Source organism: Dipodomys merriami, unplaced genomic scaffold (assembly GCF_024711535.1).
Source record: "Dipodomys merriami isolate MVZ:Mamm:240054 unplaced genomic scaffold, mDipMer1.0.p SCAF_26, whole genome shotgun sequence".
Lineage (NCBI taxonomy): Eukaryota > Metazoa > Chordata > Mammalia > Rodentia > Heteromyidae > Dipodomys > Dipodomys merriami.
In genome coordinates this window covers 22,650,499-22,794,677 of record NW_027204048.1, presented here as the reverse complement: position 1 = coordinate 22,794,677, position 144,179 = coordinate 22,650,499, and the positions used below count along the sequence as shown (strand labels likewise).

General features: G+C 44.4%; 2 protein-coding genes across 4 annotated transcripts; one reads left to right on the top strand and one right to left on the bottom strand.

The window, feature by feature from the left end:
- Positions 1–6,309: 6,309 nt before the first annotated feature.
- LOC138837029 (spermatogenesis-associated protein 31D1-like) lies at positions 6,310–12,806 on the bottom strand. Of its 2 annotated transcripts, none has more exons than XM_070035824.1 (4): positions 12,620–12,806; positions 10,986–11,028; positions 10,523–10,583; positions 6,310–10,265 (listed from the first exon to the last, which is right to left on the bottom strand). In XM_070035824.1, the coding sequence occupies exons 1-4, from the start codon at positions 12,761–12,763 to the stop codon at positions 6,344–6,346; spliced, it is 4,170 nt and encodes a 1,389-aa protein (XP_069891925.1). In that variant the 5' UTR covers positions 12,764–12,806; the 3' UTR covers positions 6,310–6,343. The 2 variants fall into 2 exon arrangements, with proteins under 2 accessions (XP_069891925.1, XP_069891924.1); XM_070035823.1 differs by lacking the exon at positions 12,620–12,806 and adding an exon at positions 11,609–11,843.
- A 22,149-nt stretch (positions 12,807–34,955) lies between these two features.
- On the top strand, positions 34,956–113,785 carry Rasef (RAS and EF-hand domain containing). 2 transcript variants are annotated; one of them, XM_070035821.1, is made up of 17 exons: positions 34,956–35,419; positions 63,339–63,485; positions 67,891–67,981; positions 73,755–73,850; positions 77,074–77,151; positions 78,327–78,442; positions 80,818–80,886; positions 82,149–82,233; positions 83,584–83,672; positions 87,762–87,996; positions 88,256–88,393; positions 88,492–88,639; positions 91,354–91,435; positions 92,598–92,712; positions 96,186–96,305; positions 101,911–101,987; positions 110,348–113,785. In XM_070035821.1, exons 1-17 carry the CDS (start codon positions 34,956–34,958, stop codon positions 110,451–110,453), a joined length of 2,256 nt encoding a protein of 751 aa, XP_069891922.1. In that variant the 3' UTR covers positions 110,454–113,785. The 2 variants fall into 2 exon arrangements, with proteins under 2 accessions (XP_069891922.1, XP_069891923.1); XM_070035822.1 differs by lacking the exon at positions 101,911–101,987.
- Positions 113,786–144,179: the final 30,394 nt, after the last annotated feature.

Here is a 144,179-nt window from a genome sequence, read left to right as displayed (position 1 = left end):
GCAAACCGTTTTCTAAGCGCAGCTCTGGTCATTCATAGGTGATGGCTTAGAGGTGTGGAAATTCCTTTGAATGCTTTAGAAACCAAGGCTGATGAATTCTAGTGGGGAGAGTCTTAATTTTGGAGATTGGGGTGCTTTAGTTTTATTAGTCTAATTGTTCCTGCAGGTGAATGTTTCTCTTACTTGCCTAGTTTCCTTTTCCATTTTGGGAATTGCATCTCTGTTTTTGTTTTGTTCCTTTCTCAATTGAGTACATTCTCATTCCAAAGGTGGACCCATGATTCAGGGCTAGCCAATCAAAGCAACATTCACACACACCTTTAAACTGAGTAGATGTTAAGCAAAGCACTCATGTCTGTGCTAACATAGACATGGTAGTTCCTTTCTTGTCCTTAGGAGCACAATCAATAAAACAAGACATGTGTCCACTTACTCATTACATGTATAAATAATTCATGATGTTGTTCACTTCATTCCATAAAAGTTTATGAAGTACTAGCACATGTGATAGCATGAATGAACCTTGAAAATATAATAAGTTCACAAAAGGCCATATCTTACATGATTCCACTTACCTGAAATGTCTAGAACAGGAAAATTCATAAAGAAAGCAGTTGCCTTGCTTTGAGGGGAATGTGAGGGATATGAGTACTGCCAAAGGACAAAGAGTATACATTGGGGCATGATAAAAATGTTTGTCAGGTGCCAGTGACTCAGGCCTATAATCCTAACTACTCAGGGGCTGAGATCCGAGGATCATGATTCCTGCCTGGGAAGAAAAGTCTGTGAGACTCTTGTCTCCAATTAACAAGCTCAAAGTAGGATGTAGACATGTGGCCCAAGTGGTAGCGAAACTAGCCTTGAGCAAAAAGCTGAGAGACAGCCTCCAGACCTTGAGTTCAAGCCACATACACACAAAATGTTTTAAAACTCGTCATGTTGGTGATTCATAACTAAAATGTTAAACTCTTCCAAACTGTTCAGGGATGAGTTATATGCTATATAAAGTATATCCCAATAAGGCTGTTATAAAGGAAAAATTCATTAGGGCTTATATCCAATATTTGAAGGCTTATTTTAAACTGTTGGTGCCTATAACATCCCATTAACTTTCAGAGAAATCCTGGAAAGAAGTTGCTAGACCAAGTTGGAGAAAATAAGATCCAAAGACTTTTAAGTGATTTTTTTTCCTGTAGTTTAAAATTTTAGAGCTAGGATATGTTGAAAGAACCTCAGAGTGTAGAGACTCTATGAAGTCGTTTATTATTTTCACAATACTAGCTTTATTGTTGTGAAACTTTTTTTTGTCGGTTGTGGGGCTTGAACTCTGGCTTGGGTGCTCTCCCTCAGCTGTTCAGCTCAAGGCTAGCTAGTGGTGAGCCACAGCACCACTTCTGGATTTCTGAGTCTCATGGACTTTCCTGCCTTTGAACCATGATTCTCAGGTCTTAGCCTACTGAGTAGATAAGATTATAGGTGTGAACCACTGGCACCTGGCTGAAACTAGAGTTTTAAATACCAGGCCCAAGCTCCAGGAGATTCAAATGGTCACCTACTTCTGTAAGTCAAACAAAGAGATGGTAATGAAGAACAAAGAAAAATTTATTTTATAGCATGGACAGCTACAGAAGAGTACTTTACTTCATCAGAGTATAGATGTGAACTACAGGTATAAAGAACTAAATGTAGGGGAAAGAGGTCTGCATAAACAGTCCCAGTTACAGACATTACCCAGTGGTCAGAAGTGATGTGACAGTTTATTGTCTCGGGATTGGTCAGGTGCGACTTACTGTAATGTCATTGATGCCTGAGATAGCTGCAGAGAGAGCTGCTGGAGAGAAAGATTCAAGGCAAAAAACAGATGCAAAAGGAAGGCTAGGGTACCTAGCTTTTCTCTTACTTTTAGTCAATTCATGGACCCAAGTAAATAGTTTAAAAAAGTCACAGTTGATGTTTGTTTGAGTTTATATGCTGTTAATTTAATTGCTTTACTCAGTGAAAGAGAAATAACTGATAGCACTGTTTGAGGCCCTTCCAGTATATTAATATAGTAAACTTCTAGAACATTCCTCTGAAGGAAGTGCTATTTTGACAGCAGGGAAATTAACTTTCTTGATCATATAGCTATGTATCCAGGGCAAATCTAGGATTTGAACCCAGTTCTTACTGCTCCAAAACTTGTACATTTACAAAGAACTTTTCTTTCTTTAATGCTGTACCCTGTAGAAAGAGACAAAGAGAGCTGTTTGTTCAGTTGGGTAGACATCTGTTTCTAGATTTCCATCTAAGTGTTTCAGTGGCCTTCAGTGCTGAGGCACTAGAGCCAAAGGTGAGTGGTATCAGTCAATAAGTGGCTATCCTGTAGTGGTGTTTGCTTTGTGGTAACTAAACAAATACTGTGTCAGGTGACTAGGCTGGGGTGGGGTAGACTAAGCAGGAGAGATTGCTGCAATTTGTCTATACTGCTACTGAGAGAGGGGTCTCATCTGTCTGTCTCTGTCTCTGTCTCTGTCTCTCTGTCTCTCTGTCTCTGTCTCTCTCTCTCTCTCACACACACACACACACACACACACGACACACACACCAGTGTGCTAGCGGCACAATCCTTACCATTGTCTTACAATCTGGCCACAGAATAGCAGGTTATCTTTGACCCTGGCTCCATGTGTTCTGTAACTGATGAAGCCCAGCCCCCAGGAAATCCCTAGACTTGTCTTTCAGGTTAGTTGTTTAGAGAGGACTTAGGGAGTAAGAGCGCTTCTCTTCTGACTTACAGAATCTGTTTGTGACTGTGTATCAAACAGAATCAAAGAGCTCTGCCAAGGTAGGTTTTCCCCCCGGCAGTGTCTGTAGCTGGTTTTCTCAGGAGACCAAGCCACTCTTGTATTTACTTTAGTTTCAGTCACTTAAATCAGCAGCTCCAGGGTTAGAGTAGAGGAATCTACAGCTTCCTGGTGCTGACCTGAGAGAGGAAGCCCAGCTGTCCAGGTTACTATTCTTGTGGAAATGAAATCAATTCTCCATGTGGAGTCATGAACGGGGACTAATAGAAACCAGGCTTTCCTGGGAACAAGTGTTAAACAAGTGCAGTTTATCCTCCCTGAATATACCTGGGCAAGTATACATCTTTATAAGTTATTTGTTCTTTTAAATACAACTGATGTCTGAATTCTGATTTTATTTTAGAAAAAATGGATTATAAATGCTTTTTTACTGATGGTGGAAAAGTAGCTTAGAAAGTAGCTTAGAATCTACTGACTTGTGTCTGAATTTTAGTGTGTATTGTTGGCAATGGTGATTGCAGCCTTTCTCCACATATATATGGAGAAAATTACCTTTCTCAGATGGGAATTCCATGCCTGGAATTTGTGTTTCACATCAGTGAGCAGCACAGAGCCCTGGTCAGCCTCAAGGAAGATCTGGTTGATTACACTCAAAAAGGGAAAAGTAGGTCATGGATAGGGTCTTAAGGGGTTTTGTGAATAACAAAGTCCTTCGTTATCCTTTTCATTTTCTTTTTACCGCATGCCCTCTAAGACATCTCTTCCTTAATCTCTGTTTTATCCCCAGAGTAAGGTGACTAAAGATACATTCCCTACCACTGCTGGACTGGTATTTTTGCAAAGCAAAAGCAGCTTGTAATACTAGCTACTTAGGAGGAAGAGATCTGAGGATCTTGGTTCGAAGCCAGCCCTAGCAGGAAAATCCAAGAGTCTTATCTCTATTTTTTATCCCTCTCCCTAAAAAAAAGCCAGAACTGGAACTGTGGCTCAAGTGGTATAACATTAGCCTTAATGAAAAAAACCTCAGGAATAACCATGTGCTGGTGGCCGATGCTAAAATCTGAGAATCAAGGTACAAAGCTAGTCTAGGCGGGAACATCTGTGAGATTCATCTTCAGTTTGCATCAAAATGTTGGAAAGGAGCTGTGGCTCAACTGAGAAAGCTCTAGCTTGAGCAAAATAGCTCAAGGACAGCACGCAGGCCCTGAGTTCAAGCCCAAAGACTGGTAAGAAACAAATACAGCAGCAATAACAAAAAAAAACTCTGCATAGTGTGTTAGAGTATTTTAGACTTTGCCAGAAAACTACACAGACATCCAGGTACAAAGAACAAAAGGACCGGAAAGGGACTGGCAAGACCGGCTGTTGTTTGGGGTGACCTATTTAACCTGCTGAGGCTAGGGGTGGCTAGAAGGGGCTAGGAGGTGGAGACCCTGTGAGGGCCAGGGGCTTCACGATGTTGGACTAGGATGTATGGCTGCTGCCCAAGTAGTAGGGATGAGGTCCTGCAACTGCCCAGACCTGCAAGTCACTCTAAGGGGCTCTTGCTGCCTTATATGGTGGTAGCCGCCCCAGAGGAGTGCCATCTCAAGGGGTTGGAGACCTTTACTAAATGGGCTAGTGTTGCCTAGGAAGGGAGTATGCTAAGCTGTGGACATGGGAAGGAGTGTGCTAAGCTATGGGAAGGGAGCTCATTGGACGAACATAGTACCTAAGCCCCAAGTTCAAGCCCATGACCAGGAGCTATGGTTCAACCTGCAGAGCCCTGGCTTTGAACAACATAGCTCAGAAGCAGGACAACAAAAACAAAAATAAAAACTACCATAAATCCAACCTGGACACAGACAGCTCATGCCTGGAACCAGCTACTCAGAGGTTGGGATCTGAGGATCAAGGTTCAAACCCAGCCTGGGCAGAAAAGCCTGAGACTCATCTCCAGTTTACACCAAAAAGCCAGAAGTGTGTAAGGTCTTCCCTGGGCCACACAGGCCCTAGCCTCTCCACCACTTGGCTAACTCTCAGCCTGGTACCCGTGTTACCTAGATGACTGCCTTCAGGTGTGCAGGTGACCTCCTCTGAGGGAGGGTTCCAGGCCCTGAGGTCACATCTGCATCCAGTATGGCCACATTTTCCCTCACCTGGCTGCACCTACTCTCAGCCCGTCCCCTTTCAGCCATGCCTCTCCACCATGTACCATGCACATTCGGGCAGCAGTTTGCTGATACAACAACCTTCTCTTCCTGCCTGAATACCACATGTGTTCTCTTTACCTATTTAATTTACAGCACAGCTCCACTAGTAAATTAGCTGAGGAAAAAAAAAAAAACCCAAAACTCAGGGACAGTGCTCATGCTCTGAGTTCAAGTCCCAGGATTGGCAGAAATATTTTTTTAAAAAAAAGTATCAATGTTTCCAGGCCTGTAATCCTAGTTACTCAAGAAGCTGAGATGTACAGGTCAAGGTTCAACCCCATCCTGGAGAATCTGCGAGACTCGTCTCCAAAAAGCTGCGAATGGAGCTGTGGCTCAGCAATGTGCTGTGGTAGAATACTAGCCTTGAGCAAAATAGCTCATGGACAGTGCTTAGACTTCAAGCCCCAGAACTGGCAAAAAGAAAGCTCAGTGTCCCAGACAGTGGCCAGGCTTGCTTGAGGCTTGCTTCAAAGCCCCAGGACTAGCAAAAACAACAAAACCACAAAACCACATGGCTCATACTTAGAATCTTAGGAGGCTAGATCTAAGGATCAGGGTTCAAACCTAGCCTGGAGAAGGAAAGTCTGTGAAACTCTGACTTCCCGGTTTTTGGTGTACTATGTTGGGGATGTGGCTTTGGGGGTAGCACACGGCTTGTAGTTTAGGGAGAGCAGTGGGTTCAGTTCTGATTGTCACTTCGTACTTCGTACTGTGGCTCAACTAGTCAGTGTATTAAAAAAGGCTCTGAGATCAAGCAGGTTCAAATCCAACCTGCGCTGGAGGAGAACACAAACAAACTGGTGTGGAGCTGTGGCTCAAGTCATAGGGCAATAGCCTTGAGCAAAAGCTCAGGGGGCTAACGGCATAACTCAAGTGACAGTGTCTGCTTAGCAAGTGTGAGACCCTGAGTTCAATGCCCAGCACCATCAAATACTAAGTCCATATAGCCTGAGAACCACAAGATCAAGTGTGCCTCTTGATGTGTTAACTCCGTTCCTTGACTCTACCCAGGCAGCAAACCCCAAACACCAGGTTCAACCTTTCCCTGCTCCACCCCACTGCCTCCAGATATGAAAAAGCTGTCATCCTGAGTGAAGAAGAGAGTTAGCTGCAATCCAGTGTCTAAGGGATCAGAAGCAGATCATCAGGGAGTGAAACATTTTGAAGGTGTGTGAAATCTGTGCTTCAGGGAATGGGTCTTCCCTTTGAAGTATGAAGTGACAATCAGAACTGAACCCACTGCTCTCCCTAAACTACAAGCCCTGTGCAACCACCAAAGCCACACCCCCAACATAGTACACACAAAAGCACTTTATCAGAACAGCATTTATTGAGGGAAATCGATATTCCCAACAAGGAAGGAGTCAGTTATTTAGGAGGAAGGACGCGCCCTCGCTGAAAATTCTGGAAAAGCCTTTTCTGTTTGAATAAGAGGGACAAATCTCCCAACACGGTACCTTCTGCAAAGACAGGGGCAGCTGGAGGTAGCTGGCCAAGTTGGCGTTTGTGGGTGGTCGGTGTTGGTTTGGGTCCTGGCTGCTTGTGGGGCACGGGTTCCGGGTGCTTTTGGCGGAAGGCCTTGTCTTGCGAGGGCATGTTTTTCTGGGGCTGTCTGCCCCTGTCTTTGATGCATCTGTTTCTTGTGGGATTGCTCTGAGCCGCAGGGGCAGCTTCTTGACTGGAGGGGTTATTGGTTACTGTAGAGTAGGTAGCCTTGTCATTTGAGGAGCGTCTCTCGGGCTTCTCTGTTGGGATCTTTAGTTCTACCTCTTGTTGGGTCTTCCCAGCCTTCACAGAGGAAGGGGTCCCTCTGGAGCAGGTGACACCCGCTGCATGCCTGCTGCACCCCTGTTTCTCAACAGCTTTTGTGCTTCTAGAAAAGGCAGCTTTACCTAGACCTCTCGCCTGCAGAGAAGATGAAGAGCTACCCTTCCCTAGAGAACCTTCTTGGCCTTTGAGTTTTGTACCAGGGCTAAGCCATTGGAAAAATTGTTTAATCTGGTTTCTGAAACTATTTTCAGAAGAAGGCTGTCTCTTCTGTGACAGGGCTGGGGAAGACTTGCTCCCAAGTCTCTTCTCTGCCCTGTCAGGAGGGAGGCGGCTCTTCCTTCTCAGCTGGGATTTCTCCAAGCTGGCATCCCCACCCCCAAGCTCACCTGGTTTGGATGCTCTACAGTTTACTCTCTCTGCACTTGAGGGAGAATTCTTGGCCTGGCATTTGGGGATAATGTGGCTAGGGACCCATGGCTCTGGCTGCTGCTGCTGCATGCTGCTCCCTCTGCTGCATGACTGAACATGAAATACCTGGGAGGCTGCTGTGTCCCCACTGGGAACACCCTGGTGACAAGTCAGCAATGTCTGGATTGTCCCCTTATCTGAAGTTGGGGGTGGGTCAGCGGGAGCTTCCTGAACCTGCCTCTGCTTCCTGTCCTCCAATATTAACTTCAACTCATCAATCAGTTTGCTTTTAAGTTCTTCTATTGATATAGAATCAGGAACTGAGATTCTCGTTAGGGACTTTTTAGTAGTCAGGGTAGTTTCTACTTTTTGAGAATTCACTTTAGTCACTGGGGTCATCAGGTTATTAGGTTGTGATTGGAAATTAGGATGTTTTCCTGCTTTGATTAGCTCCTTGGACTTGTCAGTCATAGGAAAATGCTCTACATTCTTCATTTTTCTCTGAAACTTTTTGGTATTATTGCTGGAACCCTCGCTCTTATCTAGTATCTCAGGTTCAGTCCCAGCTTGTCTTGTGGACAGCATTGAACTGTGTACAGGTTTATCACTGCTGTTATTTGTGTGGGACAAAGCTGTGGGTTTGCCATCTTCAACTGCAAACTGAAGACTGGTATAGAAGGGTGATTTCTTTACAATCTCCTGTCCTCTTTTGCCCACAGGTACAGTGGCAGAGAGGCAATTATCCACAACAGGGACATCTGCTGTTCTCATTGTGTCCTCATGAAACATGTTAGAGGGTCCTATTAGAGGCTCAGGAGCCTCAATTTTAGAATCCTCCCCAGAAATAAGAACGTCTGAGGACGGAATTTGTAAGTAAGAGTTTGTTTGGGGCTCTTTTACATTGAAGATTTCTATGGATGCTTGAACCTTCTGTGGAAGGCCATTCACCATTCTCCAGTGAAAAATCTTAATATGATCCTCCAAAATCTTTTGCCTTTTTCCATAAGGGAAAGAACTAAAGATGCTGTCTTTTCTTTCCAATGGCACCAAATCTTTCACTTGGCTGAGGAGATGCTCACAAACATTCACTTTGACAGAATGCCTTGAACTCTGCACAATTTCTGGGGTCTGACCCTTATTGATTTCATCAAATTTCTTGCTCAGATGTGCTTCCAGGGCCTCCTTCCGGTGTTGACTTGCCTCTAAGGTGCTTGAGTGATGTCCTGAATGACTATCTACAGGTCTTTCTTGGTCTGTGCGAGTGTCGGGTGCTAGAAGATCATCTGGAACCACCTTTGCATGGCTCAGTGGTTGAGCATTTTTTCCAGTCTGTGAACCGTGTCCTTGTTCTTTCACATCCTGTTCTAGAGGAGGTATCTCTGAGCTCCTCTCACAGAGCTGCCTTTCTAACTGTTTCGGTTCAACCTTGCTTAAATTTTTGCTGCTGGGATGAGTAAAAACAGGAATGCATGCGAGCCCATGGCTACTCTTTTTCTCAGTGTCCTGGGAAATCTCTGTCAGAGGAATCATCGATGACAGAGATGAAACAATCCTGTCGGGCAGGCCCCAGCGGTGCTGGATGAGCCTCTTTCGAAGGTGATGCTCTAGTTTTTTCCGGAGCTCATCGTCAAGAGGAAAGTCTCCAGGAAGTATGGAGACGGAAGAATCATGGGCCTTACAGGCCTGTTTAATAAATGAAAAGTGGGGAGCTGGAGGACAAAAGTCTTCCTGGGACTTTTGGATGACAGGGGGTAAGCCCCAGATGTTTTTCTGAACTTTCTGTAGTACATTATATTCTAGAGCATCGATTTGAGACGGTGTAAGAAGCTGTGTCTCGCTCTGAGGCTGAGGCGTGTGAAAACAAACTCCGCAGTTGCAGAGCTGAGATCCAGAAGGTGGCACGACTGGAAGTGGGGATTCGAGCTGGGCCTGGAACTGGTCAGAGGGGAGATGCTGGGGTGGAGATTGAAGGGCTTCAGACAATGCTTGAAGTTGAATCTGGGGCAAGGACAGAGCTGTCTGGCCAGAAATGACAGTGGGCTTATGGGCACTGTAGGCATGAATAGTTTGGTTGAAGCAGGTGGAGGGACAGTCCCCTGAGGCAGGGACAGTAGAGCTCAGGGACTCGCAGTGGAGGGACGACCTTTTCTGTGAATGGTCCTCAAAGACCTTTGGACGTGGGGGCTGCTCGTGGTGCATGTGAAAATTCTCAAGATTGCCTGTGGTGCTTGCAAATGGGGGAGACTGTGTTGAGTCTTGGTGATCAGCAACAGACTGCAACAATTCCCCTGAAACATTCGGCTGGCGCTCTGGCTTTGACTGATTGGGGAAAGATTGTGTTTTATCTTCCTTGTCCTCTGACATCAAGAAATCGCCTCTCTTTTGGATTTGTCTCTCCAGCAGTGTCAGGACATCAGAGCAGATAAATGAGGGAGTTTCAGAATTTATAATATAGGTGGTGGTGTCTCCCTCCATAGAACTCACAAGACTATCGAGGTCAGTAAGCGCTTGGTCCCTATCCTGTTGTGCCAAGCTGGGCGGAGGCAGGTCTGCAGCATGGGGCTGCAGCATGGGGAGTTTGGACACAGAGAGGCTTGAGCCGCCAATGGCTCTGTTTGAGTCGTAAGTGACTGCTGGGCAATAAGTGGGCAACCCATCAAGGCTGTCCACCAGACACAAGGAGGTGTCTTGTCCTGTTTCCTGAGTATTACACGGGCAGGGGGAAATTCCAGGTAGGAATGGGTCCTCCCGGAATTGGGAATCCATGGGAGAAGTAGACGATGATGACAGAGAGTCTCCCGGTGGGGGAGGGGGAGGCAAGTTCTTTAAGGTGGCGGCTTTGTTGAGAGAGACATTGGAGGAGGATGAGAGGCAAGGTTCCGGTGAAGTGGCTGGCGTTGAATGTTCTGGAGGGCTTGTCAAACATGTGAATGATGACTTTTTTATCAAAGCCGTGGAAGCCACACGGGACACGGGGAGAGCATCATTTTCCAGGGATGCCCTAGACAGTAGACGACTGACCTTAGCCGTGGTTCTGTTACATATGGGACAGAGGGGGTCTGGACACAGCAATTTTCGAAAGGGGGGGATGTCATCCGATTGGTTCGGTGGGCTGCAGGAGACAAAAAGTGCAAGGCTGTTGCCAGGACTGACATGGGGAATGGAGGGCCTGCCAGTGACGGGAGGGGGACACCTGCAGCCATACAGCCCTTTGTGCTCTTACACATCTATCTACGACCTCATAGTACTTACTGTCTCCTTTCACACACCCATTGCCATGGCTACCCCTCTGAAAACTAGCCACCCATCTCTCCATGGGTGCTTATAATGTGAAATGGGGACCAGGAAAGAAGAAGAATGGCTAATTACCTTTTAAAAATAGAAAGAAGTTTCCTCTCCTCTTCAATGTCTCTCTGGCAAGTTCTCCGACCTGGAAAACCAGAACAGTGTAATGAAAGTGGAAACATAAGGATCGTGTAGGAGTCTCTTTAGGAAACACTAAGGGTGGTTACCTTGGACATGGGTGTGAGCTCCTGGGAGTTCAGCTCCTTCCTTACACAACTGAAGTTGTGGTTTGACTCTCACCTGGCCCCCTGGCGAGCAGAAACCCATGCCCAGGTCTATCACTGCCTCATGCCCAGAGCTGGCAGAACAGACTCTGAGAAGAATCTTGGGGCTGACTGTCTACCTGTGAGCCTTTCCTCTGAGGACTCATTTTCTCAGAGAGACGATGTGTAGCAACTGACTTCCTCAGAGACCATGGGCTTTGACACCTCATGAAAGGAAAAGGATCACCATTGATGAATTCCCATCACCCACGATAAAACATTACCTCTAAATGCTCCTCTCCTCTTCCGTGTAATTCTGCCTTGATTCTGAGAACAAAAAAGAATGAGGCTCAGTTTCATTCCTTTCTTTCTCTAGCAAGTTGAGACATTATCTGAGAAATAATTGATTCATTACATTGAACAGAAATTTGCTGTTGTTTTATTGTGAAACATGGTCCGCTATTTTCAGTCATTTGCCCGTCACCGCACACACGGGTCTTCACTCAGAGGGCCTCTGCTAGAGAAGGGCGTCGCACCTGCAGCCACCAGCTACAGCCGTGCTGCTCCCCTGAGGAGGACAGAGCTCACGCTTGAGGCTCTGCTCAGAGGACCTCAGAGGGCAGCGCTGCTCTTGTGTGCATCTGGGCAGGAAGGAAAGCTTGTGCCGGACGCCTGGCTTGGGGACGGGACTCAAGATCACACGTCAGAAACCACACCTTTTCATGGTGCTCACACCGTGTAACTTAACCCACAGTTGGGAAGCAAGTCGCTGTCCCTGTCTGGTTCAGATGGACACCTGAGCCCTCCCATGCTGGGCCTCAGGCCTACAGCAGCAGTACTTCATCTCTTCAAACTTCCCACGTCAACCATAACAACATCTCTTGAGGGGTCACCCACGCTTCCTTACCTTTTGAATGTATGCATGGATCCAAAGGGTTGAATAAACGTGTAGGAACAGCCGGTAACCCAAATACAAAATCAGGACCCCCACGGCACCCGGAAAGGTGTACGAGGGGTCGAAATCCAAAAAAGCTAAGCTAAATTCATCCATGGTTCAGTTCTGCTATTCAGAAAAGAGAGGATCTTCTCCATAGTCTGAATCGCAAGGCTGCCTGAAGCAACTGGGTTCTGAGGGGGGCCGGGGCCTGGCTCTGTACCCCAGGCCTGCATCACAGAGCTGGGGAGTCATAGAGGGGTTCTGGGGTGGGGGAGGGGCGGTCTGGAGAGGGCATGCCACAGCCCACCCCACCGGCCAGCCCCGCCCTGAGCCCTGCCCAGCTGCTGTCCATGTCCCACTCTTCCCTTCCCTGGTGCTGTGTATGTACCCCAGAGAACTTTGTGACCAAGCTATTACCAGAGACCTTTTACTGTTTGGGGTCCAGGTACTCGACTGCCTTAGGAGTCTGACCTATGTTACCTGGAATTTTGACATTTCCACTCAGGCTCGTCGAGTAGGTCCTCAAACCAACTATCTACAGAATGTTTTTCATTTCTTGAACTCAGATATAAAATGAAGTTCTTATTCCCTTATTTACTTTTGTGACTTAGATTTTACCTGTTCAGCCTGTACTATCTTCAGTCCACACAACTGACTCATCATTGTTCAACAAATGAATTCAAAAACGTTAAAATAAATGTAAAATTAAAATTTCACTTGATTCAGGGGATGCTCACAGCACATATTTTTTAGGGAGTTGATGAACCTGAAGCATGCTTTGTTCAAATACACATACACACACATTCTGACAAATCCCCCCAGCATTTCCAACCTCAAGAACCAGTTATGCCCCTCTGACTTCAACTACCCTGCCAGTGCTCATGTCTACACAGCGAAGCCTCATCTCCCCCTCAGATGCCCACGTCTGATGTCCATGTCATTAATAACAAAATCTCTTGGGTGTTACCCACGCTTCCTTACCTTTTGAATGCATGCGTTTTTCCAAAGGGTTGAATAAACGTGTAGGAACAGCCAGTAACACAAATACAAAATCAGGACCCCCACGGCACCCGGAAGGGTGTACGAGGGGTCAAAATCCAAAAAAGCTAAGCTAAATTCATCCATGGTTCAGTTCTGCTGAAAAGAGAGGATCTTCTCCATAGTCTGAATCGCAAGGCTGCCTGAAGCAACTGGGTTCTGAGGGGGGCCGGGGCCTGGCTCTGTACCCCAGGCCTGCATCACAGAGCTGGGGAGTCATAGAGGGGTTCTGGGGTGGGGGAGGGGCGGTCTGGAGAGGGCATGCCACAGCCCACCCCACCGGCCAGCCCCGCCCTGAGCCCTGCCCAGTTGCTGTCCATGTCCCACTCTTCCCTTCCCTGGTGCTGTGTATGTACCCCAGAGAACTTTCCTGCTCATCCAGCTGTGACTGTTGTAAGGTGAATTACCCAAGCAGCCATATTTTGGTAGATGGAATTTTGGAGTCTTTATTATACAGTTATCAGGCTGCATGCAATCAGTTGTTACAAAGGACTGTAGCCCCCAAATACACATAATATGGTTAGGAAAGGGCCAGAGAGGAAAGAAAGAACAAAACAGTACCAAAAAACCAAGTCAGCTCTGATGGAGTGCTGAATAGGAATGCATGGAGAACAGCCAGGACACGGGAGACAGGACACAAACATGGAGGCACATGGCATGGCAGAATGGTGTCTGTGCTGTTCCATGCCTTTTAGCATGTACCTTTTGGAGTAGGGTCATAGGACACTCCCAGTCCCAGGAACTGGACTGACAGGTTCAGTAACCTATCAGCCAAGTGCCCACCCCTGTCTCCAGGGATCCAGGCATGCCATCACCTGAGAAGGCACCTGTGTGGCACCAGGAAGACAAGATGCCAGAATTTACATGGACATACTCAGGTACCAGCAGACCTTTCCATCTAGGGGAGATAGGCCTCGACCCTCCATATAGGCTGTGCTTAGAAGCTACTCAGAGGCTGGTGATTCAAGCCACTTAGGAAGGTAATCAGTGTAGAATCAGAGCAAAGATTTCCTAATGCTATGACATCTGCATTTCTTAGCTTGACATACACATATATATCCCATTTCAACCACAGTGTCTATCAACACTGAGACAGATTCCTGAATAGATAACTGTGATCCACACATAAAAGAGAGCTTGTGAGTTGCTTGGGAAAATCTAAAATAACCATTTGCTTGTTTGTTTTCTTGTATCACAATTTCTGAATGGGATATGTTAGTGGAGCATAATTTGTGTGACACTTAGGGCTGAGAAACAACAAACAGTAATAGCCGAGTAATAGCAGTATTACTGATTTTGTTTTGGTTGAAAGTTTTGTCATTTTGTTTACCATCGATTTGTTTGAATGTATGTTTTTTAAAAATCTTGCTTAAGGAAATTTTTGTATCCCCTTTATCATTTTTATTTATTTATTTCGGTGCCTGTCCTGGCTTGAACTCAGGGCCAGTGTGTTGTCCCTGAGCTTTTTTTTTTTTTTTTTTTTTTTTGCTGAAGGCTAGTGCTCCACCACTTAAGCTCCACTTCTAGCTTTATGGTGGTTAATTAGAGATAAAAGTCTCAGACTTTCCTGCCTGGGTTGGCTTCACACTACAATCCTCAGATCTCAGCCTCCTGAGCAAGTAGGATTACAGGCGTGAGGTACTGGCACCCTGCTCCACACCCTTAACTTTTGCAAAGGAGAATGGCTCCTAGGCTTTACCCTAGTTCCATCTCTGATTTCCACAGTACATAGTGTTCCTATGGTTAAAGGGGTAGACAACTGAAAGGTGTTACTGTTTGAGGAGAAGCTGAATCATGGGTCATATACCTAGTAACTAATTGGGAGTCAGGATGAAAACTCCTCCTATGTTTTTCTAACCATGTCAGTTAGTGATACTCCCTTGCCATATATTTACTTACTTGATTCCTTTTGTTAATTCTCTTTTCAGATATTTTCTCTTAACTTTTTCAATATTACCTAATTCTTTTTTTCTGTTTGTTTAATTTTTTAAATTGTTATTGTAAAGGTGATATACAGAGGGGTTACAGTTACATGTCAGGTAATGAGTACATTACTTTTTGGACAATGTCACCTCTTCCCTCACTTTCTCCAGTTTCTCCCTCTAGAGAGGAAGTTTCAGGGAAGTGTCTAGCTATAAGAGAGTCTCTTGAAAACTCTAGCTCATGGCCAGGCTCTGGTGACTCACACCTGTAATCCCACTGAGGACCACAGTTTGCAGTCAGCCCAGGCAGGAAAGTCCCTGAGACTAGCTCATGGCACTAGCCTTGAGCAAAAATCTCAGAGACAGCATACAGGTCCTGAGTTCAAGACCCAGGATTGGTACAATCTACACTGTCTCTCGCTTGAGAAAATGGGTCTTAAAGGTATCAGGGTCCAGGGGAGCCAGCAAGACATCTTGACCATGAGCAGAGAGGTGCATGATTCAGACCTAGACCAAAAGCCTATCCCAGCTTCGGGCAGGCTTTGGAATTGGACCACAGCAAAATGTTGTCAGAATTAATTAATGATCCACGATAAGGCCTCAATGCTTCCAGATCTTTCTCTTAGAGAGCTGTTCTGCCAATGAGGTAAAACTTTGCAGAGAAAACCAGAAATGACTACTGAATTTTTGAGTCTAAGAAACCACTAATTGCAAATGGGACTTAGCATTACACTATCTGTTTTTTGACAGGCAAGAGAAAAAATACTATTAAAATACCTCATATCAGTTGTTAAAGATACTCTAATTTGCAAATGTTAATGTTCTCAGTTGTTACAATTTAGGGGAGAGCTATTAATTTTTTAATACGTTTCTTTATTGTAAAAATACTGTACAGAGAGGTTACTGTTACATGAGCAAGGTAATGAGTACATTTCCTATCAATGTTGTTACCTCCTCCTTTGTTTTTCCCCTACCCTCCCTTCCCTCCCCACTTCCACAACTACTGTCTTTTTGTTGTTGTTGTTGTGATGGGGAGGGGGCTTGAACTCTGGTCCTGGGTGCTATCCCTCAGCTCCTCAGCTCAAGACTAGGGCTGTACCACTTGAGTCATAGCAATACTTCCAGTTTTCTGAGTGATTTTATTGGACTTTTCCTGCCCAGGCTGGCTTTAAACCATGATTCTCAGATCTCAAGTCTTCTGAATAGCTAGGATTACAGTCATGAGACACCAGCACCTACAACACTGCCTAATTCTGAAACAATGAAAAAAAGTGAGCAAACTTCTTAATCACTAGTTCACTAACAGTTTCATCTTTAGTCCTAACTTTCCAGACTTGCCTCCACAAGAGATACTCTTTTTAAAAAATCTGATGATCCACTCCGTGATGTTTTCTGCCTGATCCCCTCATTCCTCTCAAAGAAAGAGACAAAGGCCCCTCTCCTTCTGTCTCTCTTCCTCCTTCTCTTTCCTTTCTCTCTCCTCCTCCCTTTCTCTTTCTTTATCCCTTTCTGTCTGTCTCTCCCTCTATGTCCATGTTGGTCTCTCTATCTGTCTGTATCTGTATCTCCTTCTCCTGCCTTTTTTTCCCCACTTCACCTTCCTTCTCTTTATCTTTCTCTGTCTTTTTCTTCTCTTTTCTGTCTCCTCTCTATGTCATTCTCTATGTCTCTTTTCTTTCTGCCTTTCTTTCTTCCTCTGCTGTCTCTCTGTTTCTGTCTTTCTCACTCCCCCACCTCTTCTCTTCCCTCCCATTAAAGAGGTTTTCAGGCTGAAGGTGAAACAGAGGAGCCAGAGGGTTATGAAGATTCAGTTCACTGGAATGTTTGTCAAACACATCCTGAAACTATTATTGGCAAAAGGAATAGTAGATGACATTTCGGCTTCATGTGTTTGCTCTCTGATACTGCTGTAATGACTTTATGTCACACTCATGAGTTACCCAGTGTCTCTTCCTGAAGAGCCTGGTAATTGTTTGCTCTTTGATTTATGATCATGGTGAAGTCAAGCTATTGACTGTAGCAGGGATCGCTGCAGAAAAGAAAAATTTACACCTGAGCAAAAGTCCAGCGTTTCCCACAGTTGTCCCTTGCAATTGGAGTTGTTTTAAGAAGAGCAGGTGGCAGGAGCAGCTGTGGAGCTTCCATGGTCTCCACACCTGGTGAAGCCGGGTTTCCAACCCGGCATAGCTGTCTCCAGACAGCAAGACTCAAGTTCTGGCAGCGTTACATGGTACAATGGTAGCATAGTAGTGCTGCCAGAACCTGAGTCTTGCGGTCTGGAGACAGCTGCCACCTGTAACTGCAGTCATGCCCTCACCCCATTATGTTACAAGTGAGTCACAAGCCCATTCAAGAGCAGAATTCAGTTCCATATCAGCAAAAGTTCTACAAGAAGATACGTGGTAGGAAAGTACATTGCTGCCATTTTGGGGAAACACCTAACACACCTCTTCCAATATTCAATGTTAAATAGAGTCAGTATTTAGAATGCTTCTAAATGGAAGGATGGATTAAAAAAGAATCTTCACATATTCTGGGGATGGCCAGATACACATCACGAAAAATTTGGTACACAGTGGTAGCAGTTCTTAAAATTCTGTAATCTGGGGCTGGGAAGGTAGCTCTGGTAGAGCGCTTGCCTTGCATGCATGAGCCCCTGGGTTGGATTCCTCAGGCTCAGAGATCAAGCCCCCCTCCCCCAAATTCTGTAATCTAGTTTGCACCCCATTTTGTTTTAAAACTAAACCACATTTTGTGGCTTAAAGAAAATTAATATTTAATTATCCAAAATCAGTATTGCCAACTGAGCTAGATTTGTGAAGTAACTTGACTTTATTGGTCTGTGTGCTTTTATTAGCTATATTAAAGTTTGAATGCAGAGCTTCGTGCTTGCTAGGCAGGTGCTTTATCACTTGAGCTGCACTCCATCCCTTTTTGCTTTATGTGATTGTTTTTCTGAGAGGGTCTTTTCTCTCTAGGCTAACCTAAACTGAGATCTTCTATTTAACACTTCCCACATAGCCAAGATAATAGGTGTATATCATGTCCAGCTTTTTGTTGTTGATGAGTTGGTATCATGTTTACTTTATTTCCCAGAATGGCCCCAAATCATTACTGTTTGGAGTATCTGGACTTGTAGATGTGAGCCACTGTCTTCAGCCTGGGTGGGTGCAGGTTGGTATTTATATATCTAGATTAGAGAAGATTCAAAAGTGATTCACTGTAATCCGAAATGATCCTGGAAAATCTTCCTCAGTAAGATGATCTCTTAGCAAACTGAGTAACTTCCTGTCGGTGTGGGCATGTTTTGAGAGGCATATTAATACACTTTTCCATTTTCTGAGGTTCCGGTTCCAACCTAATGAGCTTTCATCTAAGCTCTTAGAAGAGGTTTTTCTTTGTTGTTGTTTTAATGTACTATATGATTTTTTTGTTTCTTTTGTATGTTCTTCCCCCTGTGGGATATTCCCTATTGTCACAGTATTTGATTTTGGTACCCTGGTATTGCATATACATTTATTGGAATTAGGGAAAGGGAACAACAAAATGGTGAGATAGAGGACAAGGGGGAAACCAATGCAACAGCCATATACACAAAATAATGTGTTGGAAATGATCTGTTCAAAGTGCAGGGGGGGAATTGCAGGGGGGGGAGTAGGAGAAAAATGAGAGAAGGAGTAACAAGTTTGACAAGAAATGTACTTATTGGGGCTGGGAAGGTGGCTCAGTGGTAGAGCACTTGCCTTGCATGCATGAGGCCCTGGGTTCTCTATTCCTCAGCACCACATACGCAGAAAAAGCCAGAAGTGGCGCTGTGGCTCAGGTGGTAGAGCGCTCGCCTTGAGCTGAAGAGCTGAGGGACAGCGCCCAGGCCCAGAGTTCAGAAAGAAATGTGCTTATTATGTTACTTACGTAGCTGTAACCCCTCTGTATAGCACCTTGACAATAACAAAAAAAGAAAAAAAGAACACATAGCATGTGCTGTGTGCCAGAGGCTGGTGTCTGCAATCCTAGCTACTCAGGATACTGAGATCTGAGGACTGCAGTTCAAAGCCAGCTCTGGTTGGAAAGTTCAAGAAACTCATCTCCAATTAATTACTGCCCCCATCCCCCCCAAGGCTGGAAGTGGAGTTGGAGGTTTAAGTGGTAGAATGCTAGCTTTGAGCAAAAATGCTCAGGGACAGCTCCCAGGCCTTGACTTCAAGGTCCAGGACTGGACACACACACACACACACACACACACACACACACACACACACACACACACACACACACAAGGACTGGACACACACACACACACACACAAGGACTGGACACACACACACACACACACACACACATGCACGCACGCACGCACACGCACACACACACACACACACACACACACACACACACACACACACACTATAGCATATTTCTCCTGCTCTGTACCAGGTCTTCCCTGTTAGTCCTTTTGAGTAAGCTGTTATCAATCCAATAAGACCCTCTTGTGTCTAACAACTTACCACACAACCCTTTTTCTTCTGTCTATACAAAATCTACTTATTTTATCCATATCAATGACATTTATGAATGCTATATGAAGTATTTTATATATATAATATATATACTTTTTATTCAATTGTTTTGCATTTAATGAAATTTTAGATTCACCATCAAATTGAGAAGTATCATTGTTCTGATTACTATAGTTTTGTAATATGTTTTGAAATCTAACTTTGTTCTTGTTTTTCATATTGTGCTGGATATTTTGACTCAATATAAACTTTACAATCAGTTTGTAGCTATCCACAAAATAACATGCTAGGATTTTGATTGAGATTGAGTCAAGTGAAAAAAAAAAAGTTAGGAAAAAATGGTAATGAACATGGAATACCTTTCTGAATTCTTTAATCAGTTTAGTTTTATTGTTTTCTTTTTTTTTTTGGGGGGGGTCTGGTCGTGGGGCCTGAACTCTGGGCCTGGGCAATGTCCCTCAGCTCTTCAGCTCAAGGCTAGCACTCTACCACTTGAGCCACAGCACCACTTTGGCTTTTTTTTTCTGCTTATGTGGTGCTGAGAAATTGAACCCAGGGCCTCATGCATGCAAGGCAAGCGCTCTATCACTGAGCCACCTTCCCAGCCCCAGTTTTATTGTTTTCTATATAGAGACTATGCATATATCTTATTAAGTATACCTAAGTGTTTCATTCTTTTAGATGTGATGATAATGGTGTTATGTTATTAATCTCAAATCTTATTCATCATTGAAACATAAACAACAAATTGACTTTTTACATATTAACTGTATACTGTAACTTTTTTGTAATTATTAATTCAGGAAGATTATTTTCTTTTTATTGTTCATTCTTTTGTATTTTCTGCATAGGTGATTAAATTATCTTAAATAGCTACTCTTTCCTTCCCAATAGATACACTATTAATTTACTTTTCTGGCCATATACATTAGGATTTTTTTTGGGGGGGTCTGGTCGTGGGGCCTGAACTCTGGGCCTGGGTGCTGTCCCTCAGCTTTTCAGCTCAAGGATAGCACTCTACCACTTGAGCCACAGCGCCACTTTCCGGCTTTTTTCTTTTTGCTTATGTGGTGCTGAGGAATCGAACCCAGGGCCTCATGCGTGCAAGGCAAGTGCTCTACCACTGAGCCACCTTCCCAGCCCCTACATTAGGATTTTAAATGCAATGCTGAAAAGCTATAATGAGATAGACCACCTTTGTCTTGTCCCTGATCTTGGTGGGAAAGCTTCAAGTTCCTCATCATTAAGATGTTATTAGCCATAGACTTTTGTATATATTACTTCCTAAGTTGAGGAAGTTTTCACTGTTTATACTTTACTGGGTTGTATTATCATGAATGAGTGTTGGATTTTGTCAAACTTTTTCTGCCTCTGATGATATGTTCTCCCATCCTGTATGCTGGGTCTTTGGTCTAGTGACATTTTGTTCAGTGCAGAAGTCTGATGCAATCATATTTGTCAATCCTTGCCCTTATTTGCTGAACTACTGGACCTGTATTGTGAAGTTATTGCCTGTGTGTATATGTTCCACTATTTTCCCCATTTTCTCACCCTCTTTCCTCCCTCCCTTCTGTTATTTCTTTCCTTTCCTTCCTTCTCCTCCTTCCTTCTCCCTCTCCCTTCCCCTCTCCTCCCCTCCCTTCTCCCATCTCTGAAATCTCCAAGCTGGCCTTTCTTCTAGATAATAGGATGATTTTAGCCCCCACCTAATTACTCTCTTACATACTGAAGCAATCTCCCCAAAAGGCCATTGGGTAAGACATACTCAGGATGGTGTACAATTTGTTTAAATGGCTAAATTCTCAAAAATTTAACCTACAGAATTGGCATAGATGTTTCTTTGCCCCTGTGTAATAATGCCTCTCATTACAGTTCCTTTTTCTTTGTGAGTTAAAATTTATATTTGGCGAAATAGACATAAATGTGGTATTGGTTGACACATCTGTACAGCTGTGTGGTTCCACTGCCTCTAGAAAGAGAGCATTTCAGCCAGTACAACCAGTACAACCAGTACAACCACAGCAGCCAGTACAAGCTGCCTTGGACGTCATGCTCAGTCCCCAGCTAGAAACTCCTGCTCTGAGTTTTCACACTATGAGTTATTTTTGCCTTCCTGGCAAATAACATTTTTAAGGTTACAAAATATTTGGAGATTATAAAGTATAGAAACCATTTCTACAGATATCATTTTTATTTAAATATTACTTTCTCAGTTAATTAAAAGTGCTTTATAAATACAATTTTAATGGCCATGTTGGCTATTTGGACAAACACCTATGGGGCTTGAATGACTTCTTTCCCCTGATGGAATCTATGACCTCAGAAGGAGAGCTGGCACCAGTAAACCATCCTATAAGAAGAATGGCAGGGCTGGGAAGGTGGCTCAGTGGTAGAGCGCTTGCCTTGCATTCATGAGGCCCTGGGTTCGATTCCTCAGCACCACATAAGCAAAAAGAAAAAAGCCGGAAGTGGCGCTGTGGCTCAAGTGGTAGACCCCTTGCCTTGAGCTGAAGAGCTGAGGGACAGCGCCCAGGCCCAGAGCTCAGGCCCCACAACTGGACCCCTCCCCGCCCCCCCGCAAAAAAAAAAAAAAAAAAAAAAGAATGGCAGCCTGTGTCTACACAGAACATGCTGGTTTTAATTGTCTGGTCATTTTCTTCCTTCTCCTTTGGCCCATCTGTTTACACTGTGGGAGCTGGTTTCTATGGTGATGGTGTCAGAGTATTTGCTTCACCTGCTGTCTTATTAGTAACTAAATCTCCTTCTGATCACTCCCTGTTCTGAAGCATTTCTAATGAATGCTCCCTGTTTTCATCTCCCAGGAGCTGAATGTGTATCCTGGATTTGCAGGAGACAAGGTCCTGGTCCAGGCAGGGGCCAGCCCTATGCAGACTAGTTGATAGTAGTAGACAGGTTGCTTAAGGGGCCACAGATGTGGGCTTCATGGCTCTTATTCAAGGTACCTCATCAAAGTTTATCTGTCATTTCCCCATTGTAATTGTATATAGTAATTTAAGTTTCTTAAGTTTTTTCACACAGAAACATTGAATGTTTCTTGCAATTTCTTTCCGTAGCTTTATAGGCACCATGAAGACTCTCAGAGAATGGTTTCTTTTACTGATTTCCTCTATTGCTTGGTTTATATGTATCATTTGGAGATTTTTAAAAAATAGATTCTCGTTCAGGCAAGAATAATTTTCTTTTTTTAAAAATTTATTTTTATATGCCGGGCGCTGGTGGCTCACGCCTGTAATCCTAGCTACTCAGGAGGCTGAGATCTGAGGATCGCGGTTCAAAGCCAGCCCGGGCAGGAGAGACCGTGAGACTCCTATCTCCAATAAACCACCAGAAAACCGGAAGTGGCGCTGTAGCTCAAGTGGTAGAGCGCTCGCCTTGAGCTGAAGAGCTGAGGGACAGCGCCCAGGCCCAGAGTTCAAGCCCCACGACCGACAAAAAAAAAAAAAAAAAAAAATTTATTTTTATTTTTTATTGTGAACATACTGTACAGAGGGGTTACAATTACATGGGCAAGATAATGAGTACATTTCTTATCAAGCATTGCAGCCTCCAAGAATAATTTTCTTAAGCAAACAAAACTATTGGTTAATTTATGGAAACTCTAAGGAAATACTATTTAAAATCAATAACTAATAGCTGTCTAAAGAAAAATGTCTAAAGATCAATAGTCTCTCCTTTCTTCCCTTCCCTCTTTCCCTTCCTTCTGATCATTCTGACCAAATATTCCCACCAAGATTTCACAGTACTATATTTGGAGGATGTTTCCTTGACACAGATAGAAATGTCATCCTGATCTTGTTTCTGAAAGGTGTTTTAACCTCATTAATTAAGCAACCTCTACTGCTGTTCAGTAAAGCTCTCTTGAGAGTGAAGGGTCTTTGTTGAGTGAAATTTCCCTAATTGGATCAGACTCTCATCAGAAAGCATCACAACATGCATTGCCACACCCTCAGGATTCCATTGCTTAGCCTAAAGCTACTTCAACAAGAATTTGATCAACCTGTGTCAATATTAGCCTGCAGATATTTGGAACTAGAGAAAAAATCAAGTCACTTCAGCAATCCTGGAATCTAAGGAAAAGGGATGGAGTTTTAATTCATAATAGTATAAATACATATCATATACGAATTTGGGTTTCCTACACCGATTGCCAGTTTTAATACTTCTTTTTCCTGTACATCTCACCATGCTTTTAAAGGGTTTATTATATGAATACTGTATTCATGCGCAGACAAAAAGAACTGTAAAGGTTTTTTGTTTCTTTTTTTTGGCTGGTCCTGGGGCTTGAATTCTGGGTCTGGCCACTGTCCATAAACATTTTTGCTCAAGGCAAATGCTCTACCATTTGAGCCTTAGCACAGCTTTTGGTGTCTTCCTCTTTTCCTCCTCTTCTTTTGGAATAATTTATTGAAGATAAGAGTCTTACAGGCTTTCCTGCCTGGGCTAGTTTGGAACTCTGATCCTCAGCTCTCAGCCTCCTGGGTGTGAGCCACCCGTGCCCAGCTATAGTTTTAATGGATTAATCTTCAAGCCTCAGTTATTATAAGTATTTCTATCTTGTGTCATCAATGCCTTAAGCTTTTCTGTTTGTTTTCTGTTTAAAGCAAATCGCACATATATTGTTTTACCCATAAACACTGCATTTAACCTTATGATATGAAAAGAACTAAAGTAAGTACTAACACGTTGAAGTACTAACGTATCATATTTTATTAGGTTATCATAAAAGTTTGGTAATTATCTGCTCACAATTGAGCAGAATTTTTTTAGAGAAAAACTTGTGTCTCGCTAAATGACATTTTCAATGACTACTCCATAGTGGCAAGTGATTTCTACAAATATCCAGCCCAACTTCATTATGCTATATGTATGAACATATCAAGTGAAGTTATGTCCTTGGGTACTACACTTTAGTTACCAGAAGAAGCTCTCTTCTTTAGTTTTTGCCCTCTCTGTGGACCAATTAAAAGAGGTTGAAGGTGGCCAGAAGGAAGTGGTCACTATAGATGTATATTAAAGATGATTTTTTTATGGGGCTTGAACTCTGGGCCTGAATGCTGTCCCTCAGCTCTTCAGCTCAAGGTTAGTGCTCTACCACTTGAGCCACAGTGCCACTTCTAGTTTTCTGGTGGTTTATTGGAAATAAGAGTCTCACAGACTTTCCTGCCCGGGCTGGCCTTGAACTGTGATCCTCAGATCCTAGCTTCCTGAGAAGCTAGGATGACAGACATGAGCCACCAGTGCCTGGCTCAAAGACAACTTTTTATTCGGACGTTTTGGTACTTGGGACCTCGTTGATCTGGAGAGAATGCCCTTTCTAGGGAAAAGTCTTACCTCAACTAGTCAGGGCCTCTGCTGTAGAGGCTGTGGAAATTATTCAAATTAACCCATTCTAAATTGCTTTTTTACCTCAATGGTTCTTTCCATAAAATTCACTCTGTTGGCTCTTGCCTGTGTTTTCCCTTGGCTCTATCTGCCTCCTGACCAAACTTGGTGCTCCTGTATGTGTTCCCAGTGTGGTAAGCATTAGTAACTAGCCCTTCAACTAATGAATAAACAAAATGGAGCAGATCCATACAATAAGATATTTGGCCACAAAAGGAATGAAGTTCAGGTCTATGCTATACGGTGGATGAACCTTGAAAATACTATGCTAAGTTAACATTATGCTAAGAAAAGATCACATAATTGTAGGACTCCATTCATAGGACATGCATAGAAGACAGAGAAAGGAAGGAATTCATTTTGTTCAGGAGCTGAGGAGGAAGATGGAATGGAAAGTAATTTGCTATAGTGTGCAGGGCAGGATTTTCAAAATATTCTGGACTTAGTGGTGACGGTGCACAACTTTGTGATTATCAGTGTATTATAAACTTTATTTTTAGCTCTTGATGTTTTATTCTTCTCATATTAGCATATATTAATGTACACAATAATGGGTTACATAATGACATTTTATGCGTGTACATAATGTACTTTGACCATATTCACCCCCATCATCATTTCTTGGCTTCCTGCCACAGATCTCCTTTCTCCTCCCAAATAATGTCCTTTCTACTTCAATATTTTCATCTTAGAATCTAGGTGTTTTTCTATGAGAGAAAATATGCTTTTTTCCAAGTCTGACTTATTTTTATCACCATAATTATATTCAGGTCCACCCATTTTCCTGTAAATAACATTTTTTTGTTCTTTATTATTGTGAATAATTCTCCCTGTGTTTCACACACACACAACACACACACACAACACATACATACAAATATTTCCTTTACATCCCCACCAATATTGAGTTCTTTTTTGCTTTTTCTTTTTTTTTTACATCTAGAATCTGCTATTTGTGTTTTTTTCCTTCTGATAATAGTTATTTTGGCTGAGATGAGATAGAATCTCAATGTAGATTTGATGACTAAAGATCCTGGACTTTAAAACGTATTTGTTGGCTACTTGTATTTTTTTTTTTTTTGTCAGTCCTAGGACTTGAATTCAGGGCCTGGGAGCTGTCCCTGAGCTTCTTTTGCGCAATACTAGAGCTCTACCACTTGAGCCACAGTGCCACTTTCAGCTTTTTCTGTGTTTGTGGTACTGAGGAATCAAACCCAGGGCTTCATGCATGCTAGGCAAACACTGTACCACTGAGCCACATTCCCAGCCCCCGAGTTGTACTTTTAAGAACTGTCTGTTTCATTCATTTGACCATTTATTGATGTTTTTTATTTGCTGTTTCATTTTTGATTTTGTTTTATATTATGGATATGAGTCCCCTGCAGCTAAATTAAACTACCTGAGCATTTTTCACACATTTACTACAGATGCATTTACTAAAGATATCTGCCTTTATTCTTATAGATCACTGGGCCTGCAAATTTCTATTTAATTCGTAAACCAGACATTCTTCCATTTCCATTTTCTATACTACAATGTCACCCTTCCTTTTCTTTTTTCTTTTTTCCAAGTGTCAGGATTTGAACTCAGAGCCTAGCATTCAGCTGGCAGTGTACCATTTCTGTCAGCCCTCCAGACTGATTTTTTTGCTAAACATTTTGGGAATGGAGTCCCATATCCTTTTCTGCCAGAGCTGACTTCAGACTCTGATTCCCTGAATCTCAGCCTCCTGAAAAGTTAGAATTATAGATATAAGCCACTGGCTCCCAACTCATCCTTTCTTCTAATTATGCTGCTATCCATTATTCCTTTCATAATTTATGCAGCAGTTGATAATGGGTAAATTTTCAGTTGATAGAAGGTACATTTGTCAGAGTCCAATAGATTTTTTTGGGGGGGGGTCTGGTCGTGGGGCCTGAACTCTGGGCCTGGGCGCTGTCCCTCAGCTCTTCAGCTCAAGGCTAGCACTCTACCACTTGAGCCACAGCGCCACTTCCGGCTTTTTTCTTTGCTTATGTGGTGCTGAGGAATGGAACCCAGGGCCTCAGGCATGCAAGGCAAGCGCTCTACCACTGAGCCACCTTCCCAGCCCTCCAATAGATTTTTTAAACAATTGTTATGCAGAAAGGGCCTACCATTTCATAAGTGAGTACATTTCCTCTTTGGGGGGAATATCATCTTTCCTTTTCCGTTCCCTCAATCCAACATATTTTTATATAAGAAAGATAGTCAAAACAAATAGCAAGGAAGACGCAGTAAGTTTACTTCATTGCTACCTGAGTCTAATTTCAATTTGGGTCTAACTCCTTGTGTCTAGATCCTATTACAGATGGCAATTGCCTTTCTGTTTTTGTCTGTCTTAGTGATTGCCTGTTTTGCTTGTTGCTATTGGTTTTACTGTTCTCTTTTTAAAAAATTTTAGACAGGGTCTTTCTTTGTGACTCAGCCTGGCCTCAAGCTTGAGACCATCTTGTCTCAGACTCCTGAGTGCCAGAGTTGCAGGGTACACCCCTAAGCCCAGCAGTTTCTGCTGTTAATCTGTAAATAATCTGTATAAAGATGAGCATTATGATCCCTTTGATCTGCTTACTATACATATTTGCGCTTTAAGCCTAGCTGAACTGTAATAGAGAGTGAATACAGGGTGTGCTGTGGCAGGCGATAAGCCACTGTGAAATGCGAACTTCAGTTTGTGCCCTTTGAGACAAGAGCAGCTAGCTCTCCATCCTGACCTGGGACTATAGAAGCTTGTTACTCATTTGGAACCAGAGTTTTCTCTGGGTAGCCATGGCAGGGGGCTTCCGTGAATGATTGATAAGTTTATTCCATTTTCCAATTAGGAAATTACCTTCATTTTCAAGATGGCCTGTGCCATGTAACTGGCAAAGCTTTCTAAGAAGTGAACACTGCCAACTGGCAGAATGAAGATACTTTTCTCCATTCAGGCTTCCTTCCTAAAGCCAAGATCACACTAATTAAAGTACAGAATGCCTCCAGTGTTACGAGTTTATTGGGCCACATTTTCAATATCTTCCTGACAATGAGAGTCCCAGCTCTGTTTCCTGGTAACCATGGCAACATCCCCATTTCATTGGTCCTCCTGGCACTCTCTCAGGATCATCTAGCGGATGCCTACTCAGAGTCTTCCATTTATATTTTACTTCCCTGCCTTGAAACATTCAGTTGACTCAAATGTAAATTAATTCAGTGACAGCACAGTTTTTAAGGCACCCAAGCCAGTACTTCAGTAGTTCAGTTTATGGAGAGGTGATTTAAGAGATAAATATATGATAGGCATTCATGTATCTCATTGCTTTACGACAACTCTTGGAATCACAGGTGCCCCTGAGTAGAGCTGGCCTAGTTTAGCAAGACCTACTCTATTATGAGAGGAAAGAAGGGTTCATTCTAACAGTGATGGGAAGTTCCACTGCTGGCTAACTTAATCTGAGAGAAATGCATTTCATAAACATGAAACCTGCCCTCTTGATCTTCCCCACATGAGTGGATGTGTTTGCTTAAAGTAATCCTTGTGCTCCTGAAACCACCCAATAGAAGTGAGTGTCTGCATTTTGTGGTGCAACCACAAACATTTTTGTCAAGATTGAGAGCGAGCCAGAACTGAATAGGTACAGTGAGACAACATTGGAGTCCTGTTTACTCATTTGCTAACAGACTGCTACAAATGAGAATCACATGACATACTCTGTGTGAAGCAATCAGACTTGTAACTAATAAAGCAATCAGGGGGGGAAAAACCATTTTATGTTTACATACATAATGGGAATCACTTTCATTTAATTTGAGAGGAAGAATTGATGTGGACTTTGGAGTACAATTCTCAGGTCCAAACCACAGCTCTTTTATTAGCTGTGTGACCTTGGTTAAGTTATCTAAATTCCTCTGGAAAACACCAACACCAGGGCCAGAAAGGAGATGAAATGGGGTAATGTAGGAAAGGATTTAGGAGCTGAGCAGATAGAAACACACTGCTCAGGCTTAATTGCTCATATTTATATTAAATTTTTCTTTATTCCAAGAAATATGGATTAGTTTTTACCAATAAACTCTTGTTACTGATTTAAGAAAAAATGCAAAAATATCAGGATTACTGAGTTTAAATCTGTTTTGGAGATTTCAGAATTTCCATAATTATTAGGAAATTGTTAGGAAAGAAGACATTTTCAAAATTGATTCAGTTGAATAATCACTGGAACCCAATATTTTTTCTTTTTTTTCATATTTTTTATTGTGAAAATACTGTACAGAGGGGTTACAATTACATGGGCAAGGTAATGAGTACATTTCTTATCAAGCATCGTTGCCTCCTCCTTTGTTTCCCCTTCCCGTCCCTTCCGACCTCCCCCCTCACGCCTCCCCACCGCATAGTTGTAAAGTTCATTTTTCGACATAATGTCTTGTACATCTATCTCATTGTTGCAAATGGGTCCACCTGTATCCCTATTTAAACGATTTGTTTTTTCCCTTCCACAAATTATACCAACATCAAATACCGTGAAAGCAGGGGTTATACCGTGGGGGAGGGACATACAAAGCAACAAAAAAATCATCTTATAAATATGTTGGAAACAATAGCAAGCAAGAAAAACCATTTGAGTCCTTATCTTGTGGTGGAACCCAATGTTATACCAAGCTGGGTGCCAGTGGCTCACGCCTATAATCCTGGCTACTCAGAAGGCTGAGATCTGAGGATCGCAGTTTGAAGTGAACCCAGTGGCATACCAGATTTCAGTATTTATGGAATCATATGGGGAGTACTGTGATATGTGTAGCTCCTCTATAAATTATATGAGATTGGAGGAAAGCACACAATGAGTTTTCTGTTTGTTGAATGTTTCTGGACATTGAGAGGATAGGCCTCAAGGTGCCGGTACTCTCAACAGAGATCTGAGGATCCCAGTATAAAACCAGGACAGGCAAACACATTCAAAAGACTTTGACCTCCAGCAAACCTGCAAGAGAAGAGGAGCTATGGCTTAGGTGGTAGGGTGCCAGCTTTGAGTGGAAAAGCAAACCAAGAATACATGGCCCTGAGTTCAAGCTGTAGTGCTTCACTAGTTTACAGAAGTTTTCAATCTTTTTGCTTGTAGATTAATTTTTTTTTTGAGACTGGGACTTGAACTCAGTACAGGACACTTTCACTCACGGGCTAGCCTTCTACCCACTGACCCAAGCCTCCACCTCAACAGGGCTGGCCATTTCTATTACTTTTTGTCCAATGTAGATTAGCTTTAACTATTTGCTGTGTAATCTTTTAAAGGTTTTTAAGGTTCATCTTTGAAGATGATTTTCTGCCATCAGGTTTCTCTTCGTTTTTGTTTCTATACTGGTACTAAGGTTTGAACTTAGGGTCTGGGGCTATCCTTCAGCTTTTTCACTGCCATTTGAGCCACAGGTCAGTTACTACCGCTTTTTGGTGGTTAATTGAAGATAGAAGAGTCTCATAGATTTTCAGGCTCAGACTAGCTTTGAACCACAATTCTCAGATCTCAGCCTCCTGAGTAGCTAGGATTACAAGCATAAACTAGGATTACTGGCTTAGCAGTAGATTTTTAAATCATTATGTCACAGGTGAATTTAGTATGTGACTAACGCTATGTTACAATGTGCACTGGAGCACAAATTTTCAAGAAATGGTTTGAACAAACCAATTTATGACTAAGGCAGCTTCAAAGCTGATGATGTAGTTCAACGGATCTGTGGAGGAAATACAGGGAAGGTTTCTCTTAATCAGTTCTCTATATGCTCTGTCAGACCTGTGTGTCCAGTCTGTTTTTTTTTTTCTTTAAATTTTATTTTTTTTATTTTTATATTTTGGATCCGGTCATGGGGCCTGAACTCTGGGCCTGGGTGCTGTCCCTCAGCTCTTCAGCTCAAGGCTAGCGCTCTACCACTTGAACCACAGCGCCACTTCCGGCTTTTTTTCTTTTTGCTTATGTGGGGCTGGGGAATTAAACCCAGGGCCTCATGCATGCAAGGCAAGCGCTCTACCACTGAGCCACCTTCCCAGCCCTTTAAACTGTATTTTTAACACTTTGTCATTAGTGCATATTACTTATATCATCTACTACCTCCTCCTCCTCCTCTTCTTCCTTTTGTGTTACTGAAAATTGAACCCAGGGCCTCACACATGCTAAGCAAGTGCTCTACTGGGCCCTCCTTATACTGAAGGATTTCAGATGACTCTTCATTAGGTATTCTCACAGTTATAAAAGTTTCCTTATTTTTCTTCTCTAAGATTTGTTTTAAAGGTTTATTTTTAATCAGTTTTTGTGCAATATTAATAGGCAGTTGATTATACCTGGGCAATATGAAATGGCTATGTTTGCAAGACCTCAAAACCAAAAGTCCTTAAAAGCTACTTTAACTTAAAATTATATGATAAATAGTTTCAGAGGTACTACATGTCATAGTTTGCTAACAGCTTTAGTCAGCACTTTGAAACTTTATCCTGTCTCCTTTCCTTTTCCTCTTTTTCAAGAAAACAAATTTGCATTTAGATATCAGTAGAGTCTCACTGCAACAGATCACCACAAGATTCACAGCTCAAAATAAGTCACATTTATTGTCTCACAGTCCACTAAGTCAAGGAACAGGACAACTGGGTGCTTGGATCAGGGTCTCAGAAGACTAGAATCAAGGCCTTATTTCTAGCTGATTTCTAGCTGGGGCTGTGTTCTCATCTGATACCCAGAGTCCTCTTCCAAGCTCATTCTGGTTGTTGGCCATATCTAATCCTCCTAGGTTGTAGGACAAAGGCATCCTTCCTTGCTGGCTGTGAGTATGGTCATGCTCAGCTCCTAGAGGCCATCCCCAGATCTCTTCTAGGCTTCTTAAACGGTTGCTCAGGACCTAGCTGCCCAGCCTTCTCATGTCATGGTAGCTCCTCTCTTCACAGGCAGCAGGGGAAGAGAGTTTTATATCATCTAAAGTTATCACTGCCCTGGTTTCTCATCATGTTCTTGGGTCCTGTTCCCTGTAGTGTTCAGAGCTTGAACACTAAGGGGAGGGAATTTGGGAGCTCTTGTAGAATCATACTTTAAGCAGTTTGCTGTTTTGGATAACCAAAATTAAACTGAGAACCATTTGTGTTTTTGCTACACATAATATAAATGATAAAGTTTTGTTTCAACTGAGAGGAGCAAGATGTGCAAGACCCATATTGTGTGCATGTGGGAAAATGACACAGATGCCTTGTTCCGTCATCACAGAAGGGATCAAGAGTTTTGAACTTAGCATTCCTCCCTCAGCTCCAGGGACGAATGCCAGCAACAGTCTGGTTTGACTTGTAAAATAGTGTTTGATACACTTTGGAGCACAATAAAGAAGTCCGGTGTCTTATAATTAAAAGGTGCATCCAAGCCTAATATCTACTAATACAGCACATAATGTTGTAGATGAGTTCCAGAAACATACAATGAAAAGTTCAACTCAATCTCTAATGCTGTATTTGAAAAATAAAACATCAGAATTATATATATATATATATTATTTTCTTTCTTTTTGATGCATTACATAAAGGGTAAGTAGATCACTATCCGTATGTTGACTTATCTCTGTTAGGAAACTCTTGAATATTTTTCTTTTCACTTTCTTGCAAATAGTAAGCCATGTGTATGTAGTTAGTTGCTCATGAGAAAAGACTCCAGCTCTCCAGCTCTTTCAGTGGTGCATAAGTTCCAGAGAATTTCGCTCCCTTCAGTGGTATTCCATTACTTGATTATCTAGGTCTATCTTAATTGGAGTAGCAGATCTTTCTCAGGCAGAGTAACTGCAGGGGCGAAACCGTTGAGGGATGCTCTTAGGCAAGAAGGAAATTGCACATGGCTCACAGCAGCAGGCTTCCATGGAAAGCTTATCCCAGCAGGTGAGAGGCAGGTCGCAGAGCCGGTTCTCACACTCACGGTGCAGACAGGAATCATTTCTCACAACAGCCCACCCCAGTCCTTGTCTACCGTGGGGTTTCCCAAGGTATGTTCTCAACGGCCGTTACTCTGGAAAATTCATAGAAATTCCTTAAACCAAACCCTCAAACGAAAACTTTCATAGTAAAATTCAACTAGGAAATACATATCTTTATTTCATCCCAGAAGGAAATAATAGGATTCTTTTTCAATTCTTTTATGGAAGTATTTGGTCAGGAACCTTTCTTTGCAAGGACATCTTTTCACTATTTTAGAAGCATGCTCTAACGAGACTGTCTCTAATTTTAAACTCCTTGAGCAGCCAGAGAGCAAGCTGACCTTTCCAACGGTCAGCTCCCATTCCTGGCTGGGAGCGCTCCTGGAGAGCTGCAAAACCTTTCCTAAGAACACCCTGAGCGTCGCGGGTGTCCATGTCAGAGTCCCGCCGCGGCGGGAGGAGAGGCCCTTTCCTGTTTTGGCTTCCCACGGCTCCTGGTGGGGTGCTCTGCGGTGGCGGACGCCGCGGGAGGGATGCTGCGAGCGCGGCCGCGCCCGGAGGCCAGGCCCGCGGGGGGCAGCTCCGAGCCGGAGGCCGAGCCAGCGGGGCGGCGCGCGGAGCGGGCCTCGGCGAGCACGGGCCGGGCGGCGGGTCCTGAGGACCGGGCACCCTGCGCAGGGCCGGGCCGTGCGGTGGCGCAGACGGCTCGGGCGGCGCTGGGCCGAGACCGCGCGCGGCGGGCGGCTGCGAAGGCCAGCCCGGGCCGCCCGGCCGCCGAGGGCCCAACCTCGGCCCGGGCCGCCCCCCCCCCCCCCAGGGCCCAACCTCGGCCCGGGCCGCCCCCCCCCCGAGGGCCCAACCTCGGCCCGGGCCGCCCCCCCCCCAGGGCCCAACCTCGGCTCGGCCCCCCCCCCCCCGAGGGCCCAACCTCGGCCCGGGCCGACCCCCCCCCCGAGGGCCCAACCTCGGCTCGGCCCCCCCCCCCCCGAGGGCCCAACCTCGGCCCGGGCCGCCCCCCCCCCCAGGGCCCAACCTCGGCCCGGGCCGCCCTCCTCCCCCCCCCCCCGAGGGCCCAACCTCGGCCCGGGCCGCCCCCCCCCCCAGGGCCCAACCTCGGCCCGGGCCGCCCTCCTCCCCCCCCCCCCGAGGGCCCAACCTCGGCCCGGGCCGCCCCCCCCCCCCAGGGCCCAACCTCGGCCCGGGCCGCCCCCCCCCCCCAGGGCCCAACCTCGGCCCGGGCCGCCCTCCTCCCCCCCCCCCGAGGGCCCAACCTCGGCCCGGGCCGCCCCCCCCCCCCAGGGCCCAACCTCGGCCCGGGCCGCCCCCCCCCCAGGGCCCAACCTCGGCCCGGGCCGCCCTCCTCCCCCCCCCCCGAGGGCCCAACCTCGGCCCGGGCCGCCCCCCCCCCCAGGGCCCAACCTCGGCCCGGGCCGCCCTCCTCCCCCCCCCCCCCCGAGGGCCCAACCTCGGCCCGGGCCGACCCCCCCCCCGAGGGCCCAACCTCGGCCCGGGCCGCCGCCCCCCGAGGGCCCTCCCTCCCGCTCGGGCCGCCGCCCCCCGAGGGCCCTCCCTCCCGCTCGGGCCGCCGCGGCGCCGCCCATTCCGGGGCGGAAAGGCGCCGAGCTCCCGGCTTGGCCCCGCCGGGGCCGGTCCTCCGTCCGCCCGGCGAAGCTCGCCCGGCCCGGCCCGTCCAGGAAAGCAGAAGCTGCGGCCGGAGGTGGAGGCGCGAGTCCGAGCGCCGACCCCGCCTCGGAGGCGGAGCCTCGTCCTGCGGGGAGAGCGGCGGTGCTGCGCCGGGTGCTGCGGGGACGGCGGCGGTGCTGCGGAGACGGCGGCGGTGCTGCGCCGGGTGCTGCGGAGACGGCGGCGGTGCTGCGCGCTCGGCGCTTCGCACGGGGCCCCGGGGACCAGGCGGAACCCCCCGCGCGCCGGCCCGGTGACCCGCCCGGACGCCACGCCCCTCCCGGACACTCCCGCCAGCGGCTAAACCGGCCGGACGGGACGGGCCGCTCCCGGCGCGGCCCCGGGCAAGGCTCCCGGCGCGGCCCCCGACCCGGCGCGGCCCCGGGCAAGGCTCCCGGCGCGGCCCCCGACCAGCGCGGCCCCGGGCAAGGCTCCCGGCGCGGCCCCCGACCAGCGCGGCCCCCGACCCGGCGCGGCCCCGGGCAAGGCTCCCGGCGCGGCCCCGGGCAAGGCTCCCGGCGCGGCCCCCGACCAGCGCGGCCCCCGACCCGGCGCGGCCCCCGACCCGGCGCGGCCCCCGACCAGCGCGGCCCCGGGCAAGGCTCCCGGCGCGGCCCCCGACCAGCGCGGCCCCCGGGCAAGGCTCCCGACGCGGCTCCGGACCCGGCGCGGCCCCCGACCCGGCGCGGCCCCCGACCCGGCGCGGCCCCTGGGCAAGGCTCCCGGCGCGGCCCCCGACCCGGCGCGGCCCCTGGGCAAGGCTCCCGGCGCGGCCCCCGACCAGCGCGGCCCCCGGGCAAGGCTCCCGGCGCGGCCCCCGGCGCGGGCGGCATGGAGGCGCGCGGGGCCCCGGAGGAGCGGGCCCTGGCCCGGCTGCGCTCGGTCTTCGCCGCCTGCGACGCGAACCGCTCGGGCCGCCTGGAGCGGGAGGAGTTCGGGGCGCTGTGCCGGGAGCTGCGCGTGCGGCCCGCGGACGCCGAGGCCGTGTTCCGGCGCCTGGACGCGGACCGCGACGGCGCCATCACCTTCCAGGAGTTCGCGCGCGGCTTCCGCGGGGCGGGCGCGGGGCTCGAGGACCAGCACCGCGAGGACCGCGACCCGGACCTCGACCCCGACCCCCTCGGCCTCGAGGACCTCGACCCCGACCCCCACGGCCTCGACCGCCACGGCCGCCACGACCACGAGGACGAGGATGGGGACGGGGCCGGCGGCCCAGACGCCCCGGCCAGGCCCGGCGGCCGCGCGTGGCGGGACTTCCAGGGACGACTGGGGGCCGAAGCCAGGTTCATTCCCAGGTGCGCGGGGTGGGGCGCGGAGGCGTGGCTTTTGGGGTGCTCAGCCTCTGGCCCTCTCTGGGCCCCTTTCTCTTGCTCGCTTGGCTTTTCCCAGGAGAGGCCCCGGGGCTCGCAGAGGAGCCGGGGTCGGGACGCAGGGATCCTCAGCCCTGGAACCAGCCCTGGAACCCTCCCCGCCCATCCCGTCCGGTCGTTGTTCTGTCCCTTCCCTTCCCTTCCCTTCCCTTCCCTTCCCTTCCCTTCCCTTCCCTTCCCTTCCCTTCCCTTCCCTTCCCTTCCGGTCCCATCCCATCCCATCCCATTCCATCCCGTCCCATCCCATCCCGTCCTGTCCCATCCCATCCCCTCCCTGTCCCATCCCGTCCCGTCCCGTCCTGTCCCATCCCCTCCCATCCCATCCCATCCCATCCCCTCCCATCCCATCCCATCCCGTCCCATCCCATCCCCTCCCATCCCATCCCATCCCCTCCCTGTCCCGTCCCGTCCCATCCCGTCCCATCCCGTCCCATCCCATCCCATCCCATCCCATCCCCTCCCTGTCCCGTCCCATCCCGTCCCATCCCGTCCCATCCGATCCCATCCCGTCCCATCCCATCCCTCCCATCCCATCCCCTCCCATCCCCTCCCTGTCCTGTCCCATACCGTCCCGTCCAGTCCTTTCCCTTCCCTGAGCCTCCCTGGCTTCACCTCCCCCGAAGGCCCCTTCAGGCCTCAGGCGCCCCCCCAGGCAGCAAGCCCACTTTGGCATCCTCCAGGTAGGAGGATCCTGACCTGGTAGGAAAGGAAACTTGGTTGTGTTTAGGCCCAGATGTTCACGAGTGCCCACTGCGCGCGCTCGCGCGCGTTCACACACACACACACACACACACACACACACACACACCGTACACAAGTGTTCACGAGCGCCCACCACACACACACACACACACACACACACACACACACACACACACCAGGCATAGTACACAGGTGTTCATGAGCGCCCACCGCACACACACACACCAGGCATAGTACACAGGTGTTCAGGAGCGCCCACTGCACACACACACACACACACACACACACACCAGGCATAGTACACAGGTGTTCAGGAGCGCCCACTGCACACACACACACCAGGCATAGTACACAGGTGTTCAGGAGCGCCCACTGCACACACACACACACACCAGGCATAGTACACAGGTGTTCAGGAGCGCCCACCGCACACACACACACACACACACACACACACACACACCAGGCATAGTACACAGGTGTTCACGAGTGCCCACTGCGCGCACACACACACACACACACACACACACACACACACACACACACACACCGGGCATAGTACACAGGTGTTCACGAGTGCCCACCGCACTCTGTTCTTAGGAACAGAACTGGCTTATTACACAAAATAACCAATCTGTCTTTGAGAGAAATAATTGAATACCACATTTCTAATTTAGTTCCCAGGAGGGAAGAGATGCCAGCAGGCCAGACTATAGGACATCCAGGGAGGAAGGAGGAAGAAAAGTTTCAGCTTCATCTGCATCAGTCCCTGCCCTGGAGTCTGGTCTACAGTTGTTCTACTATTTATTTCCTCCCATGCTGAGCAGGTTCTTCTGCTTTCTGTTTGGATTTTTAGTTAAAATTGTATTGAGCTCTTTTTGTTATTGCTAAGATTGGAAAGATAGTACATTGGCTGATGGTTTGCCTGAGTCTCAGAAAAGAACATCTTGTTCCTGTGTGTGTCAGGTGCTTACTACGTACTGGCTTTTCACCCCACACACTTGTGAGGCAGGGAGTTCTCACTCCCAGACTGGAGGCTGGAGGGGGGGGAGGAGGAGCCTCCAGTCTGGGGACTACAGGGCTGTGGAACTGGGTCTAGAGAAGGAGCAAGTCACTCATCCTGCCATCCGAGGCTGGTGTAGAGAAAGTGGGTGTGGCAGTTGATCTTTTCTGTTTACAAGTGAGGTGAAACCAGTGTCTCCAGGGTGGGAGGAAAATGTAAACATGGCTGCACATTCTGCTCTTTCTTTGAATCATCTTTCAGCATAACTTAGTCCAGCTGAGAATAATAATACTTTTTGGAATGAAAGCCCATCTTTGGGGGTTCATTCCTGTAATCCTAGCTACACATGAGTCTGAAATCTGAGAATCGTAGTTCAAGCTAGGCTGGGAACAAAAGTCCAAGAAATTCTCCTCTTCAATTAAATCAGCAAAAAGCTGGAAGAAGAATTGTAGGCTTGCACAAAACAAACAAGGGGATAGTACTGGCACCCAAAACAACAACAAAAAATCTTAATGCAGTTTTTGGAATGAAGTATTCATACTGTCCATATTTGTGTACGTAGAATCTTTCCATGGTTATCCAGTATAGGAGTAGATGGTTAACCTTTAAATGATTATTGACCCTTTTTATTTTTAAAGATCAGTCCAACAATCAGGACTTCATATCGTTGGTAGAATAATCTATAACTATGCCTTTCCAAACGTTCATAGGTTATTACATTTAATGAGCACCAGTCTCACCTGGTGGACTTGTCTCCTAAGCCCCACCTTTCAATGTGAGATTAACAAGTACAATATTTGCTTTCCTGAACTTGCCAAAGTAGAAAAGAAGTCCACTTGAGTTGACTCACCTGAACTTACCATGGCAACCATTGGCTGTTTTGGTAAATTGGATTGCTTTTATCCCATTTCCTGATGTAGCTGTTGGTCTACCTATCCTTTCACCCAAACATGATTAAAAAAGTCTTTTGTTATTGATAATGTCATTATGTCATTAGTTCTGCAAACTTTACTGAGTGACCTCTTTATACCAGATACTATCTTAGCTACTGTTGTAGGTTCTTGGGGACAAAGACAAACATAAGATAAAGTACAGAGTATGGTTGAACATTTCTCAAAAGTTTTACTAAACAATATTTAAAGGCAAGAGGGATATTTGCAGGCAGCTGAGAAATTGTGGACCGCTTTAAGTACGAGATTTTTTCTGTATACAATACTGGGGCTTGATTTTAGTATCCTGTGCTAACTAGGCAGGTGCTCTACCATGCCTTCATCCCCTTCTGCTTCTGTGTTTTTCTTTTCTTTTTTCTTCAGATAAGATCTTGGCATTTATGCCCTGGTGGTTCTGGTCTATAATATTCTTTAAGCTACCCACTTTAGCTGGGGTGACAGGCACATGCCACTAAACCTAGCTTTTTATTGGTTGAGAAGAGGTCTCAGGAATTTGTTGTTGTTGTTGTTGTTGTTCAGATGGGATCTTGGGAGCTTTTTGATCTGACTGATGGAAATCTTTATTGTCCCCATCTCTACCTACATATAGCTGGGATTCCAGGTGTGAGCCACTTCACTGGTCCTTGAATTTTTACCTTTAACTACTTGATCATTTTATTAAATGTTAGGGGGAGTGTGTGTATGTGTGTGTGTGTGTGTGTGTTTGTGTTTGTGTGTGTGTTTGTGTTTGTGTGCACGCATGTGTGCATGCACATGCACACATCAGGATTGGGGCTTAATCTTCTGGACTTAATCCTGCCCCAAGTGGCTTCAAATAAAATCCTCCAGAACTCATCCTCCTGAGTGCAAAGGATGATAAGCATAATCTTAGTGACTGGCAGAGCGTATTTTAATATAAAACGTGTTTTCTTCTGAGGGGAAACTCATCTGTCTAGGAGAGTATGCCCATCTGTCTTGTGGCTTTGTCCCCACCCGACACTGTCATATCAGATAGTTCTCTGCCCCGTGCCTGTTCAGTTTGAGAAGAGTGGTTGGTAGATTTAAGATCGGTTCCTTGTAAGAGGTAAAGAATGGTCATTTTGACGGGATTTCTACTTCAAAGATCATTAAACAAAATATTGAATGATTTTGGATTAAATTCTCCAATCTCCAATAACTGAGATTATAGAAGAAATAAAATCATGTGGTAAGAGGTTGAAAGTGGCATTTGTGATGCGTGCCAATACATTCTTCAGTTTGGATCTCTTAGGAAGTCAGGGACTGCTTTCCTCAGGCTGGTGAGGGAAGTGGCCCAGAAAACATGGGACCTGTCACCTTCAGTTTGGCAGGTGTAGATGGTCTACATGCTGTTTGGGCTTACCACTTCCTGTTGAGATAGAATCGGATTTTCCTTATTTTGTCTGCCAGATGAGACAGAGAATGCAGGATGGAAGGGGATACGAGGCCAAGAGAAGTTCTGGAAATAGGAGTTGTGTTCTGGAGGGTGATGTGGGGCGACAAGAGAGCAAACTTACAATGCAGCCTAGCTCAAGTCTGGCTCCTGGGCCTTTCCTTTGGTGAAAGGGAGTTTTGTACATAGTAAGTATTCAGCAGATGTTTGCTGAGTGAATCAAATAGTCTATACTCTAGGATTCTTTGCTTCTGTTACTGGATGATGGATGAAGTGTTCTTTTGGCTTCCCAGTTTATATGAAAAAACAAATATCCTTGAGATTCATACGTAAAAAGCATTTTTATGAAGTCTCACAAACAGAAGAATCTCACAAAATAGGAGATTTTTTTATCAAGAATTTATTTTTCTATGACAGAATGAAGTAAGGAGAAGTAGACCAAAGGAGGTCTTGAAGATAGTGGCCCTTGACTATGATCTTTATACTTTTCTGAGCTGGAAGAATATCTCTAGCAACTCCTAGTCTTTAGAAAATGCTTCTAGGTGGGTAAAATGAGTCAGGTCTACTCAAAATGCAGGTAACTTTCAGGACACCTTTTTCTGGACATGCTTTTAATTCTTTCTGTCTCTCTATCTGTTGTAAAAACTTCAGAGCACAGCCTTTTGTTCATCTCAAAGAAGGCAGATTTAGATAACCTCTTTATGTCTCCTAACTTGCCTAATTTCCACCAGACCTGAACTACATCCTCAGCACTGGAGAAAATAAACCTGATCAACTAATCAGCCAGCCAGCCAGCCAGCCAACAGGTCAGCCAACCAGTCGACCAACAAAACAAACAACTTAATTGAGAAGAACAAATGCTATGCATGTGCAGACTGTACATATTGTCAATGGATGTATCTCAGTCTACCTCTACCAATAGGATTACAGATGTGAACCTCCAGTGCCTGGCTTGAAAGGTTGGAGATGTATTTCCTCTTTCTATTATTAGAGGATAGATAAAATCGTCATCACTACATCACGCATAACTGTGTACAATATAGGTGGCACTTGAATACAGGATGCAGTTGGAATGAAGAAATGGTATGAGATAACTTACCCTGGGTTCAGACTGCTTCCTTCAACTGTACTAACTTTGCATCAGGTTACAAAATGGAAAGTAAACACTAACTCCCAGAGGGAAATCGTAATGGTGAAATCTGTATGATGTTTAGCATTTCCTTGGAATCATTTTCTTGAACAAGTTCATTGCTTCATCTTGTAAGCATTCAGGATCTTCTAAGTGAAATTTTCTTATAAAAAAATCTCTTGATTATAAAAGGAGATAAGCTAATTTTAACTCTTGTCCATTTGCCCTGTAAAAATGAGATAGCTGATTCCATACTACCAAAGAGTTCTCTATTTCTTTTTTTGGTTCACTATTATTATTATTATTATTATTATTATTATTATTATTATTATTATTTTTGTTGGTCGTGGGGCTTGAACTCTAGGCCTGGGCACTGTCCCTCAGCTCTTCAGCTCAAGGTGAGCTCTCTACCACTTGAGCCATAGCGCCACTTCCAGTCTTCTGGTGGTTTAATGGAGATAACAGTCTCATGGATTTTTCCTGCCAGGGCTAGCTTTGAGCAGCGATCCTCAGATCTCAGCCTCCTGAGTAGCTAGGATTACAGGCATGAGCCATCAGCTCCCGACCCGATTCACTACTGACATTTTCTTTGACATAGAACTCAACATAGACCTGACCTTGACCTCAACCTTTTTAAATACCCAGGAGTCCCTGGTACCTGAGAGACTTAGGATGCAGAGTAACAAGTAGAACAGTGATGCTCTCCTGGCATACCAGAGCTTGGATACTCTTGGACACATCTCTGTCTATTTTCAAACGAGACGTCAAAGACTCTTCAGGGTGCTTACCTGTGTGTTGTAGGGTTTTTGTTTTGATAATAATCTAAGACAAATTAGTATAACACATCCTGATTTCTCTTTATGACTCCTGCATTTCAGTTTTGCCTGCACAGTTTCCAACCTTGTCTTTGTGTTTGCATGGCATTGTGTGTGTTGTCACAGGCTAAGAAAGATGACAGGCAGGAACAGTTGGTGCAGGCCTGATGTATTCTCATGAACTGAGAAGAGCACAAAGGGTTGAATTTTCTGTGGTAGCCATAGGAAAGTGATGAGAGGAATGGGTTTTGTCTGTGGCAGTGTGCTTGAGAAAGTCACCTGCAAACTGCCAGTGCCATCCTGACATTGCCGTTGTAACTTTTGTCAAGTTAGCTGGACACTGCTAATTCCAACTGCACTGATTTTTATAAATGTGTATTGGCTATAAGGCATAAAGATTTTGTATCTGGTTATTTGTTCATTGAGAAGAAATGTGAGAGAAAAATAAGCCAAGTCTGGGACTTTAGGAGATATTTCCTTTCAGAAGTTCTACATGTTAATCAGGGAAAAGAGATATTCTTCTAAAGGGATGTGAAGTCTTCAAGAACTGTATAGATTTGACATTAATCTATCTTTTGTCCATCTGGATCATCTCCATAAATTAAATTGTGGAAGAAGTTTGTTTTCAGCTACCAAATCATAAACAAAGAAAGTATCTCTTCTCTTTCCCTCAGAAAGAAACTCTTGTTTCATTTGCGGGTTTTCATTCATTCATTCATTCATTCATTTCCTTACTTAAATCTGTGTGTGTGTGTGTGTGTGTGTGTGTGTGTGTGTGTGTGTGAGTATGTGTGTGTGTATCTACTATAAACCTGGTATTGTACCAGACACTGAGTCCTTAAAAACAATATCCTGTGAAAGGTCAAAATTTGAGTGGGGTGCTGGTGGGTTACCCCTGTAATCTTAGTTACTCAGGAGGTTGAGATCTGAGGATTGTGGTTTGAAGCCAGCCTGGGCAGAAAAGTACATAAGACTCTTATCTCCAGTTAATTGCAGAAAAAGCCAGAGTGGTGCTGTAGCCCAAGTGGTAGAATACAGAAAGCTTAAGGACGGTGCCCAGGAAGGCAAAAAAAGAAAAGAAAAAAGGAAAAATAAAAAAGAAAGAAAAAAGAGGGGCTGGGAAGGTGGCTCAGTGGTAGAGCAAAAAAAGAAAAGAAAAAAGGAAAAATAAAAAAGAAAGAAAAAAGAGGGGCTGGGAAGGTGGCTCAGTGGTAGAGCGCTTGCCTTGCATGCTCGAGGCCCTGGGTTCGATTCCTCAGCACCACATAAGCAAAAAAGAAGCCGGAAGTGGCGCTGTGGCTCAAGTGGTAGAGTGCTAGCCTTGAGCTGAAAAGCTGAGGGACAGTGCCCAGGCCCAGAGTTCAGGCCCCACGACCGGACCCAAAAAAAAGAAAAAAAAAAAGAAAAAAGAAAAGAAAAACTGCCTGGAAATGTTCTCTCTATCCAGAAGGTCACAATACCATCAAGGATGTCAAGAGGGATGAATCACAGGAGGGCATGGCTTGGCCCAGCACTTACTGGTGATGACGAATCAGGACAGATCAGCTGATTTTAGAGTGTCTTTCTTCCTATGGAAGAGAAGTGACATCTTCTCTCTTCTCTGACCCAGCTACCATTCCCTATCTTCTTGTGGTGGCTGAAGAGTTCCCTTAAGAGGATTTCACCACCCGTGGGCTGCACTTGGTAAAGTGGAGCTGGATGGGGCTTAGGGACCTGGAGACTAGGGACAGTTGCTCTTTGTCTGTGCCAGGAAGAATCTTCCACTCAACACAGTTCTGCTGCTTCTCAGCTCGGGACAGCCTGCTGCCTTGCAGGAGATAAAAGCACTGCTGTCATTGATGTCTGATTTTGAGGGGAGTCTTTCTAAGTTATGTATGCTGTGAAGGTCCAGTGACTTGGCTAGGAAAGGGCATTTCTAGTTGCCACCTCCAATTCCTACCTGTGAGTAGGTTCTGTGGACTCACATGTCAGGGATGGTCCCATCTTGAAGATCTCTATTGATCTGAGCTTCTAGTTCCAGCCTGATTTAGAACTTGAGTGGAGTTGCTTTCCTCTTACAGGCGTGGGGTTAAGATTTTTACCCAAGGACTGTCTGTGTTGTGTCTTCGCTATTGTTTTTTTTTTTTTTTTTTTTTTTGAGTATTGGCTGACTTTGAAGAATTACTTTGACTAAGCTTAACAAATGTCGAATATTTTCTGCTATAGGTTTTGCTGCCTTACTTAATAGGTCCAGGGGCTGGGAAGGTGGCTCAGTGGTAGAGCGCATGCCTTGCATGCCGGAGGCCCTGGGTTCGATTCCTCAGCACCACATAAACAAAAAAAGAAAAAAAAAGCCGGAAGTGGCACTGTGGCTCAAGTGGTAGAGTGCTAGCCTTGAGCTGAAGAGCTGAGGGACAGCGCCCAGGCCCAGAGTTCAGGCCCCATGACCGGACCCCCCCCCCCCAAAAAAAAAATAGGTCCATCTTTGGGAAGCTAGCCGAGGGAAAGTGCCAGACTCTTTCTGGAGAATAAACTAAAATAAAAAGGGAAAGGATCAGGGGTTAGCAAGTGATAGAGCACTAGCTCTAAGCAGGGAGTTCTCCATCCTGGGATCTGAATGCAGTGGCAAAATTATAGTTATGTGGTTGGTTGCCTGGAGCTCCAGGCAAAAGCTCTGGTCCCAGGGCAGAAGGCTCTGGGAGGCTGGGGCAGCATCCATTAGTGCTGACCTGAGCAGCCATGACAGACTGAGCCTTTTCATACATGATACAGTTACTCTGTAATTCGTAACTTCTGTACCCAAGAGTTGCAATCTCCTCTGGATTGAGGTGGAATAATTCCAGAACCACCAGCTCATGTTTGTTTAGGAAGGGAATGTCTTAGGATCTTCCTGTGTCGTGTTCTCTGTCAGAGACACCATTTGCTAGCACGAGTGCTTAGGATGCAGAATACTTTTCTTATATTCCTGAGATCTTTTGGCCTAGTACCAGCTTCCCACTGTGGCTTCGTTAGCTGGGGATTCAAATGAATGAAGAAAGGAAGGAAGGAACCACAGTGCTAGAAGCTCTCTTCTAATATAATAGATGCATTCAGGGAAAACCAGTGTTCTGCAAGCACACAGCAGAGGAAGAAAGCATGTATGTATAATTCTCTAACCGTAAGGCTCAAACAGAGATAATCCAGATGAAACACCAGCACCTTAAGGAAGTCATGTGAGATTCTTCACATAGAAAACAAAACGGTCTGGAATATCTGTAGATAATTGAGTAAATGAAAATAAATAGGGTTTTTTTTTTTCCTGAGGTGAAGGGAGCTTGAGAGAAAATGGTGTGTGGGTTGCTTAGTTATGGTGACAAGGGCACCTTATACAAAGATAGGGGAGAACACAGAAGACAAGTGGCGTCTGTGCCTGGAGGGAAAGCGTGGCTCTAGCTCTGCTTCCACTTACAGAGCAATCGGCCGTATTCCTATCCCTGCATCGTGGGGCTGTGACATGGAGAGGCACAATAACATGCCTGCCAAAACACAGGAGGGAGTCATTTCTACAGTACTGTCTATCACCTGCTGTCCTGGGGAGGGAGCTGACTGGTGCCCCAGGAGCCTGCAATAGGGCAGAGAGGCCCTGACATTGTAGGGAGTTACAGCAAGGCACAGGCAGACTGCGCTTGGTTCTGCGTACATGGATTTGTGTATGCATGAATGTGTATACGGATGTTTGTATGTACGTGTGTGTGTGTGTGTGTGTGAGTGAGTGAGTGTGTGTGTGTTGGCCTAAAGGGTAATGTATCAGCTATCAGCTGTTTCCTAAGAAAATATGGGGAATACATTCTCTTTTGACTAATAAGAGTCTGTCAGTCCATGAAAGTTCACTGATCTGTTAGGCAGGTTTTTTAATTTCAAATGTATCTGGAAACATTTTCATGTGTGTACCCGACTAGCCACTGCCTGGAGTTAAAATATGACAGGTTAGCTGAGCACCTGAGGCTTTAGAAAGTGGCCTGGTCTACTGAATAATACTTGAATGTTTTAAATTCAGCAACAGTTAGAGTTCTCTTGTATCTTTAGAGTGTTGGCAATGCTACTATCAGGTTGGTACATTAGTTTACATATGATTAACGAGTGAAATGACTTAAGCCACTTGCATTAGAGTTCATCAGAGAAACATGACCAATAATTGATGTGTGCATGCATATGCATGTGTATGTGCACACATGCAATGCATATACACACATATATTACATAGGGTAGGGTTGTGGGGGAGAGGGTGATGGATGTGAAGGGACTGACACATGATGGTGGAAGCTGGTGTGTTCAAAAGCTACAGGGGAGGGTGACGGGCTGGGGACCCAGAGAGCGCTGATAGGGAGAAAAAAGGCTGCTCATTTCTATAATCTCAGAATTGGGAGACAGTGACTAGAGGATTGTGGTTCGTAGTCAGCCCAGACAAAATGTTTACAAAGCCCAAACTCAACCAGTAAACATCTGGGCATGGTGGTGCATGGCTGCTATTCCACCTTCGTGGGAAATATAAATAGGAGGGCTAAAATCTAGACTGGCCTGGGGGATCTATTCTTAAAAAGATCTATTCTTAAAAAATGCCAAAAGCTGGGGCATGTCTCAAGAAAGAAAGAGCTGCCTAGTCAGCACAAATCCTTAAGTTCAAATCTCATTACTGCTGAAAAAAACCTACAATAAAAATCCCAAACAAACAACCATAAAAGCCACCATAAGAAAACATCTGCAGGCTTTCTCAGGGAGGTCAGAGGTCAGTCTGTTCTGTTTGGGCCTTCACTGTTAGATGAGCCCTGCCCGTGTGTAGGAAGGTTGTCTGCTATACTCAGAGTCTCTGGATTTAAAGGCTAATGCTTCTCATTAACATCCCTAAGAGTTGAAACAAATAACTTAGCCCCGTTGACTATATATAAAAGTAACAAGTTACTAAGAAACTTCATCAGATAGCCTGGAGTTTGAGAACACTTTGTTGCAGGAGTCAGTTTCACAAAATTAAGAGAGAATTTTAGCAGGAAAATTTCAAATTATTTATATGCAAAAAAAATCCTTATACATTGTCTCTTTACCCATCCTCCCCCAGCACCACGTTCCTTCAAATGACTAAACACTCCAAAACACTGTACCGAATGTCTGTAGCCACTTTAAAATTTGGAACATTTTTCTCCCTGTCAAGAAAAGGCTGCCTTACCTCTGTGTATGGCTCTGAAGGCCCACCTAGGAGAGAGCTTATTATTTATTCCTGGTTCCTACTTAGGCATCATTACCCAGTAAGCTCAGTCTTCATCAAAATATCCATGACTCCAAACTAAGCATCCCTCGGAGAAGGTCCTTTGGATGTGGGCAGCTCTGACCATTTGGCAAGTCCTTCCAGCCCTGTATGTTCTCAGGCAAACTAACTACTTACTGGCTTGCTTCCTTTCTTCATCTCCTTCCCTCTCCTTCTTTTCTTTCGTCCTTCCTTCTTTCTGTGAAACAAACACACTTTGCCAATAGGTCAAAGGCTGTTTTGAAGAGGAGCATAAGAAACTCTACAGAACAAAAACGAATTCTTATTCTACTGTCCCCACCTACTATTTTTTGTCGCTTAAGTTGATGTGTAATTTGAGTGCATAGAAAGACCCAAAAGTGTTCTTTCTACCAGATATAGGTCCTAAAACACAGCCACAAGAGAGGGAGATTGCATATTCAGTTCCCAGGAGCTCAGCAGGCACTGGTTTTATTTTTTTAATTTTTTTGGGGGGTTCGGTCGTGGGGCCTGAATTCTGGGCCTGGGCGCTGTCCCTCAGCTCTTCAGTCAAGGCTAGCGCTCTACCACTTGAGCCACAGTGCCACTTCCGGCTTTTTTTTCCTGCTTATGTGGTGCTGAGGAATCGAACCCAGAGCCTCATGCATGCAAGGCAAGCACTCTACCACTGAGCCACCTTCCCAGCCCCAGGCACTGGCTTTAAATCACATCTTTTCTCAGGCTTTGCTAATCAAGGACCTGAGACCTGCAGCCTTGGTTCTCCCAGGAGCTTCCCCGAATTGCAGACCCCTGTCTTGCGAAAACTTGCTGAAGAGTTGGCATCTGAACAAGGTCCCTGTTTGTCTCCTGTGTGTTGAGCTCTCCTAAGGAGAGCTTGAAATACAGATATAGCACCTGGAATTGCTGAAAAAGGTAGAAAAGACCCAGAAGAGAAGAGAGTTGAATAAAGGAAGAAAAGATGAACTTTATGGAAGTGGAGCTGTGATTCAATTGGTAGGGCACCAGCCTTGAACGAAAAAAACCAAGTTAGTGTGTGGAGCCCTGATTTAAGCTCCAGTATACACACACGCACATGCACACACACACGCATATGCACACGCATGACAAACTTCATTGACTTTCAACTTTGTCCTATTTGGATGTTGAAGTGTCCAAGAATATAATGAGACTTGGTTCAAAGTGGCCATATTGTGCTTTATTTGCCCACAGTGTTATTTATAACCTTTAGAGTTATGTCTTATGATTATTTAATTGGATATTATAGACATTAGCAATTGATAATTCTGTATAAATGATCATGTTTTAAACTAAACACTCTAGTGCTAAAATGTATAAGCATAAAACAATTCTGAAAAATGAGGGATTCTCTCCATTCTTGTGTTTGGTTTCCCAATGTGTAAATGTTGGCATATATAATGTTTCTGTTTGTTTTGTTTGCATGTGCCAGTCCTGAGGCCTGAACTCAGGGCTTGGGTGCTGCCCTGAGATTTTTTGCTCAAGGCCAGCATTCTACCATATGAGCCACAGCCTCACATCCATTTTTTTTTGTTTTTTTTGTTTTATAATTAATTGCAGATAAGAGTCTTAGGCTTTCCTGCCCAGGCTAGCTTTGAACCATGATCCTCAAATCTCAGCCTCTTCAGTAGCTAGGATTACAAACATGAACCACTGGCACCTGGCTAATGTTTTAACCCACAGTGACACTGGTTCTGTGTTTTTACTTCTTTCAAAGTCATTTTTTTTTTGTCATATACTTTGACACATTTCTCAACCTCATATAGATGAGACTTGGCAAATAAAATGTGTCTGTGACAATTCTTAGGGAAGTTCCCTACATTTAGATGCTTCAAAATTATAGAACATTTCATTCTGTTATAAAATACCACTTTCATTAGCTCAAGATAGGGATCCATCAAGAAAGGCTTGTTAGTTGAGATGTTCCAGTCACAACGGCGGTTCCATGGTTAACATTGTACACTGAGTTCCCATCATTAGATCTTGCAGTTCTTCTGTGTCTTTCTGTTTCCCAGTGTTGTTTACAGTTCCAATCTACTTCAGCTTCAAGAGCTGAAGGTAGCCTTGATAACTCTCTTTGTTGAGTGATGTAAGCTTTTCCAAGTGACTCTGAACAAAATGTAATAAAAACTTAGAGGACTAATTTACAAATAAATAAGACATTTTGGATCTTTTGTTAAATAGTTTTTCAAAGATGCAAACAAAAACTTCCAGAATCCCAGTAAGGAAAGAACACGTCTAATGTACATACTGCTCCTGTTTATGGAACAGTATTTAACATGACAGTTACAGCTTTTAATCAGTTGGCAGAATATCAAGTATTTGAATTAAATTATATATATCGTCAATTCTGTGTGCCTTTCTATGCTTCTATTTGTATTATTTTTTTAATTGGAAAAATTTATGGGGTGTGGAAGGACACTTCAGCAGTATATATAGTGTGTGTAATGATCAAATCAAGATAGTTCACATTTCTATATCTGTAATTTTTTTGGAAATGAATGTGTAATTTGTTGGGTAAAAAAAAAAACCCTCAAAAGCAAGACATGGTTATTCCCCTTCAAATCTTATTTCCCTTGAAAAATTCTTTAATTTTATTGTCAAGGTGATGTACAGAGGAGTTACAGTTACATAAGTAAGGCAGTGAGCACATTTCTTTTTTCTTTTTTTAAATTTAATTTTATTTTTGTGAACATACTGTACAGAGGGGTTACAATTACATGGGCAGGATAATGCGTACATTTCTTATCAAGCATTGTAGCCTCCTCCTTTGTTTACTCTTCACATCCCTTCCCAGCCTCCCCCCGCCCCAATCCTCCCAGTGAGTACATTTCTTGTTGAACATTATTATCCCTCCCTCCTTTTTCTCCCACTTCCCCACCTCTCACTACTCCCCACAACTTGTGAAGTTCGTTTCCAACACATTGTCTTGTGAGCATCTCTGTTGCATTGGTTTGCTCTTTGTCCTTTGTCTCACCATTTTGTTGTTCCCCTTCCCTAATTCAGATAGATATATATATATACAGTACACAGTGTGCCCAAATCAAATACAGTGACAACAAGGGATAAACCATAGGGAAAAGAAAAAAGAAAAAACACAACACGTTAAAAACAACACGAACAAAGAAAAAACTCTTGTTTTCCACATCTTGGAGTTCATTTCACTTGGCATCATCTTGTATGGTCCATATGTACATAGCTATTGAGCTGTTATGATCCTCTTCTAGGACTATACTAGATATACACTAATTATTACAAATGAGGGAAACCATGGAGTCTGTTTCTTTGAGTCTGGCTTACTTCATTTTATATGATTTTTTCCAAGTCTTTCCATTTTCTTACAAATGGGGAGATGTTATTCTTTCTGATGGGAACATAGAATTCCATTGTGTATATATTCCATATTGTCTTGATCCATTCCTCTACTGAGGGGCATCTGGATGGTTCCATATCTTAGCTATATATCATTAATTTTTAGGTTTGATTAGCACATATGGTACATATTTATAGCATATGGTGTTATATTTCAATGCTAATACAAAGTAATAAGAACCTTCAAATTCCTCTTTTCTGGTTATTCGTTAATGTTGACCAGCTGGTTGTTATTATTTTTTTAAACTATATTTTCTTGAAAGAATAGCTTTAGATAAAAGCAAAGTTGGAAAAATCACCCAGAGTTCCTATAGGAACACAGGCCAGCTCAGGCTGGCTTTGAACCGCGATCCTCAGATCTCAGCCTCCTGAGTAGCTAGGATTACAGGCGTGAGCCTCCGTGCCTGGCTAACTGTTCCTTTTTTTTGGTAACAAATTAGTTTTTTTTTTTTAATTTTGGGGTGTGTGTGTGTGTGTATGTGTATGTGAGAGAGAGTGTGAGAGCGGGAGAGAAAGAGAGAGCATTGCTGCCAAAAAAGATTATTGAAGAATATGAAAACGTTAATGTCTGATACGACAGCAATATATTTAAAGCACATGGAAGTGGTGGCATCCCAGTTTCTCGTTTCTGAACACACAGTGCCTGTGCCTCCCCAGCCTTGTCCTGATTCAGCTTGTTGTGCAGGAGGCGGCATCGCTGGCCAGTGTTCCTGATGGCAGCCACGGCCACGGCCTCCTGGCTTTCTCCATTACCTTCTGAGCCTTGAAGGAATTGTGTGTCTCCAGCTCCTCTTGTTTGAGCTTACTGTATTTGGTCAGTGTGCATTCTATTTCCTGCTCCTGAAAGGAAGTCTCAGTTACATAACCCCTGGACAGGGTCAGGAGCAGTGGGCTTCTCACCGATTGCCTTCCACTATAGCCAGCTTATTCCTGAGAGACCTTCACCCCACACTGCGTGTGGAAGTCCTCACGCTCATTCTGCCTCATTTGAATGCGTCTGTGATAACTTTAAATTCAGGGAGTAGGCAGTGTAAAAACTCAATGTGATGTTTTGATGACAAAAATAGGAAAATTCTTAATAAATACGAAAGTTACCAGGATATAAGAGAAATATAAGCAGAACATGTCCCACACAAACCTAGAAATGTGGTAGATGGCAAGTAAAAGAAAACTTATAGTTTAAATATTTTAATTTCTGTTTTCTCGCAAGCTTCTATTTTCCTTGCCAAAACGGAAAGTTTTGATTAAAAATAGCTTTTTAGACCTACTTGTATTAATCAATGTCATTGGTAGAAAAGGGAATCCTGGAGAAGAGCAAATGTGCTGTTATGAATAAAGAAGTTAAAAGACGCATGTTCTTCCCTGTACATGTAGCTACCAGTAGGTATCACAGAATGGAGAAAGAGTGTGTGGGGCCTAGAGGCAGACTGAACAAGGCTCACTTTCTTGTCTGCAGGCTAGTGAGTTCAGAATGCCTTCCCAGTCTTGCGCTGGTGAATTGTGTTAATAGACTGGCACAGTAGTTGGCAAGGCAAGGCCCATTTGGCCCTCTGCCTGTTTGTGTGGGTAAAGTTTCACTGGAGCACAGCCAAACCCATTTATTTGTGTGTTTTCTAGGTTACCTCCCCATCACGTTGGAAGGGGAAGCCTAAGATACCTTCTATTTACTGATTCACAGAAAAAGACTTCCTTCTGGACTTGGAACATGACCCAGTTCTCATCTTTTAGTGCCCTGAGCACTGGTATCTAGAAGGCATTTTGGTTCTTCCCACCTCTCAGAACGTTTTTCCCCCATTCTAAACATAATAGGCAACCATGCACTTCTTCCTAATTCATTTGGGCAGTGGAATCAAGAGGATAACAGTTTCTAACAGTGGCTAGCTAGCATTTACTGATTATCTGCAGCATATTATGTGACTATCCTGTATGCTGTGGTGTTTTTCACCCTTTCAGCAACCTAACTTGTTAACCCCCCTATATGGCTGAGGGAACTGAAGCATGAGAGGGTACAAGTTTTGCCCTTGTGTATGAAGCTAGGATGTGGTGAAGGAAGTGTTGGAATCTGGCCAGATGCATATCCTGTGTATTATTCATTCTTAACTTCAGAAGCCCTCATCTGTTCAGAGATTGTGCCTTCTCTAAGCCTGCAGCACAATGCCTCTTGTTCTGTTTCCTTCTGGCAAATTCCCCATACCTAAATGTCAGTGGTTTTGAATAGGCAGCGATTGGCAATCTGAATCTCTCTCAGTCTCTGAATGAATCTATTTAACTCTGTCATCTTCCAGGAAGTTTACATGTTAAAACTTCAGAGGGAATGTTACGTAGATAAAATATTTTCCAGGAAGACAGGAATCTGGAAGAGCTTTTTGTACAGAAGATGAACGTGGACAGGGGATGTGGGTAAGCCTTGGTGGTTGAACACCTGGGCCAGCTTTTCCTCTAATGGTGAAGTCAGCTGACTGGCAGGACTATGGTGAGAAGACATCTTTGTGGTCTCTGTGGTGGAGAGCCTGATAAGTATTCTGTAACTGGGTTAATGAAGAGAGAGATCAGAGACCTGCTGTGAAAACACAAATGGGGACCACTTCCAACACAGGCAGCTGGGCTAGAAGGCCATTCATGGCAGAAGCATTTTCTCCTGTCTGGAAAGCATGACTGGACCTTCCAAGAGAAAACTAATGTTGCTCTGTTCTGACAGTGGTCTGGATTTGACAGTTGACAATTCTTTTCTAGGTATATATTCTGAAAGTATGGATACTATTTAATAAAAATACATTTTAAACAATAGTGTTATTAAAGTTATTATTATTATTATTATTATTATTATTACTTTTTTGGGGGGGTCCGGTCGTGGGGCCTGAACTCTGGGCCTGGGCGCTGACCCTTAGCTCTTCAGCTCAAGGCTAGCACTCTACCACTTGAGCCACAGCACCACTTCTAGCTTTTTTCTTTTTGCTTATGTGGTGCTGGGGAATTGAACCCAGGGCCTCATGCATGCAAGGCAAGCGGTCTACCACTGAGCCACCTTCCCAGCCCCTAAAGTTATTTTTTAATTGAACTTTTGTTGTGGTTAAAGGATTACCTTTTTTTTTTGGTCAGTCATGGGGCTTGAACTCTGGGCCTGGGCGCTGTCCCTCAGCTCTTCAGCTCAAGGTGAGGGGTCTACCACTTGAGCTACAGCACCACTTCCGGTTTTTTGGTGGTTTATTGGAGATAAGAGTCTCATGGACTTTCCTGCCTTTGAACCATGATCCTCAGATCTCAGCCTCCTGAATAGCTAGGATTTCAGGCCAGAGCCACCGGGCCTAGCTAGGGATAGAATGATAGTGTGATTTGTTTAGTGCTTTTGAATAGGTCATTATTGTTACTGGAAAAGGAAAGTAATTATAGGACGAGGTTTTAATTGTGTATAATTTTATTAGTTTTTATTATAAAGGAGAAGCTGGTAGCAAACCCTGAAATCCCCCATTTCTGGATTAAATCATAATAGCCTTGGAGTTATCTTTGTCTCTGCAAATTTATTTCCAAGTCCTTTCCTTCATTCTCTGCTTCATGCAAACTTATTTCCAAGCCCTGTCCTTCATTCTCTGCTTCAGCTGAAACGTGAAATTGGGACTAGGGACTTTTATTTGTTTTAGTGTTAGGTGGTTTGTCTGTGTTTGCGTGTGCGTGTGTGTGTGCGTGTGTGTGTGTGGGTGCACTAGTGCTAGTCTCAGATTCTCACTTAGCTTTTTCACTCAAGACTACTACCCTGCTACTTAAGCCACAGCTCCATTTCCAAGATGGGAGTAGTTTTAAGGTGTGAAATCAGTCATGTCTGCTCTTCCTCTGAATCATTCAGAGGCTCTCCTCCTCTCAGAATATGCCCAACCCTCTCTGAAGCCATGCAGTTAAAAAGCAAGGACACAGGCTGACCCATTGTAATCATGAGACCTACAGGACACTATGTTGAAAATGAACTTTACAACGTGGGGCAGGGGAGGTGGGGAGGTTGGGAGGGAAGGGGTAGTAGGGGAAAAAAACAAAGGAGGGGGTAACTGCTCGATAGGAAATGTACTCATTACCTTACTCATGTAACTGTAACCCCTCTCTACAGCATCTTTACAATTATATATACATATATATGTCTGTATATATAAACGTGTGTATATATATACATATACATATACACATATACATATGCATACACACACACACACACACACACACACACACACACACACACACACACGCACGCACGCATTTTAGGCCTTGTATACTCACTGGGTTTCTGATACCTTCACAGCCCTACCTATTCAGAACTGCTGGCCCCTTCCTCACCCCAGATACACCCTGCATGCCAGGGTTTTCATTGTCCTGCTTACCACTGCCTAGCATAGGCTTCACCCCTCCCTGTGCCCCTTCTTGCTTTCTTCCTGGCTATTATATGCCCATACTGCAGGTATTCCCTAGGGCCTTGTATTATCACCTGTTCTTTTTTTTTTTTTTTTTTGGTCTGTCATGGGGCTTGAACTCTGGGCCTGGGCGCTGTCCCTCAGCTCTTCAGCTCAAGGCGAGTGCTCTACCGCTTGAGCCACAGTGCCACTTCTGGTTTTCTAGTGGTTTATTGGAGATAAGAGTCACGGACTTTCCTGTCCAGGCTGGCTTTGAACTGCGAGCCTCAGATCTCAGCCTCCTGAGTAGCTGGGATGACAGGTGTGAGCCACCGGTGCCCGGCTTATCACCTGTTCTTGTACTTCATCTTCACAGAACTTTTCAATCATGTGTGAACTTAATGTACATAGTATGATAATAGCATTTTATTTTTAGGATCTGCAGGCTGTCCTGTGAATGGTATGAATATTTTAATTTTCTGTGAATTTCTGTTAGAATGAGCATCATCTCTCAGTGTACAGTGATGAAGGCTCGAGAAGTGCATGCTGCTTGCTTTTGTCTTTTGTTTATGTTTAGGGTCTATGTAGTGTGCAGATAGAATGGTGTGGCTTTCTAACTCAGTTCCTAAAGCAGCAGGAATGTGAGGGCATATTTTCCTAGACACCTTTTGGCCTCTGTGTTCCTTTGTGCAGAGTGATGTTTGTATTTGTTTCTCAGGGATATACTAGACCCCAGGGGAGCCAGGCTTTCTAAAGACAGTCCTACTACATGGCAGATACATAGATATAACTATGTACTGTAAGTAAAATATTTATCTTAGGCAAAATACAGTGGCCTTTGAAACTTTTCACACATCTTAAGTTTACCTCTTTTTTTCTTCACAGAGTCTAATTTTCCTTTCAGTTTTAGTTTTGAATTTTTGCAAATCAAAGTGCTTATTTCCCAGGGATCATTTAAAGAATTGTAACTGGAGAACTTTTAATCAGCTCATCAACTTTTCATACAGATCATCCTGTTATGTCCTGAACAGGCCTAGACTCTAAGCATCTCAAATGGGCGGGCAATTCAGTGTGTATCTTCTTCTGGTTCTCTATCTTTAAGAATCCTTTAGATTACTTTCTGTATTAGTGGTTCTCTCAGAATGAGAAGTAGGATCTGTTTTATTCTTGACTGACCTCCATCTTTGCCATTGTGTGCCAAGTTTACCTTATAAACAGGTCTCTCTGGTTGTGAGGGCAAGTGTAATTGCCTTAGATGAGGCTCAGCGTCTCCGTGAAGGGGAAGTTCTTCCGAAGGCTTGTCATCACTTCTCAGCACTATTTGCCATCAGGAACAAGGATTCCAGGAGAGGCCAGTGATTACTGCATGCTCTTGATACCAAGTAATGGCACCAGTCCTGATGTGTTGAAGAATCCACAGATGTTCAGCTGCCTGCTGCATGCTAGTCTTACATAGAGGGCCGAGTATTGTTTCTGGAAGTAATGAAGTGTTTGGGGTGAGAATCACCAAATGCCTTATATTTCCTTCTCTTGGCATCATCCAATTCTCAAAAAAAAGAGAAAACAAAGCAGGAAGGAAGAGGAGGCAAGGATGAGCAGGGGTGAGAAGGTGAATGGGCCTCAGTGGGTGCCGTAGTGTGGTCTCCAGGCAGCTTTAATAGACTGAATTTTGTATTAAGCTATCTTAGTCTTGTTTTCTTCTTTCAAGGAATCATTTTGTAACATGGACAGTGCTTACAGCAATAATCCATAGCTCCTTCAAATTTTAAAATAACTTAATCTATCAAATTTTCTTATTAGAGGTATGTACTTGGGGCCCTTGAAGACCAGTTTAGTATTTGCTTTTAGTTTGAAGAGCTTGTTTCTCTCTATAGAGCCAAATGGACTGAGTTGGAATCCTGGATCTGCTAGCTGGAATTCTAGGTCATCGACCAAGACTATACTAAGAGATTCTCCCCCCCACAACCCCCACTCGCTCGCACGCTCTCCGCCCCTCCCCCATCTCTCTCAGTAGGATTAGGATATGGTGATAATTTCATGAATTCATCATGAGAATTAAATGAGTACTATATGTATATGTTTAAATTATTGCCTCAACCACTTATATAAGGTGCTCTGAATATGTCGTTGCAGTTAAATGTTCCAGAGTAGACTTTTGTCCCCTCTTAAACAGAGTAGGTGCTGATGGTATAGACTTAGGTGTATCATAAAAGTTTTACTGCTTAATATAAAGCTATCAAGAAGGATATGAGGAAGTATGTTCACATGCAAGAGGATGATGATATAATACTCATAGAAAATTAAGTTAAGCTGACTATAACAAAGAACTTCCATGTCTTGCTTTCACACAGTATAAACTACTTTCTTCCTTATGTGTCAGACAGATTGATGTGGTCTAGGAGGACGTTATGGTTTCTGTCTATGGGGTGATTCAGGGATCAAGTTATACTATTAGATGGCTTTGCTGTATACCGAGGATGAGGACAAGAAAGGGAGGAGGAAGAGAGAAAGGAGGAAGGAAAGAGAGCATTTGGGCTGAGAATCTTGCAAAGGATTCAGGGATCCAGACATGGAAGTGGTAATCACACAGTATTTCTTTCCCCAGGACTTTCCCACTACTTGTCACATGACTGCCACCTGCCCATCTGGTGGTTCGGGAAATCAAAGCTCCTTATGTTCTTTTCAAATGAGAAGCAGAAGAGGTGACTGAGTATCCAGGCAGTCCCTGCACAATAGTTAACCGTGTAGCTTATTTTCTACTAGCAGCAGACATTTTCAGTAATTATTTATACACTTCACTGTGAACTATCCTGAAATTTTATGTAATGCTAGAAGCAGCAAATGACTCAAGAGAATTTATGTTACTGTGTTTTGTTCTCATTTCAGAGATTCATAGGAAGTCAGGCTCCTTCTGAGACATCCACTTCTGAGTGTTTCACTGTTCTGCAGTTAGCTATTCAACCAGGCCTCTAGGGGACTGTTTCTAAATGGTTCTCCCGGTCAGGCTTTTAAGCTTTACATCATGCTGGTCATCAGTCAGTAAATAACAAAGGCAGAGAAGTTAATGATCCTGTTGTGCATTGAAATTACACGGAATAATTTCGGAGCAGAGAAATTTTTCTACTGCTCTCTGATAAATATGGGTCACTCATGCAACCAGTATTTATCTTTAACCCTGATATGAGGGATGATGGTAGCTTTGTGTGTCTTAAATCACTAAAGTGAATTATCCCTGTGGGTTTATTAATAATATTAAATTCTTTGGAATTACCCTCTGTACAGACTGGGCAGTTATTTTAGAAGAAAACCCAGGAAGTTTATAGCCACATGGATACATTTAGGGTCATACTTAACTAAAGCTTTGCATTAAATATGTACCTCAAGCTTCTTAGTTCTTTGGAATTCTGCTGATTAAAAATATTTTTTTGTGCTTGTACTAGGATCTGAATTCAGGGCCTTACATTCTCACTTGGCTTTTTCATGCAAGGCTGGCACTCTACCACTTGAGCCACCCTCAACTTTTGGCTTTTTACTGGTTAATTGGAGATGAGTCTTTTGGATTTGTTTGCTTGGGATAGCTTCACAGTGAGATCCTCACATCTCAGCTTCCTGTGTAGCTCCGATTACAGACATGACCACCAGCCCCCAGCCCTGTTGGATGATTTTTGCATACCATTTGTACTGACAAAGTGCGGTTGTTTAACACGGTGGGGGAGCATGGCAGAGTGATGGTGGACTCTGTGATCTCTGGTGTGGGCCAGGGTTTGAGTGACAGTTCTTTCACACAACCACTTTGTGACCTTGGGCACTACAGGCCACCTTGACATTTGTGGTAACCATTACCACAGACACATCACCAACAGAGGCATCTTCTCATAGTTGTAGAAGCTAGGTGACTCATAGAGGGTACTGGCTGGGTTAATGTCTTCTGAGGAGTCATTCTTTGGCTTGCAGATGGCCGTCTTCCCCTATGTCTTTATATCATCTTTCTTTATAGATATTTGTTTCTAAATATCTTCTTATAATGTCATTAGTAAGATTGGATGAGAACTCAAACTAATAACCTCATTTTAACTTCATTCCTTCTTCAAAGATCCTATCTCCAAACACTAGAACTTAATTAAATCTATTATATTTTTAAATGTTTATTGTACAGGTGATGTGCAGAGGGTTACAGGTACGTAAGGCACGTGATGAGTACATTTCTTTCTTAATACTGCCATCCCCTCCTTCATTTTCCCCAGTCTTTCCCTTCCCTACTCCTCTCCCTTCCAAGTTGTATAGTTCCTTTCCAGCATGGTGTCTAGTGAGTACCACTGCTGAATTGGTTCACCTTTCGTACCATTTCCGTGCTTCCCCTACTCCTCCACAAATCAGATACATTTATATACAAGACAGAGGATACCAAAATAAAAAACAGTGACAAAAGGGGCTAAACCAAAGAAGGAAAAAGAACCTCAAACAGTACAATAAGAACACCTTATTTCCATTTCTTGGAGTTCATTTCGATAAGCATCATTTTATATGATTTTATGCACATAGCTATGGAGCCCTTGCGATCCTCTCCTAAGAACATCCTCCTTTGTTCTCACTATGTGAATGGTTAGAGTGCTGTTTAATTAATCATGTCCAAGTATAATTATTTGTCTTCTATTATCTATTGGGTTTATTTGTAGATTTATAGGCACATTTCAATTATTACAAACGAGGAAAATCTGGATGCTATAACTTAAAGATATGAGTTTGTAGGGAGGATGAGACTAAAGACATGATTCAGCTTATAAAAGACCCTTAGCCCTCTATAATCTGAAAAATGAGTTATTAATAGTTATTCCTAGGGTGGTTGTGAGCACTTGGAGAGATGATGTTCACATACTACATAGCTCAATATATATGATGTGCACTCACCAAACAGAACCCAACACACATCAATCTTACTATATCTAATTATGGCATCTGTGTCAGCTAGAAGATGGCTTCTTGTGTAGCCTTTCAGTTACCCAGGCTGTCATCATCATAGTGTTTCTTATGCCTTTATAGTATCTCTGCCTTGAAAGGAATAAAAGGGCAAAAGCCTAGGCAATGTGCTTAGCAGTTCTGAGTGGTCTTCTGTGGCTGTCATTTGGGGGCCATTAGATGGCATAGATGGATGTGGAAAACTCTCAGGTGTGCTGGTTTCTATAATGGCCTGCCCACTAGCTTTCAGAGCAAGACACACACACACACACACACACACACACACACACACACACACACACACACACACACACACCCCTTCCCCCCCTTCCCCCCCCCCCCCCCCCAGGAGCAGAAACCTCTCATGTCAGGGGCAGGAGACAGATGGCATTTTCATTGTCTAGGGCATAGCTATAAAATTATAGTGAGAGATCATGGATCTCAAGAACTATGTAAACATTGGAGATGAGTTTTAAGTAAGGCAATGTGCGAAAGCATCTAGCTTTTCTTTGATAATTAGTTACCACTGACATTAGACCTGATGAACACTGACTCAGCTCTTTCCTCCTGGTATGGTTAAGTTATCATTTCAGGCCAAAGGAATTCCTATTTTTCAATTCCCTGGCATATCTTCTTTCCTCTGGTGTAAAGATTCTTTGCTTTCAGAAACAAAGTGCTGTTGTTGTCACAGCACAGCTACTGTTTGGGTTAAAGATAGCAAATCTGGCTCTTTCCTAGCGTCAGGAACAGGAAAGGGATAGCCCAGTCTCTGATGTACAAGGTGAATGTGCATATTGTCAGCTGGGAGAAGTTTTGGATGTGATGATGAATAGATTGGCTAACTCCACAAAAAGATGTAAAGTTCAAGTGCCACCAGCCTCTCCAGCTCTTTTATCTGATGTCTTAGGATCATGTTGTGGCAATGGGATGGAATTGGGATGACTGGGCCCCAGATAGCTTTAATAAGTGGGCTCATTGCCAAAAAGATGCATGGCCCGATTAAGGAACTGGCATCTTCAGCAGCCCATTCTCTGCCTCTGAGTTGGACAGAGGGCCTGCAGGTTGACTTAATCTCTATTTTTCAATAAGTTAGCCTATCATTACTGATGCCACACAGCCTCCATTGTAACCTCTAAATAGTGTGTTTGTAGGGCTTATGAGCTGGTGAGTGCACGTAGGTGCTGCAGGTGCCAAGGGGTATGGACAGAGAGGTGCAGAAACTCCGTGTGTTCCTTCCTTAGTACCTTCTCTCTTCATTTCTTCCATTTGTCTGGTCTTGAGTACTGTCCCTCATGATGTCCTTAAATGTAAGTCAAACGTTTTCCTAGGTTCTGTGAGCTGTTCTAGTGAATTATCAAGCTAGGGAGGAGGTCATGGGAACGCCTGATTTATAGCTCATTGGTTTGAAATGCAGATAACAACCCAGGGTTGGTGACTGGCATCTGAAGTGTGGGCCATCGTGGGGTATGAGTCCTGAACTGTGGGGTGTGGGCCATCGAGGGGTATGAGTCCTGAACTGTGGGGTGTGGGCCATCGTGGGGTATGAGTCCTGAACTGTGGGGTGTGGGCCATCGAGGGGTATGAGTCCTGAACTGTGAGGTGTGGGCCATCGAGGGGTATGAGTCCTGAACTGTGGGGTGTGGGCCATCGTGGGGTATGAGTCCTGAACTGTGGGATCTGTATCACGTCTCGATGGTTAGTGTCAGATGTGAATCAAATTGTTAGACACCTGTTGGTGTCTGGAAAAATCAGAGGATTGGTATGAAGAAATGCATACTTAATGTGCCAGAAGCATTGGGAGTACATGCGATGCAGATATATACAAAATATGGCTGTATATGAAGTGATATTCAACTGACCACAAAATAATGGATATATGTACTCTTAGGATTTCAAACATGGGAAAAATGGAATTAGGTAATTGCTTTAACATTACCTAACTTTTCTGTAAGTTTATTTACTTAGACAGTTTCAAAAGACCAAAAACCAAACCAAACCAAGGCAATGATCCTTACCCCTCAAAAAAAAAAGTGTCCTTTGATACAAATTCCTTCCTCTCAGCTAGGTATTAGGGGCTCACATTTGTAACCTTAGCTACTCAAAAGGCTGAGATCCTAGGATCTTGGTTTAAAGCCAGCCTAGGCCAGTATACTCTTATCTCCAGGTAGCCACCTGAAAGAGCTGGTAGTGGGTAGTGGAATTGTGTCTCAAGAGGTCAAGCACCAGCCTTGAATGACAAAGCTAAGGGACAGCACCCACCAGTTCAATCCCTAGTACTGGCTCATGTGCGTGCACGCACACACACACACACACGCACGCACACACACATGCGTGCACACACACACACACACAAACACACGTGCACACACACAATGAGTTCCTTCACACACACACACACAATGAGTTCCTTCACACACACACACACGCACACACACACACACACACAATGAGTTCGTTCACACACACTGACACACACGGACACTCATACACACTCACACACTCACACACACGTGCACACACTCACACATACTGACACACTCAACACGCGCGCGCACACACTCACACAAACACATGTGCACACACACGTGCACACACACACTCACACACAGTGAGTTCCTTCACACACACACACACACAGAGTTCCTTCACACACACACTCACACACAATGAGTTCCTTCACACACACTGACACTCATACATACTCACACTCACACACGCACACACACTCACATACTGACACAAACACATGTGCACACACACGTGCACACACACACTCACACACAGTGAGTTCCTTCACACACACACACAGAGTTCCTTCACACACACACTCACACACAATGAGTTCCTTCACACACACTGACACTCATACACACTCACACTCATACACGCTCACACACTCACATACTGACACAAACACACACACAGAGTTCCTTCACACACACACTCACACACAATGAGTTCCTTCACACACACTGACACACACACACTGACACTCACACACGCACACACACTCACATACTGACACACACACACGTGCACACACACACTCACACACAGTGAGTTCCTTCACACACACACACACAATGAGTTCCTTCACACACACTGACACTCATACACACTCACACTCACACACGCACACACTCACATACTGACACTCACACACGTGCACACACACACACACACAGTGAGTTCCTTCACACACACACAGAGTTCCTTCACACACACACTCACACACAATGAGTTCCTTCACACACACTGACACTCATACACACTCACACTCACACACGCACACAAACTCACATACTGACACACACACGTGCACACACACCCAGAGTTCCTTCACACACATACACACACACAGTGAGTTCCTTTACACACACACTGACACACTCACTGACACTCATATACACACACACTCACACACACTCACACATACACTCACATACCCACACTCACACCCCCCACACACATAGTGGAATTGTGTCTCAAGAGGACACACACACTCACATACTGACACACACATACACACACTGACACCCTCACTCACACACACATACACTCACACACACTGACACCCTCACAACACACTGACACACTCACACACACACTCACACACATACACTCACACACTCACACTCTCTCACACACTCTCTCTCTCACACACACACACACACACACAATGAGTTCCTTCTTTCCCAACTGCCCTTTCAGGTTTGTTATCTTCTAATGTGGAGAACAAAGCGCCGGCTCAGGCTATCTGCTATCTTTATTCCAGATCATGCTATTGCTGTTTGTATGCTTCCTGTTTTTTCAGTTATGTTTCTCTTCCTCAGAAGTGTTCTGCAGATTTGCTGTTGTATTATTTTCATTGATTTAATTTTGATTTTTTTTTTTTTTTTGTAGAAAAGAACAAGTTAGTACCCTGTATCTAAACATTAACCTCGTGGAGCCACGGCTGATCCAGTCTTACGAACACGTGATAAAGAACTTCATTCGTGAGATTCAGTTTCAGAGTGCAGAGATGGAACACCTGGCCATTGCAGTGAAGAGGTACTGAGGCCTTGCCTTGCCTTTTCCTTTCCTCTTCCTCCTCCTCCTCCTCCTTTTCCTCCTCTTCTTCCTCTTCCTCCTCCTCCTCTTCCTCCTCCTCCTCTTCCTCCTCCTCCTCTTCCTCCTCCTCCTCTTCCTCCTCCTCCTCTTCCTCCTCCTCTTCCTCCTCCTCTTCCTCCTCCTCCTCTTCCTCCTCCTCCTCTTCCTCCTCCTCCTCTTCCTCCTCTTCCTCCTCCTCTTCCTCCTCCTTCTTCTCTTCCCCCTTCTCTTCCCCCTTCTCCTCCTCCTCTTCCTCCTCCTCCTCCTCCTCCTCTTCCTCCTCCTCTTCCTCTTCCTCCTCCTCTTCCTTTTTCTCCTCTTCCTCCTCCTTCTCCTCCTCCTCCTCCTTCTTCTCCTCCTCCTCCTTCTCTTCCTCCTCCTCCTTCTCCTCATCCTTCTCCTTCTCCTTCTCCTTCTTCTCCTCCTCCTCTTCCTCCTTCTCCTTCTCCTTCTCCTCCTCTTCCTCCTTCTCCTCCTCCTCTTCCTCCTTCTTCTCCTCTTCCTCCTCCTCTTCTTCTTCTTCCTCCTCCTCCTCCTCTTTGTCCTCCTCCTCCTCCTTTTCTTCCTTCCTTCCTCCTCCTCCTCCTTCTTCAAAGGGTTACCACTTAGCAACTCATCTTGATCAGCACTGCGTCTTGATTGACATCATCACTTTCATCATTCTCCCCCATCCCTCTCAACCTGACTCTTTCTAAATGGTGCCTAGGGGTGTTTTACCTTATTCTCTGACCTGAGTGGCAAGTGGACTGGATTATATCACTTTACTCTATAAGAGGACTTCCCCAGCCTCAGAAATCTAGAATGGCTCTACACTGAGCCAGCAAAGGGTAAGTTGCCTCAGGAAGTAATTTCTAGGATTAGCCAATAATCTGTTATTGTAATCTTATTATATCAGCTCTTTAGGACTAATAGTTTCATATAAAGCAATTTGGAGATTGAGCCTATATCTAGCCACTTGGAACATGCAAGACTCCATGTGAACTTCACCTAATCATGTATGGGTGTGGGTAGCCTAATCATGTATAAGTATGAGTAGCCTAATCATGTATGGGTACGAAAGCCTGCAGGCAGGTTGTTTACTTTTCATGAGTCCATTTCTGCATCTGCAAAATGAGAATGGAAAAACACATAATGTTAAGTGAAGTAAGTCAGGCTTAGAGAAATAAAAGACACATTTTTTTTCTCACATGTGGAAGTTAGATCTAAATTATAAATATATAGGTAAATAGCAGGGTCATATGCATACATTCACAAACATACTAAAGTACGGTATATGCAGGGGGGATTCCAATGGTCTAATTCCCTTCAACAACTCCCTTACAGTTTGACAAAATGAATATCAGGAAGCTGGAACTTGTGGTGTGTATGTTGCAGGACTGAGGTCACTAGGAGGTGGGTAGACCATAACAGTCAAGGTACATATGTGAAAATGGAACCAGGTGAGTTGAGATGAGTGGAGTCGAGAGGTACGGGAGAATGATAAAGAGGTGACTTTTCTCCAGATGCATTGTAGTCACAGCTGACATGTTGAATTGAAACACTTCTGTACAACTACTTAAAAACAATAATAATAACAGCAACAACAACAATAAGAAGAAGACAGGGCACTGGTGGCTCATGTCTTTAATCCTATCTGAAGTCTGAGAATTGTGGTTCAAAGCAAGGCCAGGCAAGACAGTCCTTGAGACTCTTACTGCCAATGAACCACTAAAAAACCAGAAGTGGAGTTGTGGCTCAAGTGGTAGAGTGCTAGTCTTAAGGGAAAGAGTTCAGGCCCCAAGTCTGACACCAAAAAGAAAAAAAAGAATGAAAAAAGAAAACACATGCTCAGGATGCTGAGACCCAGTGCCTACCACGGGCAGAGCTGCATGTACCAGCTACACGTGGTGCCCAGGAGTTCTGCCTTCCCCTCTGCTGATCTTGTCACCTGGCCACACACTGCTTAAACTCTCACTACAACACAGACAAGTCATCTAGGCCATAAGTGGCTTACATAGGAGAGCATCTTGATGTTAATAGCCTACCACTGGAAAGAAGGAATTTATATGTGTTACAGTTTAAGCATTAGCATCTTTGTTCCCTAGAAAGGTCTTACTCTTTTAGCATACACTGGGAAACGGAGGACATCTTACTAGGATGCTTTTGCCCTACAGGTACTTCCTGCTGCAAGTGATCTACCTGCAGCTGCTCCCACCCCCCAGCCGCTGCCTAGAACCTTGATAGGTTGCTGCCCTGCCTCCCTGTAGGCAGGGATGGGGGCAGATGATATGGGCAGGTGGTGGCTACAGGCCTGTCACCTTTTTGTTTTCCTGCACTTAGTGCTGATACTATGTGCTTGAGCCTCTGGAGTAGCTAAAAGGAATTATAGTGTAGAAGAGAAAATAATTTAAGACTGTGATGCTTTCTTATAATAACTAGAGTCAAGGATAAGTTGAACTATTCATCGGCAGTTATTGAAGAACAGTTTCACACTGTTTCAGACTCTGCTTTTCTACCTCAGAGTTGCCTTCTAGTGGGTGTTGTCAAAGGTCCAAATTCTGCAGGGCATTTTGAGGTGTGGCCCAGAGGCCCGAAGTTGGCTTCCTTTGAGGTATGACAGGTACACACCCATACTGATTGTGCAGGCTCTCTGCTGAGTGTCTAGTAAGCAGGCAGACTCACAGTCACAGGTACATATGCAGACACATCCAGAGATGTGTGTCAGATGGCCCTTCTAGAGACAGTTGTTTATATTCTCATGGTCGGCCAGGCTGCTTTCTCACGGTATACTGGGCCTATCAGAATCTGTTGAAGGTCAGCGATCTCTCCGCCTTGGTCTGCGCTCTCATGGGGCGTGGGGGTGGTGGTGGGTCCAGATGCAGACTTGATCTTCAGCTTAGAGTCTTCTAAAGGCACTTTTTTCACTATTTGAAAACTGTCCCCTGCATTCTTAGCTAAAGACCATCCACCCTCGCCTCTGCTACTGACTGAGGGAGGACTCAGTCTTTCTGGTGGATAAGTACCCGTTTAGAATGATTCCCAGTAACCTGGGTGATGGTAGGCAGTCTGAGTGTAGTAGGCATATTCTCTAGTGATTAGAAATTATGGAAGATGGGAGGACATATGCTAAGAGAAAAGATATGTTGCTAGGCAAATGCTGCATCATTATGGGCTACTCTGATTCCCCCCTCCCCCCCCCCCCCCATTCTTGGAAATGAAAAAGGTAGAGAGAAAACTCAGGCGCTGTCTCAGATGTTTGAGACTGGATAGCTAGAAGGATTGGTTAAATGGTGAGCTGGAAGGAAACAGGAACAGAAAATGGTAATTTTACTAAAAAATTTAAGGTTTTATTTACCTCATAGTATTTCTTTGGTGTTCCATACAGACATTAAATTAATACATAAACAATTTGTGTTGTAAAAGGGTAAATTAAAAAAAAGCAATGGTATAGGAGCAATAAAGTGGTATAGCAGGAAACAAACTGGAAGATGGAGGTCTTACATTTAAGCTCCATCTTTGGTCTTCTATTATTGACAGTATGTTGTCACGGTTTAAGTGAATTGACTTATACCTTAGGATAGCTGCTTTCCAGTTGCTTCTAATGTAGTCATAGACAGGTATATACAAATTGGATATGTATCTCAGAGAACAAAAGAATATATATAAGATTTATATATATTTGTACATGTATTATATTTTACATGTACTATATAATGTATTATATAGTATTGTTATACTATATAGCATATATATACACACACACACATATATATACACACATATATGTAAAGTTTTAATTTGAAACCTCAACTAGGAAAAAGTGACAAGAGTCTCTATACTACACAATTACTAGTAAAATATAACAGTCCTGAAATCTCTCACACCAAAGTTTTTCCATTTCTTTGTCAAGTTAGATATTCTGTCTCCTCAAGATCTGATTTATTCATTGCATGAGGGTTGGAAATGAGTGCAGAAATCTCTTGTCTTCCTTCTAACTGTTGTGAGGTGTATGGAATAAAATTTTGAAATGATGTCGAACCTTTTTTTTTTTTTTTGTCATGAAATGCTTCACCCCGAGCCTGAGGTACAATTGTACCTCTGTCATGGAAGCAAAAGGACTTCCAGGATTAATTACTGAGAATCTCCCAGTGACTTGGTATTTTGAGCTATTCTGGTTTAATATCATTTAATATTTTATTTTTTAATATCTACTTCTATTATCATTTTATATCCACATGGTCAAATTGCCAGTCCTACTTCATTATTTGGAAGGAATAGGGCATAGTAGTTGGAATGGTGTATTGTTCCTCATTTGAAGTTGATCCGCTTCAGTTTCTCTTTAAGTGTCCAAGTATTCCTGTAACAGGTAGTCTCTTTTGAATTTCAGAGCCCAAGACCAGGCAGCCCTGCAGCTGAGTGAGTTGGAAGAGGAAATGGATCAGAGGATTCAAGCAGCAGAGCACAAGACCCGGAAGGATGTGAGTGTCTGGATTGTCCACGCACACAGGTCCTGTGGATTGGCTTTTAGGACAGGGCTCTGGGTATTCCTCTCCATGCCAGGCTGTGGGAACCCCAAGCCTGGGCTCTATAAGGCTCCCACCCAAGGGTTCTGACCTGTGGTATTTCTGGGGAATGAGGAAGGGGAACTAGATGTTGTAATCACTAACTCCATGAAGTTGGTGAGTTTCAGATAATGACAGTTGCAGTCAAGAAACACGTGTGATGTACAGTGACAGGTGGGAGCCAAGGGCCTCACCGGGAGGATGTGTGACCGGGGGAGCAGAGGAGCTGGTGCAGCCTGACAGGAGAATGTGGCTGGGGGAAGCAAAAAGAATTGAGGAAGGCAGGTGTGGTGGTACCTTCTGGTAATCCCAGCTTTTAGGAGGCTGAGGTGGTGAGAGCTCAACTTTGAAGTCAGCCTGGGCTGTCTAGTGAGACCCCGCTACGAGCAAATAAACAAATCCCCAAAAGTAAAGTAAAGGGAAAGTCAGCACGCCAGTTTGGGTCCTACGGCCAGCTGAGCAGCTTTGGCACTGGGAGGAAATGTATTTGCCAGCCACCTAGCACCGAGTACCCACCTCACCTCTTAAACTTGGTGCTCGGGGATAACACATCCTGGCTTACTGACGGTTCTCCCTGACTTCTGGAAGTCATGGTGGCTCCCCTCAAACTCCTCTGGGCATTTACCTCCCCCCTCCCCCGCCCCACACACAGTCCAGTGCCATCGCTGCTCACGGCTCTGCTTTTACCCCAGCTGGTTCCTTTACCTTGGTGATGGCTGCCCACGTCCTTCCCTCACGCCTCCAGCCCTCCCTTAGATCTCTAGCCACAGTCAACTCTTCTTGACCCCAATTGGACAGAACATTCATGATGTTTCATTCTCATGACACATGGAATATATGCTGTCTTGTCAGTTAGTTATTTTTTTAAACAACAGCTTTATGGAGGTATCATACATGTCATCTTCTCAGCAAGGTCACGGATAGTGCCATCTGCCGTAGGTGTTGTCTCCTGTCTCATGCTATGCCTTCCTTTGTCCCTCTTTACCAGGCAATTACTGCTCTGGGGTTTTTTTTTTTTGGTCCTATCCATTATTTTGAAGCTTCTAGAATTATATATTAATGGAATCTTACAATATGTCTTGTCTGGCTTTTTCTACTAGGCATAATTATTTTGTGCATTGATAATCATTCATGTCATAGCCAAGTAATAGTTCACTGGTGGATGTACCACCATGGTGCATGCACTCATGTGTTGAAGGACAACTGAGTTATGTCCCAACGGTACAGTGAATCTTCATGTACTAGAATTTATGTAGGCATACGTATGTTTTATTTCTCTTGATTGAATTCCTAGAGTGGGATGGTTCCACCATCTGTGGAAATATGATTGCGTTTGAGAGACTCTGTCACACTGTGTTGGGAATCTTTCATGTTCTTTTATGTCATGTGTATATCATCTTTAAAAAAATTTGTATACAGTTTTTAGGACTTGCTATCTGTCATGTAATTTATTTTTAAAATTGTTCTTATATAGCTGGACAAAGGGGTTTTACTCCAGCATGTCAGCTTGTGAGTTCCATGCCTCTTGATCATTTCCATCATTTCCTCACATCTCTCTCAACCCTGCCAACCCCTTCAAGTGACCTGGTTTCATTTTCACATATGCATTTTCACGTATGCACATTGAATATTATATTACAGATATATTCGCCCACCCTGCCCCTTCTCTGTTCATCAGCCCTCCCTCCCCAGTCCTCACTCCCATAACACATGCTTACACTTCCTGATATTTACTTTGTTATATTGTTCAGTTGTTCAAAGAAGTCACACCATTAAAATCCTCCCCCTCGTGTACCATGCATTAGTTAACATGTTGTGTATATGACCCTGTGTATGTTTTCAGGTACATTTATGATTTAGAATCTAACTTCCACATAAGAGATAAAGCATGTATCTCTGAGCTTGACTTACTTCACTAAACATATTTTTCCCCAGGTCCATCCATTTCCCTGTTAATGACATAATAATGATATAATGACATAATCCATCTCCCTGATAGATATGTAAAGTTACATTGCATATGTGTGTGTCTTCTTTGGACTTATGTCTGCTCATTTAAAAAATTAAGTTGTTCTTTCATTACTGAGTTTGAAGGTATCTTTATATATTCTAAATATAAATCTTGTTTCAGGCACCTAATCTAAATAATATTTTGCCCAAATAAATCTTTTCCTTCTCCTAACAATCTTTTGAAGAGTAGCAAATTTTAATGTTGATGAAGTCCAAATAATTTGTCTTTCCTTTTTATGGTTCATGTTACGGTATTTTATTTTAAAACCTTTCATTAAGACAAGGTCCCAGAAGTTTTCTCTAATTTTTTCCTTTGGTAAGTTTTATACTCAAGTTCCATTTTCTGTATGGTGCAAGGTATGGACTGTTCTTTTTCTTTCTCTTCTGCTTGTGATGTTGTTTTGTTTTGTTTTAATACCATATGCTGGGAACATTATTCATTTTCCACTGAACTGCCTTTTCTTTTTGTCCAAAAGAAGCCATCTGGATTTTGGGTGTTTTTATCTAGATTCTAGATTCTGTTGTATATGTTGATTTGTTAGTATTTCATTGTGTTGGTGCCTATTGCTTTATAATAGCCCCTGAAGTCATGTATTCATTTTACATTTTGCTTTTTATTCAAAGTTGGTTTGATTGTTTCCTTAATTTCATAAAATCATCTTATAATTCAAAAAAAACAAATGCCTGCTGAGGATTTGTTTATATTTCTCATCTGAAGATCAATGCGGGAGAATATTGAATACTTTGATCTATAAAAGTGAGTCACTTACCCATTCATGATGTTGTGATGTCTCTTTGCTTTCTCCCAGCAATATTTTATAGTATTCGGTGCACAGGTCTTACTTTGTATTTTCAGATTATTCCCAAGTATGTCACATTTTGCTGCTATTAGAATGTTTGTTTCAAATTCTCATTGTTTTTAATGACTGCATAGAAATACATTGGGCATGTGTGTATTGATCTTGACTTCTTTAGTGTTGTCACATTGCTTAGACTCGATGGCTTTTGATTTTCTAGGTTGATTGTGATGTAATTTTTGAATAAAGGCAGTTTTACTTCCTTTCTAATCTAGATAGCAACTTTGTTTTCTTACCTTTTTGCACTGTCTAGAAGTGATAACAAACCATCCTGTATGTATTCAGGCTTCAGCCTTCAGTGTAGTATTAGTGGTGTGTTGTTCATAGATGACTTTAATCAGGTTGAAGAGTTTCCTTCCTTCCTTCTTTCCTTCCTTCCTTCTTTCCTACCTTCCTTCTTCCTCCCTCCCTCCCTCCCTCCCTCCCTCCCTCCCTCCTTCCTTGCTTTCGTTTTTGTTGGTTGTGGGGCATGAACTCAGGGCCTGGGTGCTATCCCTGAGCTTTTTCTACTCAAGGCTAGCACTTTACCACTTTGAGCCATAGCACCACTTCCTGTTTTCTGGTGTTTAATTGGAGGTAAGAGTCTCACAGATTTTCCTGCCTGGGCTGGTTTTGAATGGCAGTCCTTAGATCTCAGGTATAGGCGTGAGCTACTGGTGCCAGGTTTGGCGTTTTTTAATCAGCAGTAGGTTGGATTTTGTTGTGTTTTTATGTGTCTATTGAAATGATCATACATTTTTTTTAGGATTAATGTGGGGAATTCCACTGATCAGCCTGAGTATTTAACAAATTTGTAGTCGAGATTAAACCTCAAATGTTTCAATTGTTTATGATACATTATTGTTTTATCTTTTTAATTCCATTTGCTAAATGTTATCGATCATATTCTCACCAATGTTAATAGGAAACGTTAGGTGGTAGTTTTCTTTTATTAAATTAAATTTTATTGTAGAGATGGTGTACAGAGAGATTATAGTTATGCAGCAAGGCAGTAAGTACATTTCTTTTTGCATGGTGTTACCTCCTCTTCCATTTCTTCAACTTTCCCCTCCTAGGTTGCAGTTGTCTTCTAATGCTTTCCTGTGATGTTGGTGTCAGCTGTGTCGGTCTCACAGGATGAACTGTGAAGTGCACCATGCATTTCGGTTTTCTGGAAGCATGTGAAGAGCTGATTGAAAGGAACTGCCGCCCTTTCTTACCTGCACTCCTGTGCTAATCTCCTGTATGACCTGCAGGATCTACCCGATGCCGATTAGGAATGAAATGAACTTTCCTTAGTGAGCTCTGAGTAGGATACTTTAAAACCATATGTTGTTGTGTTAGAGCTTGTGGCTGTGGGCCCAGTGGAGACACTTACAGTACTTGCAGGTTGATTTGAGCCAGGTGGCCTGCCTGAATTCACAGCTAATTGGGAGGCCTTGTGTCTTCATCCACCTGTGAAATAGGCAGGGTTTCTGCCTCAGTGAGAAGTCTGGAGGAATTTATGATTGCTGCTTTTTAAAAAGTTATCATTGCTCTTCTGTGAAGGCACATCACATAGATCGTTTAATTTACATGGATCATTTAATTTTTATGGGATATTTAGTGTCCTCGAATTACTTAATTTGTATGGGTTATTTAATTTGTATGGGTTATTTAATTTATATAGATTCGAGTGATTTAATTTACTTGAATTACTTAATTCTCACAATAATCTGATAAGAAAATGGAGATATAAATTTAGCAAGTTGCCTTAACTTGACAGCCAATAAGTGGGTAAAGACACTTGAATGCCTGGGGTATTCGGATGTGGGATCATGACCCCGCAGGATCCTTGCCCACAACTCAGACTAGTTTGTTTTACACTTCTCTGTGTTTCTTTCTCTTTAGTGTAATTTTCTGAAATTATCTGTCTGCCTGTCCATCTGTCTCTGCGTGTTGATTCTACCTTCCTTTAGAAGGCACAAGGTCATCTTGTGCATTGTTCCTCAATCTGCATGTCCTGTCGCCTAGAACTATTCTTAGCATGTGGTAGGTTATTAGTGAATATTAGCACACTGACTTTTATTAGTTACAAATAGAAAGCTATGTCAATAGTGAACAAAGGCCATAAAACAACATAATATCTCTTGTTAAGAGAAAAAAGAAGTTTAGAAATGGTTTAGTCCATGAATGTCAGCCTCTGCAGCCTTCTGGTCTGTCTTGTTGCCATTGAAGGGACACACTGAGTGTGGGAAACACTCGTGTCATGTGCTTCACAGTGGTGTCATGGCCAACAGCGGGCCATGTGTCCTGCAGCACTCCCATTGTCGCTGTGATGTATGGCCATCTTAGAATAAGAACACTGCAGTGTTGGCACAAGGACTGAATCGCCCAGCGACACATTTCTCAAGCCTGGTTTCAGGCGACTTATAACTCTGCCAGCCTCTGTGGCAGAATTTGGCAATAGGAAAACAGGTGCACCCACTGCTCTTGACTGGAGCGTATAACTGTGCCGTACCTTTTCATCAATTATGACATAATTAAGTCACTAATTAATTGGCATGTGGTAGCCCCTTCTTAGACTATAATAGTCTTCATTTCACTCCAAGGAGATAAGTGTCTAGTGGGATTCTGCAGTTCCTCCATGTTTACAGGTTTCAGTTCCAGACCTGAGGCTCACCTAAAACTGTCTTTTGCCCCCTTTGTCGTTCTTGCTCCCATTCCCTGGGTAGGAGAATCGTGGTCAGCTCAGTTTGATATTAAAAAAAGTTTCTCCCTATGGGATTTTAAAGGATATTTATTGTAAGGCTGTTTATTTTAAATAGGCTGAACCTATTTAAATCAGCATTTTCTTCTTTTAGGAAAAACGCAAAGCTGAGGAAGCCCTCAGTGACCTCAGACGTCAGTACGAAACAGAAGTAGGGGACTTGCAAGTGACCATTAAAAAACTGAAGAAGGTATGGGGTGCTGACCAGACTACTAGGGTAAACCTCAGCATCTTGTGTGCTATGGATGACCAAAACCATCTGAAATAATATTAGAGCGGAAGTGGGCATTGTAGAGTCAAATGGACTCTTTTGCAACTGTGTGTGTGTGTGTGTGTGCGTGTGCGTGCATGTGCGTGCGTGTGCGTGCGTGTGCGTGCGTGTGCGTGCACATGCACATGCACATGTACACTCCAGTATTGGGACTTGAACTCAGGGCCTCTTACTCTCACTTGACTTTTTCACTAAAGCCTGGAACTTTACCACTTGAGCCACAACTCTACTTCTAGATTTTTGTTGGCTGTTTAATGGGAGAGAAGTATCTCATAGATTTTCCTGCTCAGGCTGTCTTTGAACTGCAATCCTCAGATCTCAGCCAGGAGGCTGAATAGCTAGGATTACAGGCATGAGCCACTGGTGCCTGGCTAAAACTTTGTCTTTTAAGAGCCTCTGAGTTCCTTTATTAATTGCTGTCACTTCTTACAGTTCTAGTAATGATTGCTTATGGTTCGAACCATCACTTTTTAAATCCCACTTTGCTTTCCTTAGTCTTCACTCACTAAATGCCCTTAGGTCCCCTTTGTTTAGTGGACCACTTGTTCCATGAGAGTGAAGTATTATCTTCCTTGCCAGTGAACTCTGTGTCCCTACCTCTAGCTTAGTGCAAGGTGTGGAACTGGTATTCCATGAACGTCTGTTAAGTGAATTGAATGTTGATCTTCTAAGGACAAAGTTCCAACCTGATCATCAAGAGGTAAAAACTTGGTTGGAACATGAACCACATATGATTGGGCTTTTCCTTTTTCTCGACTTGGTTCTAACAAGCAGGGCCCATTCCACACCGTGATCTGCTGGCAGATTTGACCAGAGTCTCTGAAGAGGAGCAGAGGGCAAGGGCGAGATGTGTCGCCTTTGCTGGTTTTCATGGTGTAAAGACTCCCACCATTACTGAGTTCAAGTGGGCAAGTTGCCATCACTTTCATAACTAAAGTTTTCATAACTAATGCATATAGTTAATGTGAAACAGAGAACAACATAATAGTGACAATTATCTGTAGTTTGTAATCTGCCTAAACCTCAGATAATGAAGAATTCTCCTCTGTTGCCTTATGTCTATTTTTCAAATGTCATTAGACCATCTTACTATAGTTGTGTTACAAAATTAATGGGCAGTCTTCTCATTATGCCAGATCATAAATTCTTCATTAATTTCTATGGCATTTCAGGTCGATAAGAGAATGTATGCAACAAAGTATGCTTGTTCATAGCATGTGAAAACCTCAAACAGTGAGACCAAGCATGTTTGAGTCACGTGACAGGGCCTGAGTTCTCACTGACAACTGTTTGTTCCCTGTTATCGGGACAGTTCCCTTCATCTTGTTGACCCCTGTGAAATGGGATTCATCTGTCCTGTCTAATTTTTTTTTTTTCTTTTGCTCAAAGCTAACGCTCTACCTCTTTGAGTCATGGCTCCCTTTCTGGTTTTCTGGTGGTTAACTGAAGATAAGAGTCTCATAGTCTTTTCTGTCTGGGCTGGCTTTGAATCGTGATCCTCAGATCTCATTCTCCTGAATAGCTAGGATTACCAGGTCCTGGCCTTCCTAATCTTAATAACTGATATTTTATTGGCTTTGAAGATAGTTAAGTATCTTTATTTATTTTTATTTTTATTTTTGGTGGTACTGGAATTTGAACTCAGGACCTTATTCTTGGTAGGTAAGAGCTCTACCAGTTGAGCCCCTGCTCCCCTCCCCTCCCCCCTCCCCCGCCCGCCTTTTTAAATTCATTTTTCAAATAGGGTCTTTTCATTTTTTCCCAAGGCCTTTCTCAGACCATGATCCTCTGTAGCTATCACAGACATGTACCACCATACCTAGCATCTTATTGAGATGGGTTCACATAAACTTTCTCCTCCAAGGCTAGCCTTGAGCTTTGATCCATCTCTCATGTATCTGGAATTATAGGAACAAGCCACTGTGTCTGCCTTCCTTTTCATCACTAAAAACAGTTGAATACTAAACTTTTTTCTGAGGGTGATCCAGAGGGATTCAAAGCCTCCTACCTCCTGGTAAGTGATAGAGGTGTCTTAATTTGCTGTTAGTGCCTTTCCATTTATACCAAACTTCCTGCCTGCCTGATGCGCTTATGTGAAACAGCAAAATAATCACATGACAGGATAGTGAAGATTGAATAAAATTGTAGGACAGTTTACAGATCCATTCTGATTGCTACTAACCTCACTTTGATTCTAGGAAACTTATATTTTGCCTATAATTTTTCTTCTCTGAAGTCAGAATGAATCTTAAAATAAATTAGTTTTCTCAGCCACTGTACCATCTAGAAAGATGAAGAAACGCCATAGCTATCAGATTTGATGATATGTGGGATTCATTTTTATCAATGTACTAACACTGGACAGATTGACGCCCACCCATCTCCACAGTTCTGGAATGTGTGCTTTTGGTAGGGTTGTCGTTCGTTTTTGTTCTTTATACTATAGATGCTGCTGAACTAGTTTTGTCCATTAATGCTATTGAGTCAACTTGCAAGCAGAGATCATATAGGCTCGTGTGTGTGTGTGTGTGTGTGTGTGTGTGTGTGTGTTTCTTGCTTCTGGGATGCTTATATGTTGTTGATTGTAATCATTTCATAAGTGAACTTACCATGAAGAAATATAGTTGAGTCTTACTCTACTCTGCTCTTAAGAAAATCTTACACTGTAGTAAGGGAGTAAGACTTTCCAAAATAATAAAGATAAAAAGTGTTAAGTGCACAGAAGTAAGAATGAATGTTCATCTCACATGTAGCAAAACTGAACAAAGCAAAACTGGGGTGCTTCTATTTTTTATTATCTTTAAGCAGTTGTACGAAAGTTTTTTAGTTCCCCATGTCAGTTTATGAGTGCAATGTGTCTTATCAGTGCTCCTTTTCACCATCCCCCTCAGCTCTCCCAGCTGGTTGCTTTATAGTTGGATAGTTTCCCAAAGTCTTTTTTCCATTTTTCCCATGTCCAGTAAAACCTCATTTGCAAATGCTTGAAACAAATACATTCTTATGTGGATTTAATGTTATTTAGTATCTTAGAAAGTTGAAAATCATTAACCTTTAGAATTTCCATGTCTGCACTCAAGTACATTCTAGAACTTGTCCAAAGCATTTCAAAATGAGTTAGTAAATAACTTGTTTACTTTTTCAGCTTGAAGAGCAATCCAAACATATAAGTCAAAAGGAAGATGTGGCAGCATTAAAAAAACAAATTTATGATTTATCAATGGTAAGAATCACCTTCTGACTTAAAGGAATAAATTTCCATCTAGACAACATACACACAGCTATGCTTTATTTCAGTGTTCCAGGAATAGAGCTTAAAGAAAAAATGATTCTGCATTAGAGAAATTCCTCAAAATATTTGTAAGCAAAGATATTATATGTGAAGCTTTTCCCCTCCACAAGATGAATGGCGTGATTTCCTTTTAAGGCAATAAAGACTTGGTGTTTCAACCCTACCTAGCATTGCTACGCTATTTGTATAACACCTACGCTGGTCTGTCCCCTGCTTTGGAACATAATGGTATCATTGCCCTGTTCCACTTCCATTCCCCCTCTCCCCTTTTTACCACTTCTGTTTTGCTTACTATATCTTCATTTAGTTATTTGCTGTAGAAATTGGTGATGTATTTTCTGCCTTTTTCATTACTCAATTTTCTTTAGGTTGATTTCAGATTGACTCTAAAATTGGAGAATGTTTTCTCCATTATGGCACTTAAATATTTTCAGTGCCGTCAACCTAAGGCACTCTCACTAGGCTCCACCTCTTAAAAGTTCCAGGTCACCTCTACAGCTCCTCGCTGGGGTCAGGGTGTCCGGTGCCCGAGCCGGCGTGGAACGCACTGAAGTCATGTATAAACCAGAACAGCTGCCTTTCCCTGCCTCCCCTCCCTTGGGTTTCCATCGTTCAGAAGTAGGTTTAGTACTTGACAGCGAGGGGCGCCTCTCTATCCCTTCCATCCTTGTTGGTGTGTTTCAGATTAAGGAGATTTCAGACGGGAAGAACGACAACTTTGTGAACGAGAAGCTTCCAGTTGTTTTTGAAGAAAAAATATAGACATTTCCTAATGACATTAGTTTAAAGTTAGGAGATATGAAACTCGTCATTGTAGTCATTACCGATACAGTTAAGTAAATCAGGTGTTCAAACATTTGGTTTCAGCTAATTTGCCAGTAATATCTTAAAGTACATGATATTGTAGTTGGGTAACAGATATCCAGTATTTAAAACAAAGAACAGCTTTGAGGATTTGGATTTTGATATGTTAACAATTTATTATTGAATAGACAATTAGTTCTTTAAATGTCAAGATTGTAGAACCGGAGAAGCATACACCTTGCTACACTTTTTACCATGAGTAAGAAACTGAATTTAATGCCTGCGGTGTTCCTATCCTCTAGGAAAATCAGAAAGTTAAGAAAGAACTTTTGGAAGCACAGACAAACATAACCTTTCTTCAGAGTGAACTAGATGCTTTGAAAAGTGATTATGCCGACCAGAGTCTGAATTCCGAAAGGTATGAGATTTTATGTTTTATTGTTTTAGTTTCGGTGCAGTATTTAGGAATTAGCTACAAATGAAGGTTGGTGAGGCAGTAAGAAAGGGTTACTCGGTACTGTTGCGAATATGTTCCTTACTGGCGAGGATTGTACCAATGACAGATTTCCTAGTTTGTGGGTCTCTGCGGTATTGTTAAAAGGCAAATTAAATGTTTTAATTATTATCCTACTTAAGACAATGGAAGGCTTTGAAAGTTGGATTAAGGTGGAGCTAGCTGGAATAGGTCAAGAACAAATGCCTAGGTAGCAGTCCCTGCCTAAAATATGATGGGATTCTCTTGTGAGTTTTGCTATATATTAGTAACAATATAGAGTTTAATGCACAAACATGCATTTATATGTTAACAGATATGATATATGCATGGGTACTTATATAGGTTTAATAACTACAGTCCTTTTACTGGTGTAGTTGGAGAAAATGTTCTTTGTAAATTTTAATCAGAATTACATTCTTATAATAAATAGTGAGACGTGTATTAAATATACTGTATATAGATCTCTGAACTAGATAAGGGTTATGAGTTTGGAGTATGTAAAACAGAAGGAAAGGATGGGAGCTCCAGATTTAGTCAGGAATACAGAAGGGAAAAGATAACAAGTTAAACAGTGTAAGAGCTGAATCATGTCAGAAACACTACCAGCAGCAGCAGCACTGTCTGATCCATGGCCCTGAGATCACAGACGTTTCTCTTTTCCACTTTGTTAAGGGATGTGAGGTAAACATTGGGGGAGGGGGAAGAGGCAGCTGTAAGCAGCAGCAGCAGCAGCAGCAGCAGCAGCAGCAGCAGCAGCATCTGTCAGACTCCTGGGTACTGCACTAACTCCTTCAGTCCACAGAACACTCTCAGCTAGGGACCTTCATCAACTCCATTTACAACTGGAAAAGAGCCTCAGTGATGTCCTGGATGAGTGAGTAGCGAAAGGACAGGCAAGAGCATAGGGAAGGATAAGACTGGTCTGAAGAAAGATGGTCAGACCACTGGACAAAAGGAGATTTTTTTTTTTTTGGTTGATCGTGGGGCTTGAACTCTGGACCTGGGCGCTCTCCCTCAGCTCTTCAGCTCAAGGCTAGCACTCTACCACTTGGGCCACAGCACCACTTCCTGTTTCTGGTGTTTTATTGGAGATAAGAGTCTTATGGACTTTCCTGCCCCGGCTGGCTTTGAACCATGATCCTCAGATCTCAGCCTCCTGAGTAGCTAGGATTATAGGCTTGAGACACAGGCGCCCAGCAGGAGATGTTTTGAATAGGAAAAAAAACCAAAAAGAGTTAAAGAAGATCATAAAAGTTTTAAAAGCTAGTTTAAGCTAGTTTAAGGGACTAGATATTTTGACAATTAGGAATTAGACTATTAGGAAACTTTTTGTTTGTTTGTTCTGGTCCTGGGTGCTGTCTCTGAACTTCTTTTGCTCAGGCTAGCACTCTACCGCTTGAGCCACAGCTCCACTTCCAGCCTTTTCTGAGTAGTTTATTGGAGGTAAGAGTCTCAGACTTTTCTTTCCAGGTTGGCTTCAAACTGTGATCCTCAGGTCTCAGCCTCCTGAGTAGCTGGGTTTACAGGCATGAACCACCGGTGCCCAGCAATTAGGGAACTTTTAACTTTTATCATCCAGGGTACACCCAATGGACAGGTTGTTGTGGACAAACTTGATAGAGTAAGAGTTCTTGAATGTCAGCCAATAGGTTTGTTTACCAACACAGCAACAGAGCTCTTTGTGTTCCCGCCTCACCCCCAGGTGAGGACATGCTCTGAGTGCTCAGTCTGAGGGGGCCTGGGGTCTCTGTAATAAGCAATGAGGGGTCAGGTGTGGGCGAGTCTCAGGAGCCCGGAAAGCCTGTTGATTCTGTGGCTTAACCTAAGAAGAAGAAAGATGTCAGGAGTAGAGATGGAGCAGGGAATGGAAGGAGTCTCAAAAGAAGAGGAAATAGGGGGAGCTGAGATTTCTGAAGCTTGGTGGGAGCAGAGAAGGTTCAAGGGGGTGAAGGCACTATTGACTTGACTGTCTGGGAGAAGGGACTCGGGAATGGTGGGGATTCAGGGGATTGGAGCCAGGCCCCTGGTGGGGTGGGAAGAGCTGATGTGTGCTGAGCCAGGGTAAGTGGGGGGTGGGGAGAGGTGGGGCGAGCTTCTCCCAAGGAAGCACAAGGTCTGGAGATATGAGTGGAGTCGGGCTCGGGGTCGGGGGTCGGTGCTGACATCAGGGAACTGGGTTGGAGCACTAGCAAAGGAGAAAACCTTAAAGACACACACCTCAAAGGGGCTTCAAAGGGTCAGGATCGGTAAGGCAGAACTTGACAATTCTCACTTAAACATAAAATACAATTTTACAGGGATCTGGAAATAATCCGAGAATACACAGAAGATCGAAATAGTCTTGAGAGACAAATTGAAATACTCCAGTAAGTTCTCATATAAAATTCTCCTTTGTTTCACCTTTTTGTTTTGTAATAAAACACATGCTACCTGTAACATGAGTGGACATATTCCACAGTCCAGGTTTGCAGGTCATTGTAGTAGCTCTCACACTGTAGAGCATTCTGCACACACACTTAGCTTCCCTGGGTGGCTAACCCTAAATTAATTATGGCAGTGCTCACAACAGAGAAGGGGTCTTAAAAGCACTTTCAAATCAGATGGGATGTCCAGGGTATCTTTAAATGATGAAAGCCCTGACTGCTTAGAGCTTGTTCAGAAATAACTTTTTTCTTAGATTTTAAATCTCCTCTCTGTGTGTGTATATGTGTGTATGTGCATGCATGTAAGCATGCGTGCTAATGTGCGGGTACTAGGGCTTATTCAGGGCTTGGGTGGTTTCTCTTTGTAGCCTTTGTACTCAAGGCTAGTGCTTTACCACTTGAGCCACAGTCCCACTTCTGGGGTTTTCCTGGTTAACTGGAGATAAGAATCTCACAGACTTTTTTTTTTGGTCAGGGCTGGCTTTGAACATGGTCCTTAGATCTCAGCCCCTGAGTAGCTAGAATTAGGGTGTAAGCCACCAGTGCTCAGCTCAATTAGTACTTTTTAATGGGACTGATATACCCACAGTGCAAAATGCCAAGCTGGATGCTGGTGGCTCACACCTGGTATCCTAGCTACTCAGGAAGCTGAGATCTGAGGATCGTGTTTGAAGCCATCTGGGGCAGAAAAGTCCCCATAAGACCCTTATCTCCAATAAACCACTCAAAAACCAGAAGTGGAGCTGTGGCTCAAGTGGTAGAGCGCTAGCCTTGAGCACAGCACAAAGAGGCTCAGGGACAGCACCCAAGCCCCACAACAGACAAAAAAATTAAAAAACAACATGCCAAATGAGGCAGGTTTGTCAAAGGTTTGTCGAAAAGGCCCAGGAAATGTTCTTGGAGGACAGGACACTGGAGCTCAGATCTGAAGGACCACGTGACTGGAAGCGTGCAAGGGTGAGGCGGGAGCTCTGCTCTGGTTCGTGCTTTGCAGACTCACCCCTAAGCCACTCAAAATCTTTAAAGAGAGATAACAAACCAATTCAGCTGTATTTCAAATAATGTGTTAGGATCTCAGGTTTTGAGGTTGGAAGGAAAATCAGACATTGCAAAGATACGTGATTCTACATTGTATGTGTCAGCACCACTGGGATGACATTGGTCCCCAGTAACACTGAGTATTTTTCCGTCTTTTCATTGTGCAGAACAGCTAACCGTAAGCTGCGTGACAGCAACGATGGCCTCAGGAGCGCCCTGGAGAGCACTTACAGCAAGGCCAGCAGAGCCGTGGTATGGGATGTCCGCCCGTAATACCCTTTCTTCTGAAAATCATGTACATTGGAGTACTTCATGTGGATCTTTATAAGCATGAGAACTCTTTCTAAGCCAGACATGTGTGGCTCACGCCTGTAATCTTAGCTACTCTGGAGGCTGAGATCTGAGGATTATTAGTTGAAGCCAGCCTAGGCAAAAAAATAAAAAAAACAACCAAACAAATGAACTCCATGAGTCCTCTTAATTCTCTCCAACTAACAGAAGCCAGATTTGAAGGTATAGCTCATGTGATAGACCACCAGCTTTAAATGAAAAGGCTGAGCAAGGACAGGAGGCCCACATGCCACGCCCAGAACTGGCACCAAAAAGCAAAAAACAACAAAACAAAAACCAGAGGAAGAAAAAACTCTCCAAATTAAAAATATTACTCATTTGAAGCACCTTGATTTTAACCAACGCTTACATTAGATGTTCTAGGTAATTGGAGAGATTACAAAAAATCTTCTGTTAGCTAATGTAACGGGGTATTTGGATCTATACAGAGGCACAGAAATAAGAACCAGCAGAGAAAATCTTACGGGTGTAAAAATGAAAGTTTGTCAGTCAGGAGGGAGAGCTGCATCTAGCTGGGAGTTCTGGAGTGTTCCTTACAGCATTGAGCTTGTCAGAAGGAAGGCCTAGGCTTTACACCCTCATACACAAACCCATGACACCCCTTCGGAATTTCTCCCTCTAGGACTGAGATGTGAACTTAGGGACTCATGCTTGCCTGCTCTTTTTGCTTGGCTGAGGCTCTGCTATTTGAACCACACCTCCAGCATTGCTATTTTTTGCTTATTTTGGAAACGGAGTTTCATAGGCTTCTCTGCCTGGGTTGGCTTTAAACTGTGCTCCTCTAGATCTCACCTTCCTGAGCATCTAGAATTACAAGCATGAGCCACTGGATCCTGGAACGCATTTGAAGTTTTAGGACCTTCCCTAGAATGAACTTGCCATGAAGCCTCTCTCTTAGCCCAGTTTGGGGGTTCAGCTTCAACTGTCAGATTGCAGCATAATGTTAGGGTATGTAAGAGCCAGAAGAGTTCAAGGCAATTAGTGCTACATGGTCCTGACATATCTTGGGAGTCAGGATGCTTCTTGGTGGGATGTAAGTAGAGTTTGAACTCTAGATCTGACTGGAAAGAGAGGGAACTGTGGTAAGTTACCTTTGATGGAATTTTCCACTTGAGTTTCAGGCTCATCCTTGGTTCATCTAGAATCCTAGATGTTAAATTAGAAGCTAAATTGTGTATATGCACATTTTCACCTATGCATGTATGTATAAATGTTTATACAGACTACTCAACATTTGCTTATGTATTACAGCGCCTAAATAATATATCTCCAGGGAATACAATTTCTAGAAGCAGTCCCAAATTTAGTGGCCATTCTCCTCAACCTGTGGGTTATGACAGGTATGCTTTTTTTTCTTCTTTTATTATTTGAGTTTTAGAACAAAGTTAAAAGGATAAGAAATTTCCTTGGAGCTGGATTTAAACAAAGGAGTCTGTTTCAGACTCTGGCTTACATTTCTATGATCTACACTAAAGTTTGATGCTGTGATCAGGTGGTAACTGTGGTCAAAATGTTTCATTAAATGCAAAGTTATTTCTTTAAGATGCTCTGGTTGGTCTTACACAAGTGTACCATTACCACAGCCCTGTATAAGAGATGCTTTGGAATTACAATATGAGATGATATAGTATATGTGGTATATGATACTGATAGAATTTTCATAATCTATCACTGTTCAGTGGGTAAGCATAGTATTACACGTACCTGGGAAGGAAAATGAAACTAGAAAAACAAACTGAAGTATGGCTAGTAACTTGGATAATTTCAACTCAAAGAATAATGCACTTAATATCCCTGTGGTAGAAGATGGTTATATTGCCTTTCAGGATAAGCTGTCACCAAAGCTTATTAGTGAGCATTTCTGGTAAAATACTATCTAGATTATTGTTCACTGACTTGTTAAAGAAAAGAATTGGGACCACTCTGCTACTGAGAAATAATAACTTTTAAAAAGGTGTAGGTGTGCTGTTAGTTTTCTGGACTAATATTTAAGATCCATTCTAAACAAAATTATTTCAGAAATTTCATCATGACTGATTACTGAAAGTGTAGGCCCCACGAGTAAGGCTCACAGACACTGGGCTGAGAGCTCCTTCCCTGTGTGTTGTAAGGGACGGTGCTCCGCTTCACCGTGCCTCAAGTGACGGAGCACAGCTCTCAGGCATCCGTCATTTCAGACTGGAACCAAGGCCACCATGTCTGTGCTAATGCCACATCCTGGGGAATGATTAAGTTGATGCACAAATTTAATGGTGTATTTTGTTTGGGTTGCTATTATAAAAACAATAGGGTATGTTGTTCATTTCATTTCATTTTTTTGTGTAGTTTTATTTAATTTTAACCTGCAAATTTTAGCTTGCCTTTTCCATTTGGGTTGTCAGTTTTGTATTTTCTTGTAAGAACCCTAATCAAAAATACAACTTGTTTTGTAATTTTTCACAGTTAATTGTAATAACAGTATCAGGGAAGATGGAAGCAGTTTAACTTTAGAAGTATATGTAAACTGGGTGCTGGTTGGCTCGTGCTTGTAATCCTAACTTCTCGGAGCTTGAGATCTGAGTATCACAATTTGAAGCCAGCCTAGGCAGGAAAATCCCCATGAGATACTTACCTCTAATTAACCGCCTGAAAACCAGAAATGGCTCTGTGGTTCAATGTGGTAGAGCACTAGCCTTGAGCAAAATAGAGCTCAGGGACAGAGACCAGGCCCTGAGTTCAAGGCCAATGACTGGCCAAAAAAATGTACATGTATTAAATGGGCCTTTTTTGCTTTTCTTTAGTTTTTTTTTTTTTTTAAATATTATCTTCAAGTAGTAGTACAACATGGTTTTAATTTAGTATGTCACTTTATGAGAACAATGCATCTGGATCAATGTCTCCTTGATATTTTTAGAGTCTAGATATTCATGGAGTTAATCTCTCAATTCAGAATCTACTTTTTTTCAAAACCACTAATAGATTTAGAAGAAAAAAAGGTTCAAATAGTTCTGGGCACTATTAAAGTTGTGTAACTGAAGTCCTTTGTAATAATATAATGAGAACATTTTTCTCATTTCTTACAGATTGCCCTAAACTTGATTTAGAAAACTAGAACAAATCATGCAACAACACAAACCACCTAGCTAATTACATTTACTAATGTATATGTCATGACTTTATAGGTTAACAACTGACAGAGAGAGAGAAGGAGAGGGAGAGGGAGAAAGGGAGAGAACTGTAGTTAAATCATCATTTAGTTAATCGTTTCATTTATTGATGAGTCAAAGTTATCTTTGTCTGCCCATATTTATGTGGCAGGTACTTAGCTTTCTCCTCTGTGTCCATCTGTTGTCTGTAAAGTCCTGTGGAAGGGCCCACACTCTGAAATGTCATGTGCACAAAGAGCCAGGGACAATGTAGATGCAAAATGAGTGTAATAATCTTGTTTTTTTTTTTTTTTTTTTTTGGTCGGCCGTGGGGCTTGAACTCTAGGCCTGGGCGCTGTCCCTCAGCTCTTCAGCTCAAGGTGAGCGCTCTACCACTTGAGCTACAGCGCCACTTCCGGTTTTCTGGTGGTTTATTGGAGATAGGAGTCTCACGGTCTCTCCTGCCCGGGCTGGCATTGAACCTCCATCCTCAGATCTCAGCCTCCTGAGTAGCTAGGATTACAGGGGTGAGCCACCAGCGCCCGGCTAATCTTGTTTTTATTTCAATAGAAAACTTAGAGTCTTAAGAATCTAGAAACTCAAAAGTTAATATGGAAATATGTCATTTCTTTGGATTCTCCTATTTATTGTTATGTTTTTCTTTCCCTTTGTAAAGTCTTAATGTTTCAAAATGGAAGGACTCATAGAAGCCAGTAGTGGTATTTAGTGTAAGTCACCCCCTATAAAGTATCTTCTGGAAGTAGGGGCATATCCAAACTACGTGTCAAAATCATTCTTGCCTCAGGCTGTCCCCAGAACACATGTTTCTTACTGACTATTGTTTTCACTCTGTTGATCAGATATCTTGACTCCCAGGAAAGTTTACCACCTGCCCTTTCGTTTATCTTGCATAATCTGAAACGTATATTCTTTTTTCACTTGTCAGTTCTTTAAGGTTTGAAGAGAAAGGTCACTAAGATTTCATGTGGAGGGCTGGATGTAGTGGCTCACACTTACTGTCCCAGCTACTTGGGATAGGCAAAGATGGGGAAGACTGAGGTAGGAGAATAGTTGTGGCAAAAAAATAGGGTGATCCCATTTCAAACCATAATCAAGGTGCAATGGCATAATAGTTATACAGGGTCGTGAGAATGAGGGTTGAGGCCTGTGAGCATCGGAGTACTTAACCGCACAAAAGAACTGGGGGTGTTACTTAAACAGTAGAGCACCTGCCTTGCAAGGGCAAGACCCTGAGTTCAAACCTTAGTATAAATACCAGCCTGAGTACCAATCCAAACCAGTACAAAAAGACATAAATGTGTACGCCAGAGAATTCCTCTCATTACTGTGGCTGTCTTTTCCATTTGGGTTGCCAGCCTTTCTTTGAAGAAGACATTCTCTTTAGACACACACATGCAATTTAGAATATGGTCTGACCCTATTAAAACAGAAAGCCTTTCATGCTCTGCGTGCATTTTTATTGACATAGTTTTGAGAAATTGCATTTACATCTTGCATTTATATCTTCATTTACTCTAATTCTTTTTTTTTTTTTTTTGGGTCCGGTTGTGGGGCCTGAACTCTGGGCCTGGGTGCTGTCCCTCAGCTCTTCAGCTCAAGGCTAGCGCTCTACCACTTGAGCCACAGCGCCACTTTCTGGCTTTTTTCTTTTTGCTTATGTGGTGCTGAGGAATCAAACCCAGGGCCTCATGCATGCAAGGCAAGTGTTCTACCACTGAGCCACCTTCCCAGCCCCATTTACTCTAATTCTTTTGTGTTGGACAATAAGATAATTTTAAAAAATAGCCATTTTTAAAAAAGTGTTTTAGGTGTGCATGTGTGCACGCACACGTATGGTATGCTAGTACTAGGGCTTGAACTCAGGGCCCGGACACTAGTTAGCTTTTTTACTCAAGGTGGGTTTTCTACCATTGGAGCCACAGCTCTACTTAATAGCTTTTTGATTGTTAATTGGAGATAAGAATCTCATGGGCTTTCCTGCCCCGCTGGCTTCAAGCCATATCTCAGACCTCAGCCTCCGAGAAGCTAGGATTAGACATGAGCCACTGGTATCTGGGTTTATGTGAGTTTTTGTCATAACTACGTATTGCACAGAATGAAGTTTTGCTGCTTTGAACCTTGGTTGGATTCCCTTGAGTCTTAATCATGAAAGGCATTGTGGCTGTGCAGGTGAGGATGTGGAATGTTCTGGCCACATCCCCCTCGGTCAGTCTGTCGCCTGTGTGTCCTTTAATGTTGCAACATGGAGCCTCAGATCAAGTCAGTCTCCCGCTTCCTCACCAGGTCGTCCCGCTCTTCCTATGTGGATGAGGACTGTGAATCCCTGGCTCTCTGCGATCCCATGCAGAGGATGAATTACGAAGTAGACAGCCTGCCGGAGAGCTGCTTCGACAGTGGCTTGTCTACCCTACGAGATTCCAATGAGTATGACTCCGAAGCGGAATACAAGCACCAGAGGGGGTTTCAGAGTTCCCATGGGCTACAGGAGAGCTTCAGGGGTGACGCTTCGGACACAGATGTAAGCCCAGACTCTACGGTCTTGAAGGCCTTGCTTTGACTGAAATCTTTCACCATACTGGTCATGTATCTGAAATGAGAGTGTGCTAAGTCCATAAATACAAAGCCTTCTCAATAGAATGTGCTTTTTCCTCCACCGAAGTAGGGAGACAGCCTCGTAGATTTACCATTCCAGAACCACACTGACTGCAGAGTCAGCTGAAGGTACCTTTTCTTTGATTTATGAGGTCCAGGTTAACGAGAGGCTTTGTTTCTAACAGGTTCCTGATATAAGAGATGAGGAAACATACGATTCGGAGGACATGGCCTCTGTCTTGGACTTGAAGCCGCAAGGGGCTGTGTGTGAAGGGAACACTGGTAGCTCCTCCAGAAAGCCCGTCCTGGCCCTTTCACCTCAAGTAGGTGGCTTCTGAGGCCCTCATCTTCTGCAGCAATTACTTGTTAGGAGGAAAACTGGAAACACCATTTCACCCAGTATGTTTTTTTGTCCCCATAGACAGACATGGTGGATGACAACTCTAAACCACTCAGCTCTCAGAAAGCTTACAAAATCGTGCTGGCTGGGGATGCTGCCGTCGGGAAGTCAAGCTTCCTCATGAGACTCTGCAAGAACGAATTTCGAGGACACACAAGTGCCACCCTGGGTACAGCTCCTACTTCGGCTGACAATGGGGAGATTCTTTTCTTTGGCTAAATAACTTTTCTTTAGAGGTTGGAGAGATACCCCCCTGTCTCTCTACCTCTGTCTCTCTGTCTCTGTCTGTCTCTCTGTCTCTCTCCATTCATGGATATAGATGTATATGTGTGCGTGTGTTTGTGGATGGGCCTTTGTTTTGGCTAAATTCTAATGTTAGCAAAGGAAATCTGGCAAGAATCTTCTTAACTGATCCGTCAACCAAATCTTAGAGCCTGAGATACCAGATTATTTTATTCAATATATAGTTCTTGAATTCTAATAAAAATTAGATGCTATAGTAGGTGGTAAGGGTATGCAATGAAGACAGCCAGCCAAATCCCAGCATTTCAGAAACTTACATTCCATGGAAAGAAATGGAAAAAAAGCAAGTTTTAAAATCTGTGAATGAATTTTGTATTTCCAAACATTTTGCTGTGTCTCAATAGTTCTCAATATTAAACTACTCACCCTAACTTTTGCCAGTGCTGCCTCCCAACTGTCATCTATCTTCAGAAATAAGATATTGTTCTCTCGCTTTCCAGATGCATTCATTTTCAGCACTTGTTCAATAACTCATTTTTAACTCATTTTAAAAAATGCGGTTTGCAACAGAGTGCAGATTTGCACAGGGAAGGTGGAAAGCCTTTCCTATAGGTTTCATTTGATGAGGTGAACCAATAGAAAGTTTGTCAAAAATATAGCCAGGTAGAAGTCCCCTCCCCATCCCGCAACAAAGGAATCAGTAGTATCTTGAGCTTCCCAAGATACTTTTATAATAATTAGTAAGAGTTGATCGTGTGCAAATTCTTAATTTTTTTCTTTATCTAATGAGATGTTTGATAGCTAGAACTGTTAGAACAAATTGATTGCCTAAAGAGATGTTTGATAGCTAGAACTGTTAGAACAGATTGATTGCCCTCTTAACAATGGGCTTCTTTGTAAATCTATGATTCTCTGATGGACCTTTCAAAATCACAAAGTAGGAAATTTGCTGTGTGTGTGTGTGTGTGAGCGTGTGTGCGTGCACGCGTGCACGCGTGCACTCGTGCACACGTGAGTGCATGTATGTGTATGCTGGCCCTAGGGGCTTGAATGCAGGGCATAGGGGCTGTCCTCAAGCTTTTGTGCTCATTTCTGGCACTCTACCTCTTGAGCCACAGTTTCATTTGTGGCTTTTGCTTTTGGTGGTTAATTGGAGGTAAGAAGCCTTTCCTACCAGGGCTGGCTTTGAACCTCAATCTTCAAATTTCAGCCTCCTGTGTAGCTAGGATTACAGGCATGAGCCAACAATGCCCAGCTTGAAAGTTCACTTTTTGATTTATAAAAAGCCTTCAGTATTTAGGTTTGTTTCTAGAGGCCATAACATTTTTTTTAATTTAATTTAATTTTATTTGTGAACATACTGTACAGAGGAGTTACAATTACATGGGCAGGATAATGCGTACATTTCTTACCAAGCATTGCAGCCTCCTCCTTTGTTTACCCTTCACATCCCTTCCCAGCCTCCCCCCTCCCCCCCAATCCCAATCCTTCTCCTCCCCCCCTTCCCCCCCCCCCCCCCCGCACCGACATTGTAAAGCTCGTTTTGGACATGACAACTTGTACTTCTCATTGTTGCAACAGGTCCACCTGTATCCTTAAACAACTGGTTTTTCCCCATCTCCTCCACAAGTTATACTGACATCAAATATAGTGAAAGCAGGGGTTATACTGTGGGGGAGGAACATACAAAGCAACAAAGAGATAATCTTATAAATGTGTTAGAAACACATGCATGAAAGAAAAAACATTAAAATACATATCTAAGGGTTCATTTTCCTAACATCACATTATCTGACCTTTTCCGCTTGACTCATACATCTACTAGATATTACAAATAAGGGAAACCATGGGACCTATGTTTCTTTGGGCCTGGCTTACTTCACTTAATATAATTTTTTCCAAGTTTTTCCATTTCCTAACAAATGGGGCAATGTCATTCTTTCTGATGGAGGCATAGAATTCCATTGTCTATATATACCACATTTTCTTGATCCATTCATCTACTGAGGGGCATCTGGGTTGCTTCCATATCTTAGCTATGGTAAATAATGCTGCAATAAACAAAGTGGTGCTGGTAGCTTTAGTGTGGTCTTGTTTGTAAACATTTGGGTAAGAGACCATAACATTTATAGGACATAACTTACATATACACACAAATATACATGTATGTATATATTGTATCATATACATATGCACGTACTTGTTTATACAAACACATATTCTTGCATCCATGATTATAACACACCCATGTGCATACACATATGTACACTTAATACACACATATGGCTATACCTGCACCCACAATGCACTTATAACACTCATACGCCCATGCATGCACATACATATGCACATGCATTTCTTGTGTGTGCAATTACATGGCGAATATACACACAGATGACTGAATTCAGCTAATCAACTGGTAAACAGAACGTAGGTGTTCTCTCTTCTAAAACCAGCCAGCCTGCAGGCAGTGCATCTGTACGCATTTATTCTTCAAAGGTGGTTCTCCTTGAAGGTCATATTCCCTTCTACCTCATTGAGTTTTGGCTTACTGCTTTTCCGCTGGTCTAAAGAGGGCTTGAAAGTCACAAACTAATGGAATTATTTACATCATGTTCTCCATCTCATACTCTCTTTCAGGAGTGGATTTCCAGATGAAAACTCTCATTGTTGATGGAGAGCAGACAGTCTTGCAGCTCTGGGATACAGCTGGACAGGAGAGGCAAGTGTGCTCCTGTTATGCTTTGGCCTGAGTTCAGGTTTGCAGATAAGCCTTCGTAGGGCATTTGATATAATTTCTACTCATAATTATATATGATTATATACATACTATATCATACCAATTACTTTTAGAATTCTGAGGAATATAACAATTTCTGTAGTGCTCACCTTTTCACATCCACTCAGTTGTGGGAGAAGAGGATGTCTAGGCTTCATTTGAGTGATGTTTGGTTGGACCAAAAGGACTGCATTTTCCTAACAGGAGCACTTTGGTGAGTTGACACTTCTGAATGCAGCAACAATGGAAGGAACTCCTTTAGCTACAAAACAGTAAATGAGGGGGCAGAGCATCTGTCAGACCCCTGATCTAAAGGCAGAGATGTAAACTGAATAGCATCTGGTGACGATACCTTATCTCTTCATTCATTTCTGTGACTAGAAACAAGGCACAGGTTTTAATTTTGTCTGTCTCTTTGGGGACAGAGTCTGCTCAGTTGTTCAGTAAGTAAATCTGAGGTGCCTGCCTTTGTACCAGGCACTATTCAGTGGCTGAGGACAAGGAGATAACAATTCCTCATGAAACTTGGATTCACTGACAGACGGAGTTTCAACATTTCAGTGGGTCTGATGGTTGACATGGCCCTAGTAAAACCTACCATGGTCGGTTCAGAGCTCAGACAGGCACGTTATTTGATGTATGCGGTCTTGTCGTGGATCTTCTATGTCCACGATGCAGTGTCTGGCACATACACTGTGACGTTCCATATTCTTAGTCTTTCCATCTATCCCACCCTCCCTGCCCACCAGACTCAATGTAACATTGCTTGCACACATGCCTTTCCAGCTTCCTCTGCGACCCTGATGGAGGTCCTGGTAGCTTGTTGCTGATGTTGAAGTTTAGTTATGCTTTCGCTACACATCCTTAGGATTGTTTGTTAGGAAAAAATGCTTGGCTTGGCTAAGTCAGTCACCCAGGACCTCATGTTTTCCCCTTTCACGGTGTCCCTCAGAGCCTTGATGAGGGCTGACTCATAGCAGTGTGTCACCACGGACTCTTCTCACTTGGCGGGTCTTAGAAGATGAGAGAAAGAAGCGAGCATAACGATGAAGGGTGAGGCAGCGCCTCGCTGACTGAGTGTGATGTGCTTTTCTTTCTTCCCCAGATTCAGAAGTATTGCCAAGTCCTACTTCCGAAAAGCAGATGGCGTTTTGCTTCTGTACGATGTTACATGTGAGAAAAGCTTCCTTAATGTACGAGAATGGGTAGACATGGTTGAGGTAAGGAATCAAAATGAAGAAATTGAAAATTACAAGGTGGAGGTATGAACAGTCTCAGAAAATGCTGGAATGACTAGAAGCCGTAGTGGCATGCTGGAGGCCATGTCCCATGGCGGTTGGCCACAGTTGCTCTCCCTCTTGGGTGTTACACAAGTGCCCCCCAAACCATGGATGCTACTGATGGTATCTTCAGGGAATGAAAAGTCTGAGATCTTTTATATAATCAAAGCAAAATACAAATTGATTTTACAAAGAAGAGGGTACTGCTTTGGGGGTGAAAGTATGTAGGGGATTTCATATGTGGTAGGAACACAGGTGGTGTTTCTACTGGATGTGAGGATGGGATGGGGCACAAACCCAGTACAGATGTGTACCAGCCTTACTTTAGTCATGACGTGGGGCTCTGGCATTGTTAATGTGTCGGGTAGTATCTGTTGTTAAATTAGATTACTGTGTATTTTATCTGAGGTGCTTTCTTTTTGTTGTTGTTGTTGTTTTTTTTGGGAGGGGTCTGGTTGTGGGGCCTGAACTCTGGGCCTGGGCGCTGTCCCTCAGCTCTTCAGCTCAAGGCTAGAGCTCTACCACTTGAGCCACAGCGCCACTTCCGGCTTTTTTCATTTTGTTTATGTGGTACTGAGGAATCGAACCCAGGGCCTCAGGCATGCAAGGCAAGCGCTCTACCACTGAGCCACCTTCCCAGCCCCCTGAGGTGCTTTTATATCACTTATTTTCATGGTAAAGAAACTTGTTTTTAAATTGTTGGTCATGGGACTTGGAATCAGGGCCTGAGCACTGTCCCTGAGGGTTTTTGTTGTTGTTGTTGGCCAGTCCTGGGGCTTGAAGTCATGGTCTGGGCACTGTGCAGACCCTAGCTAGCACTCAACCACTGTGAGCCACAGCTCTACTGCTGTTTTTTTGGTGTATATGTAATAGTGAGGAATCGAACCCAGTGCTTCATGCGTGCTAGGCAGCACTCTATCACTAAACCACATTCACAGCCTCCCTGAGCTTTTTGTTCAAGGCTAGCACTCTGCCGCTTTGAGCCGTAGCGCCACTTCTGGTTTTCTGGGAGTTAACTGGAGATGAGTCTCGTGGACTTTCCTTCTTGGGCTGGATTCAAACCATGATCCTCAGATCTCAGCCTCCTGAGTAGCTGGGATTATAGGCATGAACCACCAGCTCCCACTAAGAATTCTTACTGTAGGAAATGATTTTGACCACATTTAATGTCCTGCCAACAGTTATGAGTCCACAAAAAGCTACAGTTTGGGCTGTGGTTCAGTGTACTGTCTTGTCAAATAAACTATTAGCTGACTCTTCATCTATATCATCTATAATTTTAAATAGACATTAAATTTCAGTAGTGGCTAAGCAGGACGGTTGCTATCTGATCTGAAGTTAATCCCTGAAATGGATGTTCTTTCTAACAAACATAATAATAAAGAAATAGCTGATTACAATTTGCAGTATGACTTCAGCAATAATAAATGTGCACATCATCCCATCAAAAGATAGTAATGTGAAATTATAATAAATGTAACAAAAATATACTTGTATATGTGTAATATGGTTACTTCAAAATGTTTCCATATGCTGCATTCCTCTCTCTAACATCTGCCTAAGGAAGTCAGAAATATTCTCATATATGGCAAACTGGAGGTGTAGGAAGCATATGGTACTTGCTTGGTTAGAAGTAGAATGGGGTCTAAATTGGGCTTCAGTCAACACTGGTGGCTTCTTAGATAAAGCACAGAGCAAGCAGCAGGTTTTGCAGAATAAGCCTTTAATGAAAAGAAATGGATGCCGAAGTCTGGTTGGCCATGCATGTAGAAGGTATGTCTACTCATAGGAGCAAATAGCCCTCCCTGGCATGGGACAGTTGAGTCCTGAGCAAAGTGTTCCAGTGCTGAAATGTCTTGCTTAGTCGTTAGATTAAATCTTAGATTACAGTATGCCCAGGAAAAGGAGATCTAATTTTCTGAGAACCTCAATGTGGCCAGCAATTCTTTCAGAGTTGATACTTTGTTTTCATGGGATCTGAAAGGAGGAAAACTATTTAGAGTTCACTCTTCAATTTGTTATGGGGAAAAGTAGATACTGCGTGGCATTTGAATTTCATTTAGGAAAAGAATGAGTGCAGTGAAGCTTCTCCATGATGTCTTTCTAGCTTGGGGGCAATCCTATAAAGACCATGGTGAGTGCCCAGTCTCAGTTGGGTAGAAATGAGTAACACCATCAGTGAGACAGGTTAGGGGATGAGAAGCAATAGACTGTTAGTAATGTGTGGACCTCTGAACTGATAGTTGGCATACCTTGATTAAAAGTCTCTAGGTTACCAGGTGCCGCTGCTTAATGCCTGTAATTCTAGCTACTTCGGAGGCTGAGAACTGAGGATTATAGTTTGAAGCCCGCCTAGGCAGGAAAGAGAGTTTTAGCCGCAAACAACTGCTAAAAAGCTGAAAGTAGAGCTGTGGCTCAGTTGGTAGCGTGCTAACCTTGAGTAAAGAAGCTCAGGGGCAGCACCCAGGCCTTGAGTTCCAGTCCTAGGACTGGCACACATAGAAAATATTGGGCTACAAAATTTTGTAGTAGGATTTTGCCTATAATTTGCCTGCTGTGAATAATTTGTTGAATGACCAAGTAAAGGCTGGAAGGAGATACCTGAAACCTGATGAATTCTCTGAGTTTTACGTGTTCAGAAAATTTTCTGTTATCTTCTTTGGGTACTCCCAACTAGATCGATGTTGGTGGTCATGCCTCTTAGTTGATACTGGTTATTGTGCTAGAGGTAAGAAATTATCCTTTGCTGTAAATCTGATTACTTTCAGTGCCTGTTACCCTTTTTCATTAAGCAAGGATGGAGGATGGAGTAGTTGGGGGTTATGTAGTCAGTTTGGATCCAGGCCTTGGCTCTGAGATGTTCTTAATTCTCTAAATTTCAGTTTTCTTACCTGAAAATGGGGACATAAGCATGGTTGTACTGAGGGAGATTTTTGAAGTTTAAAGATATTATCCTAAATATAAATAATTTTTAGGTTTCAATTAGCAATAAGACTTAAGAAAATAATAACAAATAAGCACTTTATTCTCCCAAATACAGCTAAAATGACTGAATGAAGCCAGGTGCTTGTGCCTGTAATTCTACCTCCTGAGGAGACTGAGATCTCAGGATTTCTGTCTGAGTATCTGTGAGTCCATGAGACTCTTATCTCCAATTAGCCAGCAGCAAGCCAGAAGTGGAGGTGTAGCTCAAGTAGTAGAGAGTAGCATCCCTGAGTGAAAAAGCTAAAAGACATTGCTCAGGCCCTGAGTTCAAGCCCCAGTACCAGCACACACAGGAGAAAAACTATGAATGCAATGATATTTTATTTACATTTTTGTAGCAACTAGACAACTGTTTCTATTATGACCATAGTGGCTGTTATCACTATAATTTGTCAATGTTTGATGGATGCCTGTTTTTTTCATGATAGGATGCAACCCATGAGACCATTCCTATCATGCTGGTAGGAAACAAGGCTGATCTTCGTGACACCGCCGCTGCTGAAGGACAAAAGTGTGTCGCAGGATATTTTGGAGAAAAACTGGCCATGGTAAGAGGGTGGGCTAGAACTGGAAGAGAATAGAGGGGTATAATGGCTTCAGAGTTAGTGGCCTTTCACTTTAGTTTTCTTTTGTGTAAGAGGTTGACAAGTCTCCACCTTGTCTGACCAGGTGTCTGTCTTTCTTACACCAGTTGAGTTCCCAGTGCTTTGCCCTGCAGGAATCGAAGTAATTATGGCTAGGAGTAAATTCTTCAGGAAGGGAAGACAGTCTCATCATCATTTTCCCACTGATTTTATTGACAAAGGTGACCACAGTAATCTCCCATCTCCCTTCCTTCTTGTCTGGTTCCTGAATGAAAGGAAAAGAAGGAGTATTCTACTTTATTAAGATGGGATCAATTTCAGAGAGGCACCATACAGAGCACTGTTTTGCCTGACCTCGAGGGAATGGGAAGGCTTCTTTCTGAAGACTGTGCTTTGGATCAGGCATAGGATCAGCCCAGATGCCCCTGAGAGGATGAATGGATCAGAAAGTGTGTTGCACACAATGGAATTCCTCCCATCTGTTAGAAAGAATGATACCATACCATTTGTAAAGAAACAGAAAGACCTGGGAAAAATAGGTCAGGTGAAATCAGGCCTAGAGAGACAAAGGATGCATATTTTCCTTTATATATGGAAGCTAAATTTAGCTTACACACTTATAAATAAACACTTTGGGTGATATGCAAGTGTATACAAGTATATTAACTGATAAACAGTAGATTCAATAGAGAGCTGAAATAGTGTAATTCCTTAGAAAGGCAAAGTTTAGCAAAGTGAAACACCAGGACGCAGGTATTCAAAAGGCATGTGATAGGGTTAAGAGGAAAGGAATGAAGAGGAGAAGAGAGGAGAAGAGAGAATACCCTCAAGTGTCCAGTGTATATTGTATACAATTAGGAAGGGTGAGGGTAAAGGTAGGTAAGGTGGGAATGGGTGAGAATGTTGAAAGGGGAGATGTTGATCAAGAGATAGTGTATTCAGAAACTGCTTGTTAAATGCCAACTCCTTTGTAAAACCGCTTAAAGATAATTTTTTTTTTTGTTGGTCGTGGGGCTTGAACTCTGGGCTTGGGTGCTATCTCTGCGCTCTTCAGCTCAAGGAGAGTGCTCTACTGCTTGAGCTACAGCGCTACTTCTGGTTTTCTAGTGGTTTATTGGAGATAAGAGACTCACGGACATTTCTGCCTGGGCTGGCTTTGAAAGGCGATCCTCAGATCTCAGCCTCTGGAGTAGCTAGGATTACAGGTGTGACCCTCCGGCGCCCGGCTAAAGATAATTTTTTAAAACATAAAGAGAAAGGAAAGATTGTGCTTTGGCTGGGCACTGGTGGCTCTTCCTGTAGTCATCCTGGATACAGAGCTCCTCCTGTAGTCATCCTGACTACTCCAGAGCTCCTCCTGTAGTCACCCTGACTACTCCAGAGCTCCTCCTGTAGTCACCCTGACTACTCCAGAGCTCATCCTGTAGTCACCCTGACTACTCCAGAGCTCCTCCTGTAGTCATCCTGACTACTCCAGAGCTCCTCCTGTAGTCATCCTGACTACTCCAGAGCTCCTCCTGTAGTCATCCTGACTACTCCAGAGCTCCTCCTGTAGTCATCCTGACTACTCCAGAGCTCATCCTGTAGTCACCCTGACTACTCCAGAGCTCCTCCTGTAGTCATCCTGACTACTCCAGAGCTCCTCCTGTAGTCATCCTGGATACAGAGCTCCTCCTGTAGTCATCCTGACTACTCCAGAGCTCCTCCTGTAGTCATCCTGGATACAGAGCTCCTCCTGTAGTCATCCTGACTACTCCAGAGCTCCTCCTGTAGTCATCCTGGATACAGAGCTCCTCCTGTAGTCATCCTGACTACTCCAGAGCTCCTCCTGTAGTCATCCTGGATACAGAGCTCCTCCTGTAGTCACCCTGGATACAGAGTACCTGTAGTCATGTTGGATACAGAGTTCATCCTGCAGTCATGTTGGATACAGAGCTCATCCTGTAGTCATCCTGGATACAGAGTTCCTGTAGTCATGTTGGATACAGAGTTCATCCTGTAGTCATCCTTGGCTATTCCAGAGGCTGTGATCCAAGGATCACAGTTTAAAGCCAGGCTGGACAGAAAAGTCTGTGAGGCTCTTATCTCTAATTAACCTGAAAAAGTCAGATGTGGAGCTGTGGGTCAAGTGATAAGAGTGCTAGCCTTGTGTGAAAAGCGAAGGAGAATGTGAAGCCCAAGACGTACACAGAGACACAGACACAGATTTGTGCTTCGTCTGATATTATCTTGGGTTACACATTAGCAGAAGGAAGAATTTAAGTTCTGTGTGGGTTACTACTTGGGAATGTTTTCTTCCATCACTGTCAGGGTGTGAAGGCTGCCGGGCCTTTAGAAGGACTCTCCTTCCCTTGAGCAGGTCCACCTGTTGTCAGCCTCATTTGATGGCTGGTATTGGTGGCAAGGAAGGACACTTTTTTCCTTTTCCTTTTTCTTTTTCGTGTGTGTGTGTGTGTCCATCCTGACACTTAAACTCAGGGCCTCGGCACTGTCCCTGACTAGTACTTCATCACTTGAGCCACATCTCCACTCTCAGCTTTTTGGTGATTGATTGTAGATAGGAGTCTTGTGGACTTTCCTCTGGGCTGGCTTTGAACCATGATCCTCAGATCTGTTTCCTGCGTAGCTAGGATTACTGGCCATGCATGAACTTTAAAAAGTTTCACATTACAAATTTTAATCAGATGCATATTTTGAGTATTATAACTGCAGACCAAATATGGTAAACATTAAAACTTGACAGTGAAATGCAAAGGAGATGCAGTCAGCACTTGTAGTCATGTCTACTCTATCATGGGTTGAGAAAAGATCAGCAGGCAAAGCAGGCAGCCCTGGCCCTTCTGGGGGTTTTGGAATGTTCTGTCCCCTTCCGGTCTTATTCGTCCTCTGTCTTCAAGGTTTGTTTCCTCAAGCATGTAATGACTTCCAGTTTCCTACATCCTCACATGTCATCCTATGACATCCTGCATATAGAAGTCAGCTTTAGCACAACCTGTGTCCGTGTGTGTGTGCATGTGCATGCACATGCACATGCTGGTACTGAGGTTGAACTCAGGACCCTTGGCTCTCTCTCAGGGTTGGTGCTCTGCTGCTTGAGCCACACCTCTGTCTTTGGGCTTTTTGCTGGTTAATTGGTGATAACACTCTCATAGATTTGTCTGCCTAGGCTGGCTTTCTATGGCGATCCTCAGTTCTCAGTCTCCTGAGTAGCTAGGATTATAGATGGAAGATACATGCACCTTGATAACACTGCTTGTTTCTACCACTCATTTCCTTCTTCCATGGTATGTATATGTTTTCCTATCACTTGGGGCGGCTGGATGCAGGTCCCATTGTGGAGTCTTCCCCAATCTTGGTCTCTCCTCTGTCTCTTTGTTCCACAAAGCCATCAGATCCTCCCCTTACCACATATGGGAATATTAAGCCCACATCGAAGCCCTCAACACACCCAGTTCTTCTTTCTTTTCCTTTTCCTTTTTCTTTTTTCTTTTTGTGCCTATTCTGGGGCTTGAACTCAGGGCCTGGGTGCTGTCCTTGAATTTTTTTGTTCAAGGCTAATACTCTTCCACTTCAGTCACAGTTCTGCTTTCCACTTTTTGGTGGTTAATTGGAGAAATTGCCGATGCTGGCTTTGAATCCTGAGCCTCAAATCTCGGCTTCCAGAGTAGTTGGATTATAGGCATGAGCCGCTAGAGCCTGGCTTCAGTTCACCTTTCTTAAGATAAAATTCTCCTGCTTGTTGGACAGAAACAGAAATAACACTAGAAATTGAACTTGTTGCAAGTACTACTCAGAAAATACCTGTGAGGTTTTATCTCTACCAGGAAGACTTGGTAGAGCTATTCAAGGTTAGACTACTTAATCTGAACTTCAGGGGTTACCTTAGGATCTCCAAAATGAGGAGGAGTCAGATTAGAGAAAAGGATATTGAAAGTGCACACTGGAGGGAAACCAGGAGGAGGACACAGAACTAGAGGGAATCAGGGAAAAACATACACCAGCGGGACCCATCAGCTGCTCTGGACATGGACCAAAATGAACTAAGCAACTCAGTGGCAGCCATGGGAGGGAGGGAACAAGTGGGAAAGAGGGAACAGCTGACGCTATGCAAAACAAAAGACATGTACAAATCACCAATGTGGAAAAAATAACTGTATAGCAAAGCTCATAGAACTCATAAATGTTATAGACCATGATAGACAATTTGTCCTGGGAAAGTTAGAATGTGTTTGTGACTTTAACTGAGCATCACTATCCCACAATACTGTGAAATTTGGGAAATTATGTAACCACTTAATCACAATAAAAAATTTGAAAAAAAAAAAAAAAGGATATTGAGGGGTCAGGGCAACCTAAGTAATTGGAAGACCAGGCAGGTACGAAGGTCTTGAGGTCAGTGGAGAGTTGGGCACCGGAGAAGGACAGAGAAGGCTAGAGTCGTTGGGGTAAAACTGGGAGATCAGCCAAGGCTGCATAAGCAGGGCCATAACCTAAAGAAGAATGCGAAGCAGTGAAGGAATTGAAAGAGAATGATGGTGCACTGGTCACACCCATTAGTATCAACAAGGTGAACAACAGGACTGCAGTGGGCTGATTGCTCCTTAAGAGCACCGGGGTTGCTGGGTGCTGAAATGCGATCTTGATTCGAAGCTAGTCCAAGCAGGAAAGTTGTCTTATTTCCAATTAACTGGCAAAAACGCTGGACTGGAATGTGGTTAAAGTGGTAGAGCACCAGCTGTGAGCAAAAAAGCCAAGTACAAATACAAGAATCTAATTAAAGCACTAGTCCCTGTGCAGGACAACAGCAGAATAAAAGCACCACGTGTAGGTTGCGTGCTCCTGGTTCCTGGTAGGGGAAACAAAGGTGGAAGAGAATAGGCCTTGCTTAGCTGCTGGCACAGAGCAACCAGACTTTTGATGGACATCTAAATCCTGACTGGCTTCTTCAGGGTTTCATTTTATCTCTTAAATTATGTGATAGATAGCATTTGGTAGCCCAAGTATATGAATCTTACATATGAAATCTTACATATTTTCAATGCAAAATAATCCTCTGACTAAAAACTATTTCTGGAATAATTACAATCAGATTTGCTACTTTTTAAATACTAAAATTCCAATTCAGTTTGTGTGTGTGTGTGCGCGCGTGCATGCAAGTGCACATATGTGTGAGTACACACATGCACACGTGTGCATGTGCTGATTCAGGGGGCTTAAACACAGGACTTCACATGCTTGTTTGGCCTTTTTCTCAATTCGAACTGTGTCATTTGAGTCACAGATTACTTCTGGCTTTTTGTTGGTTAGGTGGAGATAAGAATCTCTTAGATTTGTTTGTCTGGGCTGGCCTTGAACTGTGATGCTCAGATCTCAGTCTCCTGAGTAGCTGGGATGACAGGTGTGAGCCTCTGGCTCTCAGCTTGAACTCAGTTTCCTAATTGTTAGTCACTGTTAGCATGCTCAGTGGGAAAGTATGCTTTGCTGGATTTTATTGTTTCTAGTAGCTAAAATGTCAAAAGGCCCAGTTGAAAGCTCTGTTGCTGTGTGTGGATTTCTTTCTTTTCTGCAGACCTACGGGGCGTTGTTCTGTGAGACAAGTGCCAAAGATGGCTCCAACGTAGTGGAAGCCGCTCTTCACCTTGCTCGGTAAGGGGTGTCTTGGGTTGGTTGGAATTGTTACCTAGTTAATGTACACGTCAAATTCCTCCACCCTGGCATGCTGATCAAATAGATGTTTTGCAAAATACTGTGCTGTGTTTCAGCCCAATGCACATGGATATTATAACCCTCAGCAATGCTACTTGATCACCCCCTGAATATTGGTAAAATATCAAACATCCTTACTGCCAAACAAAACAGGTGCATCTGAGGTGTTGTTGACATTTCTGCAAAATGTCAGCACAAAGCTAATAGTTGACTTGTGCAAATCATCTCCGGGAACCAAATTTTAAACACCAGTGTCTATTATGAATACAACTATCTAGTATGTCATTTTTCTAGATGAAAAGGAAAAAAATAGCTTCTAGCAAAGCAAATTGCACATCATGCAAGTTGGAATCACAATGTCAAAATTATTACCTGGGTAATTGTTAAGCTGAGGAAATGGTGTTAATCACAAATAACATTTTGGGATATAGATTAGAATAAGAATTGCATCTTTAAAGAACTTTTATATAAATGTGCATATTTTAATTCTTGAAGTATTTTTAGGAAATTACAACATTACCTGCTTAGTCTCTCTGTGTGTTAGAAATGGAAAGATGATTGATGATTCTTCCTATCTTAAAGGGCTTCTGTAACTACCACCACCACTTCCTGCCCAATATTCGCACAACAGAAGGAAGAAAGATGCAAAATTCAGGATAGAAATTTCTAATTGCACAGAAAACAAATATATAGTTTTAGGCACACAATTAGAGCCTTTAGTGCTATAATTGGCCTCTCCTACTAAACATAGACTGTTACAATACTTTGCAGTGTTTTCAGTGATACCTTTTGATTAATGACTTGGTATTAAATGTCTATAAATTAGACTAACATTAGCTGAGTGGTTGGGTTAGGGCCTTGAAAAAATGGCTGTCCTGACTTGAACAAACCAAGTAAACAGGACTCAGAACTTGAGGTGGCTTGGGTCACATCGGTTTGTGGCAGGGTTGGCAGATGTGCTGGGCTTATGCTTTGACCATTTTCCCCTTCGACTTCAGTCCAAGAGAGATAACCTTCTCCCCAAAGACATAAACAAATCATCTTTGTTTAAAGCAAAAAAAATTCTTTAAACACTGTTTAAACTTTGAGTGTTGCCTAGAACAGGCTAGAATAAAAGCCAACATTTAAACTTGAAGAGATTCATCTAAGTTACATTTTTTTTGTTTCCATATCTTGGCATGCATTTGGATTAGCATTGTGTTTAAGCACACTGTTTTGTTTATTCTCAAGCCACGTGTAATAAAGGAGGAGAATTCAATGAAATGCATTTTTCTTTAGTGAGGTAGAAGTGTTGATCGGCTGTGTCACGTGGCTGTGTTAGTATTTGCAACCTTCCAGGATTCCTGGGTGGAGGTGATGTAGCAGATGTGCCGTATTGCTGGAGGAGGAACGTTGGTCTTTAAAGCATCATTGGACCAGGCTCTGTGTGAGCCCAGAGCTGCCTAAGCTTTGGGCGTGCATTGCATCACCACACTGGAGAAGGACGCTGCAGCCACGCCTTAGAGCAACTATAGCTAGAAACTCAGAGATCCTAAATGCTCCAAAGTCTGAAACTAGGATTGTGGACAGTGGTGGTCAAAGACTTTGAATTTTGGAACATTTCAGATGTTGGTTTCTTGGATTAGGAATACTGAATATGTAAAGTCTACACATGTATTCCAGAATCTACCAAATTCTGAAATTGGAAATCCCCATGGTCACAAGCATTTCAAATAAGAGATAACTCAAGGTGGGTGTGGTGGCTGGTTACTGCCCTATGTATGGGGGGGGAGGTAACTCCGGATTCACTCTTAACCGCACCCCAAAGAGCCATGGAGTCTTAACAAGCCGGCATCTCACTTGCGGTGTCTTCAGTAATCTCTAGAATGGGGAGGGGAAGCTGAATAAAACCACCGCCTTTCTTTTTTATGATTTTTTTTTATTGAGATTAAGTGATTACATAATTTTTGGGGCTGGGAAGGTGGCTCAGTGGTAGAGCGCTTGCCTTGCATGCATGAGGCCCTGGGTTCGATTCCTCAGCACCACATTAAGCAAAAAGAAAAAAGCCGGAAGTGGCGCTGTGGCTCAAGTGGTAGAGTGCTAGCCTTGAGCTGAAGAGCTGAGGGACAGTGCCCAGGCCCAGAGTTCAGGCCCCACGACCAGACCCAAAAACAAATAAAAAAAAATAATTTTTACAAATTTCACAGTATTGTGAGATAGTGATACTTAAAGTCACAAGCACACTTTAGCCTGCACAAGGCAAATGGTCATTATCATGGTCTAGAATGTTTGAATTCTATGAGTGTTGACAATACAACTATTTCTTCCAAATGGGGTGATATGTACCTTTCTTTCCTTTTGCTTAGTGTCAGCTGTTCCCTCTTTCCCTCCCATTCCCCTCCCTCCCATCGCTGCCCTTGAGTTGCTTAGATTGTTTTCATCAATGTACAGTGCCCCGATGGGCCCCTCTGTTGTATATTTCCTCCTGTTTCCCTCTGATTCTGTGTCCTCCTCCTAGCTTCCCTCAGATGTGCGCACACACACACACACACACACACACACACACACACACACACACACACACACCATATATGTGGTCAAGAACATGGAGTCATTTAGAAGTGATACAACAAAATGAGTGGAGGTCTCAAAGTTCCTTTGTAATACCATCGGTCGTCCCAGTGAATGATGTAATCACTACTTAGTGCTCAGTTGTCACGTGGAAGCCTATAAAAGTTAAATGAATACTTGTATCTTGATCACACCCCAAACATGGCCTCTCCTCACTATTGCCTCATAGAAATGGGAGAGGCCATTTGCCTGTCACTTCCTCTGTATTAAATTATGGCCTAATTTGGGTCTAAGGTGTTCAATATAAAAATTATGAGTAGTGCCAGGTACTGGTAGCTCACACCTGTAATCCTAGCTTCTTAGGAGACTGAGGTCTGAGGACTGAGGTTCAAAGTCAGTCTGGGCAGGAAAGTGTGAGATTCTTATTCTCAATTAAGCACCAACAAACCTGGGAGTGTGGTGCCGTGGCTCAAGTGGACAGCCCAGGCCTCGAGTTAAAGCTCCAGGGCTGGCACGTGCACATGTGCATACGTGTGCAGGTACACACAAACACAACACACACATACACTCAAAGAATGAAGCAAGTACATAAAGGTTTTAATTGATTTATGCTCTGCCTGTCGGCTCTGCTTACCGAAGTATTTAAGTCTATAATGGCAATGTTGTATACTCCACAGGTAGAATCCTCATTTTAAAAAGCTTTACAACCTTTAGAAAATAACATATTATAGAAAACACAGAAGTGTTTGATGTAGCTCTCAGAGCGTGATCCCAGCATGGTCCTTTCCACGACTTATCCTATCATAAATTGTGAATTGGAAGACCATATGGATTTGTACTGTCTGGAACAGATTTTTCTTTTGAAAAGACTCTTTGTGTGTAAGTAATGGCCAAACCATTCTGTTCTTCTTGGAAAATCTCTCCATCCCAGGAAAAGCTTCTCCTAGAAACACAATTTCCATAGAGCACTGTTAGGCCATCTTTCACAATCATTGTCATCACTAGATCATAGGCTTTCAATAGTTTCAGTAGTAGGCGCACATTCAACAGGCATTTATTTGGTCAGTAGCCTAAAGTTGAAGAAAAACCAGTGGGTAAAGAGCATAGCAGTTCTGGGCATGAGCTGAGTCCATTATAAGTGTACACACTAAAATATGTGGTTATTAAACATGGTTCTTTTTGGTAAAGTTGTTTTCTGGTTTTCTTAAAGTGGGTTTTGCCTGCTTTTTTTTTTTGGTAGGCCTGACCAAGATGTGGCTGTATATTTAATATCTGATTCCAGGCTAAATAAAATGTGTTCATTATGATGAGAATGGAGCATGTGCAGAGCCCAGTGCTAGATTCAGCAGAATACCAAAGGAAGCAAGGAGGACGCATATTTACCGGGGGGCCACACCATGTGCTCCTCACAGAAGCCTCAGGCCCTCTCATCCCCGCAGGCAGCCAGGAAGTTTTCTTGTGAGGATGCTATGACTCCACACCTGTCTACAGACAAGGAAATGTGGGGATGAAAAGGCTTCAGCAGTTGGTCCAAGTGACCTGGCCAGGCCTGTTCACTACTGGCCTGAATCACTGGCTGGCTACTTCATTGTTGTTAACTCGAGAGCCACCGGCTCATGCCTATCGTCCAGTTATGCAGGAGGCTGAGACCTGAGGAGCCTAATGTGAAACCAACCCAGGGAAAAGGGCCATGAGACTCTTATCTCCACTTAACCATCAAAAAACTGTACGTGGAGGTGTGACTCAGAGGGTGGAGCATCAGCCGTGAGTGAAGAAGCCAGGTGAGAGCACAAGGTCCTGAGTTCAAGCCCCGGTATCATGCACACGCACATGCACACGCACATGCACACGCATGCTTGCACACACACACACACACACACACACACACACACACATTCCTTTCTGTATTCCTACGGCCTTTCTTTTTCTTTTTCTTTCCTTCTTTTTTTTTTTTTTTTTTGTCGTGGGGCCTGAACTCTGGGCCTGGGCGCTGTCCCTCAGCTCTTCAGCTCAAGGCTAGCGCTCTACCACTTGAGCCACAGCGCCACTTCCGACTTTTTTCTTTTTGCTTATGTGGTGCTGAGGAATCGAACCCAGGGCCTCAGACTTGCAAGGCAAGCGCTCTACCACTGAGCTACCTGTCCAGCTCCTCTTTTTCATTTTATGTCTCCTTCTTTTTCTTTTATGTCCCCATAGTTACTGAAATCATCTCCAGATGATCACTTAAAGTTGCCATACTTTTTTTTTATTCCTACCTGTTTTTTAAATACTGTAAGTGCATTCTGAGCTACCAAATGGAATAACTGGAATTTCCACAGACACTGTCCTTCCCTCCCTCCCTCCCTCCCTCCCTCCCTCCCTCCCTCCCTCCCTCCCTCCCTCCCTCCCTCCCTCCCTTCCTCCCTCCCTCCCTCCTTCCCTTCTTCCCTCTTGCTTTCACCAGCCCTGGAGCTTGAACTCAGGGCCTGGGCATGTCCCTGAGCTTCTTTTGCTCAAGGCTGGTATTGTACTACCTGAGCCACCACTGCACTTCCGGCTTTGGGGGGCATTAATTGCAGATAAGAGTCTCACAGACTTTCCTGCTTGGGGTGGCTCTGAACTTGATGCTCCTGTTTCAGCTTCCTGAGTAGTTAAAACTACAGGCATGAGCTACCAGTACCCAGCTGACACAGTATTTCTTTACAATTATCTCCCATTCTATGCTCTTTTTCTCAGGAATCTACCAAAAATCAGTTAAGACCTAGTCAGCCAAGCTCAATCACCATTTCTTTCTTCTCCTGTCTCCTTTCCTGCCTAATTCCCTATGTCTATTGACTTCAGAGCCCTGTTGATACAGTGGTGTTTGTGTCTGTCTCCGAATCTGTATTCCCATCTCTCCTCCTCTGCCTTACAGTTTTCTAACATGATGCCCACAGTGTCTGTCTTAGATTTCCCCGTGTCACGCTTGCTGTCTGTATTTTTTCCACATTGGGATGGAGCTCAGGGCCTCATGCATGCAAGGCAGGCATTCTATCATTGAGCTCCTTTCTCAGTCCCAGTAAAGTGTTTCTAAAACACAATTTATATTTGCTTTCTTGCTCACAGCTCCTCATCAGTGTTCTGTTTCAGTTAAAAGCCTAAGCTCTTCAGCCTGTGGCTGGCAGTCATTTCATTACCCCACTTTACCTATTTCTCTAGTCAATGCCCTTGTTTCCAAAGTGAATACTAGATGTAGCAAACTTAGCATCTAACTGTGTCCAACTCCTTGCTGCCTCTGTTTTTTCCTGCATAATCTTCCCGCACCTGGAATTCACCTTCCAGGTGAGTTCCTGTCTTTCAGGAGTCATCTCAGAGTCCCGGCAGCTATGTGAAGGGTTCTGCACACCGGTCATCTGCTCTGGGTCATGCCGTTGCTTGCTCCGGTCCTTGTTCTCTATCATAGTTCCCTTACCTTGGCATAAATTGGGAATTTGTTAAATGACGACATGACCAAGACTTTGCATTTGGAGGTTCATGAATTTTCTATTGTCTCTGTAATAAATTCCCACAGAAGCGTGGCCTATGCATCTGCCGTCTCTGACAGTTCTCATGACTGCAGTCTGAAAGGAGCTTTTGAGGTGCTGTGTGGTGATCATTCTCTTTGTCTGAGGTTTCATTTTCTCATCTGAGGAAGGGCAGTAGTGCCCTATCAGCGTTTATGTGCATGGAATCTCTGAGGAAGAAAAACGCTCATTAGCTGGCCTACAGCAAGAAGTGATTTCCATTGCTTTTTCTTGCTGAATTCTTTTAAAAAAATTATGAAGTTAGAGCAAATAAGAGCTGCTTGAAACTGTACTGGCTATTTTGGTTGCTTGAAATGTGGCCAAAGTTCAAGAGGCCATGTGCTGTATAGGTTATATGTATGTATGACCTTGAAGACAGTATGCCAATGATAAATTATCTCAATAATACTACTGACTCTGAAATGGTAACATTTTCGCTGTTCAGCATTAACTAAAAGATACTAATGTGTTATTTAAATTAAGCACATCTGTTTCTTTTTATTTTTTTTTTAATCCTCCTTATTTCTCTTTCAGCGGTACTGGGGTTTGGGCACAGGGCCTCACACTTGCCAGGCTAGTACAGTTGGTTATTTTTTGAGCTGGGGTCTTGCTGCCTACTTGGGAGCACACCTGCTCGGCCATCTCTGCCTACTGTCGGCTCCCAGGTGTTGCCGAATCCATTGAATCCGGCTTCTCTCCAAAGACATGAAGTTCTACGGACTCTTCTAGGCATGTGTGGAGCCACAGCCCTCCTACTGTCAGCCTCCCACATAGCTGGAGATGACAGGCATGCATGCTGTGCCCAGCAATGGGATGAGAAGCATGTCTCATGCCATTCCCTTGAACTTCGGTCCTCCTGTTCCTCGTCTCCGCAGGAGCTAGGGTTACAGGCATGAGCCACCCACACGCAGCTTCTTTTTACATTGCATATATACTAAAACATTGGAAGTGAGATGTGGGTCACATTACATTTCTATTGAACAATGTTGCTCTATTGGAAAGATTCCCAGTAGTTTCAGTTAACTGCTCCAGAATGAACCATACCAAAACATAATCTCCTTAAACACCATCTATTTCTTTTTCCTCTCACAATTACCAGAATTGGCTGACTATCAGCTGGAAAGTTCCTCAACTGCTGTTGCTTGAGGTGCCTTGCATGTGTGCAGTCAGATGACGCCCAGAGCTGTGTCTGAGAAGCTGCTGAGTGTCTGCCACCAGTTCGCCCCTTCTCGTGGCTCTGTCCATACAGGTTCTCCTTTCTTGTGGCACTGTGGTGGTCTCTGTGCATTAAGTAGCACTGACCATCTAAAAGGACAGCTTGAGGCCTCGAGCAGGAAGACGCTGAATCAGCCAGGCATGATTAAGCCCTAGATCTGGAAGTCCAAGAGCACCCTTCCCTCCAGATTCTTCAGTGACAGCTATCTGAGAGCCAGTTCTGACCAAGAGAAGAGGACAGAGCTCCACCTCTTGATAGCGTGCTCCAGGCACTAAGAAGGAAAGATGGAATTACCTGAGAGATAGGCTGTCCCACATGATCTTGACCACAGAGCATTCTTGCTGTCTGTCAAGGTGACTTCAGGTCTTCACATTCCACTGCATCTCCAGCTACTGTGCTTCATTATTATTATTATTACTATTCAGTGCTGTCTCTTAAAAGAAACGTTAGAAGAGGCAAAAGAAGACTTGGGTTTTAACTATTGTTATCTCCATTGTCATGACAATTAAAGAATGGAAATCTGTTGCTTTCAGGAGGGGCAGCAAGTATGACCTGAGGAGGGAAGCCGGGTCCCAGAGTGTTGGAGTGGCCTGTGCAGGTGGCAGTTCACACAGCATTCTGACACCTGGAAGTGTGTGTGTGTGTGTGTGTGTGTGTGTGTGTGTGTGTGTGTGTGTGTGTGTGAGAGAGAGAGAAGAGGAGAGGAGAGGAGAGGAGAGGAGAGACCTGGTGGTCAGAACACAGGCCCTAGAACCAGTCTGTTTGATTTGAATCCCATTTAATCAAAGGGAAATTTCTCAACCTCTTTGTCTTCTTTTCCTCACACACACAAGGGAACACAATTAACCCAGAGGGTTCTCGTGAAGTTTTAGTAAGTTGACACCTACCAAGAATTTAGAGCCATGTCTACACGGCTCATGCAGCCCTCGGCACTGCTGTTTATTTCTGTTGAGCCATTTGTGGCTTAAATTTGTACCCGAGTAATCTTCTTCCTTGCTCCCGCCAACCTCCAGGGAAGTGAAGAAAAGGACGGAGGAGGATGACAGCAAATCCATCACCAATCTGGCCGGGACTGGTTCCAAAAAGTCTACTCAGATGAAGAATTGTTGCCATGGCTAAGTCCCAGCCATCCCTGAGACGTCTTCATTTCCACCACACTGAGTTCGGTGACTCATTGGTTCCTAATAGGGTGTGGCGTACCCTGGAGAGGTGTGGGCTGCGCGCTCCAGCTCCATCCACGCCTGCTGAGCTCCTTGCTGTTTCCCAGTGAGCCATTAGATTTAGGCCTTCTGGTACTTTTGTTGTAACTCGTTAAAGATAGTTTGTTTATGTTTGTTATCTGGTTGTTGTGTTTTTTTTTTTATAAAAAACAAGATCACATGCTCAGGTTAATGATGTCTGACAAACCACAGATTTAATCAGGTTCATAAGATAGCTGTTAGCTAACCTCTGCTGGGACTTTCTTACACACTTGACCCAGAGCAGTCCTCATCTGAGGACTTTGAACCCAAGCCTCGCTGAAGCCTGGTGCTCTTGGCTAAGGCACTGGCCCATCGTAGATTTTTTTTTTCCTTTCTGTAAAGTCAGCAGTTTAGCCTCAAAGACCCCATGGTCCCCGGCACCTCTCGGAATTTGTAGCATTCTTAGCAGTAGGAAGGGCTGCTCCAGGGACACCCGCAGAGCAGGTGTCTCACTTTTTAAATATGATTTTTCTCACTTCTGAAAGGATAACAATTTAATTGAAGAAAAAAAGGCTGCATTTTAGGCTCTGATGAAAAAAAGATCTATTTTTTTATGTATAAAGAAAACATGCTTGAAAAAGGATTGAATACAAAGGAAGGCATTGTATAACTTGAGAATACTTAATTTTAAGGTAAACTTGGAAAGTACAATGCCAGGAATGTTGTTCAGCAGAAAAGTATGTACCAGCGGTGGATAAGAGGCCAAGGAACAGGCTGCTGACTGTGGCTGCTCAGGAGCATGGGTTTCTTTGGAGAATAACAAGATTGTTCCAGAATGACAATAGTGGTAATGGTTGTGGACCTTTCTTCATTTATGAAGAAACTGATGCATTGTACACTTTGAAAGGATAATTTATATCTCATGAAGAAGTATCTTGGCATTAGAATGACTTACCATTTGCCATATGAAAATATCCATGTTATTTTACTCTTTCCCATAGTTCAAAGCTGTGATTCAGTGCCAGTCCCCTAACTAACCCCCCTGGTTTCAAACATTAACTTCCTTAAATAATAAGCAACAAAAGAAGTATTAAAAAAAAAAAAGGTGAGTCCTTGGTTTAATTGATTTAATCATCAGAAGCCTGATCAGTCTAGAACCTTAAGTATCTCATAGGTTGCCACACTGAACTAAATGACGTAAAAGCCAACAGAGCGGTGACATTGTTCAGAAAGAAATGTACTCTTTATCTGACTTATGTAGCTGTAACTCTTCTGTACACCGCCTTTGCAAGAACAACAAAAAATGCAACCACAACAACAACAAGAAGCCAGCGGGGTCACTACCTCACCCGAGGTGGATCCGTGATACCTGCTCCCAGGAGTTTGAGCCAATTAATGTGTTCCCAGTGAAAGACTTGAGCCTATCTAGATTCATGTAGGCCCAGGCTCTAAGCAGCTTGCCAACAAGAGTCGTGTAAATGGTCTCTGTGACTTATTGTATTATGTAAGTTCAAAACATTTCTTTTTGTTGAGTGGAAACAATGCCATGCATGTGGCAACCTTCCTGTAGATGATTTTTCTCTTTTCTTTTGGGGTGTGAACCAATACCAGCCACCTGCTCTAACTTATTAGCTTTTTTATTCTTAGCTGGTACTTTACCATTTGAGCTTAATTTCTATTGTGCTGTTTTTTTTTTTTGTTTTTGTTTTTTTAACAGACTTGTCTGACTGGGCTGGCTTTGAACATTGATCCTCAGATTTCATCCTTCTGAATAGCTAGGACTATAAATGGAAGCCACTGGTACCTAGCCTATAGATTGTTATTATGATCAAACTTCAAAGTACTTAAGCTTCATTCTTTTAAAATATGAGAGTTGACTAGATATGTTACACTAAAAAATGATAAATAACTACAACATCATTTAGCCTTTAAAAATGTGCTTTCTCCCTACTAAAGACATTTATTCTTTTTACTGGGAAATTATATCCATCCCCAGTAACTCTGAGTTGCTGTTTGGTAGTTTTTGGTTCCTTGAAAAAATAGGTAGCGTTTCTGACCAGTGTTCATGGGACACTGTGAGAATAAACTGGGTGGGGGGTGCGAGTAGTTATATTTTATGTGGCATGGTCAAACAAAACTTTGCTGTCCCCCCCTCCAGTCTTGGGACTCAGTGAGGTTTGGAGCCCAGGTGAGTTACACATGGGCCATTGGACCTGTGTTACCAAGTGGGACACATATTTGGATGTTACTGCCCAAGCTGTGTTGATATGCATCTTATTATATGACCCTTATTTCTTCCTCAAAATCCTTGTATTTATCTTGCTATTTGTAATAAGATCATTCCTTTGATGCAGATGATCTGGGTCTTTGCTTCTCAGTTATGCAGTGGGCACACTAACTTGATTGGGACATTACCGCTGCGTTTGGACAGACAGACTAGCCATCCTCGAGAATCTGAGTGTGGCTGCACCATGCTGTTTAGGGACATATCTCTAGTTGGCAAATCTGTTTAAGAAAAGTCACCTAATTGCCTTTCGGGGAGATCAACGATTATTTACTCCATATTTTAATTTCATGAAGGTGTTCTCAAATTTGAGGTTTGCCTTCACTAAGAACAAAGGTACTTAGTGCTATTAACTTAGGCTCAGTTTAGTTGTTTTTTGCATATGCCTGTGGGAGTTAGCCTCCTTGTCTCTATTCTCTTTTAATACCACAATTAAGCTGCACTCCTTTTTATGCCTCTGGACACATTGGGTAATATATTAATTTCACTGTGGAAAATAATATTGGATAACGAAGCAATTGTTTACCATTAATTTTAAGTCCTGTTCATTTCCCTAATTTATTTTTTTTCTACTTGCTGCTTTATATGCTGTAGGTGACATTTGATTATTTAATACAAAGCATGATTTGCATAAATTCAAGCCACACAGCCCTCCTGTTGAAGATAAAATTGAGGTTAAAGATAAAGCCTTATTTTCATATATATACAGTGACTGGTTTCAGAGTGAAGGTTTGAGGCCCTTTATTGTATATGTATATAAGAAATGTTGTATGTATATGTTAAGCAGGCCTCTGAGCATTGAATAATTTTTTATGGATTTTGATTTACGTGGTTTACATGGTGTGGGCCTTATTTTGTTTATACTGTTTATTTCTCTTTGAACCATTAATAATTATACCATAAAGTATAATTTTATTGCAACGCAATTATCTAATGAACTACAAATACTTTGTGCCTTGTAAACTCAATAAAGCGTGCTTCTTTTGGCCTTTGGATTGTTTCTTTCTGCTTTGCTGCAGGTATTCCAGAAGCAGCTTTGATTCTGAGGTGGGCTCCCATGAGACCGGATGCTCTGCGAGGACACTGGCCCTTCCAGCCTTGTTGACTAGGAGAAAAGAATGGGTGCATTTGGTTCCATGCTGTGGTGCAACCGTGTCACTGGTCCTGCCCTGGCCCTCCTCGTAACATCTGATCCTCCCCTCCCCATCCCACCGCCTGGCCAACTCCAGGAAGGCTCCCTGAACCCCGCTTGCTTCACATCTGCACTGACCTTTTGTTGTTTAACTGGAAATGTGTCCTTTGCCCACCTCCGAGTGTGCCCCGTGTACACAGTGGAGGAACCTGATAGTGCTGATAGGTGAATAACGACAGCTCCTTGTTCCACAGCCATCCTGGTGTCATGGGGGAAAGCCTAGAGGTGAGGGAAGCCATTCTTTGAACTGTAGATGGGTCGCGTTGTTTAGCTCCAGGAATGCTAGCAGAGCTCTGCTGTCGAGAACTTGCAGCTGCATCTTGCTGTTTAGTCCGAATTGCTTCCCTAAATGGTTTGCTTTGAGTATTCCCCTAAAAGGCTTGAGTCTCCACCCCAAGCACAGCTTAGTCTTTAAAAGCGCTGTGCAAACTGCTTTCGGGGCTGCAGGTCTTTGAGACAGGAGTCCACCTGCAGTTACTGGTTTTCTAGTAAAGACTCCCAATTTGACCTCTCAAGATGGGGCCTTTCTGTTTCTTGCATTGAATACCTATTTAACAGTTTTCCATTGCTGTAGTGAAACACCTGAGAGAATGAATTTAAAAGGAAGAAGCTTATATTTTGGTTCATAGAGGGTCCAGGCCGGAAGCACAAGGAAGAGTGAACTGCTCATCTTACGGCAGCCAGGAACTAAAGGAAAAAAAGAGAGGCTAGGGGCCCACTATCCCCTTCCAGGCCATGTCCCCATGATACCACCTGCCAGAATGCCCCAGGCTGGAGACCAAGCCTTCTAACACTTCTCAACCATGGCAGATGGCCAGAGAACTGAGGGAGTAAATGAGGCCAAATTTGCATAGTGCTTCTGTGGATATGCACATGTGTGCACAGACGTGTGATGGCTGTGAACAGTGCAGATAAAGAGCAGTTTGCTTGGCCTCATGATTGTGAGTGAGGAACTTAACCTTTGTGAGCCTCAGCTTCTTCATTTGTAACAAGCAGAGAACAATTGCTATGAGGACTGAATTAATGTATAATAAAGGACTTAGAATAGTGTTTGTTACCTTTTAGAGTCTGTCTATATTACTAAGGCTTGAATTTAGGGCCTTCTGCTTATGGGGCTGGTATGATACCACTGAGCCATACTTCCAGTCCTGTTTGTCACTGATAGTGTTAGACTGTTTTATCAGGCCTGGGCCATTCACCTACTCTAGACTTTCTGCCAGTCATCACTGAGATTGTAGGCACGTATCATAGCATCCAGCTTCCCCTTCATGGAGAGAATTTCCTGGACTTTTCTGCCCAGGCTGGCTTGGTATTAGGACTCTCCCCTTCTTGGTCTCACGTGTAGCTTGTGGTGACAGATGTACACCTCTGTGCCCAGCTGTGGGTTAGAAGAGGTCTCATGGACATGGTTACTTGGGCTGTCCTTGAACCACGACCTTCCCATCCTCATCCTCCCAACCTAGCTAGGGTTACAGATTTGAGCCATTGGTGCCCAGTCTATTGATTGTATCAGTCGTGTTCAAGACTGTGCCATGATTTAAAGTGACTCTAATTTTAAGCTGGCCATCAGCAGCTTCCATTTGTCTATCCATTTTTCTGCAACCTCCTATGCTTACTCTCATGAATAATTGTCTATTTCTCTAAAAAGAAAGAGGTAGCTCCTTTGTATGATGCTTACAGATAATAAGAATACAACTCGCAACAAAGAAAGTAGAACTTATGGGAATTAGCATATTTGAAAGAGTCATGATCAGAATCATAACATACATGTATATAAAAATGATCATGGGTATATGAAAGTGAGAATTTTTTTTGGGGGGGGAGGGTCCTATCATGGGGCCTGAACTCTGGGCCTGGGCGCTGTCCATCAGCTCTTCAGCTCAAGGCTAGCGCTCTATCACTTGAGCCACAGCGCTACTCCCGGCTTTTTTTCTTTTTTGCTTATGTGGTGCTGAGGAATCGAACCCAGGACCTCATGCATGCAAGGCAAGTGCTCTACCACTGAGCCACCTTCCAAGCCCAAGAATGAGAGTTTTTAAGGAATAAACTGGGCTAGAAAATTTAAATCTGTGTAGCATGTAGAGCAGATTGGCATGGTGGAAGCTAAGAAAGAGTTGATATTGTAGTCTTAGGTCCAAAAACTACAGGTTGTAAAATCAAGCAAAGGTTTGTCTCAGTTCTGAAGCTATATGACTTATTCCTTCAGAAACATCAGTTTTTGCTCATATGACTTTGACCCATTTGGATGAGGTTCTCCCATCTTATCTAGAGAAGTCAGCTTTATGAAAGGTCTATTTTAGATGTTAATCCTATCTAAGAGTATCTCATAGCAATATCTAGACTGATGTTTAACCAAACAAGACACTAGCCTAGTCACATTGACACATTGACATGAAAAATTAGCCAATCACATAGAGAAAAGAAGTATTTCACATGCTCCCATATTCTCCCATATACAGCTTTCCTTCCACGGGCATTTTTTGCCTCTGTTGCTTTGTGTTACTGTAGATCAACGTTACTTAATCTCAGCACTGCAAACATACTGAGCTGGTAGTGACTAGTGTGGGAAGTTGTGCTCTGTAACATAGAATGCAGCAGCTCTGACCTCTGCCCCTGAGCTTTCATTAGTATCTTTAAAAATAATAACACAAAAAAGTTAACTCTAAGAGGAATAAAGAGAGAAATTGGGGGGACACAGTTATGAAATTCAAGGCATATTCTACAAAATTAAGGAAATTGAAGGGAAATGTGGGGTTGATGGGAGAGAATGATAAAATGACACTGATCGAGATTCATTGTATTCATATATTTCTTTACTGAATGGCACTTTGTACAAGTACTTAAATATTAAAATAAAACATAAAAATTAAAAAAAAAAGACGTGAGCACTGTCATCAATAAGTGATAGAAACAGAAATGTACCTGGTTGCATGGGTAATGGAACACCGTAGAGGACCCTTTCTTAAGTGAATTGACAACCACATCAAATCTCATGTTTTCAAAATCACAGAGTTAGGGTTTTACATAAGACAGAGCATTGTATTCGGTAGAATTAAAGAAAGAGGAAATGACTAAGGGGAATGGAATGACAGCCTGAAAAATTAGGAAGGAGAGATAGCATGGAGCAAGTGTAGAATTTCCACTTGTTAATGGCTGGTAGATGAAGTGGTTGAAAGACCTTGAGCCGATGACAGCATAAATAGTGGTGAGATAATGGATTCCTTGATAATCTCTGTGTTTCATGCTTGTGGTAAATAACTCCTTGAACTGGATGTCCTGTGGGTGGATCCACAAATTCACAAAAAGGGAAACACAGCTCCAGAAAAGAATATTTGGAACCTTTAAAGTAAGCCCAGGTGATGGTGGCTCACGCATGTCATATAAGCTACTCAGGAGGCTGAGTTCTGAGGATCAAGGTTCAAAGCCAGACCAGGCAGGAAAGTCCGTGAAACTCTTATCACCAATAAACCATCAGAAAACCAGAAGAGGTGCTGTGGCTCAAGAGGTAGAGCACTAGCCTTGAGCTGAAGAGCTGAAGGACAGCGCCCAGGCCCATAGTTCAGGCCCCACAACTGACCAAAATAATGATAATAATAATAAATAAATAAAATAAGAACTTTTCTTCCCAGATCTGGATATCTAGCTCTGTTTTCATAGCTGAAAAAGGAAAAAGACAAACACTTTTCAGCTTAAATTGGAAGGTAAGAAATGTTCATATGGGAAAGACTAGGCATAGGAATCGAGTTGTCAGATGCCTCATCCGCTTGTGCCTAACGGATCACGAGCCACACGTCCTGTCATTGGCTCAGTGTCACAGTTATTAATGACATGGGTTGTGTGCGTTTGCTCTCCAGAGCCATCCAGACCAGCACCTCTTCCCAGCTGTGCACTGAATGCAAGAACAGAAGCATTTTAAGGAGAGTTTTGTAAGGATCTCCAGTAGGATTTTAGTGGTAAATCTGGTGTTCTTTAATTGCCAGAAGATTCATGTTCTCAGTCATTCCCCAAATAAATATTTTACCCTTTAGATAACAATCCCCAAACTTTATCATGGTGTCTGAGGCTCTCTGTGTGACCTGGCTCCTGTCTGTCCAGTTACTGATTCAGTGAACACGTGTGGAGTTCCATATTTCCTTCCCTCCCTCCCTCCCTCCCTCCCTCCCTCCCTCCCTCCTTACTTCCTCCCTCATTCTCTGCCTTTCTCCTTCCTTCCATTCTTTCTGTTAGGGACAATGATTAAGACATAAAATCACGAGGACAATTCAGGTTGGAGGCAGGAATTAAACCTACAAGAAGTCTGTGACCTATTTACCACTCAGCATAAAAGTAAACCAATAAGCTAACAAGATCCTGGCCTGAACATAGAGGTATTTACTACAAAGCACTGACCACCAATAGTTTTTTTTAATTAGCAATCTAATAGGCATAAAGATAGGAATTGACCTCTGGCCTCAGGTGTCTGAGCATGGCGGTCATTTCCAAGTGAGCTGGTTGTTCATCACCAGCTCTCAATCTTTAGAACATGACGGTGATACGTTTGGAGATGCCACGACTCTTGTGTTTCTTTCTGTGTCATACATTTGAATCCTCGCCAGATTACAGAGTACTGAACCCTAGAAGGACTTAACTACTAAAGATTTTTGAGGGGAAAAAAAAGAAAAGGAAATATAAGACCCTTAAGAAATCATGTGGCTGGTGAGTAGCCGACTGCACATCCCCTCCAAGTGTTCTGATCTCAGAGCTGCTGCTTTCCTTCCTGTTGGCAGTTATGAGTTAAGTTTTGGGTCAGGTATGGGTGGCTCAGGGATGTGAGTAACCCTAGCTACTTAGGAGGCTGAGATCTGAGGATCTGGGGTTTGAAGTCAGCCTGGGAAGACAAATCTTATCTCTGCTTAACTAGCAAAAACTTGGACATACAAAAGCCAGTTAAGAGTGTGAGGTCCTGAGTTCAAGCTTCAGTACTAAAAAAAAAAATAGGTACCAAAAAATAGTACCAAAAAATACAGAATGAAGAAAAAGATGACTTGAATTTGAATCCTAGCTTTCCCCCTTATCTGGCCTGTAGTTTTAGAAAAATTGTGTAGTCAGGTTTATCCGGATAGCATTTTGTAAGGAATCTCCTTGTTCTGAAGAGCAAATACAGCTGTACAAAATGAGGGGTGGGCTATCAGTATCAGTATCAATGGCATATTGTCTAGAATTTTCTGCCTAGGTCTAATACTGGCCCATGGAGTTCATGCTTGTGAAATAGCTCTAATGTATGATAAGAATAGTGGGCCAAGAAGTAGTAACTGCTATCCTAGTTAGTTTTTATTATATGAAATCTGTTTAACACTATGTATTATTAAAAAATGTTAAGGGCTGGGAAGGTGGCTCAGTAGTAGAGTGCTTGCCTTGCATGCATGAAGCCCTAGGTTCGATTCCTCAGCACCACATAAGCAGAAAAAAAAAGCCAGAAGTGGTGCTGTGGCTCAAGTGGTAGAGCGCTAGTCTTGAGCTGAAGAGCTGAGAGACAGTGCCCAGGCCCAGAGTTCAAGTCCCACAACCAACAAAACACACCAAAAAGGTAACCTACTGATATGTCACCTTTCCTATTGATTATTCAGGCAATCTAAAGTTTTATAGCTGGGTGCTGGGATTCAAGCCTATAACCCTAGCTACTCAGGAGGCTGAGATCTGAGGATCATGGTTCAAAGCCAGTCCCAGCAAGAAAGTCTATGAGACTCTTATCTTCAATAAACCACCAGAAAACTGAAAGTGGAGCTGTGGCTCAAAGTGGTGGAATTCTAGCCTTGAGCTGAAGGGCTGAGGGACAGTGCCCAGGCCCAGAGTTCAGGCCCCACCACCTACGGAGAAAAAAAAGTTTCATAAGTTGTAACAGAAAGTATAATTTGGAATAATGATTCCAAATGCATGATTCACCTATTTGGAGATTAGTTTGACAGTACTGATCACACTTTGAAGTGCCCATCTCTACAATAGAGCAGCTTCGCTTTTACGCATCATTACCTCCCATAAGAAAAGTATGAATGTGCTCTAACCATACATGCATAAACATGGGTTAAATAATGATCTGCCTCCAAGAGGAATGAACTGGTGGTACAGATATCGTCCTGGAACTGTTCCAAAGAGGTAAGCTACAAAGTGATATGTGTCCTGGTTGTGATGTAATCAATGCAGCTACATACATGTGTATGTATATACTGCCTACCTGTGGAAGGATAGAGGAGAAAGTCCAGGGAGAGGAAGTTGGAAATTAGGATGAGAGAGTGGAAGAGAGATGACCACTCAATAAATCCTTGGGAGCCTTCAGGGCTGTGCTCCAGGGACACTATTCGCTATTCAGCAGAACATAAACCGTGACAAAAGAAGGCCAGGGAAGCACGATTGTGCCGCACTGGCACAGACCTCTCCTGCCAGCAGCCCAGCTTGCTTGGCCCGTCTTCTGTGGCGCTCTGACCTCTTGGCTCTCTCTCGCTGTATTCCCAATGCTCACTGCCAACCTCTTTCATTTGGATCATCCCAGGACCTCCTGCCCGCCTCCCTCATTCTGATAATCCATCTCCAGCATGCTCCTCTGGCTACCGTGCTGGATACGATGCCCTGGCCCTCTCTGGTCCTGTGGGGGCCTGGCTGGCTGTCCGTGAGACTCAGGCTCCAGACGCCACCTCGATCCAAACAGAAAAAGGTCTCCATGGTGGCTCACTGACCAGGTGTACAAGTGTGAGTGTGTCCGTGGCTCACTGACCAGGCGTACAAGTGTGTGTCCGTGGCTCACTGACCAGGTGTACAAGTGTGTGTCCATGGTGGTTCGCTGACCAGGTGTACAAGTGTGTGTCCGTGGCTCACTGACCAGGTGTACAAGTGTGTGTCCATGGTGGTTCGCTGACCAGGTGTACAAGTGTGTGTCCGTGGCTCACTGACCAGGTGTACAAGTGTGTGTCCATGGTGGTTCACTGACCAGGTGTACAAGTGTGTGTCCGTGGCTCACTGACCAGGTGTACAAGTGTGTGTCCATGGTGGTTCACTGACCAGGTGTACAAGTGTGTGTCCATGGCTCACTGACCAGGTGTACAAGTGTGTGTCCGTGGCTCACTGACCAGGTGTACAAGTGTGTGTCCATGGCTCACTGACCAGGTGTACAAGTGTGTGTCCATGGTGGTTCACTGAGCAGGTGTACAAGTGTGTGTCCATGGTGGTTCACTGAGCAGGTGTACAAGTGTGTGTCCATGGTGGTTCACTGACCAGGTGTACAAGTGTGAGTGTGTCCGTGGTTCACTGACCAGGCGTACAAGTGTGTGTCCGTGGCTCACTGACCAGATGTACAAGTGTGTGTCCATGGCTCACTGACCAGGTGTACAAGTATGTGTCCATGGCTCACTGACCAGATGTACAAGTGTGAGTGTGTCTGGCTCACTGACCAGATGTACAAGTGTGAGTGTGTCTGTGGTTCACTGACCAGGTGTACAAGTGTGTGTCCGTGGCTCACTGACCAGGCGTACAAGTGTGTGTCCATGGCTCACTGACCAGGTGTACAAGTGTGTGTCCATGGTTCACTGACCAGATGTACAAGTGTGAGTGTGTCCGTGGTTCACTGACCAGGTGTACAAGTGTGAGTGTGTTCGTGGTTCACTGACCAGGTGTACAAGTGTGAGTGTGTCTGGCTCACTGACCAGGTGTACAAGTGTGTGTCCGTGGCTCACTGACCAGGCGTACAAGTGTGTGTCCGTGGCTCACTGACCAGGCGTACAAGTGTGTGTCCATGGCTCACTGACCAGGTGTACAAGTGTGTGTCCATGGTTCACTGACCAGATGTACAAGTGTGAGTGTGTCCGTGGTTCACTGACCAGGTGTACAAGTGTGAGTGTGTCCGTGGTTCACTAACCAGGTGTACAAGTGTGAGTGTGTCTGGCTCACTGACCAGGTGTACAAGTGTGAGTGTGTCCGTGGCTCACCAGGTGTACAAGTGTGTATCCGTGGTTCACTGACCAGATGTACAAGTGTGTGTCCATGGCTCACTGACCAGGTGTACAAGTGTGTGTCCATGGCTCACTGACCAGGTGTACAAGTGTGTATCCGTGGCTCACTGACCAGGTGTACAAGTGTGTATCCGTGGCTCACTGACCAGGTGTACAAGTGTGTATCCGTGGCTCACTGACCAGGTGTACAAGTGTGTATCCGTGGCTCACTGACCAGGTGTACAAGTGTGTATCCGTGGCTCACTGACCAGGTGTACAAGTGTGTATCCGTGGTTCACTGACCAGGTGTACAAGTGTGTGTCCGTGGTTCACTGACCAGGTGTACAAGTGTGTGTCCATGGCTCCCTGACCAGGTGTACAAGTGTGTGTCCATGGCTCCCTGACCAGGTGTACAAGTGTGTGTCCATGGCTCACTGACCAGGTGTACAAGTATGAGTGTGTCTGGTTCACTGACCAGGTGTACAAGTGTGTGTCCGTGGTTCACTGACCAGGTGTACAAGTGTGTGTCCGTGGTTCACTGACCAGATGTACAAGTGTGTGTCCATGGCTCACTGACCAGATGTACAAGTGTGAGTGTGTCCATGGCTCACTGACCAGGTGTACAAGTGTGAGTGTGTCTGGCTCACTGACCAGGTGTACAAGTGTGAGTGTGTTCGTGGTTCACTGACCAGGTGTACAAGTGTGTGTCCATGGCTCACTGACCAGATGTACAAGTGTGTGTCCATGGCTCACTGACCAGGTGTACAAGTGTGAGTGTGTTCGTGGTTCACTGACCAGGTGTACAAGTGTGAGTGTGTCTGGTTCACTGACCAGGTGTACAAGTGTGAGTGTGTCTGGTTCACTGACCAGATGTACAAGTGTGTGTCCATGGCTCACTGACCAGGTGTACAAGTGTGAGTGTGTCTGGTTCACTGACCAGATGTACAAGTGTGTGTCCATGGCTCACTGACCAGGTGTACAAGTGTGAGTGTGTCTGGTTCACTGACCAGGTGTACAAGTGTGAGTGTGGTTCACTGACCAGGTGTACAAGTGTGAGTGTGTCTGGTTCACTGACCAGATGTACAAGTGTGTGTCCATGGCTCACTGACCAGGTGTACAAGTGTGAGTGTGTCTGGTTCACTGACCAGATGTACAAGTGTGTGTCCATGGCTCACTGACCAGGTGTACAAGTGTGTGTCCATGGCTCACTGACCAGGTGTACAAGTGCGAGTGTGTCTGGCTCACTGACCAGGTGTACAAGTGTGTGTCCGTGGTTCACTGACCAGATGTACAAGTGTGTATCCGTGGTTCACTGACCAGGTGTACAAGTGTGAGTGTGTCTGGTTCACTGACCAGGAGTACAAGTGAGTGTGTCTGGTTCACTGACCAGGTGTACAAGTGTGAGTGTGTCTGGTTCACTGACCAGGTGTACAAGTGTGAGTGTGTCTGGTTCACTGATCAGGTGTACAAGTGTGAGTGTGTCCGTGGCTCACTGACCAGGCGTACAAGTGTGTGTCCATGGTGGTTCACTGACCAGGCGTACAAGTGTGTGTCCATGGTGGTTCACTGACCAGGTGTACAAGTGTGTGTCCATGGCTCACTGACCAGGTGCACAAGTGTGTATCCGTGGTTCACTGACCAGATGTACAAGTGTGTGTCCGTGGCTCACTGACCAGGTGTACAAGTGTGTGTCCGTGGCTCACTGACCAGGTGTACAAGTGTGTGTCCGTGGCTCACTGACCAGGTGTACAAGTGTGTGTCCGTGGCTCACTGACCAGGTGTACAAGTGTGTGTCCGTGGCTCACTGACCAGGTGTACAAGTGTGAGTGTGTCTGGTTCACTGACCAGGTGTACAAGTGTGTGTCCATGGCTCACTGACCAGGTGTACAAGTGTGAGTTTCTGTGGTTCACTGACCAGGTGTACAAGTGTGTGTCCGTGGCTCACTGACCAGGCGTACAAGTGTGTGTCCATGGCTCACTGACCAGGTGTACAAGTGTGTGTCCATGGCTCACTGACCAGGTGTACAAGTGTGTGTCCGTGGCTCACTGACCAGGTGTACAAGTGTGTGTCCGTGGCTCACTGACCAGGTGTACAAGTGTGAGTGTGTCTGGTTCACTGACCAGGTGTACAAGTGTGTGTCCGTGGCTCACTGACCAGGTGTACAAGTGTGTGTCCGTGGCTCACTGACCAGGTGTACAAGTGTGTGTCCATGGCTCACTGACCAGGTGTACAAGTGTGAGTGTGTCTGGTTCACTGACCAGGTGTACAAGTGTGAGTGTGTCCATGGTGGTTCACTGACCAGGCGTACAAGTGTGTGTCCATGGCTCACTGACCAGGTGTACAAGTGTGTGTCCGTGGCTCACTGACCAGGTGTACAAGTGTGTGTCCATGGCTCCCTGACCAGGTGTACAAGTGTGAGTGTGTCTGGCTCACTGACCAGGTGTACAAGTGTGAGTGTGGTTCACTGACCAGGTGTACAAGTGTGTGTCCATGGCTCACTGACCAGATGTACAAGTGTGTGTCCATGGCTCACTGACCAGGTGTACAAGTGTGAGTGTGTCTGGTTCACTGACCAGGTGTACAAATGTGAGTGTGTTCGTGGTTCACTGACCAGGTGTACAAGTGTGAGTGTGTCTGGTTCACTGACCAGGTGTACAAGTGTGAGTGTGTCTGTGGTTCACTGACCAGGTGTACAAGTGTGAGTGTGGTTCACTGACCAGGTGTACAAGTGTGAGTGTGTCTGTGGTTCACTGACCAGGTGTACAAGTGTGAGTGTGTCTGTGGTTCACTGACCAGGTGTACAAGTGTGAGTGTGTCCATGGTGGTTCACTGACCAGGTGTACAAGTGTGTGTCCATGGCTCACTGACCAGGTGTACAAGTGTGAGTGTGTCTGGCTCACTGACCAGGTGTACAAGTGTGAGTGTGTCTGGCTCACTGACCAGGTGTACAAGTGTGAGTGTGGTTCACTGACCAGGTGTACAAGTGTGAGTGTGTCTGGTTCACTGACCAGGTGTACAAGTGTGTGTCCGTGGTTCACTGACCAGATGTACAAGTGTGTGTCCGTGGTTCACTGACCAGGTGTACAAGTGTGTGTCCGTGGTTCACTGACCAGGTGTACAAGTGTGTGTCCATGGCTCACTGACCAGGTGTACAAGTGTGAGTGTGTCTGGCTCACTGACCAGGTGTACAAGTGTGTGTCCGTGGTTCACTGACCAGGTGTACAAGTGTGAGTGTGTCTGGTTCACTGACCAGGTGTACAAGTGTGAGTGTGTCCATGGCTCACTGACCAGGTGTACAAGTGTGAGTGTGTCTGGCTCACTGACCAGGTGTACAAGTGTGAGTGTGGTTCACTGACCAGGTGTACAAGTGTGAGTGTGTCTGTGGTTCACTGACCAGGTGTACAAGTGTGAGTGTGTCTGTGGTTCACTGACCAGGTGTACAAGTGTGAGTGTGTCTGGTTCACTGACCAGGTGTACAAGTGTGAGTGTGTTTCTGTGGCTCACTGACCAGGTGTATAAGTGTGAGTGTGTCTGGTTCACTGACCTGGTGTACAAGTGTGAGTGTGTTTCTGTGGTTCACTGACCTGGTGTACAAGTGTGAGTGTGTTCGTGGTTCACTGACCAGGTGTACAAGTGTGAGTGTCCGCGGCAAGCTGCTGCCTTCATGGCCCAGAGGTCTTGGTTTCTTTGTTGGCTGAGGTGTTGATCATTTTACCCGAGGTCTTGGTTTCTTTGTTGGCTGATGTGTTGATCATTTTACCCAGAGGTCTTGGTTTCTTTGTTGGCTGAGGTGTTGATCATTTTACCCGAGGTCTTGGTTTCTTCGTTGGTTGAGGTGTTGATCATTTTACCCCAGGTCTTGGTTTCTTCGTTGGCTGAGGTGTTGATCATTTTACCCGAGGTCTTGGTTTCTTCGTTGGCTGAGGTGTTGATCATTTTACCCGAGGTCTTGGTTTCTTCGTTGGCTGAGGTGTTGATCATTTTACCCGAGGTCTTGGTTTCTTCGTTGGTTGAGGTGTTGATCATTTTACCCGAGGTCTTGGTTTCTTTGTTGGTTGAGGTGTTGATCATTTTACCCGTTGGTTGATTCACGGCTCCTTGACAAGAGAAGCAGCCGTTGCGACCCAGACTTGAGATTGGGCTGCCCCGGGCCCAGCTCCGGGGATGACTGGGAAGGTCTTATCCCCTTTTGATTGAATTTAGTTGTAGGAAGGGGCTCCCACTCGGCATGCGTGTGGTGCCCATCACCCCTCCCATGTTCTCTGCATGGCTCCCGCCCCGCCTGTCCCCTCAACCCCAGCGCCATCTCACACACATGCATTGACGGCTATGCCTGCATTCTCTCTTACATCCTAACAGCGTGAGAAAATTAAACCTATTGCCAATTGAATGAATAATATGAATAGTAACACCCTTTGGAAGTTACAGTGACCTCTTGTTCACTTTCACCTTCCAGAAGGATCTACAAGGTTTAACAAAGAGACATTTAGCTTAATAACCTTCGCAGATAAGCCTTGTTTCCCTTGACTGAGCTCTTTGTGAATCAGTAAAATTCTTATTACTGAGGATTCTAATACCCCCAGAGGGCCTCAGTAACAGCCAACGCTGGCGGGCAACTGGCCACTTTCTGTCTTCAACCTCCAGGGAACTGGGGGAGGCTGGGGGAGCTTCCCAGAACACCATCAATATTGAAAATGCCTCTGGCTTGATTAAGCCTTGGAAATGCCTCCATTGATCCTATTCAAACATTTATTGAACACCTACCTCAGACATAGGATTCTAATTGACCTCCAAAACAGCTCCCGTACCCAAAGCTAGGAGGGAAGTAAGCAGTACCCCTGGGTGGAAAGTGCAATTCCTGTTAGATCCACTGATGGAGTCCCTGGCTTAGCTCCAACCAGCCAAGTATCCAGGAGGAAAGGATGGTGTGCTGGGCCTTGTTACCAGCTAGGTCAGCTGACCCGAACACATATCCCAGAAGGAGAGAGCTGCTCCACGCTGGCGGTGGAAACACCACCTTGAATGACAGCACAGGGGAAAACATGAGCTCCTTGAGTTGTCCAACAGAAGGCATTCTCCTGTAAGATACTATGAACGTGAGCACTTAAGAGAACAAAGATGGGAGATACACTGCCCGCATTTCCATCCAGACTCTTCCTCTACATCTGTCAGGTGTACATGGGATGACCACAGGAGTATAGTCTAAAATAGAAACACAGTATACCAGAAAAACACCCCCCCTCTCCTGTGCCAGTGTCATTCTACTACTCTGGCTTTTTACCAGTTACTGGGAGATAGGAATTTCATGAACTTTTCTGCCCAGGCTTGATTCAGGCTGATCCTCAGACCTCAGCCTCCTGATAGCTAGGATTACAGGAGTGAGCCGCCAGCGCCCGGCCCAGTTCCCTAATATTGCTGTTTTTTTCCCTTTCAAAGAAGGCTACGATTCTAAAGATTCCAATTGGCTGGTTCCATTGAGTCCAGTGAGCGGCAAGCTGGTGACGCCTGAGCTGCTGTAAAGTTGCTGCTGAGCCTGCGTGCTCCGAAATCAAACCGGAGCCCCGCTGGCCTCTGACAGCCTGAGTTGCCACCTAGGGATGGGGTTGCTCTTCCATCTGCCTCAGAAATTGGCCTGTCTTTTATCAACAGTATCATTAGTAACACTGATTAAATCATCTTTCCAAAAGCCTGCCTAAATTATCTTCTCCCTGACCTTGTGTGATTACTTCTTCCGGAAATATACATTACTCGTGTTTATTAAAATGTGTTGTGTCCTGTGTGCAAATTGATGCCTGGGGATAAAGATCAAAGGTCGTGCCAACTACAACAAGCAGATTTTTGAATTTGTTTTCCCCAATAATGGTGATCACTTGTGTTCTGTCCTACAAAGCTTTTATTCACAGAGCACAAGTGTGCAAAAGTTTCCAAAGACTTTCTTCTTTGATCCTTACAGTACTTTCCTGAGGTGAATAACTTCAGAATCAATTTTGTTTGTGTGAACAAATTATAACTCCATATGGATGTATCCAGAGGTTTCTTTCTTTTTTTTTTTCAGTCATGGGGTTGAACTCTGGGCCTGGGCGCTGTCCCTCAGCTCTGGGCTAGTGCTCTACCACTGGAGCCACAGTGCCATTTCCATATCCAGTTTTTGATGTCCATTTCTGTCAATTCATTTCAGAAGGCAAATCAAATCTAACCTTGGTAATAAAAAGACCTTCAGAAGAAAGCATTTTCCATTTGTTCTTTGGAGTCATTCCTTCTCGTTGAAGGCCAGTGACAATTTTCATTGCGCCTGCCAATGCGAAGGTGCTTTCTCATCATCTGTTTTGTCTGAAGCTGGAGGACCGTTTTCAGTCCTGTTGGCTGATTCGCTCTGAGGGACAGGCCAGTTCTGCAGCGCTGACACCAGGGGGCAGTGCAGCCCAAGACAAGCCCCGGCCGCCCCTCCTCCCCTCCCCCTCCTCGTGGGTTGGCAGCCCGGGTTGGTTTGGCTTGCGGGGAAAATAATCATTGAAAATAAATGCAATAAAAAGAAGTAGGTTATTATAGCAGCACATTGGAATTGCTTTTGTTAGAAGCCTGTCAGCCTCCTGTTAGACACGGTGATTGGGTGGAGCTTGCCACTCCGCTGTGAACATTTGCTAGAGGTTAGAAGTGACACTCCCTGGGACTTGACCTTGTAGCCTATTTATTCCTGAGAAGTTTGAGTTCAGATGGCTAGGTGGTTCTGAAGTAGCATGCAAAGATACAGATGGATTTGCTTCGCTCCGGGCCCTTCATAAACGGGCTGTGCAATCCTGAAATGCGCCGTGGCCCGGTGACAGAGTGCAGGGTCCCTCGCCACAGCCGAGAACAGGTCCTTATTAGCGGTTCAAAATTAAATTCTGAAAAATGAGGCTGTGGAAGCGGAGGAAATGGGGTCAGAAACTGCTGTTGAGTAAGGAACCCCTGCCCCCTGCCCATGACCTGAGGCCTTTCCCTTTCCTGCCTCCTTTGAGGTCACGTTTGCTCTCCCGGGGCTGGGCAAGGAGCAGTCTGCTCTCCACGAGTGCCAGCCTGCAGACTAAGTCCTGTGTGCCGACAATGAAAGACCCCCGATGACAGTCGCTGTGCACCACCGTGCGCTCTTCCTGCCGGGGATGCCCAACAGGGGCACAGCAGGTGCTCCACTAGCCTAGAAAGCAGCTGGAGTTGGGTTCTGTTGTTGTTGTTGTTGTTTTGGGCCTGGGGCTTGAGCTCAGGGTCTAGGGACTGTCTTTGAGCTTTTTGTGTTCAAGGCTAGTGTTCTACCATGTGAGCCACAGTGCTACTGCTGGCTTTTTGGTAGTTAATTGGAGATGAGAATCTCACAGGCTTTGAACCCTGATCCTCAGAGCTCAGCCTCCTGAGTGGGATTACAGGTGTGAGCCATCGGGGTACTTGGGTTGGCATTGGGATTTTGGGCCTCCTCTACTGTGTTCTTGTCTGGGTCTGAGACGCCTGACTTCTGACTGACTCTTGTTGGTTGCTGGAAGCTGGTTACAAACCCCATTTCTCTGCTCGGAGGTGAGACATCACATCTCCATGCTGTTCCTTAGCACTGTGGTGTGGGGTTCTGGGATTCTGTTGGGTGGTGATCTTAGCCTCTTCCGTCTTTACCCTCCATCTCTTCCATTTCCTAACTCCGTTTTCACATATGAATGTTTTGCCTGTATTCACCCCTCTTCTTCTCTCCATCTGCCAACCCACCCCCACAAAAGGTGCATCAGCTGCTAGGTATTCATTTGGCTAAAACTGTTTTCTAGTTATTAAGAGGAGTTACACCACTTGCACCTCTTAGCTACTTATTCATGCTCTCCTCTGTCAGCACCATGAATTCTTCAAAAGCCAAACTTAGTATTTTGATAAACTTCCAGCTCCCGTCAAAGCTCAGGGTAGAGCTAGGCACCAAACCTAGCTACTCAGGAGGCTGAGTTCTGGGAATTACAGTTCAAAGACAGCCCAAGCAGGAAAGTCTGTGAGACTCTCCAGTTTTTATCCTAATCCTATATCTTGGGATATAGAAGGATGGAAAATAAGACCTGGGGAAATCTTGTGGGCCTTACTTGTAAAAGTAACTGGACAGCCTTAACCGTTATCCCTTAGATAAAAAAATTATTGTCTTGTGTGTTTGTGCCTGTGTGTTCACACCTTACATGTGTGATTAACCCATTTAGTGTATATTACTATGTAGGTTGAATCTCTCTAGGCCTAGGATCTGGGCTTAGCATTATAGAATAGATGTGAGCAAAGACTCTCAGGTCAGAACTAATCTGAAGCCAACTAGAAATCCAAAGACAAACCACAAGAGGACCATGATAGGAGACCTAGAGCCACACTAGGGATGCAGACCACAGCCAGAGGGCATGAGGAATCCAGATTGAAAGGGGTCTACCTGATTTTCCTTCACAGAGAAGCTCAGGCTCTGCTCTGGATAACAGGGTTAGAAACAGGTAGCGGCCAGTGGCCCAGGCCTAGCCCCTAGCAAGCTGCCGGGAGGCTGAGCCCTCAGGGTCATGGCTCGAAGCCAGCCTGGGAGAAAAGTCTGGGAGACACTCATTTCCCCTTTAGTCACCAAAAAGCCAGAAGTGGAGCTGTGGCTCAAGTGGCAGTGTGCCAGTCTTGACTGAAGAAAGCTGAAAGATTTCAGAGCCTGAGTGCTAGCCCTGGAACTGAGCTGAGCTGTGTGTGTGTGCACGCACACACACATGCGCGCACACACACACACAAACATGCACACAAACGCACACACACACAAGCACACACACAAACATGCACACACAAACACGCGCGCATACACACAAGCACACACATGCGCACACGCACGCACACACACAAGCACATGGTGCGCACACACAAACACGCACGTGCGCACACGCACGTGCGCACACACAAACATACGCAAACATGCGTGCACACACATGCATGCACACACAAACGCGCACACACACAAACACATGCGCACACAGAAAAAAGCAAGGAATGTAGAAATAAGGAAGGAAGGAGAGAAGAAAAAGGAAGGATGGAAGGGGGGAAGAAAGGAAGGAAGGAAGGAAGGAAGAAAAGGCATGATGAGGTGTGTTAGCCAGAAGGATCTAGAAGGAAGCTAAGCTTTCTGCTCAAGACTTCATGAGGCCAATGAAGTAAAATTTGTTTTGCTTAGTAATTTTCTGCTTGCCATAATCTCCCCCATCGTGTGTGTGTGTGTGTGTGTGTGTGTGTGTGTGTGTGTGTGTGTGTGTGATTATTTATTTTCCTGACAGAAGTAGTAATCTCAAGTCACCTCCTGAGACTGGCCAGCTATTATTCATGTCACAGATGCACTCCTCTTAGGACAGACGATTTCACTTTGACCCGAGGCAAAGCTATTTAAATTTTATTAGGGAAGCAAGCCAACCACCCTATCAGACCTTTGGGTGATTAAAAGAAAATCATCCTATAAAAGGTTCCATCATATACGTCTGAAATGACCATGGCTTCCTGATGAATTTAAAATATCTGAAAAGCAGATAGCAGAACAGTAACCATTTATCCAATCACACCACACACGGGAACCTGATTTCTGTGGAGTGTCATGGGATCACTCTTTCCCTGTTTACGAGCAAACCTCTGCTTCCTCCCAGCCCCCAAACATGGCTGCTTCAGCACATTCTCAAATCTGTGTTCCTGCGATTGTTTCTGTCCTGCTTCAGTGACTCCGGGGCATTTATCCCTGTAACAGCAAGGCCTTCCGCTTCGCTGCTTATAGAGCCTCACGCCTCAGTGAATTCGCTTGATGGGCGCAGACAAATGCTGCTTAGTAGATCCTAGGTATTTAAGTGGTATTTAGAGCAAGCAAAGGAACAGATATTTTTAAAGAAAGACAATCACTTTGAGGCAAACGACTAAGTTTTTTTAATCATATATAATAACTTACGTTCCACACCACCCTCGTTTTCCTTGTACAAAATTGTACTGTGCCATATTTGAACAGGCCATGCAAATGGATGGATACTTTGGTGCATTATCAAACCAAAACGTGTCTTAATGTGGGATTTTCAGCTCCTATTTTGGAAGAATCCTTGGCAATAGATACACACATGTACAAATATGTAGGCAATAAGAAAAATTTGCATAAGAAATTGTGTGTGTGTGTGTGTGTGTGTGTGTGTGTCTGTCTGTCTGTCTGTCTTCCAGTACCAGGACTTGCACTCAGAACTTCTGGCTGTCACTTGTTTATTTGGCTCAAGGTTGGTGCTTTACTAGTTGAGCTAGACCATGATTTCCAGTAGGTTGCTGGTTAATTAGCAATAAGAATCTCTTGAACTTGTCTGCCTGGGTTGGCTTTGAACTGTGATCTTCAGATCTCTACCTTCTGTGTAGCTAAAATTAGAGGCACAAGCTATTGACACCTGGCTTGAATAAGAAATTTTTTGGTTGGAAAAATTTAACAAAAATGAATACAAAGGAAAATCACATTTTGTATAGATTCCTAGGTGAGTATAATAAAAAAGAAATATACTGATACTGGCTTACCAGGAAGTGTTTTTTCGGAAAGCAAAGATAGTATTTTCATAGTAGGTATATTTGATTCAAAGCCAACTTTAGTAAAGTATTAATAGTAAAAATGGTTTAACTATATTTTGATAAAGTACAGGAGGAAATGATCAGATTACTACCCTAAGTGCAGCAGGATAATGGTGATTTTCTCATTCTAAAAAAATTTTAAATTATTTTAACTTGGAATTTGTTTTATATGAAGCAAACAAAATAAATGTTTTCTTTCACCTATGTTGGAGGGTACTGAAATAATTCCAGCCTAGCAATGGATACTTGGCCATCAAAAGGTGAGCACCAAGGTAGAAACGAGTCCGTTTCTATTCATGTTTTATGGAAGAAAGGAATAGACCCACAGAGCATGATCAAAATCCTTGAACTTGTGACTTGGCAGAGAACTTAGCAGCAGCGACTACACTCATTGTTTGGAGCAGTGTGAGAATGAGAGAGTCGTGATGTGAAGCGGATGGAATCGAGGTCTAGACGCCGTGGCCCCCGCAGTGTCTCTGTGAGGGCAAGCCTTCCAGTGTAAGGCTTGACAGACACATGGCTGCCACCCCCATGGGAGTCAACTCGTGCTTTAGCCATCGGCTGGGCACGGTGGCTCACACCTGTCATCCTCGCTGCTCAGGAAGCTGAAGTCTGAAGATCCCAGTTTGAAGCCAGCCCAGTCAGGAAAGTCTGAGAGGCTATTATTTCCAGTGAACTTGCAAGAAGGAAAAGCCAGTAGTGAAGCTGTGGTTCAAATGGTAAACCGCTAGCCTTGAGCAAAAAAAGCGCAGGGACAGCACTGGGTTCAAGCCCCAGGACCGCATGAAAACCCAAACAAAGCACGTGGACTCACAGCAGCTGGACCTTCACTGGCGCATTGATTTACTGCTGTGCAGTACAGTTCTAGTTTGGAGTGGGGATGAGTTACTCACGAAGCCTCTGGCAGCCAATGAGGCAGGGAGCCCTTAGCACACACCTTCATTTTCCAGACCAAGGAACAGGCCGCTGCCAGGGCAGGGCCTGTGTCCAGGGTCATATGTCAGTGCCAACATTGTTAACCATCAGTTCTTATCATGGATGCCTAATATTCTGCATTGAAATTGAGTTCTGAAAGGCCAAGCCAGTGAACTCACAAATTCTGGGTTTTTAAGCTGGGTGCTAGTGGCTCATGCCTGTAAGCCTAGCTGCTTAAGAGGCTAAAATTTGAGGATTTTGTCAGTCAGTCCAAGCAGAAAAGTCTGTGACACTCTTATATCCAATTAAGCAGGGAAAAAAAAACCTCTCCCCCAATAGCAACAACAACAAAAAGAAGTGGAGATCTGGTTCAAGTAGAAAATGCTGTGAGTGGTCAAAGCCTTGAGTTCAAGACCCAGTACTGGCCAGTCGCTGGTGGCTCACACCTGTAATCCTAGCTACTCAGGAGGCTGAGATCTGAGGATCACAGCTCAAAGACAGCCTGAGCAGGAAAGTCCTTGAGACTCTTATCTCCAATTTAACCCTCAGTGGTAGAGTACTAGCTTGTAGTGTAAAAGCTCAGGAACAGCGCCCAGACCCTGCGTTCAAGTCCCACAACTGACAAAAAAAAAAAAAAAGGAAACAGACAAAATTATGAAGTCAGGATCATATAAAATAGGTATGTGAACAGGGTAATGAATCTCTCACCACTGAACCCACAGTTCCTGTCTGTGAAGAGCCGAGTGTGCTGTGCCTGTGCATGAATGATCTACTGCAGGCCGTAGGCCTTCCTGCTTCAGACAGAGCTGATGTGTCAGTGAACTTGTTTGTATTGGATCCTCGCACAAGAATACTGAAATTATGTGTTCAAAATCTACGTGGTGTCCTCCATTAATTCAGTGAGAAGTTGGCCAAGAAGAATAACATGATTCAGACTCTCTGGAAACACGCACACCTTCCACAAAACTAGTGGAAGTCCTGATTCTTTAAGGCGCTTGTGAGACTCCACACAGTGGGCTGTCTGTGTGGTTGGAACCTTTTATCTCTTCTGGAGGTCTTTTGGGAGGTATAGTTATTAGTGCAATGAATTCTGGCCATGGGCTTCTTCACACACACACTCACACACACTGACACACACACTGACACACACACTGACACACACACCAAACACTCACACACACACTAAACACACACTCACACACACTCACATACACTCATACACACTAAACACACTCACACCAAACACACACTCACATACACTCACACACGCACACACTCACACTCACATACACACACTCACACACACCACACACACTAAACACACACACACACCAAACACACACACCAAACACACACTAAACACACACACTAAACACATGCACACACACACTCACACTAAACACACACACATACACACACTCACACTCATACTCACACACACTCACATACACTCTCTCACACACACATTAAACACACACACTCTCACACACACTCACACACACACTCACACACACACTCACACACATACTCTCACACACTCACACTCACACACACACAGATGACTGTGCAGCCAGGGCGCTGGCTGCCCTTTGTCTCTTAGCCATGCTGGTAGAAGGAGGTAAACAGGTTGAATGCCGACACCCCAAGAAGACGCGTCTTTCTGGCTGTGTGTGGACATTTAGCCTTGGCTCCCTCTTCCTCCACACTCCAGAGCCGGGAGGGAGCTGCCCTGCCCAGGCTAAGGCGGGAGCCGGGTGAAGGTCACGGGCCTGTCTCCAAGGGGCCAGTGATGCTGCTGGGGGCAGAAGGGGCACTGCCGGGGGGCCGGGAGAGGGCTCGGGGGAGCGGGCAGCCTCGGTGGGAGGGGTGAGGGGTGAGGGGCTCGATGGGAGGGGTGAGAGGTGAGGGGTGAGGGGCTCGATGGGAGGGGTGAGGGGCTTGGGGCTCGATGGGAGGGGTGAGGGGTGAGGGGTGAGGGGCTCGATGGGAGGGGTGAGGGGCTTGGGGCTCGATGGGAGGGGTGAGGGGTGAGGGGTGAGGGGCTCGATGGGAGGGGTGAGGGGCTTGGGGCTCGATGGGAGGGGTGAGGGGTGAGGGGTGAGGGGTGAGGGGTGAGGGGTGAGGGGCCCGATGGGAGGGGTGAGGGGTGAGGGGTGAGGGGCTCGATGGGAGGGGTGAGGGGTGGGAGGTGAGAGGTGAGGGGTGAGGGGTGAGGGGCTCGATGGGAGGGGTGAGGGGTGAGGGGTGAGGGACTCGATGGGGTGAGGGGTGAGGGGTGAGGGGTGAGGGGTGAGGGGCTAAATGGGGTGAGGGGTGAGGGGCTAAATGGGGTGAGGGGTGAGGGGCTTTATGGGAGGGGTGAGGGGTGAGGGGTGAGAGGTGAGGGGTGAGGGGTGAGGGGTGAGGGGTGAGGGGCTTGGGGCTCGATGGGAGGGGTGAGAGGCTTGATGGGAGGGGTGAGGGGTGAGGGGTGAGGGGCTCGATGTGAGGAGGGGTGAGGGGTGAGGGGCTCAATGGGAGGGGTGAGGGGCTTGATGGGAAGAGGGTGAGGGGTGAGGGGTGAGGGGCTCGATGGGAGGAGGGTTAGGGGTGAGGGGCTCAATGGGAGGAGGGGTGAGGGGTGAGGGGTGAGGGGCTCGATGGGAGGAGGGTTAGGGGTGAGGGGCTAAATGGGGTGAGGGGTGAGGGGCTTTATGGGAGGGGTGAGGGGTGAGGGGTGAGAGGTGAGGGGTGAGGGGTGAGGGGTGAGGGGTGGGGGGGCTCCATGGCAGGGGTGAGGGGCAGGCGTTCTCGCTCGGAGGAGGTAATGGGGAAGAGGTCCAAGCGTGGCAATCAGCGTCAGCCAACGCAGCCAGCAGACATGAGGATGGGTTGTGTGGCTGGCAAAGGTGGCGGGCATTGTGGAGACTCGTCCTCGGCAGGGAGATTGAGGTCTCGCAGAGCCTGGGGTCTCTCCACTTGGAGTGGCCAGCGTTACCTCTCTGCTATGAGTGAACTACGCCATCAGGTTGAGACTGCAAATGGTGGTGGGCGCGTCTTTCTTTTGGTGAGCAAGGCTGGGGCCGTGGCCTTAACGCTGTGAACAAATCATCCTGGCGGGGCCACCTCGGTTTTCCAGGTGGCTTCATGGAGACCCAGGAGGGTCTGGCATTTCCAGAACATGATCCGTGAGGCCGCATAAGAGCCAAAGCCCCGCGCGCAGCCGCAGCGGCCCTGGGCCCAGCGGGCGCCTCCTCCGACTGAGCTGTGCTTAGCGGGCTGCGGCCAGAGCTTGAATTTTTTGGTGAATGCATTTCTTCTTCCTCACCCCTTTCACAAGTACAAAGGAAAATACAGATCAGTGTGCACACAGATCAGTGTGTGTGCATACAGGTCAGTGTGTGTGCACACAGATCAGTGTATGTGCACACAGGTCAGTGTGTGTGCACACAGGTCAGTGTGCGTGCACACAGGTCAGTGTATGTGCATACAGATCAGTGTGTGTGCATACAGATCAGTGTGTGCACACAGGTCAGTGTGTGTGCATACAGATCAGTGTGCGTGCATACAGATCAGTGTGCGTGCACACAGGTCAGTGTATGTGCACACAGGTCAGTGTGTGTGCACACAGGTCAGTGTGTGTGCATACAGATCACTGTGTGCACACAGATCAGTGTGTGCACACAGATCAGTGTGCGTGCACACAGGTCAGTGTGCGTGCACACAGGTCAGTGTGTGTGTACACAGGTCAGTGTGTGCACACAGATCAGTGTGTGTGCATACAGATCAGTGTGTGCACACAGATCAGTGTGTGCACACAGATCAGTGTGTACATACAGATCAGTGTGTGTGCACACAGGTCAGTGTGCATGCACACAGGTCAGTGTGTGTGCACACAGATCACTGTGTGTGCATACAGATCAGTGTGTACATACAGATCAGTGTGTGCACATAGGTCAGTGTGCATGCACACAGGTCAGTGTGTGTGCATACAGATCAGTGTGTACATACAGATCAGTGTGCGTGCACACAGATCAGTGTGTGTGCATACAGATCAGTGTGTGTGTACAGATCAGTGTGTGTGCACACAGGTCAGTGTGTGTGCACACAGGTCAGTGTGTGTGCATACAGATCAGTGTGCGTGCACACAGGTCAGTGTGTGTGCATACAGATCAGTGTGTGTGCACACAGGTCAGTGTGTGTGCACACAGGTCAGTGTGTGTGCATACAGATCAGTGTGCGTGCACACAGGTCAGTGTGTGTGCATACAGATCAGTGTGCATGCACACAGGTCAGTGTGTGTGCATACAGATCAGTGTGTGTGCACACAGGTCAGTGTGTGTGCACACAGGTCAGTGTGTGTGCATACAGATCAGTGTGCGTGCACACAGGTCAGTGTGTGTGCATACAGATCAGTGTGCATGCACACAGGTCAGTGTGTGTGCATACAGATCAGTGTGTGCACACAGGTCAGTGTGTGCACACAGATCAGTATGTGTGCACACAGGTCAGTGTGTGCACACAGATCAGTGTGTGTGCACACAGGTCAGTGTGTGTGCACACAGATCACTGTGTGTGCATACAGATCAGTGTGTGTGCACACAGGTCAGTGTGTGTGCACACAGGTCAGTGTGTGTGCACACAGATCAGTGTGCGTGCACACAGGTCAGTGTGCGTGCACACAGATCAGTGTGCGTGCATACAGGTCAGTGTGTGTGCACACAGATCAGTGTGTGTGCATACAGGGCCACTCAGAAGAGGGTTTGGGTAGTCTCTCCTCATTCTGAATAGGATGGATGTTTCTTTCCTTTTTCTTCCTGCCCTTCAGCCCTCTAGATCTCCGGGCTACCGAGAAGCTCTGATGCTACCTTAATACCGCACGTTGCAAAATGTCTAGATTAGATTTATTTTCTCCTTTGGAGAAAAAAAAATGTAATTACTGATGCGTATATCGTTTCCTTTAGGGTGTGGCTTGTCACATCAGAAACACCAGCTGAAACCATTCATTATATCTTATCTAGGCTCCGGAAAAAGATAGACATTGTTTTGAAACATCATTGCGTTTCTTTTTTTCTCCGTGGAGAGTTGTCATTAATTTTTGCAATTGTCAGGACTTGCAATCAAGCTGCTTCCTGTGTGAGTGTACGCAGAGGGTGACTTCTTTCTGGGTAACAGAAGAGTGCAGGATTTAGACATATGTAGTGACAGAGACGATGCGCTCCTCTCTTTATTTTCTCTCTGGAGGGAGACGGCCGCGCCGTGCCTCTCCCTTCCCCTGTGCGACAGCCATGTTGAATGATTCGGCTTCCCCTCTCCTAGAAATCCATAGGCCTTCAAGCTCAGAGATGCTAGCGGATGGCCCGCAAAGCCTAACTCCACTGAACGTGATGCTGTAATTAAGGACACGTGGACGTTGCTGGTTATTATTAGTTCTTCCTTCTGCACATCTAACGGGGACTTTGCTGTCTACACGATTTCTTTCTTAATGACAACGTTGGGAGATTTCTGGGTCATTGAAATTGCTCCCTTTGAAGAATCGATGTGTTCAGTGATGGCGTAATCTCGTGATGACCTAATAATGCAGGGATGAGAGGGATTTATGGACTGGCACAGAATGGAGGTAAGTTGGCAGAGCCATACTAAATTTCTGTACCATTCTACAACTTTGTGCATAGAACTACAGCAGCCGGGTATTACCCAGAGCAACACAAATGGGTAACATGCTTCCTGACTCTTAGCCCATGGATAGATTCCCATCACATCCTGCCCAGCTCCAGGGTCCTGACTCTTAGCCCATGGATAGATTCCCATCACATCCTGCCCAGCTCCAGGGTCATGGAGAGAGGGTCGGCCCCCGCGCTCCAGGTTCATGGAGAAGAGCAGGGTCATGTATGTGTGCACATGCATGCATGTGCGTGCGTGTGTGTATGCGTGTGCATGCACATGCATGTGTGCATGCATGCGTGTGTGCATGCACGTCTGGCATGTGTGTGCGTGTGTGTGCACACTTGCACACGCGCGTGCTGCTGGGGTTTGAACAGGCCTCTATCACTCGAGCTAGGACCTTACCTCTTTTTGCTTTCATAATGTTTCAAATAGGGTCTCGCTCTGCCCGGCTGGCCTGGCCTGCGGTCGAGGTTGCTGAGTGACTGGTAGATGCCCGGGGCCTGCTTGTTCTGACAGACATGGGGTCCTGAGCTGTTTTCTCGAGCTGGCCTCAACCCACAGGTGTAGTGCTTGAAAGCTACTTCAACTCCCATTCTACGTGGGCATGGATCGTGTTTAACTGTCTAGGAAAGCACGGGAGCCCGGCGGCACCGAGCAGTGCATCCAGGTGGAAAAGCGCTGTTCTTTGCTTCAGGGAAAGTTTACACGCCCACAGCTCCTATCCGTGTTTTATATGTATTTTGTATGCCCATTCAGGGCACCAGTGAGCAGACTCAGCAAGTGCCTGGGTTGAACTACGGAAATGCTACGGCGGAGATCCCTAATCCAGCAAACGTTTTAGAGGGTTGTGCGTGAAAGAATCCACGACACCCCAGGCCCCCTGGACCACTCGCAGGTAGAGATGTGAAATGCCGTATCATCAGTGTTCTCTGATGAGTGTTTGGCTGAAGGACATTCAAGGGCGTTCACATGTCCATGAGGGCGATTTCTTGCCAGCTCTGTGCTGGCCTCCCCCATGCCTGCTCTTCTCTGTGCAAGTCTAGCAATTCTGTTCAGTTCTAGCAAATGCCCAGGCACTTTTGGATTGAAGCACTTTTATCTCATAGACATCGTGGAAGCCACGTTTCAAATGTATCTCAGTGACTGACTCATCTGGACATTTTAGACTCTTCAATTGTTTAGACTCTTGTTGCCTATGGATGTTTTTTTGAGACGTCCTCGGAGTGGAGTTTGAAGTAGCATCCATGCTAGACGAGTTCTCTTGGAAGCATCCAACGGTTCAAGGTTCTCCTGAGAGCTCCTTGAGTCAGTGTCCCTCTGTTTTGAGGCTCGCGTCCCTGTCATCTGCGTAATATTGACGAGGTCATGCCAGGGCTTGACCATCCAGACACGAGCAACAATGTGTCATTTCCCCAGATTTCAACAGTGCTTCCGAGGCCAGCGGCACCTGCGTTTCCCCAGGCTGGCCTGGCCCAGCAGGGAGAGGGATCTCAGTTTTGGGAGTGGCCGGGCAGGGGTGTGGACGCCAGTCTTCCAGCCGGAGCCTCTGAACGGGCCTTTCTGTTTTGAATTGGAGAATGCAGCGCTGCTTTCTGCACAGCTCATGGCCTAGGACTGATGTGGTGAATTTGCCTGGTTTGCAGGCGGCCTAGAAAAGCCATTATTAATCAATCACAGTATGTTTGAAAGGAAAGATTGAAGAGAAGAGATGATTAAAGCCCCAGCAGCGGCTTCCACCGACGAAGTTCAGGAGGAAAAGCAGTTTTAGTGTAGACGTGGCAAGTCTTCACATTGGGGCTGGGTGGAATTAAAGGCAATGCTAGGTAATATAAACCATTGTTGAATCTTTCTTTTATTAAAACTGGGCTAAAACAAGGAGTAGGAATTTGTCAGGTGCAGTAATTACTTTGGTACTTTACTGATGGGAACTCTCTTGGGCAAAGCCCTCTTCTCATCTATTTTCCATTTCTTCCGAGATCTACTTTCAGCTGCTAGAAAAGAACAAACAGAAGCCTGGAAGAGGGCAAATTCACTGCCTAGGTATTGATAGAGCAAATATTTCTAAGGGTAATGGCTGTCATATTCTTCCTGCTTTTTTAGGTGTCCCAAATTACTACCTTGAGAATATTTCTAGATTATCAGGTGGTCCTTAAGCAAGCTTAGAAAACATAGAGGTTAGTGACTATGGAAAAAGAAGGAAAAAACCCCGAAAACTCAATGAGACAACATTGGCTGCATGTAAACATTTTATAAACTAGGTGGTAACTAGAGAGGAAAATGCTAGGGAATGTAGAATGGGACCAACTGGCAAGAAACAATGAGCCAGGGCACTAGTAGCTCACCCCTGCACTCCTAGCTACTCAGGAGGCCGAGATCTGGGTTTGATGCCAGCCTAGGCAGGAAAGGCTCTGAGATTCTTAACTCCATTTAACCAGCAAAAAGCCAGAAATGGAGAGATGTGGCTCATGTGGTAGAATGCTGACTTTGATTTAAGAAACAAAACAAGGGCTGGGAAGGTGGCTCAGTGGTAGAGTGCTTGCCTTGCATGCATGAAGCCCTGGGTTCAATTCCTCAGCACCACATAAGCAAAAAAGCCAGAAGTGGCGCTGTGGCTCAAGTGGTAGAGTGCTAGCCTTGAGCAAAAGCAGCTCAGGGACAGTGTCCAGGCCCTGAGTTCAAGCCCCAGGACTGGCAGATAAATAAAAACAAAAAACCAAGTGATGGAACTAGGCCTTGAAGCAAATAGGACTGACAAGTCTTTTAGTCATTGCTACACCCAGGGTTCTCTTTGAGCAAACACATCCTCGGAGCTTATTTAACATGCAGAATCTCAGGCCCCAGAGGTATTGAATGAGATTCTACAATTTAATAAGATCTGAGGTGAGTCATTTAGATGATTAAGAAGCTATAGTTTATGAAAAGCTCTTAAATTAGGCAACACAAAAGCCAGGAAGGCCCCTAAAACCCAGAGATTCTCTGCAAATTCTCTCAACAAGTATGACAGAGGTCCTGTTAGTTCAAAGAATTACATATTCAGAGCTGGGAAGAGACAAGCAAACAGCATGGGCAAGAGAAGCTCACACAGACATTTTATGGCGAAGGCAAAAACTTGTTGCTCTTCTTCAAAGACTGAAATGTGTGTAATAGTAGAATGGAGGTGAGTAATTGTTGCATTTGAAATGCCACTTATAAAACAGGCTTACGTAGGGGACAGAAATGATGATCAGATGTTGAACTACTGGGAGAAGAAGAGAGAGGTCAGCATCAGGAATGGAGAGAAGTAACACCCCAGAATATGATCTTCTTCGAATAACTCTACCACTAGTGGAGTGAAGTGGAGGTAAGAGTAGGGTGAGACCATTTTAGCACTGTTAATTCTTCTATATTGACTGCATATTCTAATCTATTTACAATTCAACTTAAAGTAACTGCACTAAACTACACAAAGCATCAACAATAACATGGGGTCTGATATGTTGGACTGACCTTCCTTTCTACAACTACTTGCAGTAGAGAGTAATAATAAAAAAATGAACCTGGTTCATCTCTTCTGCTTTTATAAACTGTGAGACTTCTACCCTTTGGATCTAGCTCTCCCGCCTTAGCTAGAAAATGCGATAGCGTGTCTTCACACACAGCGGTGTGACAGCAAAATGAACTGCTCTCTGTTACTTCCCTAGGCAAGTATCTGACATGTAACCAGGGCTTAATAATTACTAGGTATGATTCCACAACTAAATGCATGGTACTGTAATCCTGGCCACCAGGAGGCTGAGACCAGGCAGGAAAGTCTGGGAGACTCTTATCTCCAACTTATTACCAACAAGCCAGAAGTGGAGCTGTGGTTCAAGTGGTAGTGTGCCAGCCTTCAGTGAAAAAACTTAAGAAACAGTGCCCAGGCCTTGAGTTCAAGCCCCAATATCAGCATGCACACACACACACACACGCACACACACACACACAGGAGGCTGAAGGAGGAGCGCTAACCAGTCACACTGCCGGCATGAGAGGCGAGAACACAACACTGGGATGTATTATTTTCAGGTTCTCTATCGTTTAAATATCGCTAATAACATGAACACTGGATAGGACTGTAAGGAGTCATAACCGAGCTTACATGTATCTTCATAGAGCCAAGAAATGAATTCTTTGGAAAGAGAATCTGTTACTTATCTTTGCTTCCAGAAAGTTCATCTATTTTCTTGGATGTTTTGATCCTTCCTTTCCCCTTCATGGCTCGTGCAGGGATCCTCATCTTCACACCACTGCCGCTGAATTTCCTGCTTTAAAAATTGATTGAAGAAGTGAAATTAATTTGCAGCATTATTGAAATGTATCTCATTCTATATGATAGGAAGATAAAAGGATGGGATTAAGATAAGATAATATTTAAAATATTTAGTATCAACTGCAACTAATAAATCTATTTTTATTCTTAAAAATAGAGTTAATTAAAATGTGTTTTTTCCTCATTCACCATCGTAGCTTTTAGTGCGTATTTTGAGGATGTTTTCCTTCTCCTCTCTACCTCTAACTTTTCCTTCTCCTCTTGTTTCTTCTCTATTTTCTTGAATGGTGTTTCTGCAGGGAAATGTTGCTAAAAAATAACTTCCCACAATTTGTCATAGATGATGGCAGTGATCTCCAGAAGCAAAATGTTTTAATAGCTCTCCTTGAGGAGGTATAGAAAACACAAGAAATAAATTAGACTCTCTTCATGGGCTGGAACTCTGAAATTTTTCTGTGACTCTGCTCTGATATTGCTTTGCTTTAAAGCAAAGTCAATTCTTTTTCTCTTGCCCTGTGTGTCCCACCTGTGAAACCCGGTGTAAAATAGAAAGCTATTTATTCATCTGCATTTTACCGCTCTGGGCTCTCTCGTTGGGGTCCTGCACAACAGAGTTTATGAAAATTCAAATACGGTATTAAAGAGTTATCAAATTCTGATCAATCAATTTAAGTTCAGCCGATTTAGGAAGACTGGATCTCAAATCTTCAAGCAGAACTTCAGATCCTTCCTGAATATGTGATGTTAGGAACAAATGAAATTCTTAATGATAATTTCCCTGCCTGGTTTTCCTTCA

What these genes read in the sequence shown, in the direction of transcription:
- Rasef (XM_070035821.1), top strand. Translation starts at nt 34,956, where the DNA reads ATGGAGGCGCGCGGGGCCCCGGAGGAGCGGGCCCTGGCCCGGCTGCGC. An exon ending in TCCTGGCCCTTTCACCTCAA is followed by an intron (nt 88,394 to 88,491) that starts GTAGGTGGCTTC and finishes TTGTCCCCATAG; the next exon opens with ACAGACATGGTGGATGACAA. An exon ending in ACACACAAGTGCCACCCTGG is followed by an intron (nt 88,640 to 91,353) that starts GTACAGCTCCTA and finishes ACTCTCTTTCAG; the next exon opens with GAGTGGATTTCCAGATGAAA.
- LOC138837029 (XM_070035824.1), bottom strand. Translation starts at nt 12,763, where the DNA reads ATGGATGAATTTAGCTTAGCTTTTTTGGATTTTGACCCCTCGTACACC. An exon ending in GAGGAGAGGAGCATTTAGAG is followed by an intron (nt 10,584 to 10,985) that starts GTAATGTTTTAT and finishes CTGGTTTTCCAG; the next exon opens with GTCGGAGAACTTGCCAGAGA. An exon ending in CTTCTTTCTATTTTTAAAAG is followed by an intron (nt 10,266 to 10,522) that starts GTAATTAGCCAT and finishes TGTCTCCTGCAG; the next exon opens with CCCACCGAACCAATCGGATG.